General features: G+C 50.4%; 9 protein-coding genes and 1 pseudogene across 10 annotated transcripts; 4 read left to right on the forward strand and 6 right to left on the reverse strand.

The window, feature by feature from the left end:
* Window positions 1-355: 355 nt before the first annotated feature.
* LOC311216550 (olfactory receptor 14C36-like) lies at window positions 356-20607 on the reverse strand (the record flags this gene model as incomplete). The annotated part of the gene is made up of 2 exons (XM_084298076.1): window positions 356-997; window positions 20314-20607. 2 exons carry the CDS (start codon window positions 20605-20607, stop codon window positions 356-358), a joined length of 936 nt encoding a protein of 311 aa, XP_084154202.1.
* Window positions 14232-15191, forward strand: LOC311216668 (olfactory receptor 14C36-like; the record flags this gene model as incomplete). The annotated part of the gene is made up of 1 exon (XM_084298193.1): window positions 14232-15191. One exon carries the CDS (start codon window positions 14232-14234, stop codon window positions 15189-15191), a length of 960 nt encoding a protein of 319 aa, XP_084154319.1.
* Window positions 20608-38742: 18135 nt separating the features above from the next.
* On the forward strand, window positions 38743-65595 carry LOC311216551 (olfactory receptor 14A16-like; the record flags this gene model as incomplete). The annotated part of the gene is made up of 3 exons (XM_084298077.1): window positions 38743-38791; window positions 40013-40205; window positions 64833-65595. The coding sequence occupies 3 exons, from the start codon at window positions 38743-38745 to the stop codon at window positions 65593-65595; spliced, it is 1005 nt and encodes a 334-aa protein (XP_084154203.1).
* On the reverse strand, window positions 45068-46006 carry LOC311216669 (olfactory receptor 14C36-like; the record flags this gene model as incomplete). The annotated part of the gene is made up of 1 exon (XM_084298194.1): window positions 45068-46006. The coding sequence occupies one exon, from the start codon at window positions 46004-46006 to the stop codon at window positions 45068-45070; it is 939 nt and encodes a 312-aa protein (XP_084154320.1).
* On the forward strand, window positions 53914-54868 carry LOC311216670 (olfactory receptor 14A16-like; annotated as a pseudogene). The gene has a single exon. The product of its transcript is annotated as an olfactory receptor 14A16-like (transcript).
* A 6710-nt stretch (window positions 65596-72305) lies between the features above and the next one.
* Window positions 72306-115756, forward strand: LOC311216552 (olfactory receptor 14A16-like; the record flags this gene model as incomplete). The annotated part of the gene is made up of 2 exons (XM_084298078.1): window positions 72306-72354; window positions 114852-115756. The coding sequence occupies 2 exons, from the start codon at window positions 72306-72308 to the stop codon at window positions 115754-115756; spliced, it is 954 nt and encodes a 317-aa protein (XP_084154204.1).
* Window positions 80621-98760, reverse strand: LOC311216671 (olfactory receptor 14A16-like; the record flags this gene model as incomplete). The annotated part of the gene is made up of 5 exons (XM_084298195.1): window positions 80621-81157; window positions 92832-93233; window positions 97577-97649; window positions 97780-97959; window positions 98747-98760. 5 exons carry the CDS (start codon window positions 98758-98760, stop codon window positions 80621-80623), a joined length of 1206 nt encoding a protein of 401 aa, XP_084154321.1.
* LOC311216672 (olfactory receptor 14C36-like) lies at window positions 99637-106126 on the reverse strand (the record flags this gene model as incomplete). The annotated part of the gene is made up of 4 exons (XM_084298196.1): window positions 99637-100594; window positions 104938-105015; window positions 105146-105325; window positions 106113-106126. 4 exons carry the CDS (start codon window positions 106124-106126, stop codon window positions 99637-99639), a joined length of 1230 nt encoding a protein of 409 aa, XP_084154322.1.
* LOC311216673 (olfactory receptor 14C36-like) lies at window positions 107003-107935 on the reverse strand (the record flags this gene model as incomplete). Its single annotated transcript, XM_084298197.1, has 1 exon — window positions 107003-107935. One exon carries the CDS (start codon window positions 107933-107935, stop codon window positions 107003-107005), a length of 933 nt encoding a protein of 310 aa, XP_084154323.1.
* A 15806-nt stretch (window positions 115757-131562) lies between the features above and the next one.
* LOC311216553 (olfactory receptor 14J1-like) lies at window positions 131563-132477 on the reverse strand (the record flags this gene model as incomplete). The annotated part of the gene is made up of 1 exon (XM_084298079.1): window positions 131563-132477. One exon carries the CDS (start codon window positions 132475-132477, stop codon window positions 131563-131565), a length of 915 nt encoding a protein of 304 aa, XP_084154205.1.
* Window positions 132478-141851: the final 9374 nt, after the last annotated feature.

Here is a 141851-nt window from a genome sequence, read left to right on the forward strand (position 1 = left end):
GCAGCTAGGCCCGAGCTGCTGCAGCCAGAAAGGGTTTGCCGGTCCCATTAGTTCCTGATCAGCTGAGAGTGGGTTTCAGACAAAGAAGTTGTGGCTTCATTTATTTTGTTTAAATACACAGAGAGTCTGGCTCCTCATTTATGCAAAGCCTCAGGGTCACAAAAGATATGTTGGTACAAGGGGATGAAGAACAGCATTTCTTTGTGGAAAACAATATCACAAGGGGAAATGAAAAACAAAACAAATTTAATCCATCCAGAAGTTAAGACAGCTTGCCCTATCATTACATAAACTGTAATTTATCTGAAGAAGAAAATAAGCAGTTTATAGCTGCAAAAAGGTCCAGCCAGTTTCATCAGTACATCCTTAAATATCTCCATGACATCACTTTCCTAATGGCATTCATGAGCTCCTGGTTCCTCATGCTGTAGATGAGGGGGTTCACTGCTGGGGGCATCACCGAGTACAGGACAGTCATCACCAGGTTCAGGGATGGTGAGGAGATGGAGGGGGGCTTCAGGTAGGCAAACATGCCTGTGCTGAGAAACAGGGAGACCACAGCCAGGTGAGGGAGGCATGTGGAAAAGGCTTTGTGCCGGCCCTGCTCAGAGGGCATTCTCAGCACAGCCGTGAAGATCTGCACATAGGAGAAAAGAATGAAAACAAAACACCCCAAAAACAGAAAACCACTAAATGTGAGAAGCTCAATTTCCCTGAGGTAGGAGTCTGAGCAGGAGAGCTTGAGGATGGAGGGGATTTCACAGAAGAACTGGTCCACAGCATTGCCTTGGCAGAGGGGCAGGGAAAATGTATTGGCAGTGTGAAGCAGAGCATAGAGAACCCCACTGCCCCAGGCAGCTGCTGCCATCTGGGCACAAGCTCTGCTGCCCAGGAGGCTCCCATAGTGCACGGGCTTGCAGATGGCAACATAGCGGTCATAGGACATGACAGTGAGAAGAGAATACTCTGCTGAAAAGAAAAAGAAGAAGAAAAAGACCTGTGCAACACATCCTGCATAGGAAATGGCCCTGGTGTCCCAGAGGGAATTGGCCATGGCTTTGGGGAGAGTGGTGGAGATGCAGCACAGGTCAATCACGGAGAGGTTGAGGAGGAAGAAGTACATGGGGGTGTGGAGGCGGTGGTTGGATGCTACAGCAGTGAGGATGAGGCCGTTGCCCAGGAGGGCAGCCAGGTAGATGCCCAGGAAGAGTGCGAAGTGCAGGAGCTGCAGCTCCTGCGTGTCTGCGAATGGCAGGAGGAGGAACTCGGTGATGGAGCTGCTGTTGGTCATCTGATGCCTCTTGGACTCAGGGTCTATCCAAAGACCAAAGGGCATGAACTTGGTACCTATGAAAGGTCTTAAGATGTTCTGAAATCCATAGTTTAGTTCACATGCAATACACCTGTAAGACAGAGGGGTCTGTTTATCATCCTGCAGCAAAATTTGTGAGAAACAAAGTTGTGTTTTTGCAATAGAGAATTACTTTTCTGTATTCCAAGGTAGTTGTGTAGTCATAATAAGGAGGAATGCTAAGTAGAGAAGTGGACAGTAGAAGGCCTCACTGTTCCAAAATACGGTAGAAGCTTGAGGAAAAAACATGATGAGCAGTGAGAGAACAGTAAAATAAAGATCACGAGCTCTCAAAACATAAGAAAGGAGAAATTAAAGGGTTGAAAAAAAAGAAAAATTGTACATATATGGTATAGAGGAGCGTCAAGTAGCTTGTGGACCTGTAGTACTCAGCCAATGAGGAAACAGGGGAGATGATCAGGCATCAAGTAATAGGGAATAAAAGGTTAGGATTTGTTTACTAAAATATGCTCCTAATTGACAGAATGCCCGCCATTGCAATTCAGAATAAAATAGCTTCACAGAAGATCCTGTCTTCAGAAAGTTATTTGAGATGTTTCTCAGAGAATAACCCAGGGACACCACTGGCTGTCCTTAAAACAGAGTGACCTGAACAAAGCCAGCTCATTTCCCAGCCCTACGCACCGCAGTGTCCAGAGCCATTTTGGCTAGAACAGATGGTCACTTTGCTCCCAGGGATGCACCTCCACAGCAGGACTCAGTATTCTGGTGTTTGAGATTTTGGCTTTACTCCCACTGCCAAGAGAGTATGGGGGGAATACTAAGGGCAGGATGGATGGGAGGGGAAACACAGAGAAATGCCCCAGTGTTCCAGCTTTTGGAGGCAAGAATGGGAGTGAGAGATGGGCACCTGGGGGTTCTCTTCCTCTGAGGGTCCTGCTGCTAAGGGACAACACAGTCAGAGACCCAATGATTTGGGGGCAGAGGCTCTGCTGGATTTGAGCAGAGACCACGCAGTTGCTCTGGGTAAGTCATCTGCATAATGTGGATGTAAGGAAGGTGCCGAAATCTCCCCTACCACGAAGTTCCTGGGAGCAGCTACCTCTCACTCCCTGCCCATGGCTCTGCTGCCTGCAGCTGTCCCTGCCTGCAGCTGGGTCTCTGTCCCCACGCCTCCTGCCTGCAGCTCACAGCCCCCATCCCACCTGCTGGGTGCTCAGCTCTGCCCTGCAGACACCTCCTGGCAGCAGGGCTCTGCCCAGGGGCAGTTCGCTGGGGGCACATCCTAGAGCCCAGGGCACACAGACACTGCTGACACTGCACGGGTGGTGGTGGAGTTTTCTATGGGCTGAGCCACAGGAAAGGGATTTCTTGTAGTCCTTGTAGTGCGCCTTGTGGAGTCTTAGTACTGTTAGACTTCTCTTTGAAATAACAGCATTGATTTCTATTCCCACTAAAACAAACAAACAAACAAACAAACAAAAGAATGCAGAAACTCAGCAGAAATGCTGAACCTGAAGCAGCTAATTCCTACCTTAACTTTCGTCTTGCAAAGTCCCCTTGGATACACCCTGGTTGTGCTGTGGATCCATGAGCAGGCTGCCCCAGGCAGCAGCCTCCCACCAGCAGCAGGACCCTGCCCTGCCGGGGGGGCTCCTTCCACCCACAGCTTCTCCCCGCAGCGCCCTGGGCAGCTCCCCGGGCAGGCTGAGTGCTGAGCCTGGCAGGCGGCAGAGGCCCTGGCCCGGCACACAGCCCCTGGGGCACAGCAGGGACCCTGCTCTGCACCACAGCCCTGGACACCCCTGCCTGCCCCCCGGCTTCTCCTGCCTCCAGGACTTGCGGCTGCACTGCCCTCCAGCCAGAGACTTACCAGGTGCAGGGCTGGGAAGTCTTCTCCAGCAGGGAGCTGTGGGCATGCTGCCACTTCTGCATGCCTTCAAGCACTGTGTCTCTGCAGGCAGTGCCCCCAGCCCTGCTGCGCTGTGCAGAGGAGCTGCTCCTGGGCAGAGCTGTCTCTCTGCAGCGCTGCCCGCTTGCCAGGAGCTCCCCTTGGGCCCAGGAGCCCGGCCCAGCTCAGCAGCAGAGGCCCAGCCCAAGGCCTCCCTTGCTCTGCCCCCCACCAGGCTCCCTGCACATGGCCCTGGGACTGCAGGGGAACCTGCTGGCAAACAGCCTGAAGGGATCCCTGGGCTGCCCTCCCTCCCCTGGCACACACACTTCTTGACAGCAGGATCATTTCTCCTTGCACAAAAAACAATTATTTGTGACAATCACCTCGTCTCCTCCCAGTTGCTGGTGGGACACCCAGGCATGGTCATGGATGTAACTCCTTTAACTCCCTGCTTAAGGAAGGGATTCAGCAGAGTCAGTTAACCCAACATCTCATGCTGGGTTTTTGTCCTGGGGCTGCAATGGGACTCAGATCCCTCCCATGTCTGCCACAAACCCACAGGACCTGGGATTCCTCTGCACTCAATTTAGGTGTGCATAACATGGGCTCCTGCAGGTGAGCTCCTTTTCTCAGCTCCAGCATCACCAATGGAGATGGAGGAAATCAGGGACTGCAAACACCTGGTGACATGTCAGGGGGCAGAGGTACGTGCAGGTATCTGTGAGCTCTCATGGAGGAACCCTGAGGGACAGAGCAGCACCTGGGGGCATCCCCTTGGAGGCTGGTGAGGAATGCCTTTGGCCAGCTGAAATGACAGCAAATGCACCCATTTAGGACAACTAAACCTGTCCCTCCTCGGTAGGCTCAGGCAGCCTGTAGAGGCATCCAGCTGACCCAATGAAGAACTGTGCCAAAGGAGAGCTGAGTCTCTCTCTCCCTCTTCTCCATCTGGTTTTCCCTCCATCTCCAGGGACTGTAACGGCACTTGTCTCATGGACATCCCTACATTGCCTAATGAAATTTGGGGCAGCTTCTCCATTTAAAGGCAATTCCAGGCTTGCAGTGCTACCTGAGATGCCAGTGCTGCCCAGCACCACTGGAGCATGCAGCTGACATGGGCAGCACAGGACCCACAGGGCAGCTCTAGCCATTCACAGCTGGTACTTAACGGGCACCCCTGAGGGCATCTCTGACAGACCTGGTGCTTATGAGCAAGTGACTACTTACCAGGGCTGCAGTGAGCCAAGGTCTGTGCCTTCTATATCTGGCAGAGGTAGGCAGTGCATGGATATGAGGCATATCACAACGGGGTTTCCACTTGTGTCCTTTGGTTTGCAAACACTGCTGCTGCTTCTCATCCCCATCCCTTACTCAGTCAAGACACAGCCCAGTGATTTTTTTCTATGTCCCTGGATCACAGGATGCCCATAGCCAAAGACATTTTCCGCAGCTCATTCTCATGCCTGGAGAATGGGCACAGCTTCAACACTCAGGCCCTCAGCGCTGCGCCAACACCACAAAGACCCTCTGCTGTCAGGGCAGCACAGCCCAGGCCTGTTTTCCTTCTGGCCTAAGGAACACCAGGGCTTGCCCTCCATGGGACCCCTTATTTCATCCTCCTCTGGCCATCTGGCATCCACGGCAGCTGTGATGGAAAGCCTGTGCATGCCCAGGCTCTTGGTACAAGGTCTGGAACATGTCTCAGTTTGGACCTTGTGCCACAGCTGAGGTGCTGCAGCCCAGATGTGCCCCAATGCCCTCAGCCTGGGGCACAGGCAGGAGGAGCTGGATCCCCGCCTGCTGTCACAGGGCTGGGACATTGATGGAAGAGCTGCTGAGGTGTGGGGGGACAGGTCCCTCAGCTTGGGGTGCTGTGCTGGATGGGGGTAGATTCTTCAGAAGAGACAAGCAGGGATGATCAACAGCGAACACGTTTGCCTTTCCGTTGTGTACCACCTCTGCCTCCTGCATGGCAGTCCGGGGGATGGCGCTGAGGCCTTCTGAAATCTCAGAGCCCCGTGTGATATCTGGGAAGGAAGGCCCTGGCATGCACTGGAATTCCCTGCATATAACACATCCTACTTCTCCAAGTGAGCGACATGCAGTGAAGAGGAATTCAGGCACACTGAGGGACTGCTGCATCCCAGGTGCCTTCGCTCCACTTCCTATATTCCATGGCCTTTGTCAGCATTTGGAGATGTTCCTGGTGGATTTGTCAGGATCCTGTGGAAAAGAACTGGGCAGAAGGGAGGTGAGAATTTCTCAGGACAAGAAGAGAAATCTCTCATCAGTCTTGCAAGCTGTCCTGTCTCCTTGCTGCTGAACTAATAGGACTTTAAATGACGCGGGCTGATGTCACAGGGGGTGCACTGCATCACTAGGATATCATCAGTGGAGCAGCAGCAGTGCCGGCACTTCCCTGCAAGGCCTGGTCCCTGCTGGGCACTGCTTGGGTGCTCCCCAGCACTGTCCTTCTGTGGCCAGGAGTGGGGTCAGCAGGCAGCAAGCTTGCACTGGGCGACCCTCGCTGACGGGCGGAGGAGCAGGGGCACCTTGCAGAGGAGCTGAGGTTGAGGAGCCAGGGTGGGCATCCCTTGTCCTGATCTGAGGGCCAGCAGCAAGCGAGATGGAGGGGACTGGACAGTACTAGTGGCTTCTGCGAGAGCCCTTTCTGAGGGTCCCACTGGGCTCAGGGGACAATGGGGCAGCCAGGACCCCTGGTTCCTGATGATGGGTCCTGTCCTGAGCCCAAGGGCTCCTCTGGGCATGGCTCAGCCTCCTTGTGATTGGGACAATCCAGGACCAGGTTTCCCTGGGAGCTGCTGCCTCTTTGGGATCTGGATCTGGGAGGAAAGTCCTTTGGTGTCCCAGAGACTGGTGTGGTCTGCAGCTCCCACAGACCTCTCAGGAATGTGCCAGAAATGCCTGAGTTGGAAATCAAGCCTTCCCCTTGTACTGCACTCCTTCAGGGGAACCAGCCCCTCCTGTGCCACCAGGCTGGCAGAGCATGTCCTCGGTGCTAAGATGCCATCCCTGGATGGCCACAATCCTGGTGCTGCATCATTTCCACATGCCTAATGAGGTGGTTTTACCCAGAAATGCAGGCAAACTCCACAGCAACTGCTCTTTCACTTCCCCACCTACAAGGAAAAGGGGGAGAAAATATGATGAAAAGAGCTCAAGGGTTGAGGTAAAACAGGTCACTCACCAAATATTGTCATGGGCACCAATTATCATCACAGGCATACAAGCATTTTGTCAGCTTCATAGTTGCTGACCACAGTCTTCATTTTGGTTTTATCTCAGTGTAGTAGTTGTGTTTGGCCTCAACACTGTGTTGGATAGCATATTACATACTCTGTGTGTTCCCTGTTGTGCTGTTTATCCTTTGTGGGGGCTGGTTTATGGTTATTAGTTTACTGTGTAACACTGCCTTCTGTTGTGATAAAATTACTGGCCATGAGACAAATCTGGTAGTTGTACGCAGCATTGCTGTCACCTCCATACTTGAGGACCCTTCTCTCGGGAACTTTTCATAGTGGCAGGGAGTGTGGGAGAATATGGGCAGGCTCCTAGAACAGTGAGCACCTGAACAGTGAGGTCTCTGCTCAACATCTCAGGCGATACCCACCCCCTACCGGCCCTGCCTTCCCAGGTGCCCTTATGCAATAGGTTTGAGGCCCTGGAGCTTGAGAGACCGGTAGCTGAGGAAGAGGTAGAAAGTCTACCCAGGAGGATGCCTAGGGCGAGGAAGTCGACTCAACGCCTCAGGACTGCCTCCACCAAGACAGAAAGAAGGGTGATTGTGGTGGGTGACTCCCTTCTCAGGGGAGCAGAGGGCCCTATTTGTTGGCCTGACCCTACCCGCAGGGAAGTCTGCTGCCTCCCTGGGGCCAGGGTCAGGGACATTGCCAGAAAGCTTCTCAACCTGGTTTGCCCCTCTGACTGTAATCCTCTTTTGATAGTCCAGGCTGGCAGTGATGACATTAAAGAGAGAAGCCTGAAGACTATCAAACGGGACTTTAGGGGACTGGGATGGTTAGTGGATGGAGCACGAGTACAGGTGGTGTTTTCGTCTATCCCTACGGTGGCAGGGACGGGTACAGAGAAGACACGGAAAGTCCACCTGGTAAACACGTGGCTCAGAGGCTGGTGCCAACACAGAAATTTTGTGTTTTTGACAATGGGGCGCTTTACTCAGCACCCGGCCTGATGGCCACAGATGGGTCCCTATCTCTAAGGGGAAAATGGGTCCTAGGCCAGGAACAAGTGGGGCTCATTGAGAGGGCTTTAAACTAGGTAAGAAGGGGGACGGGGCTGAAACAAGGCTTGTTAGAGCTGTGCCGGGGTAGCAATGGCAAGGCTGGGAGAGCAGGCAATGGCCCAACTGAAGTGCATCTACACTAATGCACTTAGCATGGCTAAGAAACAGGAGCTGGAAGCCATCATGCGGCAGGCAGGTTATGACTTGGTTGCCATCACGGAAATGTGGTGGGACCACTCTCATGACTGGAGTGCTGCAATGTCTGGCTACAGGCTCTTCAGACAGGACAGGCAGCGCAGAAGAGGTGGTGGTGTGGCTCTCTATATCAGAGAGTGTTTTGATGTCGTAGAACCAGGATGAGGAGACTGATGAGGAATTCTATAGGCAGCTGACAGAAGTTGCGAAATCGTCAGTGCTTTTTCTCGTGGGGGACTTCAACTTCCCATATATATCCTGGAAACACAACACAGCCCAGAGAAAGCAGTCTAGGAGGTTCCTGGAGAGCGTGGAAGATAGCTTCCTGATGCAGCTGGTTAGTGAGCATACCAGGGGAGGTGCCCCGCTAGACCTTCTGTTCACAAACAGAGAAGGACTGGTGGGAGATGTGGTGGTTGTAAACTGTCTTGGGCAGACTGACCATGAAATGGTAGAGTTCTCCATTCTTGGAGAAGCCAGGAAGGGGACCAGTAAAACTGCTGTATTGGACTTCTGTAGGGCTGACTTTGAGCTGTTCAGGACACTAGTTGGCAGAGTCCCTTGGGAGGTGGTTCTGAAAGGAAGAGGAGTACAGGAAGGCTGGGCACTCTTCAAGAAGGAAATCTTAATGGCCCAGGTGCGCTCTGTCCCCTTGTGCCCAAAGACGAGCTGAAGGGGAAGAAGACCAGCCTGGCTGAACAGAGAGTTGCAGCTTGAGCTTTGGAGAAAAAAAGAGGGTTTTTAATCTTTGGAAAAGAGGGCAGGCCACTTGGGAGGAATATAAGGATGGCAGAGGAGCTGGCCAAGCCACTTTCTATCATTTATCAACAGTCCTGGCTATCAGGGGAGGTCCCAGTAGACTGGAGGCTAGCAAACGTGACGCCCATTTACATGAAGGGCTGGAGGGTAGACACGGGGAACTACAGGACTGTCAGTTTGACCTCAGTGCCAGGGAAGCTCATGGAGCAGATTATCTTGAGAGTCATCACGCGGCACTTGCAGGGCAAGCAGGCGATCAGGCCCAGTCAGCATGGATTTATGAAAGGCAGGTCCTGCTTGACGAACCTGATCTCCTTCTATGACAAAGTGACGCACTGGGTGGATGAGGGAAAGGCTGTGGATGTGGTCTACCTTGACTTCAGCAAGGCTTTTCACACCATTTCCCACAGCATTCTTCTCAGGAAACTGGCTGCTCGGGGCTTGGACTGGTGCACGCTTCGTTGTGTTAAAAACTGGCTGGATAGCCGGGCCCAAAGAGTTGTGATGAATGGGGTCAAATCCAGCTGGAGGCCGGTCACTAGTGGTGTTCCCCAGGGCTTGGTGCTGGGGCCAGTCCTCTTTAATATCTTTACTGATGATCTGGATGAGGGCATCGAGTGTACCCTCTGTAAGGTCGCAGATGACACCAAGTTAGGTGCGTGTGTCAATCTGCTCGAGGGTAGGAAGGCTCTGCAGGAGGATCTGGATAGGCTGGACTGATGAGCTGAGGTCAACTGCATGAAGTTCAACAAGGCCAAGTGCCGGGTCCTGCACCTGGGGCGCAATAACCCCAAGCAGAGCTTCTGGCTGGGAGATGAGTGGCTGGAAAGTTTCGAGGTGGAGAAGGACCTGTGAGTATTGGTGGATCGTCGGCTGAATATGAGCCAGCAGTGTGCTCAGGTGGCCAAGAAGGCCAACAGCAGCCTGGCTTGTATCAGAAGCAGTGTGGCCAGCAGGGCTAGGGAAGTGATCGTCCCCCTGTACTGGGCTCTGGTGAGGCCGCACCTCGAGTACTGTGTTCAGTTTTGGGCCCCTCACTACAAGAAGGACATCAAGGTGCTTGAGCGAGTCCAGAGAAGGACGACGAAGCTGGTGAGGAGTTTGGAGAAAAAGTCTTACAAGGAGCGGCTGAGGGAGCTGGGCTTGTTCAGCCTGGAGAAAAGGAGGCTCAGGGGCGACCTTATCACTCTTTATAAGTATCTTAAAGGAGGCTGTAGTGAGGTGGGGATTGGTCTATCCTCCCATGTGCCTGGTCACAAGATGAGGGGGAATGGGCTAAAGTTGCACCAGGGGTGTTTTAGGTTGGATATTTGGAAGAACTTTACTGAGAGGGTTGTTAGGCATTGGAATGGGTTGCCCAGGGAAGTGGTGGAGTCACCATCCCTGGAGGTCTTTAAAAGACGTTTAGATGTAGAGCTTAGTGATATGGTTTAGTGGAAGACTTGTTAGTGTTAGGTCAGAGGTTGGACTCGATGATCTTGAGGTCTCTTCCAACCTAGACAATTCTGTGATTCTGTGATTCTGTGATCCTTCTGGGTTCCTTCCAACTTTGGATATTTAATGATTCCATGATTCTATGATAAAAGACAACAGAACATTTAAAAGAGAACAGAATATGTTTAGCTCTGCCTGAGACACGACTCCTTTTGCTCTGCTGACAGCCTCTGCAGGCCGCCCTGCACATAAGGAGTAGGGACATGTTCAGTTGTCCTACATGTGGCATCTGCTGCCATTTCAGTTACCCAAAGGAATGCCTCCACCTGACTCACAGAGGATCAAGCACAAATTTCACCAGGTATTTCCATCTGAACAGCTCCTGCCTGTCCTCCGTCTCCACTTAGGAGCTATTGTGGCTCAGTAATTCGCATTAATGTGCCAATGTTGCGGACACCTGAACTGAGGCCAGAGGAATCCCAGCTCCAGTTGGTCTGTGCCAGACACGGGAGGGATCTGAGCCCCCTTCCAGCCCCAGGAATAACAAGCAGCATGAGATGCCTTGACCGACTCTGCTGAATTCCTTCCTCAAGTGGGGATGAAGGAGATCAGTCCCTGGCCATGACTTCATGTCCAAAGTAATACTGGGAAAAAAAAAGATGTGATTGTTACAATTAATTGGTGTTCTGTAAGGAGAAATGACCCTGGTGTGAAGAAGTGTGTGTGCCATGTGAGGAAGGGAACCCAAGGGATTCCTTCAGGCTGTTTGCCAGCAGGTTCCCCTGCAGCCCCAGGGCCATGTGCAGGGAGCCTGGTGGGGGGCAGAGCAAGGGAGGCCTTGGGCTGGGCCTCTGCTGCTGAGCTGGGCCGGGCTCCTGGGCCCAAGGGGAGCTCCTGACAAGCGGGCAGCGCTGCAGAGAGACAGCTCTGCCCAGGAGCAGCTCCTCTGCACAGCGCAGCAGGGCTGGGGGCACTGCCTGCAGCTGGCTCGGGGAGGGGGGAGAAGGGAAAGAGAGGTTACGGGCTGTGTGGGATATGAGAATACTGAGAGCTCAAAGGAGGAGAAATCTTCCTAGCATATAACACGGTAAGTCCCTTTCTGCAGTGTATTGCACAGGAATATCAGGGAAGGTTTCAAGACTGAGAACTTCCCATAGAAGATAAGGCCAAATGCACTTGGTATTTCTTTAGTGTGGAAAAACACAAGCTCCAGCGCAGGGGTTCCCTGCTGCAGGGTCAGTGTCCAGGCCCGGAGGGTTCCCTTGTCTCAGGCCGGCTGCAGGCTGTGAAGCCAGGGGTGCAGGCAGGGGTGGCCAGGGCTGTGCTGCAGAGCAGGGTCCCTGCTGTGCCCCAGGGTCTGTGTGCTGGGCCAGGGCCTCTGCCGCCTGCCAGGCTCAGCACTCAGCCTGCCCGGGGAGCTGCCCAGGGCGCTGCGGGGAGAAGCTGCGGGTGGAAGGAGCCCCCCCGGCAGGGCAGGGTCCTGCTGCTGGTGGGAGGCTGTTAACCTGGGGCAGCCAGCTCACAGCAACACAGCACATCTACAGGGTATTTCCCACAGGTTTTTCATTAGCATTGTCAAGGCAACAAATATTTTAAAGACATAGAGCTTTCTTGACTCTCTCTTTTCTGTTTCCATTTGCTGAGGAAGCTGGGAGGATACATTAATGGAAGAGAAAACGTTCAGTTTGGGCAAGAGGCTGACAGCCCTCTCCCAATTCAGACTGAAACCTGATAATGGCTTGTCAACATCTCTGTAGCCTAAGTCTGCACCACCATCTTGTTTCTGGCCACTGAATCTTTTCTTCTGATCTGCTTTTCTGGACTATCAATCTGTTTATTGTCCCATCACGTGCCATGCTGCTCAGAGGTTTCTGCAGGGCAGATCTGAGTGCTCAGAGATACTCAGATGGGAGTAGACTGAGAAACAGCTGCAGGAATAAACAGCTCCAGGCACTGAAGATAGGTCAGGGAAGGAGGGAGGTGCTGTACAGGGTAGATTTGGGCATCCTTCTCTCAGTTGCTGCAATGCAGATACTTTATTCTGTGTAAGTCCCCTCGTCTCCTCTCCCAGCCAAAACTACTGCCAAGAAGATCATAGAATGAATCCTATCATAGAATGGTTTGTGTAGGAAGTTACTTTAAAGATCATTGAGTTCCCAATCCCCTGCCATGGGCAAGGGCACCTTCCACTAGACCAGGCTGCTCAAAACCTGGCCTTGTAAACTTCCAGGGTTGGGGCACCCACAACTTCTCCTGGCAACCTGTTCCAGTGCCTCACCACACTCTGAGTGAAGAATTTCCTCCTAATCTCTAATCTGAATCTGCCCTCTTTTAGTTTAAAACCACTCCCCCTTGTCCTATCATTATCTACCCAAGTAAAGAGTCCTTCTCCGTCTTTTTTATACGTCCCCTTCAAATACTGGAAGGTGGCAATGAGGTCACTCCGAAGCCTTTTCTTCTTCAGGCCGAACGTCCCCAGCACTCTCAGCCTTTCTTCATAGGAGAGGTGCTCCAGCCCCTTGATCATCTTTGTGGCCCTCCTCTGGACCCACTCTAACAGCTTCACATCCTTCTTGTGCTGGAAGCTGCAGACCTGGAGACAGTACTCCAAGTTGGGCCTCACCTGGGCAGAGCAGAGGGGAACCATCACCTCCCTCGACCTGTTGGCCACTCCTCTGTTGATGCAGCTCAGGATGGAGTTAGCCTTCTGGGCTGCAGGCAATCACTGCTGGATCATGTGGGGCTGATCATGGTGTCCAGGGCATGAGCTGCCATGTCTGCAACCAGAGCCCCAGAAGAGGAGAGGTGCCTCTCAGTGTGCATGCTCCCCTTTCCTATTGCATGACAGAGGGGTTGCCAGTGACTGCTCAGCATCCCTGGGGTCTGTTCACAACTGGGTGAGGCTTTCTGGGGGGGTTCTCTGCCTCTTTGTCTTCCACTGAGTGAGCACTGTGATATTTCCCCACATTTTCTCCACCCGTTCATGCTGCTCCTGCTATCGTGTTCAGGCTCTCTAGGGATGGGGGTTTCAGGTGCAGTTCCAAAAATGACCCTGAACATCCTGCCACAGATGTATCTGCATAGCAGTGAGGTGTTCCATCACCCATCTGACTTCTGGGACCACAGACAATGCAGTGCAAGATGGTGGGTAATATGCCAACGATCCCTTCAGAAGACCGCATCTTTTACCATTTCCCTGTTTTCTAATCTGTGTCACCTGGGCAGTGCAGTTGACAGGGCATGGGAAATAAGCAGGCTCTCCACCTTAGAAAACTCATCAGCCTCCATGTAGTGTCAAGTCAAGCTATTCTCCACAAGGGCGCAACTTGGTCTGGCTGTCTGAGTGAGAAGCCATCTCCCATTAGTCACTGCACATCTGGGCTGAGAAGGAGAGAGAGAGGAGATTGGAGAGCTGCACTTTGGATGTGGACCCCCCCTGCTATGTTGTGTTCCTTTTCAGAGAAACTTCTGAGTGTGGTCATCCTAGCACTTAGAGAGGAAGGATGGGGCAAAGGTAGGAAGAAGACCAGTGGAGAGACCAGATCTTCTGATGCTGCACTAAGGCCCAGGGTACACTTCTGACTCTCAGGACTCGCTAGTGTTCAGGTTGAAAGAAATCCAAGTGCTTTGGATTTCCCCTCTGTCGTGGTTTCAGCTAGGATAGAGTTAATTTTCCTCCTAGTAGCTGGTAGGGTGCTGTGTTTGGGATTTAGGATGAGAATAATGTTGATATCACACTGAATTTTTAATTGTTGCAGAACAGTTCTTCCACTAAGCCAAGGACTTTTCAGCTTCTCATGCTGTCCCGCAAGCAGGCAGTCTGGGAGTGCAGCGGGAGCAGGGAGGGGACAAAATCAGGACAGCTGACCCAAACCGGCCACAGGGGTATTCCATACCATCTGACATCATGCTGAAGAATTAATATAGGGGGGATGGCTGGGTGGGGGGACCGGCTGCTCGGGGATAGGCTGGGCATCAGTCAGCAGGTGGTGAGTAATTGCATTGTTCATCACTTGTTTTGTAAACATTAACAGTAGTAGTACTAGTATCACTATAATTATTATTTTCCTTTCTTTTCTGTCCTAATAAACTGTCTTTATCTCAACTCAGAGCCTTTCATTTCTTTCTAATTCTCTACCCCATCCCAGAGAGGGAAGGGGGAGGGTGAGCAAATGGCTGTGTGGCCAGCAGGGTTAAACCACAACACCCTCTTTTAATGAATGTGCGTCTGATGTGACAAGGAATGCAGACAGTGTATCACTAAGTTTCAGAGGTTTCTGCAACAAACTGAGTAGGTTTCACTCAAAGACGTCTGTCCAAAACTGTCACTGCATTTTCCTTCTTCAACAGGTCCCCATTCCCAGGGGAATCAAATGTCCAACAGTAGCTCCATCACCGAGTTCCTCCTGCTGCCATTCACAGACACGCGGGAGCTGCAGCTCCTGCACTTCGTGCTCTTCCTGGGCATCTACCTGGCTGCCCTTCTGGGCAACAGCCTCGTCCTTACAGCCATAGCCTGCAACCACCGCCTCCACACCCCCATGTACTTCTTCCTCCTCAACTTTGCCCTCCTCGACCTGGGCTGCATCTCTACCACTCTCCCCAAAGCCATGGCCAATTCCCTCTGGGACACCAGGGCCATTTCCTATGCAGGATGTGCTGCACAGGTCTTCCTGTTTGTCTTCTTGTTTTCAGCAGAATATTCTCTTCTTACTGTCATGGCCTATGACCGCTACATTGCCATCTGCAAGCCCCTGCACTACGGGACTCTCCTGGGCAGCAGAGCTTGTGCCCAGATGGCAGCAGCTGCCTGGGGCAGTGGGATTCTCAATGCTCTGCTGCAAACTGGTAACACATTTTCCCTGCCCCTCTGCCAAGGCAATGCTGTGGACCAGTTCTTCTGTGAAATTCCCCAGATCCTCAAGCTCTCCTGCTCACACTCCTACTTCAGGGAAGTTGGGCTTGTCATGGTTAGTGCATGCTTTGCTTCTGGATGTTTTGTGTTCATTGTGCTCTCCTATGTACAGATCATCAGGGCCGTGCTGAGGAGGCCCTCTGAGCAGGGACAGCACAAAGCCTTTTCCACGTGCCTTCCTCACCTGGCCGTGGTCTGCCTGTTTGTCAGCACTGGAGCTTTTTCTTACCTGAAGCCCCCCTCCATCTCCTTCCCATTCCTGGACCTGGTGGTGGCTGTTCTGTACTCGGTGGTGCCTCCAGTGCTGAACCCCCTCATCTACAGCTTGAGGAATGAGGAGCTCTTGAATTCTGTGAAGAAAGTGATTTCCTGGAGTTTTTTCAATAGTTATAAAATTATTGCCTCTTTCCATAAATGACTCCCAGCATATCCGATGTCAGACCTGTGTTTTGCTTGTTTTCATTTTTATAGGTAATTATGTTTTTTCTGTTCCTGCACACTTTGGGATTTCTCTCACTTCATATGAAGTGGGATGTATTAACTAACTCTAACACTGGAATACAGTGCTACGATCTGTTCAGAAAAGATAGCCACGGAAAGGGTAGGTGGGGTTGTTGCTCTCTATGGATTGATTGCTAAGAGAGACCTCTTAGAAACAGCCACAGACATGTTGAGAGCTTGTGGGTAAAAACTAAGGACTGGACCAATAAAGGACACCTGGTGGTTGGGGTCTACTCAAAGCTGCCTGGTCAAGGGGAGCCTGTTGATGAGGCTTTCTTGCTTCAGCTATAAGGAGCATCATGCTTGCACACTCTCATGGTAATGGGGGACTTCGACCACCTGGATGTCTCCTGGAAAACCTACACAGCAGGCTGTAAGCAATGCAGGAGACTCCTAGAGTGCATAACTTTCTGGTCCAGGTATTAGACAAACCAACCAGAGAAGTGTTACTTGACCTAGTGCTCACCAACATGGTAGAGCTCTTTAAAGATGTCTCAGAATCACAGAATCATCTAGATTGGAAGAGACCTCCGAGATCACCTAGTCCAACCTCTGACCTAACACTAACAAATCCTCCACTAAACCATATCACTAAGCTCTACATCTAAACGTCTTTTAAAGACATCCAGGGATGGTGACTCAACCATTTCCCTGGACAGCCTATTCCAGTGCCTGGGAAGAGTACAGGGATGCAGTCCAGATGTGCAGGGATGGCATAAGGAAAGCCAAGGCACGGATGGAACTGAGCTTGGTAAGGGATGCAAAGAATAACAAGAAGAGACTCTATAGGTACTTTGCTCTGGAAAGAAAAGACAAGGAGAGAGTATCTCCTCTGATGGATGAGAATGGTGAACTGCTAATGACAGACATGGAGAAGGCTGAGGTACTCAACAATTTCTTTGCCTCAGTCTTCACTGCCAGTCAGGCTTTCAAAGTCTTTTGTTCTCTTAACCTCTAGATGGAGGCTGGGGGAGCAAAGTTGCACACACTGTAAGTGAAGAGGAGGTTTGAGACCACCTGATGTTACTAAACAAGTACAAATCTACAGGGCCTGATGACATGCATCTGAGGGTCCTGAGGGAATTGGCTGATGTAGTTGCCAAGCCACTCTCCGTCATATTTGAAAAGTCGTGGCAGTAAGGCAAAGTCCCTGGTGACTGGGAAAAAGAAAGAGGGAAACATCACTCTTAATTAGGCTAGAAAGGAAGATTGGGGGAACTACAGAAGGGTAAGCCTCACCTGGCAAGATCATGCAATGGGTCCTCTTGGAGGCAATGTTAAGGCACATACATGACAAGGAGGTGATCTGGGACAGCCAGCATGGCTTCACCAAGGGCAAATGGTGCCTGACCAATCTGGTGGCCTACAATGGAGTGACAGTATCAGTTGACAAGGGAATACTGACCAATGTCATCTACCTGGACCTCTTTAAGGCTCTTAAAACAGTTCTACATGACATCCTGATCTCCAAGTCGGAGACATATGGATTTGATGGCTGGACCATTCATTGGATAAGGTGTTGGCTTGAAGGTCGCACTGGCAGACTATTGATCAATGGCTCTGTGTCCAAGTGGAGGCTGGTGATGAGTGTTATCCCTTAGGGGTCTGTCCTGGGACTGGTATTGTTTAATATCAATAACATAGACAGTGGGATTGAGTGCACCCTCAGCAAGGTTGCTGATGACACTAAGCTGAGTGGTGTGGTTGATACAATAGCAGGAAGAGACGCCATCCAAAGGGACCTGGACAGGCTTGAGAAGTAGGCCAACGTGAACCTAATGAGGTTCAACAAGTCCAAGAACAAGGTGCTGCACCTGGGCCAGGGAAATCCTGGATGTGAGTACAGACTAGGAGAAGAACTCACTGAGAGCAGGCCTGCAGAGAGGGACCTGGGGGTTCGGGTGTATGCAAGGCCCAACATGAGCCAGCAGTGAGCACTTGTACCCCAGAAGGCCAACCGCATCCTGGGCTGCATCAACAGATGAGTGGCCAGCAGATCAAGGGAGGTGATGGTCCCCGCTCTGCTCTGCCCAGGTGAGGCCCAACTTGGTGTACTGTTTCCAGGACTGCAGCTTCCAGAACAAGAAGGGTTTGGATCTGTTAGAATAGGTCCATTTGCTGTCCTAATGAACTATCTTTATCTCAACCCACATGCTTTCATTTCTTTCTGCTTCTCTCCCCCATCCCAGAGACAGAAGAGGGTGAGTGAGAGAATGGCTCTGTGGTGCTTAGCTGCCAGACGGGTCAAACCACAACACCTGCACTTAAAATGACTGTTGGGACCCTGAGAAACTCATGCTGGGTCATGTGTGACAAACTCAGACTGAAAGACTCTAGAGCAGGTGACTTTGAGTGGCTGTGGCAGATCCCAGCATCTTGCTCCAGTCTGGGAATATGTCCCCTTCCAACTAGGGAAATTAGAATGGATTAATATGAACAGACCCATCAGGTCAATATGCACAGTAAGGGGAAGTAATAGTTGTTGTGCTGTAGCTGCAGCAGGCAATAGGCCTTGGACTGAGCCTCAGAAGGCTCAAGCAGATCAAATGTGGTTCACCCATGAGCTAAGACAAACACTGTGAGCAGAGTGAAGGACACGGAGTGGTGCCCTCCCATGAAGGAGGATGCAGAGCACAGCTGTAAGAGGCATCTTGCTTGTGCCACGGCCGACACAGGTTCAGCTGAAGTAAAAGCCCCAGCCCAGGACAATGGAGTGAAGGTCCCTGGGCACAACTGCAGAAAGACTTTGCAAGATGTCTGCCAGTGACAGCTTGAAACACCAAATGCATCTTGGTGGTAGTAGGTCCTTTTGGCACATGGGCAGTTGACCTCCCTGGCAGAACCACCACGGAGGCCACCACTGCAAAGCTGCTGCGTAACACCGACTTTTGTCCCCGGGGTCCAGACAGGGGAGAGGGGAGAGGCAGGCCGTGGGGAGGGGGCTGGAGTGAGGTCACTGCCACTGCAGCAGCCTGATTGGCCCTCAGAAGGGCTGGCCACCAGGCACTGTGACATCATCGCGCATATCAGAGTGCCCCCTGGGCAGCAATGACGTCACTGCAGAGGGGAGGGCGAGGGGCTGGCAGAGCCCCATCGAGGGGCTGGCTGGGGGTCCCCTCTGCTACAGCCACCTGATGGAGCGGGGCAGGCAGGAGGGCAGGCAGGGCTCGTGACCACCTTGCTCAGGACGATCCCTGGGTGAGCTGGGTGACAAAATCTGAGCCTTAGCTCCAGCAGAAGCTCTTCTCTTTGCTCTTGACTTTTCTCGATAACATCACTTCCAGGTGAGCTCTGCCCTTGCTAAATCCATATCTCTGTCTCCACCATAAATTTCTGTTTTTGGAGCCTGTCCTTGCTGTCACCCCCTGCCAGCTCCTTCGTGGCTCCTTTCAGTGCCCTGTCCCTGCATCGTCCCAGCCCCACTGCCCCACACATGGTCCCACAGCCATGCTGCCAAGGCACCGCACATGGCAGTGCACAGTCAGGGCTTGGTCAAGGTCCCGCCGTTACAATCCTAACGGCACCCTCAGGGTCCCTTCCCGCCATGGCCCTCCTGCCTTTGCAGCCTTCTCCAGCCCACGGCACCTGCCCTGACCCAGCCACGTCCCATGGGGGCCTCTGCAAACAGCCCTGCTCCAGGTCTGCAGGGCTCTGGGCCAGGACAGAGGCCGACAGAGCTGGCTGTTCCCCCAACACAGACCTTGGGCTCTCCCACCTCCCTGATCTCTGCCCACCTCCTTGCCCTCATCCCAGCCCAGTGGCAGTGGTCCTCAGGGTAGTGCCCACCGCAGGCTGCTGCAGGGCTCTGGGCACTGCCATCACAGTCACAGCCCCTCTGAAGGGCACAGCAGCTCCTGGGGCATAGAGGGCTCAGCCACAGAGATGTTGACATCCATATCACCAGCGTACAGAGGTCAGTGTCCCCTGCAGTGTCCCCTGCCCTCCTCAGCAGCAGATCCCCAAGAGATCTGTAGCCCCTCGGTGCCATCCACGGGACTCCCCAGGCATTTCCTGCAGCCCCGGGGCCAGGGCAGCCTGCCCCAACCAGCTGCAGCCAGAAGGGGGTTTGCGGTTCCCATTAGTTCCTCATCAGCTGAGGGTGGGTCTCAAACAAAGAGATTTCAGTAAGTTCATTTATTTTGTTTATATACACAAAGAACCTGGTTCCTCATTTACATGAACATTCACGAAAGATGTGTTGGTACTTATGTAGAAAGGGATGAATAAAGACATTTGTAGAAAAGAGTTCCACAAGAAGAAAAATTAACAAATCAAAACAAAGTGAAAACAAACAGTCACCTCTGAAGTAAAACGAGGCTTTGACTGACATGACATAAAATACACTAGATCTGTAGAAGAAGAAAAGAAGCAGTCCATAATTGCTGAAGGGTCAGTCAGTTTCCTCAGCACATCCTGAAAACCCTCCATGACATCACTTTCCTGATGGCACCCTTGAGTTCCTGGTTCCTCATGCTGTAGATGAGGGGGTTCACTACTGGAGGCATCACTGAGTACAGAACTGCCATCACCAGGTCCTGAGATGGGAGGGAGATGGAGGGGGGCTGCAGGTACGCAAAAAAGACGGTGCTGATAAACAGGGAGACCACGGACAGGTGAGGGAGACATGTGGAAAAGGCTTTGTGTCGGCCCCGCTCAGAGGGCATCCTCAGCACAGCCCTGAAGATCTGCAGGTAGGAGAAAAGAATGAAAACAAAACACCCCAAAAACAGAGAACTACTAAATGGAAGCCCAACTGCCATGATGTAGGAGTCAGAGCAAGAGAGCTTGGGGATCTGGGGGACTTCACAGAAGAACTGGTTCACAGCATTGCCTTGGCAGAGGGGCAGGGAAAATGTATTGGCAGTGTGAAGCAGAGCATAGAGAACCCCACTGCCCCAGGCAGCTGCTGCCATCTGGGCACAAGCTCTGCTGCCCAGGAGGGTCCCATAGTGCAGGGGCTTGTAGATGGCAATGTAGCGGTCATAGGACATGACAGTGAGAACATAAAACTCTGCTGACATTAAAAAGAAAAAAAAGACCTGTGCAGCACATCCTGTGCAGGAAATGGCCCTGGTGTCCCAGAGGGAATTGGCCATGGCTTTGGGGACAGTGGTGGAGATGCAGCCCAGGTCGAGGAGGGTGAGATTGAGGAGGAAGAAGTACATGGGGGTGTGGAGGCGGTGGTCGCAGGCTACGGCGGTGAGGATGAGGCCGTTGCCCAGGAGGGCAGCCAGGTAGATGCCCAGGGAGAGCACGAAGTACACGAGCTGCAGCTCCCGTGTGTCTGCAAATGCCAGCAGGAGGAACGCAGTGATGGAACTACTGTTGGACATGTGCTGCCATTGGCATGGAGACCTGTTAATGGAGAAGAAATATTTGGGGAGACCTCTATGAGCAAAACCTGTTCCTTACAGAAAGCTCCCAAATTGCTGTTTCTCTTTCAGGAACACTTTTCCTGGTCCCCTACTTCAGCTGAGGTCAGTGCTGGCTGAGGGTTACACTGGGAGCACAAGACTCTGGAGGAGATATTCCTTCCCTGCAGCAAGTAAATTGTATCTTGGTGATCTCAGGTCAACTACACTTGGTATATCAAGGTGTTTTTCAGAAAAGTTCCTAGAAAGACACCCAACTGCAGAGCAGGTCTTGGTGGATATTTTCTGTATTTTTTGAACTTCATCTTGTAAAGCTTTGTACAGAAGTAGCGTACTTGTTCTTGTAAAGAAGTTTTGTACTTCTTTTGTAAAGAAGTGCTCTAAGGCAGAAATCCATAGTATACTGCCCACCAAGAGAAATTCTGGGGCTACTCGAGGCAAAGGGACTGTCCAGCAGTGCAAAGTGAGGAAAGCTGGCGCATCTGTTAGTTCTGATTTCAGCTGCCCTTTATAGGCACCTCTGGAGGATGGGCACACTCAGGTGTTCCCCTGAAAAGAACCTGGATGCTGCTGACAGCAGAGGAATCCAGGTTCAAAGGGCAGATCTCCAAACCCCTCACCTCATCGTACCTGAGGAGGATCTCTGCTCTCTGCTCTTCTCCAGGGACAGAGAGGGATCACAGCAGCTGCCCACATTCAGGCATCCAGCAGCAATAGTATGGCCTTAGGACTGATGTGTCTTCTCCATGGGGCTGCTAGATAACACAGAGCTGCTAGGGCAGAGCTGTGCCCTTGTGCATGGCAGACTGCAGCCCAGCAGAAGTCCTGATGACACTATGGCTAGAGGTTGAAGGTGCAAGAGAAACGAAAGCAGGGGATAGCTCCAAGGAATGTGTCTCCGTGCAAGGATGGCAGGGAGATGCCCAAATCCCTTCTGCCATGGAGATACTGGGAGCAGCTCCCTCTCACTCCCTGCCCATGGCTCTGCTGCCTGCAGCTGTCCCTGCCTGCAGCTGGGTCTCTGTCCCCATGCCTCCTGCCTGCAGCTCACAGCCCCCATCCCACCCGCTGGGTGCTCAGCTCTGCCCTGCAGACACCTCCTGGCAGCAGGGCTCTGCCCAGGGGCAGCTCACTGGGGGCACGTCCTAGAGACCAGGTCACACAGACCCTGCTGACACTGTGCAAGGGGTGGTGGAGCTTTCTAGGGGCTGAGGGGCAGGAAAGGGACTTGATGGGGGTCATGGCAACCTCCTTAGGATGCCTTAGGACTGTCAGGCTTTTCTAGGAAATAATATTATATTTTGCTATTTCTACTGAGCCAAAAAGAAAACTAAAAGCAGAGGCTAAGGAAAGATGAGAGTGAAGTTCCCTTTGAAATTCCCTTGGTGTGCTGTGGAGCTGTGAGCAGGCTGCCCCAGGCAGCAGCCTCCCACCAGCGGCAGGACCCTGCCCTGCCAGGGGGGCTCCTTCCACCCACAGCTTCTCTTTGCAGTGCCCTGGGCAACTCCCCGGGCAGGCTGAGTGCTGAGCCTGGCAGGCGGCAGAGGCCCTGCCCCGGCACACAGCCCCTGGGGCACAGCAGGGACCCTGCTCTGCAGCACAGCCCTGGCCACCCCTGCCTGCACCTCTGCCTTCTCCTGTCTCCAGCCAGAAACTCACTGGGTGCAGGGCTGGGAATTCTCCCGCAGTGAGCTCTGGGCATGCTGCCACTTCTGCCTGCCCTTAAGCACTGTGTCTCTGCAGGCAGTGCCCCCAGCCCTGCTGCGCTGTGCAGAGGAGCTGCTTCTGGGCAGAGCTGTCTCTCTGCCCCCCACCAGGCTCCCTACACATGGCCCTGGGGCTGCAGGGGAACCTGATGGGAAATGGCCTGAAGGAATCCCTGGAGTTTCTTCCCTCCCCTGGCACACACACTTTTTGACAGCATGCTAATTTCTCCTTATAGGCTAGGAATCAACTTTCTTTATCCTGTTTCTTGGTCCTCTTTAAAAGCAGGACACATAACCCAGATGTGCCCCAATGCCCTCACCCTGGGGCACAGGCAGGAGGAGCTGGATCCCAATCTGTTGTCACAGGGCTGGGACATTGATAGAAGAGCTGCTGAGGTGTCAGGGGACATGTCCCTCAGCTTGGGGTGCTGTGCTGGATAGGGACATATGGATGGGGGGATGAACAACAGGATGTTGTCCTCCATTTGAAGGAGCCACTCCTCTATGGGATGGGCAGCAGGTTGGCGGAGCCCTTGGATGACAGTCAAAATGTCAGTTAGTCAGGGTGACAGCATGGCAGGAAAATCTCTGAATCTAAATCTCTTCAGTCAGGCTGAAGAATTGGGGAAAGTCTTATGGAAGCCATTAGAGTAAGTTGAGTGCAATGACCCTGTGTCATACTGGGGGCCTTAAATCACTGAGTGTCACAGGACAGTGACAGTGCTCTGTGCAAACATTCCAAATGTTTTCTATGGGTTCTTGGAGACAGCTTCTGTGCACAGGTGCCAGATGGGCCAACCTAGCTGATGTTCACCAGGATCTGGGACTTGCAAACATGAAAAATTGTGTCTTGACACTCCTCTTGAAAAATGCATGTTGTAGTCCAGCTGCTTTTCAGCACATGGAAAGAGATGAGGTTTCACCAGGTACATCAGTGTGCAGTACAGTCAGGGGCTGTAGTCCTGCCTTCAGCATGCCACAGGTCTCCTGGAATGAGAGCGCTTAAATCCTAAATCAGGATGGGTTCCTCCTCCACTGTGGACACTGAGACACAAGTGGTCTCCTGCAGGCAGATCTGGCAGTCCAGCTGCAAGGGGCAGGCTGCCCCTCCACCTCAGCCCCTTCTGTGGTCTCCACCTCCTCTGAAGGCCAAAAGCTGTGGGCCATGGAGAGGCTGTGGCAGCCTACAGGAGAGCATGGCATCCATCCTAGACCATTCTCACCACTTCCCTTTTTGTCTGCAGTACTGCCCTACTCTCTCTCATCATGACATGTTGAGGGTATGTCTGCCCTTCCCTTGTGTACCACCTCTGTCTCCTGCATGGCACACTGGGGGATGATGCTGAGGCCCTGGCATGTACTCCAATTCACTCTGTAAAACCCATCCTTCTTTCAGAAGTGAGTTACATGCAGTGAAGAGTTCAGTCACTCCGAGGGGCTGTTCCATCCCAGGTGCCTTCGCTCCCATCTTTTGAAAAATCCAAGCCCCAGGACAAGCCTGAAACCCAACCATCGTGGGAGGGCTCCCAACAGCAAAAGCATGTTGTTACAAGGGGGCAGTAGTGGTATCTCCAGGGCTCCACTTCCTTTATTCCATGGCCTTTGCCACCATTTAGAGATGTCCCTGATCTGTTCCTGATCCTGAAAAGAACTGGGCAGAAGGGAAGTTCATCTCTCATCTCTCTCCTGAGCTGTGCCATCTCCATGCTGCTGACTTCACAGGCCTTCAAATGACATGGGCTGATGTCACATGGGGATGCCCTGCATCACCAGGATATCGTCACTGGAGCTGCGGCAGTGCCGGCACTTCCCTGCAAGGCCTGGTCCCTGCTGGGCACTGCTTGGGTGCTCCCCAGCGCAAGGTAGAGCGGGACAATCACCTCCCTCAACTGACTAGCAATGCCGTGCTTGATGCATCCCGGGATATGGTTGGCCCTCCTCGCTGCCAGGGCACACTACTGGCTCATATTCAGCTTGCTATCGACCAAAACCCCCAGATCCCTCTGTGCAGGGATACTCTCCAGTGTCTCATCACCCAAGGAACAGAGTTCCCCTGAAGGAGAGCAGTACAAGGGGAAGGGTTTCTGGCACACTCCTGAGAGGCCTGTGGGAGCTGCAGGCCACACCAGTCTCTGAGACACTAGACAACTTTCCACCAAGATGCAGATCCCAAAGAGGCACCAGCTCCCAGAAAAACCTGGCCCTGATTTGTCCCCCATCATGAGGACACATTGAGCCATGCCCAGATGAGCCCTAGGGCTCAGGGCAGCCCTAGCATGAGTGTTGGGAATTGGTCTGTGGGGCATGGACATGTATCCACAGAACAATTTTTTGACCAGAGTTTGTTTTAAGAATAGGCCTCAGTTAGCATGACTGAGGAATGAAAAATTCCAAGTGTGGCAAAAAAGGTGCCTACGCGGCAAGGACAGAATATTCTTACCTCAAAGAGGAGGTTTCTAAGGGGAAAAACAACTGCCAGAAATGTGAGGAAGCTATGTCCGTATGTAACCACAAGTAGGGGGAACATAAACTAAAATAACCTTTAGGCTTAGCCAATCAGTAAGTGACTAATAGGCATAATTATAACAAACTGTATAAATATGCACTATCCGGGTAATAAAGTAGAACTAGAACTATGCTATACCACTGATATGGAGTTGGCTGCATTTGTTCCCTCTGCCGCGGCCTAACACATGAGGACCCAGGAGTCCTGACTGCCGCATTGTTCCCTAAGTCCAGCTGGACTCTCAGGCTGGGATCCCACAGCAGCCACCAGCCCTGTCCAGCCTCCCCCACAGCCCACGACTTGCAGCTTTGGACAGCTGACAGTCCCTGTGTCACCCCTTGAGAAGGAGCTCCTGACACCCTTACCTTTCGAGGAGAGCTGCAGGAGCCCTGAGAACATGGAAGTAAGGGTGGAAGTAATGGTCACTCTCCAGGAGCCGTTCATGCTGCTGGCCCTCAGCTCAGGACAAGGAATGACTGCCCTGGCTCCTCAACCACAACTCCTCTGCAAGGTGCCCCTGCTCCTCTGCCCATCAGCGAGGGTTGGGCAGAGAGGGTTTTGTCACATCAGGGCTCCATGCACAACAGAAAATTGTCATTTTATTGGTGTAAGCCTGAAGATTGCCTACGTTTATTTTTTTTTTAAGAATTTCAAAAATTTAACTTCAATCAGCACATTGCAATCAGCTGAAATGATTGAACACTTCTAATACAATATTTGAGGTGTCCCATGAAATCAAAATGATCATATTTAATGATGTCTATTACAGCAGGACAAAAAATACTGATCTTCCCTTGGCATTGCCAGAACTCTGTCTCTTGTGCACCGCATTTTATCTTCCCCATCAGAGAATCATAGAACCATAAGTCAACATTAGAAAATACCTCCAAAATCAGCTGGTCCAACCGTTGCCCTACTGCCAATGTCATCCACTAAACCATGCTCTTAAGCACCATGTCCAGCTTTTCCTTGAACACCCCCAGGGACAGTGACTCCATCACTTCCCTGGGCAACCCGTCCCAATGCCTGACTACTCTTACTGAGAAGAAATATCTCCTAATTTCTAACCTAATACCCACCCCCGATACAATTTGAGGCCATTCCCTCTAGTTCTATCACTAGTTTCCTGTGAGAAGAGGCCACCACTCAGCTCCCCACCACTTTCTTTCAGGTAGCTGTAGAGAGCAACAAGGTCTCCCCGAGCCTCCTCTTCACCAGACTAAACAACCCAAGTTCCCTCAGTTGCTCCTCATAGCACTTGTTTTCCAGGCCCTTCATGAGGTTTATAGCCCTTCTCTGGACATGCTCCAGCACCTCGATACCCTTCTGGAAGTGAGGGGCCCAAAACTGAACACAGTACTCGAGGTACGGCCTCACCAGCGCCACTTTGCCCCAAGCCTGTAGCATTGCATAGGGTTATTTTGAGCAAAGGGCAGAACCTGGCAATTAGCCATGGTGAACTTCATCCCACTGGCTTCTGCCCATCGATCCAACCTGCCCAGGTCCCCCTGAAGGGCCTTCATACACTGCAGCAGTTCAACATTTCCCCCCAACTTGGTGTCATCTGCAACTTACTGAGGGTGCACTCAATTCCCACATCCAAATCATCAATAAAGATATTAAAGAGGATGGGCCCCAAGAACAACTGCTGGGGAACACCACTGATGACTGCTCGCCAGCTGGATTTCATTCTGTTCACCACTACTCTCTGGGCCTATCCGTCCAGCCAGCTTTTAACCCAGCATAGAGTGTGCCTGTCCAAACCATGGGCTGCCAGCTTTTCCAGGAGAATACTGTGGGAGATTGTGTCAAAGGCTTTGCAGAAGTCTAGGTAGACTATGTCAACAGGCTTTCCCTCATCCCACAGGCAGGTTACTAGTCATTGAAGGAGATGAGGTTGGTCAGGCAGGACTAGCCTTTCAGGTATTTCCAGCTGGCCTGATTAAACAGACCATATCAGACCTTTCCAGCAGACTATGTGGACACGTGCAGTTTCCATTATTCTGCAGAGTTTCCCTCCACTTGCTCTTTGGTCATTCAGATACTTCTCATGCATCGAGTTGCTTCTTGGGACTTCAGGGGAATTCCACTTGCCTGTATTTCAGTAGTCTCTCTCATCATCCATGTAAACAACTCTGTAGCTGTATTTCTCATTTACCAATTCCTATCTATTTGAATCAAATGTTTTTTGTACGCTTATCCCCTGTGCATGGTGCAACTTGGATATGGCCCACTGTTGTGGACTTTTTTTTTTACTATTTTTTTTAACGCGTGTTTCTTTACTGTATTTTTTTGTTAAGTATTAATAACAAAGACACACACATAAAAGACAAGAAAAAACTGTTTGCATCTACTTTTCTCTGGTAAGGAGGCAGCAGCTGGTGCAGAGAAGCTGTAACATCCACCTGCAGACTTCAGTGGAGAAGTCTGGTGTACTTAAAAGTGATGCAAGTCACGGTGGAGGATGTGAGAAGTGGTGGGGATGGAGAGCTGAGCAGCAAGGTTGTCCATACAGTCTAGGACTTCAAGGGAATGCGTTTCCTATCCATTCAGACCTCCTTAGGAGACACTTTGGATCCATGTCAACTACTGAATGCTACTAAATTAAATAAGCTTACATATGAAAATGTTGTTTTGTAAAGTGGTCATTGAAAATTTCCTCTTTAACTACACTTTTGAAAAGTCACTAATTAACTGTACAAGTCTGGAAGACCGGATAAAAATGGCTGAATTGTAATGAGCCCCATGGTGCATTTGGTGCTGAGTCCATAAACTTCAGGTAGTAAGAAGAGAATGATGTAACTGCAGGAGAAGTTCAAGTCAGAAGGAGACTTTGAAGTGTCTAGGAGTATTAATGGGCCCCAGTGAGGGTCATTACTGACAAAGCCTCCCCATGGACTTGTTAGAGCAGACAATGTGAGGCCATGTTGCAGGTAGGCAAAGGCACTGGGCAGGAGACTCTGATGCTGAGTAAAGGCCTTGTTTTTTTTTCGTGAAGCAGAAAGGCCAAGCCCTGGCCCCAAGCCCCTGGGCAGGGAGGTCCTGTTCCTCACCCATGGCTCAGGGCTCTTCCTGGGGCAGTGGGATGTGGGGTATGTCATGCTGTGTGAAGGACAATGCTATGACACCTGCTGGCCTCCTCACTGGGTTGCTGCTCTGCACTGTCCTATCCCTTCCCAGTTTTCCCTGCAGGCATCCACCTTGCTTCTCCACATTGCTCTCACCCTGGCATTTCCTTACTTTCACTGATATCTGCCCACCCTCCATTCGCTGTCCTTTGAAACACAGTGGCATGGGCTGACCACAGACTCCTTCTTGGTGATGTCAGGCACCACAGCACTACCCTTTCAGTGACATTTCCTCCTCCTCATGCCCACTCTTCACCTTCCAAGCAGCACTTTGTAGCAGTTTTGACACTATTCTGCTGTTTCTCAGCACCAGAGAAAGCTTTATCATCAACAAACCACTTTTTTAGCAGATGTCCAGAGATGTCAGCCTTCTGGAGACCTATGGCCTGACCAGACAGAAGAAACCTCGCCATGATCTTCCAAACCATATACCTGCTGCTCGCCTTCCAGCTTCCCAGGTAGATGTGACAAAGTTGCGTGCCTCTTGCTGTCCCACCATGTGCTTAGGCAGAAGGGATGTGAAAACCCACACCCAAGGCCTCTTCCTGCATGGGGCCTGTCAGGCTCTCAGACAGAGGGCGTCTCACAATCAGTGTGCCAAGCAGGTGCCTTCTGCTGCCTTATCAGGGATGCTGGCAGGTGTAAGTGGAAAAGCACAGATGTTAGCCAGGAGGCAAGGGCTGACACAGCAGCTGCTTCAGGAAGAGGTAACCTCACAGGCCCTGTCCCCAGCCCTGTTACTGCTGCTGGCCTGTCAGCTCCAGAGTCAGAGGTGAGCAGACGGTTCCAATGGATTTGAAGTTACTGAGGCACAACAGACCTCCAAATAATACACCCACATAGCACCCTGGTTGTGAGCCTGGACTGGACCTGATTAAAAGGAAAAAATTAAATGGAATTTATCAATATTTGTTCTACTATTGCTTCAAATATGGAAACCATCTTCAAATGAAATGCACTAATTTTCAGAATTTTTAGGCTTGTCTATGAATTCTCATCCAAATTTGCACACATTCCTTCCCAAAACCTTGAATAGTGAAACTGTGTTCCTAGTGCAACTGTGTTCCCAGGACATGCGTGTATTGGCACATTGCACATCTCCACCTCCGATCTAAAATGGAGCAGAGAGCAATGAAGCTTACAGGGGATGGATAGGTCCTGCCTTTAGATCTTTGCTGTCCACCAATGGTCACACCTGCTAGGACTTCCCTTTCATCCTTCCTCTTTATGAGCTGGCCAAATCTTTATGGGGTGTACAGTTGCATAGCACCATGGCTCTCCATGTGCCAGACTCCAAGCAATACCCAGAAATCCAGAGCACAGCCTTAGAAAGAGGCCCAGAGCACAACTGAGGAAGGCAAATGTGACTCCTATCTTGCATAAAGGCAAGACAGACGTCCCAGGGAACTAGAGGCCAGACAGCCTTTCCTCAGATCCTGGGAAGGTGATGGAGCAGCTAATCCTGAAAAACATTTCCAAGCACATGGGGGATAACAAAGTGATCAGGAGCAGTCAGCATGGATTCATCAAGTATTTATTGAGACTTAACTACTGGATAACCTTCTCCAATGAAAAGACTGCCTTGGTAAATGAGGGGAGAGGAGGAGATGCTGTCTGCCTTGTCTTTAGAAAGGCTTTTCACATGTTTCCCATAATATCCTGATAGAGAAGCTGATCAAGTCTGGTCAGAATGAGGAGGCAGTGAGGTGGACTAGAAAGTTCCCGCACAGACGGGCTCATAGTCCTGTGACATGTAGTCTAGTTGGAAGTCAGTCACAAGCAGGACACTGTGAGGGTAATATTGGGTCCTATCCTATCCATTCAAACCTCAGCCATTCTTTAATGTTGTGATCCTGTGTGGATGATATGGACTGGAATTTTAATAAACATTTGTCTCCAGAAGGTTGTAGCCAGATTTACACACTCCATCAGGAGGTCGTTCAGTACTGTGCAAACAGGGAGTCAATACTGGACCAATATTATTTAACAAGTTTATTCATGACTTGTGCAATGGGACAAGTTGGCAGATGATATGAATCTGAGAGCAGTGGCTGACACACAAGATGGTTTTGCCATCATTCTGAGGGATCTCGCAGCCAAAACTGGGCAAAGATGAATTGCATGAAATTCAACAAAGTGAAATGCTCCTGCAGGAATAACGTTATGCACAAAGATATTGCTTGGGGCCAACCAGCTAGAAATCAGCTTGGTAGAGAAGGACCTGGGTTTTCTGGTGGTCAACAAGATGAACAGGTGCCAGCCATGTGGAATTACATCAAAGAAGGCCACCAGCACCTTGGGCTTCATTATTACAAACCTTGCCAGTACATTCAGGGCGTTGGTCCTTCCTCTCTACTGACCTCTGCTGAGACCAAACCCTATGTGCAGTGTCCAGTTCTGGGCTTCCCTGTGCATGAAAGACCTGGATGTAGTGCAGTAAGTCCAGTAAATGACACAAAGATCATTAAGAGACTGGAGAGTCTTCAGATGAGAAGACGCTGAGAGAGCTGGAGTGTTGAGCCTGGAGAAGAGAAGGCAAGGGGGAGGTTTTTATCAAAGGATCATAGAATGGCCGAGGTTGGAAGGGACCTCTGAAGATTGTTTAGTCTAATCTCCCTGTCAAGCAGGATCACCTAGAGCACATTGTGCAGGATGACATTCAGGTGGATTCTGAATATCTCCAGCAAAGGAGACTCCACATCGTCTCTGGGCAACCTGTTCCAGTGTTTTGTCACCCTCTCAGTTAAGAAATGCCCTCTCATATTCAGACAGAATTTCCTGTGTTTCAGTTAGTGCCACGTTGCCTGAAGGTCCTGTTGCTGGGCACAATTGAAAACATCTGGTTCCATCCTCTCGACACCCTCCCCTCAGATATTTATACACATTGATGAGGTCTCCCCTCAGTCTTCTCTTTTCCAGGCCAAACAGGCCCAGCACTGTCGACCTGTCCTCGTATGACAGGTGCTCCTCATCCTCTTTGTAGACCTCCTCTGGACTAGCTCCAGCAGTTCCATGTCCATGAATTGTGGCCACTGTGAGCCACTGTGAGCCACTGTGAGCTGTGGTGCCAAGCGCTGATGCTCAGCCCTGGCTTTGGGGTCTCCCAGCAGGTTCTGCCAGTGCCTGCAGCCACCAGAGTCCCCCAGCCCTGTGGGCGGCACTGGGTCCTGTCCTGACCTTTGGGAGCTGCTCTGGCCACAGAGGGGCTGCCAGGAACGCTGGGGCTGGTGCTGCCTACCCCCACATCCTGCTCCAGGTGTCTCTTGGTCCCTGCAGCCAAAACTGTGACTGAGGGGAGAGGCCAGCCTGGCTGGGGCCTGGCAATAGTTTTGCAGTGGTGGTCGTGTGAGAACTTGCTGCAGTGCTGTGGCTCCTGTCCACACGTCTGACCCTGGGCTGGCCCAGCACCACTGCCCCACACACAGTCCCACGGCCCCTCAGTGTAGGCACTGCTTGGGGCAGAGGGCATCAGGGCTGGGAAATGTCCCCCAGCGTGGTCCCCATAACAGAGCTTGGTGCCTTGTCCTCCCACAGCCCTCCTGATCTGGCTGATTTCCCCAAGTGCCAGGCCCCTGACCAGCCCCAGCCATGTCTCACACAGGGGCTCATGGACAGCCCCACTCTAGGGTCTGCTGGGGTCTGGGCATGGGTGACACGGCTGGTCATTCCCCAGTGCAGGCAAAGATCCCAGCAGGAAGAAGGAGCCAGGCACAGTTCCAGGACCAGCTCCCACCTGGGCAGTGGTGAATGCCCTCCCTGTGCTCTCTGCAGGCACGGAGATGACACTGCTGCTCTGCTGCGGTGCCCATTGGTTGACTGTGCATGGCTCTTCTGGTCCGGATCGGAAGCAGACCCTGCCAGCAGGGGGTCCCTGCTGTTAATCCCCTTCCCCAAGGCCTGTGGATGTGGCAGGAGACTGAAGGGATGATGGTGCACCTCTCCTATGCAGAAAGGTTGAGGGAACTGGGCTTGTTTAGCCTGGAGAAGACAAGGCTCCACAGAGTCCTCATTGCAACCTTCCTGTACTTGAAAGAATCATAGAATCATAGAATATCCTGAGTTGGAAGGGACCCTTAAGGATCATCAAGTCCAACTCTTCACATCGCACAGGTCTACCCAAAAGTTCAGACCATGTGACTAAGTGCACAGTCCAATCTCTTCTTAAATTCAGACAGGCTCGGTGCAGTGACCACTTCCCTGGGGAGCCTGTTCCAGTGTGCAACCACCCTCTCTGTGAAGAACCCCCTCCTGATGTCAAGCCTAAATTTCCCCTGCCTCAGCTTAACCCTGTTCCCGCGGGTCCTGTCACTGGTGTTAATGGAGAAAAGGTCTCCTGCCTCTCGACACCCCCTTACGAGGAAGTTGTAGACTGTGATGAGGTCTCCCCTCAGCCTCCTCTTCTCCAGGCTGAACAGGCCCAGTGACCTCAGCCGTTCTTCGTACATCTTCCCCTCCAGGCCTTTCACCATCTTCGTAGCCCTCCTCTGGACACTCTCCAACAGTTTCATGTCCTTTTTATACTGTGGTGCCCAGAACTGCACACAGTACTCGAGGTGAGGCCACACCAGCGCGGAGTAGAGCGGGACAACCACCTCCCTTGACCTACTAGCGATGCCGTGCTTGATGCACCCCAGGACACGGTTGGCCCTCCTGGCTGCCAGGGCACACTGCTGGCTCATATTCAACTTGCTGTCTACCACGACCCCCAGATCCCTCTCTTCTAGGCTGCTCTCCAGCGTCTCATCGCCCAGTCTGTACGTGCAGCCAGGGTTTCCCCGTCCCAGGTGCAGGACCCGGCACTTGCTCTTATTGAACTTCATGCGGTTGGTGATCGCCCAGCTCTCCAACCTATCCAGATCCCTCTACAAGGCCTTTCCACCCTCATTCGAGTCCACAACTCCTCCAAGTTTGGTGTCATCAGCAAACTTGCTCAAAATACCTTCTATTCCTACATCCAGATCGTTTATAAAAATATTGAAAAGTACCGGCCTTAAAATGGAGCCTTGAGGGACCCCACTGGTGACCGCCCGCCAGCCTGACGCAGCCCCATTTACCACAACCCTTTGGGCCCTGCCCGTTAGCCAATTGCTCACCCATCGTATGATGTTTTTATTTAGCTGTATGGTGGACATTTTGTCCAGTAGGATCCTATGGGAAACCGTGTCAAAAGCCTTGCTGAAGTCCAAAAAAATCACATCAGCTGGTTTCCCTTGGTCCACCATACGGGTGATCTTATCATAAAAGGAGCGTATAAACAGGAGGGGAATGCCTGTTTACAGGTATTGGTAGTGATAGGACAAGGGGGAATGGTTTTAGAGTAAAATGGGAGATTTAGGTTGGAAATTACGAGAAAGTTTTACACTCAGAGGGTGGTGGGGCACTGGAACAGGTTGTCCAGAGACGTTGTGGATGCCCCATCCCTGGAGGCATTCAAGGCCTTGCTAGATGTGGCTCTGGGCAGTCTGCTCTAGTGCTTGGCAACCCTGCTCAAAGCAGGGGGGTTGAAACTAGATGATCTTTAAGGTCCTTTTCAACCCAGGCCATTCTGTGATTCTGTGATTCTATGATTCTATGATTCAGTGTCTCTAGGTGTGGCCAGTTAGTACTTCACTAACAACGACATGAGTTACTGCCAGTCCTCCTTCCCTGTACCTGCTGGGTTCCCACTTTCTCCTCTGGGGCTGCATAGTCCTTGTTTACTTCTAAATACCTCAGATTAGAACTCACTTTATTCACAAAGATACCTGGATTTAGTACTCTCCCTTTGGTGACCCCACCTATTGTGACCTCTCAGTCTGTTGGGGCCCAGTCACTGCCCACCCCATGCACATGCTGTCCATAAAGATTCCCCTGGGCTCTTGAAACAAATTCAGATTCTTCTTCTGAAGAATATCATCTGGAAGTCACATGTGGCTATGTAATGCAGTGACCATTCACCATGTGAGATCTGTTCATCTGATTCGTGTCAGTATGGAACAGTGCTAGGGCCGCATGGTATGATGAATGAGACCTCCTGTCTTACATACCCTTGTATAACCACAAGTCTAAGAAAAACAGCGTGGTAAATGTATATAATTCTTGTATCTTGCAAAGGAATGTTTTAGCAATTCGTGTCAATAGAGAGCTTGAAGGGAAATGTATTTGTAGGCTTTTCCTTGAAGTCTCTGATATCTGGGGGGTTTCAGAATAACTGCTAACTATTATGATTATTGCATGGGACACTATGCAAGTCTCTGATATCTGGCCAGAAGATTAAGGAGATGGGGAGAGCTGAAGAACAACTAAAAGACAAAGCTTGCAGGAAATGTTGCCCAAGTCTCTGACATACAGCCAAGTTGGACAAAGGAGAAGGACAAGAGGGAGGAAGACTATGAGCCTTCAGCACGAGAGACCCCCAGAGGGACCACCAGAGACTGATGCGCATACTCCAGTAGGAGGGTTTGGATTCTGGAAACTAATTATAATAACCCTGTTTTTTTTAGAAGTAGTAATGAATATGTGTCAGCCTAGGAGCATAAAAATCAGCTGCTTGATGTAACTGGTGTGTGTCTTGGTGGAGCAGAGTGTCTCCCGGTGCACCCAGCACTGTTTGCTTACCTCTATTCCTTTAATAAATTGTAAACTTTGATTATAGTCCTATTTTGAAGACTGAGCCATTTATTACAACCATCTCCACTGTCACTGCACATGATGGTCTTGTACCCAGGGCGAAACAGCAACTATTTAGGCCTATTGCTGGCACAATCTTTGGAGGAAGAGCCCAGTCTTCAGGCAAGATACTGAGGACATCCCATTTTATTACACAGCTGTTCTGGGAGAGTCCAGTCAGAGAAAGTCTTTAAGATAGACTTTGATACAGGCTTCAGGTGAGAGAATGCGAAGTCATTCCTCAGTATCAGCTGGAGGAAACCACGTATTTTTCTAGGAACAGCAAAAGAATAAATACTAAAATAAAGACTAAAACAATAAATAATATCAAATACACAATTATTATTAAGGAAGCAATACCACACAAACTTGGAACAGGATATATTGGGAGTCATTTGGGAAGAGAGACAAGAACTTCATGAATACTAAAAAACATTCATGAAAACATTTTCCAAATGACATCCTTGAGCTCTGCTGCCCAGGAGGCTCATGTAGTGCAGGGGCTTGCAGATGGAAATGTAGCAGTCATAGGACATGACAGTGAGAAGAGAATGCTCTGCTGATATCAAGAAAAGAAACAGAAAGACCTGTGCAGCACATCCTGTGTAGGAAATGGCCCTGTGTCCTGGTTTCAGTTAGAACAGAGTTAATTTTCTTCCTAGTAGCTGGTAGAATGCTATGTTTTGGTTTAGGATGAGAAGAGTGCTGATAACACCCCAATGTTTTAATTGCTGCAGAGCAGTGCTTATACTAAGCCAAGGACGTCTCAGCTTCTTGCTCTGTCCTGCCAACAGGCAGGCTGTGGGTGCAGCAAGAGCTGGGAGGGGACAGACCCAGGACAGCTGACCCAAACTAGCTAAATGGGTATTCCATACCATCTGACGTCATGCTAAACAATATATAGGGGTAGCTAGCCGGGGGAGGGGATCCGGACTGCTCGGGGTTAGGCTAGGCATCAGTCAGCGGGTGGTGAGCAATTGCATTGTGCATCACTTGTTTGTACATATTATTAGTAGTAGTACTATTATCATCATTGTATTATTCTTATTCTTATTCTTATTCTTATTATTATTATCATTATCATTAACATTATTATTATTTTCCTATCTTATTAAACTGTCTTTATCTCAACTCACAGGCTTCACTTTCCACTTCTCTCCCCCGTCCCAGAGAGGGAGGGGGGAGGGTGAGCGAACGGCTGTGTGGTGTTTAGCTGCCGTCCGGGTTTAACCACAACACCCTGCTGGCTGTAGACCCTTGTCCATGTCATGTCACCTCAGATCTGAGCTGAGAAAGATGACTCAGATTTTCATGTTCCTTGTGAGGCAGCTCTGTTGGAAGCTGGCCTGATTCCTGGTGAGCTGGCAGCACTGCTTGTATGGCATCCCTCGTGGTGCCCAGGCCCTCTTCCTCATGGGCACGGCTCACTCAGCAGGTTCCCAGTCTGCCCCAATGTGTGGGGTTATTCTTCTTCTGTTGCAGGACTATGCTTTTCTCCTTCTAAATGTCAAGAGGTTTCTCTAGGCAAATTTCTGCTGTTTCTTTGGACAGATGCTCCAATGTGTCAGCTGTTAACGTCTGCAGGCAGATGGCTCACCCTGATTGTGCTGTCTCTCACAAGATAGCAACATTGGCAGTTGCAGGAGAGTTTGGACAACACAGGAGTAACTAGTTGAATGGAGTTGCAGCACAGATTCGCAGAAGGCTTCAGCATGGAAGGCTGCCAGATTCCACCTTTTCTGTGCTTCCTTCTCATGCCTTCTGTCATTTTGTTTGGAGCTTTGTCCTAAATGTTGCAAAGCTTTGCAGGGACAAAAACAGAAGGGCCAAAGCCTAACTAGAGATCAGTCTGGCTGTTACCATCAAAGACAATAAAAATGTTTTTAGGAATACACAAGAAAGGGAGGATTAAGGAGAATCTTCATACTTTATTGGATGTGGAGGGAAACATTTTGACAATAGATGAGAAAAAGACTGAGGTATTTAATGCCTTCTTTGCCTCAGTCTTTAGCAGCAAGACCAGTTGTTCCCCTGGTACTCAGCCCCTGAGCTGGTAGATAGGAACAGGGAGCTGACAAAGGGGTGACACTTCTCTCAACTTCTTCACTCTCCCTTTCTCCTTCTCCTCCCCTTTCTCTTCCAGGCTAGGTACAATAGCTCTTAAAGCTTTCAGTATCCTGGGGATGGTCAAACCAGCCTGTTCCTATTGTGATCTCCTGAATGTGCTTCAGCTTTTGTTTAAAGTTAAACAAGTGTTTGAGAGTGCCATCCAGAAGTCTGCCCCAAGGCAGGAGATTTAGTAGAGGCTAGGAGTATGGGAGGATACTAGCAGGCACCTAGAGCAGTGAGCACATCCAATGCTTTGGAACTTCACCCCTGAGCAAGAGCAGAATCCTAAAAAAAATGGTGAAATGCATGAAAAGGTGTTGTGAAAAGACATAAATTGCTGCAACATGCTGGGGCTTTTCCTATGTATAGAAGACACAGCCAATGCTACTCCAAGTCCAGTGACAGGCCCTCCTGCAACTCCACCCTGTGTGACGGTCCCTGCAGCCACTCCAATTCCTCCGAAAGGCCCTGCAGCCACAGCAACTCCTGCGATGGGCCCTGCAGACGCTCCAACCCCTGTGACAGGCCCTGCAGCCACTCCAGCCCCTCTGATGGGCCCCATGGTTGGGCCAGAGAACCAACCCGTGCCACTATTAGTTGCTCCTATATGCAAGAGAAAACAATGGATGTAAAAAGTGTTTATTTTCTTTTTCTTAGAAAGGAAAGAAACTCCTATGCAGGCAAGAACGCAGGAAGAAGACAAGGAATGCTTCAACAAAGTTGGGCCATCAAGGAAGAAGGAGGGCAAAGAGGAAGAGATCAGAGCATCATCAGTAACCACAAGACCCCTATTCCAGGGCGAGCTATGGGATTTGTGAAAAAAAATCAGTCATCATTTAGGTGAGCACATTGTCACTTGGCTGCTCCAGTGCTGGGAGAACAGGGCCAATAGCCTGGAATTAGAGGGCAGAGAAGCCAAGCAGCTGGGATCCCCCTCTAGGGAAGGGGTGATTGACAAATCAATTGGCCCTACCATTTACCATGGACTGACCCAGACTGCCCTGCAATGGGGGAAGCTCCTGAACACCTGCAATACCTTGGTGACATCATCATGTGGGGCAACAGAGCAGAAGAAATATTTGAGAAAGTGAAGGAAATAATCCAAATCCTTCTGAAAGCTGGTTTTACCCTAAAACAAATGTCAAGGGACCACCACACTTGATTGCCATGCAGGCTGGCCAGGGTCAAGGGGACCACTGATCGAGGACAGTCTGGGCATCGGTCATTGGGTGGTGAACAATTGCATTGTGTATCACTTGCTTTGTACACCTAATTATTATTGTTGTTATTGTTGCCGTTATTATTATTATTAATCTTTTCCTTTTCTGTCCCTTTAAACTGTCTTCATCTCAACCCATGAGCTTTACAGGTGTGGAGCTGCAGGGGCAGTGAGCTAACAGCTGTGTGGTGCTGAGTTGTTGGCTGGGATAAACCACAACGTCATGTTTGACAACTGCACATCAATACCACAAATCACACTTCTAACATCAGTCTCTCCCATGTTCAGCGAGGAGCAGTTGCTGATGACTTCAGTCTGCTCCAAACACCACACCCCAGGAGAGACCCCGATGACTTCAGGAGCTGTCAGCCCTGAGGCCTTGGGGACACCTCGAGGGAGCCCAAAGGCACAGAGCAATCAATGTTACGGTTGGGTGCTGTGCTGCTGAGCTGGGCCAGGCTCCTGGGCCCAAGGGGAGCTCCTGGCAAGTGGGCAGAGCTGCAGAGAGACAGGACCGGCTCCTCTGCACAGCACTGCACTGTCTGCAGCTGGTGTGGGGAGAGAAGGAGACAGGGGCTGGAGGCAGTGAGGAAGGCAACAACAGAGAGCAGCATGTGACAGGACAGATCTACAGAGTCTTGACACCGTGAGTCTCTGGCAGCAGGGCAATGCAGATGGGGTTTCCAGACGGGTCTTCTACAGCTGACACATCTGATGGCTGATAGCTTCTCTCAGGATGGCTCTTTCTGTTTCTCCAGCACAGAGTAGATGTTTTAGAGAATGGCATTGATTTTTCAAGAGGAAGACCAAGGCAGGGTCTACCCGAAGGGTAAGAATTTTTCTGCAGTCTGTGCTTGCAAATTCTTGCAGTGGAAGGCAGGCAGGCTTCATGGTAATGGGTTGTTGGGATTGTACAGGAGACCGAGACTCCTAGAGCATTGCACTGAGAGATCATTGTGTCAATGATGAACTTCATAAAGTCCCTTTCCACACTTCAGCCCACAGACTGCACCAACACCATCTTTGTGGCCCTCTCAGGTTTTATCCTAGCTGATCTTTAGGAGCTGCAAACCCTCTGATGCCCAGTGCCCTGTCTTTGTATCTTCATGCCAGAACAGAACACACAGGATATGCAACAAGCATGAGCAGTCTCCTCTGCAGGCAGAGCTGCAGCAGAGGACAATCTGCTGAGTGTCCATCTGTCCCTCCCTGGCCTTGCCTCCCCTGGCAGCAGCACAGTGCCATTCCTTCTGGCTTCTCCACCTGGCCGTGCTGCTGCTGTTCTGGTTTCCAGGCTGGCTGGGGATGGGGGTTTCACATGCCCATGGAGTGAGCCCTCGTTGTGCTTGGGCGAAGGGGAGTACAAGGACAGGGTGAGGTGTCTGGAAATGTGCACTTTGAGCCTGGATTACTCTGCTCTCAGCAGTGTTCAGGTCCTTCTCAGGTGAAACTCTGATTGCAATTGTCCTGCAGCTCAAAGAGATGTCAGCACAGGGCAGCTCAGACAGGCACTGATGGACAGACTGGCCATCCTCCCTGAAGGATACTCTGCACTAAAGGGACAGTCCCTTTGCCTCTGAGGATCTACAGGATTTCACTTGTAGTGCAGCAGAAATGCCCAAGATTACTGCCTTAGAAAAAGACCTTAAGTGCTGGGGGGGTATTGAGAACAAAAAATAAAAAATAAAAAATAAATTAAAAAAAATCCCCGAAGATCTGCTCAGCAATTGGTTGAACTATGAGCAACAAAGGGGTAAGATTCTTTGATATCATCACTACATTTTATCTGAGATATGTTCCTCTTTACCTCATATTATAGGGCAGGACTAATTCCTCTGTTGCCTACAGCAGAGTCCACTTCTCCCAGTGATACCATCAGGCAGCATGAATCAGAACTCCTGAAAGTGACCTGACAAATGTCTGCCTGGAAGGGAACAAGTATATTGGGGGGTTTAAGCTGAGAAACAGAATGAGTTTTTCTCACTAACTCTGCAATAGCTTCTCAGATAAGTCTGCTGTAATTTGGCAGTGCTTTCTCTTCCTTGGGCAGGACCAAAAGACCCAAACCAGCAAATGGCCAACAGCAGCTCTATCACCGAGTTCCTCCTGCTGCCATTCGCAGATATGCGGGAGCTGCAGCTCCTGCACTTCGTGCTCTTCCTTGGCATCTACCTGGCTGCCCTCCTGGGCAATGGCCTCATCCTCACCGCCATAGCCTGCGATCACCACCTCCACACCCCCATGTACTTCTTCCTCCTCAACCTCGCCCTCCTCGACCTGGGCTGCATCTCCACCACTGTCCCCAAAGCCATGGCCAATTCCCTCTGGGACGACAGGGCCATCACTTATGATGGGTGTGTTGCACAGGTGTTTCTGTTTGTACTTTTTATGTCCGTGGAATATTCACTTCTCACCATCATGTCCTATGACCGCTACATTGCCATCTGCAAGCCCCTGCACTATGGGAGCCTCCTGGGCAGCAGAGCTTGTGCCCAGATGGCAGCAGCTGCCTGGGGCAGTGGCTTTCTCAATGCTGTCCTGCACACGGCCACTACATTTTTCCTGCCCCTCTGCCAAGGCAATGCTGTGGACCAGTTCTTCTGTGAAATCTCCCAGATCCTCAAGCTCTCATGTACATTCTCCTACCTCAGAGAAGTCAGAGCACTTGTGTTTAGCTTTTCTTTAGGCTTTGGTTGCTTTGTTTTCATTGTGGTGTCATATGTGCAGATCTTCTTGGCTGTGTCGAGGATGCCCTCTGAGCGGGGCCAGCTCAAAGCCTTTTCCACATGCCTCCCTCACCTGGTTGTGGTCTCCCTGTTTGTCAGCACCATCATATTTGCCTACCTGAAGCCCCTGTCTATCTCTTCCCCATCCCTGGACTATGTGTTGGCAGTTCTGTACTCGGTGGTGCCTCCAGCATTGAACCCCTTCATCTATAGCATGAGGAATAAGGGACTGAAATATGCACTGTGGAATCTGATATCTTGATGTGTTTTAGAAGAAATTATTTTTCAATCATCTTCTGGAAATGACTCATAATGTCACTTATTATAGGAAGAACCAATATTCTCTTCTCTATTCTCTTTGTTGTTGTTGTTGTTGTTTCGTGTCTTTGAGTATGTATTGTTAGCATTAGTATTTTTTAGTTTTAATTTAGCTGTTGCCCAATAAAATATCATTATTTTTCCCATTTCCAATTCAGTATGTACATGTATTTCTGAAGCAGCTGACAGGTCATCCCTTGACTCCTGGCTGGGATCTATGCCTTTAGGCTCACATCTGCCAGTGTCTGTGATAGGCCAGCAGATGCACCTGCTTTGCACATAGTTTGTGAGATCCTCTCTTCCTAAGTGCCTGGAAGGCCCCATAGAGGAAGAGGTCTTGGATAGCTGTTGTCATGTCAGATGTTTCAGCTTTGCCTAATTCATCCTTCAGGGCTGCTTTCAGTTTTCTACACAGAGGGGGCCACTGCCTCCCAGATGCCCGGGGGAACATAAAGCCTGCATGAGAGCCTGGAATAAGTTACCCTGGGTCCATAGAAACCATTCTGTAACCAAAACTTGTAAGCAGGAAGTGCACTTTTGTGGTGTTGCACAGCTGCTGGGTACATTGTGCAGAGTGCTCCTACAGACCTTGGTGTCTTTCTCCATGCTGGCCTAGGAGCTGTTTCTTTCTCAGGCATGGAGTAGTCAGCAGAGGTGAGACAGATACTCTAAATTCATGAAAGCCATCAGAAAACTGCCCCTAAGAAGATGGCTGATATGGGCAAGTCAGGAAAGCCTGACCAGGAGAGATGAGAGATTTGATGGAGGGAAGAGGAGCTTGGATAGCAGAAGATAATGATTTTGAAGAGGTAAGAATGTTCAGGTAATGTTGATCCCACCATAACACTGATTTAAAGCAGTCGTGTGAGGCCCTTAACCTATTTTAATCTGTAACATTAATCCCTAAACCAAAATGCTACTAAACTCCCTGAGAAGAATACACTACTCTAATGTTTGACCACAGTATCCCTTAAAGCCAAACTTAGTCCATAGCCACTTTCCATTATGCTTCCACCGAATCTTGCTCACCCTTATCCCTTCCTTTAACACTAGCATTAAAATGCTCTATTTAACCCTAGTCTTCTTGCAGACCTAAACTATTGAAGAATGGCTCAAAGAGCAAGGGCACGGTTCTGTTATATATGGAGTGGTAATTTGTGTCGAGAAAATGGTTGATATTAATAAAGAAGGGGGAGATTTGGGAATGTGGCCATGGGGGTTGGAAAACCCTGTGATTGAGATAACACCAGACTCTTAATGATGAGGCCAACTGGAATATAAAAGAGTTTAGAGGGAACAAAGAAGGGTGATTCAGGAGACTCCATGCAGTCTCCGGTTTCTTGTTCTCCAGCTGGTTTCTTGTTCTCCAGCCGTTAAGTCATGGATGTTTCTGGGTGTTTGCTGTTGTTGTTACATTCAAAGTTGTTTGACCAATGAAAAGTTGTTTTGAAAAGAACTACTGTGGAGAGAAGGGTATAAGAGGGGAGCCTGCCCTCAAGATAAAAAAGGCAACACGATGAAGTTACATCATCAATAAAGAAGCAGGAAAAAGAAGTGAAGAGGAACAGGCTGGCAGAATGGAGACCAGGACGGGAACAGGCACTTTGATCACCTCATGAAGATAGGTTCAGCCAGACTCAGCAAACTGCTCAGAGAAGCTCGTACAGGAAGTCGCTGGAAACGGGCGCACTGGAGCTGGAGAGAAGCTTGAGCTGAGAGAAGCGGACCCGTGCACACAACTGCCTCTCGCTGGTAAGCAGTTGCGCATTATGGGGAATCATACGTCCTTAGGAACAAAGACTGTCCCGGTAACCTTACAGCTTATTCTCCTTCTTAACAATCAGACAGTTTATGAGCCTGAAATATGGGACCAAATTGAGGTCAAGGTGTGGGACTCTGCAACTAAAAACGACAAGGTTGCAGTGGGATTGCTCGGCACCTGGCGAGAAATCTCTGAGGCCTTAAAGAGCCATGTGGAGCCACAATCACAAACGTGTGGCTTGCCAGATAGTGAGGGAGCTGCAGGCTCCTTTACTGATCCGACTGCTACGCCATCGGCCCTTCTGCTGCTACAGCCATCGAAGGCTTTTGCTGTTACGCCCCCCAGGTGACCTGAACGTGCCTTTTGACCCAGGCCTATTGGCCTTGAAAAGTAGATGGATATGCTTTTCTTCGATCTGGGAAGAACGGGATACATAAGGCCTGAAGACCAAGTTGCTTGACAACTTAAAGCGAGACATATTGTTCAAAAGGAATGGAAAACGGACACTTGTTAGTAATCAAGAAAAGGAATGTAAAATGGAAACTTAAGTCATGGAAATTAAAGGATTGTTTGTTACCTATCCTGATTGTACGTATGTATAGGCATACTCGGGTTAGTATGTAAAGCAAAGTTCGGTATATTTAGAATGTTTGATGTTCGTGTGTGTGTGTTGGTGGAGCGTAGACTCCCCGCACACCCAGCGCTGTTTACTTGCCTTTTATACCTTTTAGAAATATTTGTTTTATAAATATTACAAAATTCAGATTGAGTTGAGACCTCATTTATAACACTGCCTAGGACTGTTCATGCCACCCCTCACTACTGGAACAGAGAAAATCTGTGATGTGTCGACCTCTCTTGCCTGTTAGAGCAGGAAAAAAAAAAAAAAAAAAAAAAAAAGTTAAAATTGTTCCCTGAAAAGCTCCATCTTTGAATGGCTAAATTTCCTCCAATCATACCTGTACTAACTGCCTTTCTTGGTGGGAATATTCACATCTATCTATCTGTATAGTGAAATATATTTGTATAGCTACAGCTGTAACTACAGATATATGTGCAAGTAAATGGAAATGTATATGCAGAGTTACACATATACACATAGATAACTGGGAGAGAGACAGGCAAGTGGATGGGAATCATGGATTTTACATCACCTGAACTATCAGGAAACCAACCCAGCAGTGCTGGGAGCTGGGGAGAGGTGAGACGTGGAGGAAGGTCCCAGTGACACAGCTGGGAGTTTGGTTGTGATGCCATTCCTACCGCACTGACCTGACAGCCTGTTGGCAGGCAGGCAGACACGGCGATGTTATCAAGTGCATCACAAACCCCATGGGACACGGGGACCATCAAGAGCAGCAGCTGTGGAAGCTGCAGGCAGATGCCTGGGCCCCTGGGGAGGGCTGCCCTGCAGTGGTGCCAGCTGGACATGGGGTGGGAGCCTGTGGGACAAGGCATGAGAAAGTGCTGGATATGACAGAGCACAGTGTGAGAAGGGAGAGAGTACAGGCAGGGCTGTGAGGGACAGCAGCCTCTCATATGCCCTTGGTGGGCAGAGATATGAGCAATGGCCAAACAGCCATCCCAGCTTTTCCCAGCTTCCCCCCAATTCTCCCAACTCCCTGCTCTCTGCCCACCTCCCTGCCCTCATCCCAGCCCAGCCCAGCAGCCCAGGCTGGGGTGCCCAAGACAGTGCCCACTGCAGGCTGCTGCAGGGCTCTGGGCACTGCCACCACAGCCCCAGCCCCTCTGAAGGGCACAGCAGTTCCTGGGGGCACAGAGAGCTCAGCGCCACAGAGGGAAGCATCCGAGGCAGAAGCATACAGAGGTCAGTGTCCCCTGCTGTGTCCCCTGCTCTATTCAGCAGCAGATCCTCAGAGGCCTGCAGCCCCTCCGTGCCATCCCTGGGGTTTCTCAGGTAGCTCCTGCTATGCCAGGGCCAGGGCAGCCAGGCCCGAGCTGCTGCAGCCAGAAAGGGTTTGCTGGTCTCATTACTTCCTGATCAGCTGAGAGTGGGTTTCAGACAAAGAAGTTGTGGCTTCATTTATTTTGTTTAAATACACAGAGAGTCTGGCTCCTCATTTATGCAAAGCCTCAGGGTCACGAAAGATATGTTGGTACAAGGGGATGAAGAACAGCATTTCTTTGCGGAAAACAATATCACAAGGGGAAATGAAAAACAAAACAAATCAAATCCATCCAGAAGTTAAGACAGCTTGCCCTATCATTACATAAACTGTAATTTATCTGAAGAAGAAAAGAAGCAGTTTATAGCTGCAAAAAGGTCCAGCCAGTTTCCTCAGCACATCCTTAAATATCTCCATGACATCACTTTCCTAATGGCATTCATGAGCTCCTGGTTCCTAATGCTGTAGATGAGGGGGTTCACTGCTGGGGGCATCACCGAGTACAGGACAGTCATCACCAGGTTCAGGGATGGTGAGGAGATGGAGGGGGGCTTCAGGTAGGCAAACATGCCTGTGCTGAGAAACAGGGAGACCACAGCCAGGTGAGGGAGGCATGTGGAAAAGGCTTTGTGCCGGCCCTGTTCAGAGGGCATCCTCAGCACAGCCGTGAAGATCTGCACATAGGAGAAAAGAATGAAAACAAAACACCCCAAAAACAGAAAACCACTAAATGTGAGAAGCCCAATTTCCCTGAGGTAGGAGTCTGAGCAGGAGAGCTTGAGGATGGAGGGGATTTCACAGAAGAACTGGTCCACAGCATTGCCTTGGCAGAGGGGCAGGGAAAATGTATTGGCAGTGTGCAGCAAAGCATAGAGAACCGCACTGCCCCAGGCAGCTGCTGCCATCTGGGCACAAGCTCTGCTGCCCAGGAGGCTCCCATAGTGCAGGGGCTTGCAGATGGCAACATAGCGGTCATAGGACATGACAGTGAGAAGAGAATACTCTGCTGAAAAGAAAAAGAAGAAGAAAAAGACCTGTGCAACACATCCTGCATAGGAAATGGCCCTGGTGTCCCAGAGGGAATTGGCCATGGCTTTGGGGAGAGTGGTGGAGATGCAGCACAGGTCAATCACGGAGGGGTTGAGGAGGAAGAAGTACATGGGGGTGTGGAGGCGGTGGTTGGATGCTACAGCAGTGAGGATGAGGCCGTTGCCCAGGAGGGCAGCCAGGTAGATGCCCAGGAAGAGTGCGAAGTGCAGGAGCTGCAGCTCCCGTGTGTCTGCGAATGCCAGCAGGAGGAGGAACTCGGTGATGGAGCTGCTGTTGGTCATCTGATGCCTCTTGGACTCAGGGTCTATCCAAAGACCAATGGACATGAACTTGGTACCTATGAAAGGTCTTAAGATGTTCTGAAATCCATAGTTTAGTTCACATGCAATACACCTGTAAGACAGAGGGGTCTGTTTATCATCCTGCAGCAAAATTGTGAGAAACAAAGTTGTGTTTTTGCAATAGAGAATTACTTTTCTGTATTCCAAGGTAGTTGTGTAGTCATAATAAGGAGGAATGCTAAGTAGAGAAGTGGACAGTAGAAGGCCTCACTGTTCCAAAATACGGTAGAAGCTTGAGAAAAAACATGATGAGCAGTGAGAGAACAGTAAAATAAAGATCACAAGCTCTCAAAACATAAGAAAGGAGAAATTAAAGGGTTGAAAAAAAGAAAAATTGTACATATATGGTATAGAGGAGCGTCAAGTAGCTTGTGGACCTGTAGTACTCAGCCAATGAGGAAACAGGGGAGATGATCAGGCATCAAGTAATAGGGAATAAAAGGTTAGGATTTGTTTACTAAAATATGCTCCTAATTGACAGAATGCCCGCCATTGCAATTCAGAATAAAATAGCTTCACAGAAGATCCTGTCTTAAGAAAGTTATTTGAGATGTTTCTCAGAGAATAACCCAGGGACACCACTGGCTGTCCTTAAAACAGAGTGACCTGAACAAAGTCAGCTCATTTCCCAGCCCTACGCACTGCAGTGTCCAGAGCCATTTTGGCTAGAACACTTTGCTCCCAGGGATGCACCTCCACAGCAGGACTCAGTATTCTGGTGTTTGAGATTTTGGCTTTATTCCCACTGCCAAGAGAGTATGGGGGGAATACTAAGGGCAGGATGGATGGGAGGGGAAACACAGAGAAATGCCCCAGTGTTCCAGCTTTTGGAGGCAAGAATGGGAGTGAGAGATGGGCACCTGGGGGTTCTCTTCCTCTGAGGGTCCTGCTGCTAAGGGACAACACAGTCAGAGACCCAATGATTTGGGGGCAGAGGCTCTGCTGGATTTGAGCAGAGACCACGCAGTTGCTCTGGGTAAGTCATCTGCATAATGTGGATGTAAGGAAGGTGCCGAAATCTCCCCTACCACGAAGTTCCTGGGAGCAGCTACCTCTCACTCCCAGCCCATAGCTGTGAAGCCTGCAGCTGTCCCTGCCTGCAGCTGGGTCTCTGTCCCCACGCCTCCTGCCTGCAGCTCACAGCCCCCATCCCACCCGCTGGGTGCTCAGCTCTGCCCTGCAGACACCTCCTGGCAGCAGGGCTCTGCCCAGGGGCAGTTCGCTGGGGGCACATCCTAGAGCCCAGGGCACACAGACACTGCTGACACTGCACGGGTGGTGGTGGAGTTTTCTATGGGCTGAGCCACAGGAAAGGGAATTCTTGTAGTCCTTGTAGTGCGCCTTGTGGAGTCTTAGTACTGTTAGACTTCTCTTTGAAATAACAGCATTGATTTCTATTCCCACTAAGACAAACAAACAAACAAACAAAAGAATGCAGAAACTCAGCAGAAATGCTGAACCTGAAGCAGCTAATTCCTACCTTAACTTTCCTCTTGCAAAGTCCCCTTGGATACACCCTGGTTGTGCTGTGGATCCATGAGCAGGCTGCCCCAGGCAGCAGCCCCCTACAGCAGCAGGACCCTGCCCTGCCAGGGGGGCTCCTTCCACCCGCAGCTTCTCTTTGCAGTGCCCTGGGCAGCTCCCCAGGCAGGCTGAGTGCTGAGCCTGGCAGGCGGCAGAGGCCCTCCCTGGCACACAGCCCCTGGGGCACAGCAGGGACCCTGCTCTGTACCACAGCCCTGGACACCCCTGCCTGCACCCCCGGCTTCTCCTGCCTCCAGGACTTGCGGCTGCATTGCCCTCCAGCCACAGACTTACCGGCTGCAGGGCTGGGAAGTCTTCTCCCCCAGCGAGCTCTGGGCATCCTGCCACTTCTGCCTGCCTTTAAGCACTGTGTCTCTGCAGGCAGTGCCCCCAGCCCTGCTGCGCTGTGCAGAGGAGCTGCTCCTGGGCAGAGCTGTCTCTCTGCAGCGCTGCCCGCTTGCCAGGAGCTCCCCTTGGGCCCAGGAGCCCGGCCCAGCTCAGCAGCAGAGGCCCAGCCCAAGGCCTCCCTTGCTCTGCCCCCCACCAGGCTCCCTGCACATGGCCCTGGGGCCGCAGGGGAACCTGCTGGGAAACAGCCTGAAGGGATTCCTGGGCTTCCCTCCCTCACTTGGGTGCATACACTTCTCACATTTCTTCACAACCAGGTTCATTTCCCCTACCAGAAAATTAATTAGCTGTAACAATAACTTCTTTATGTCCCACTATTAGTTTGGACATGAGTTCATGGTGCGGGACATTTCTTCCTCCTTGTGGCCAGTTCCAACCTTCCAAGACGCACTTTGTGTTTTTGTTGTTGTTGTCATTCTTTTTTTTTCTTTCCTGCTCTTCCCTACTACCAAAGAAAGCAACATCAGGGTGGAAACCCCTCCTGAAGTAGGTATCCCAAAATATCAGCATATTTGCCACCTGTCAACCAAGCAGACATAAGTCACTTCACCAACATCTTCCAAGCCATGGGTCTGCTGCTGGCTTGCAACTTCTTGTGTAGACACAACCAAGCCTTGTGCCTTCTGTTGTCCAGTCATGGACTCAAGCAGAAGGGATGTGACAACCCATATTCGGACCTTCTTTTTGTCTGGGTCCTCCTGGGTCTGGAGGCAGAAGGGATCCCATAGTCAGCATGCCAACCAGGTGCCTTCTGCTGGCCTAGCAGGGCCACTGCCAGATGTCAGATGAACAGTACAGATCCCAGGGAGAAGTCAAGGGTGAACTGTCAGCTACTTCTGGCAGAAGTGACCTCACAGTCCCTTTCCGTGACATGTTCCTGCTGTTGCCCTATCAACTGCAGGGACAGAAGTGACCTCACAGTCACTGCCACAGTCACATTTCTCCTGCTGGGGCAGGAGATCCTGAGGCAGAGCTGAGCTCATCAGAGCATTCCCACCCATCTCCTCCTTGTGAGCTGATCAGATCCATGGCCCCTCACATTCATCTTTGAATGCCATGTGACTACACAGCAACATCATGGTTCATGCCCTGTCACAAGGAGCAAGGCACCTAAAGCTAAGGGTTGGGAGAGACGTTGAAGGTGAGGAGGTAAATACACAGAAAGAGGGGCCTAGGATGTTAGCTATTCATGTATGGGAATAGGGCTTACCTTTCTGGGTTAGAGATTAAGCAAAGGTTTAGTGGGAGGGTTTGGTGTTCTGCTTAGGGTGTCAGTTCTGTGGTTATGTTATGTTACAAAGCTCTTTGCTTTAGGGTTTTGTTTAGGGTGTTTCTTCCAAGAACTCTAGGGTTAAGTAGAGCATTTTAATGCTAGTGTTAGGGGCAGGGATCAGTGTGAGCAAGACAGTAAGGATAAGGGGCTATGGGCTGAGTTTTGGCTTCAAGGGATGCTTTGGGGTCAGGCATAGGAGTAGTGGATTCCTGTGTGGAGTAGCGTTTAGGTTTAGGGATAAAGATTACAGGTTAAAATAGGGCAAGGGCTTCACATGACTGTTTTAAGACTGTTTTATGGTAGGATCTACGTTACCTGAACCCTCTTACCTTTTCAAAATCGTTAAGTTCTGCTGGCCAAGCTCCTCTTCCCTCCCATAAATCTCACATCTCTCCTGTCCAGCCTTCTCCTGACCTCCCCATATCGGTCATCTTTTATGGGAGCAGGATTCTCATGACATTCAAGATACCCTGAGGAGTATCTGTCTCACTTCTGTTGGCTAATCTGTTCCTGAGAAAGAAGCAGCTCCTAAGCCAATATGGAGCACCCTCCACAATGTGCCAAGCAGCTCTGCACCATCACAAATGTGTGTGTACTGCCTACAATTTCAGTTCCAGAATGGCTCCTATAGATGCAGGGTAACTTATCCCAGGCCATCCTGTATGCTTCAGTTTCCCTCTTGCATCTTGGAGGCAGCGGCCCCCTCTGTGTAGAAAACAGAAAGTAGTCCTGAAAGATGACTTTAGGCAAAAGCTGAGACCTTGGACATGAAAACCCGTATCAAAGACCTCTTCCCCTACCTGGTAATTAGGAAAACCAGATCTCACAAACTATGTGCAAAGCAGGTGCCTTCTGCAGGCCTATTATGGACACTGGCAGATGTGAGCGTAAAGGCACAGATCCCAGCTAGGAGTCAAGGGATGGCCAGTTGGCTACTTCAGAAAGAAGTCAACTCACAATGTGCTTCATAGACACTGACTTAGAACTGGATTAGGAATTTCTGAGGCATCGCTTACCTCATAATACCATACCTACAAAATACCCCCTTTTTGGCCCAGGACCTGCCCAGGTAGAAGTAATGTGGTTGTGATCCTTCCAGCCCAAAACCCTGCTGCTGGATTCCCAGCCGCTCTGACACACAGGAGCCAGTTCCGTGCCAGTCCTGGGAGGTGCTAGGACAGGAGGGACCTTGGAGTTGCCACCACTGTAGAGAAAACTGAAAGCTGCCCTGAAGGGGCATTTTAAGAAAAAAAGTTGAAATCTCTGACAGGACAACCAGAGATGTTGCTCTGAAGAGTGAGGGGGCTGTGATGCTCGGGGCACAGGGCACTCTGCAGGGCTGTGCTGGGCAGGCTGGGAGGCAGACCCAGCTCATGGGGTCACTGCCATTGCCCCAGGGCAGCAAGGAATCACTCACCATACTCCTTTGCTGGGGCTGCTTTGTGCCCTGGGGCTGCAGAGCTGCAGAGAAAATGGACACTTCTCCATCAGCTCAGCTTCACACAGGGCCCTTCAGCCTTGCCCAGTCCGAGGACTTGCCCCCTCCTTCTCCATCCACAGACATACACAGGTTTCCATTTGGGGTCTTAGGCAGGACTTTAAGGATCTGCTAAATCCCTGAATTTCCTTGTTTCTCACAGCCTTCACACAAGTCATTTTCCTGGCCCTCCCCACTGGCCAGCACTGCCTCTCAGGTGGCATTCAATGAGCCTTCAGTAGGGGCTATGGGCTTCCTCAATTGTCCTGCTGCTTATTAACATCTTCCTGCCTCCTTCCTGAACTCAGAGGGAGCCTTTTTGTCCAGCATGTGGCCCTGCACTGGCTGTGGCTGGGACGGAGTTACTCTCTGCAGAGCAGCCCCTGTGGTGCTGTGCTTTTGATATATGAGCAGAGCAGTGTTGGTCACCCACGGCTGTAGTCACTGTTTCTGAGCAGTGTTTGCACAGCATCAAGGCCTTCTCTGCTTCTCACTCTGCCCCACCATCGAGTGGGCTGTGTGTGGGCAAGAGGCTGGGAGGGGAACCTGCCATGACAGCTGACCCAGCCTTACCAAATGTACATTCCATGGCATATAACACGGTGCTCAGCAGTACATATTGGGGTCAACTTCCCAAGACAAAGCTGAAAGGGTTGTGGTAAATGAGGCCACATCGGACTGGCGGACGGTCTTTAGTGGGGTCCTCCAAGGCTCCATTTTAGGGCCAGTCCTCTTCAATACTTTTAGAAACGATTTGGATGCAGGACTAGAATCGATCTCCTCATCCACATCATCACCCACATCACTCGATCCCCTCATCCACATCATTGATGAAGATATTGAAGAGAACTGGCCCCAGTACTGGGCTCTGGGGGACACCACTAGTGACTGGCCCCCAGCTGCATTTATCTGCATTTACCAGGACTCTTTGGGCCAGTTTTTAACTAAACTAAGCGTACACCTGTCCAAACACTGAACAGCCAGTGTCTCTGCAGAATGCTGTGGAAAAAGATCTCAAAGCCCTTACTGAGGTCTAGGTAGACCACATCCAGAGCCTTTCCCTCATCTGCTGAGAGCATCACCTTGTTATGACTGAGATTTGATTTGCCAAGCGGGACCTGCCTTTGATAAACCCATGCTGACTGGGTGTGATCACCTGGTTGTCCTGGAAGCATTGTGTGATGGTACTCAAGATAATCTGCTCCATGAACTTCCCCGACACTGAGGTCAGACTGACAGTCTTGTAGCTCAGAGATCCTCCTTCTGGCCATTTTGTAGGTGGGCATCACATTTGCTAGTCATCAATTGACTGTGAACTCCCCTGATAGCCAGGACTGCTGGTAAATGATGGAAAGTGGCATGACAAGCACTTCTGCCAGCTCCCTCAGGACCCTCAGGTGGATCCCATCTAGCTCCATAGACTTGTGAACATCCCCCACGAGGGATGCCATACGAGCAGTGGTGCCTGCTCACCAGGAAACAGACCAGCTTCCTACAGAGCTGCTTTATGAGGAGCATGGCCAGCAAGAAAATCTGAGTTATACTCAGCTCAGATCCGGTGTGACATTACAGGAAGTGTCTACAGCCAGCAGGGAAAGATGTGCAGGTCTGGGAGTCCCTTGGACAGTCTGGTGTGCAGAGGGGTAAGGGCTTTGGCAAGACTGAGAGTCCCAACAGGACTGAGGTCTTTGCCCATGGCTATGGCTGTTGTCTCTGCCACTGAGGTCTATGAGGAGACAGTGTACAGTTGATGCACAAGGGCCTCATTGCCTCCTTGCCCCCACCCATGAACCAGGCAGGGGTCATACCATTCTCCTACACTTGGCCATGCACATCCCATCTCCTACTGCCCCAGGAAGAGCCCCGAGCAAGGTGTGAAGGGAAAGGATCTCTCTTCCTAGGGACCAGGGGTCGAAGGCCAGGCCCTTGTCCCTGGTGAAACACATCCAGCTTTTCTACACCTCAGTGTGCCTTGACATTGTCTTTCTCTATTTGTCCTAACTGCCTCCAATGTTTGACTCTAATGAGCTCCAAGGGAGGCTATGTCAGTGCCCTCAGGGGGACATTCCAAGAAACCTTCACCTGACTTGGACTTCTTGAGAGATTTCTTCAATTTGCTCTCAGTGCCTGCATTTTGAGGTCTCATCACCAAAGCCACCAGAGGGGTGATTACAGTGCTTGGGCTGAGCCTCTGCTGCTAAGCTGGGCTGGGCTCCTGGGCCCAATGGGAGTTCCTGGCAAGAGGGCCCTGGTGCAGAGAGACAGCTCTGCCCAGGAGCAGCTCCTCTGCACAGCGCAGCAGGGCTGGGGGCTCCAATAACAGGTGGCATGCAGAGAGGAGAGAAGGAGAGAGGGGCTGGAGGCAGTTGAGAGTTGGAGGATGCTGAGAGCTGACTGGAGGAGAAATCTGCACAGCCCTTGACAAGATAAGTCTCTGGCTGCAGCGCCATGCAGCTGCAGGTCCTGGAAGGGTCTCCTGCAGGGTCATGTTTCTGGGAGGGCAGTGGGCAACGCAGTAGGCTGTGAGAGCCCTGCTGGATTGCACTGCGAGGTAAGGAAGTCTGGCAGGAGCCCCTTGGAGTGCCCTAAGCCAGGTGCCCCCGGTCAGCCCAGAATACCCTGCCCTGTCTGGCCATGCCGGGCTTTCTGTCAGCTGCCCCTTAGCTCCTGCAGCCATGGAAAAGAAGAGAAGCTCCCAAGCTCTGTCTGGCTTGCTGTGGCCCTCTTCCCTCAGCAGCATTCTCCAGTCTTCCAAAACCTATCTTAAGCATTATAGGGTCTACTAGGATAAAATAAAGCAAAGATTTATATATATATATGGGCTTTTTTATATATAAAGGCTTTTATATATATAAGGGCTTTTATATATAAAAGCCCTACAGCTCAGGTCTGCTTTCAAATGAATTATTTGCAACTACACAGCAAAGCTCCTTCATCTGACAATTGGACTGGACTTGAGTTTTCCCCATAGCAGCCCCTGCTATCAGTGGCACTCTGAGCCAGCAGCAGACACAGTTCAAACGAGAGTTGTAGAAAGGTTCTTCAAATAGAAAGGATTGAGCTGGGAGGTGCTTGAAGGCCTACAGCAGGTTTTCCTCAGAGAGGTCTGTTCTAACTTTTTCTGCCTTTTCCTCTCCAACAGAGAGCCGTGTCCAATGTCAGAAAATGACCAACAGCAGCTCCATCACCAAGTTCCTCCTGCTGGCATTCGCAGACACACGGGAGCTGCAGCTCCTGCACTTCGCACTCTTCCTGGGCATCTACCTGGCTGCTCTCCTGGGCAACAGCCTCATCATCACCGCCATAGCCTGCAACCACCGCCTCCACACCCCCATGTACTTCTTCCTCCTCAACCTCTCTGTGATTGACCTGGGCTGCATCACCACCACTCTCCCCAAAGCCATGGCCAATTGCCTCTGGCACACAAGGGCCATCTCCTACATAGGTTGTGCTGCCCAGGTCTTTCTGTTTGTCTTCTTGATATCAGCAGAGTATTATCTTCTCACTGTCGTGTCCTATGACCGCTACGTTGCCATCTGCAAGCCCCTGCACTATGGGACCCTCCTGGGCAGCAGAGCTTGTGCCCAGATGGCAGCAGCTGCCTGGGGCAGTGGGGTTCTCTATGCTCTACTGCAGTCTGTTAATACATTTTCCCTGCCCCTCTGCCAAGGCAATGCTGTGGACCAATTCTTCTGTGAAATTCCCCAGATCCTTAAGCTCACTTGCTCACACTCCTACCTCAGGGAACTTTGGGTGCTTATGGTTGGTATCTGTTTTGCATCTGGGTGTTTTGTTTTCATTCTTTTCTCCTACGTGCAGATCTTCAGAGCTGTGCTGAGGATGTCCTCTGAGCAGGGACAGAACAAAGCCTTCTCCACGTGCCTCCCTCACCTGTTTGTGGTCTCTCTGTTTCTCAGCACTGGCTTTTTTGCCTACCTCAAGCCCCTCTCTCTCCCTCTCCTCCCCAACCCTAAATCTCGTGGTGACAGTTCTGTACTCGGTGGTACCACCAACATTCAATCCCCTCATCTACAGCATTAGAAACAGGGAACTCGAGGGTGCTTTCAGGAAAGCAATTTTGTGGCTGTTTCTGAATCGTTATATATTTCTCCGCAAATGACTTCCTGGTTATGGTTTGAAGGCCCAGTACTCGGTACTTGTTTCATTAAGTGTACTGCTATGTTTATTTGTCTTGGTTTCAGTTAGAACAGTGTTAATTTTCTTCCTAGTAACTGGAAGAATGCTATGTTTTGGCTTAGGATGAGAAGAGTGCTGATAACACCCCGATGTTTTAATTGTTGCAGAGCAGTGCTTATACTAAGCCAAGGACATCTCAGCCTTTTGCTCTGTCCTGCCAACGGGCAGGCTGGGGGTGCAGCAAGAGCTGGGAGGGGACAGACCCAGGACAGGTGACCCAAACTAGCCAAAGGGGTATTCCATACCATCTGACGTCATGCTAAACAATATATAGGGGGGGCTAGCTGGGGGAGGGGGGCCAGACTCCTTGGGGTTAGGCTGGGCATCGGTCAGCGGGTGGTGAGCAATTGCATTGTGCATCACTTGTTTCTACACATTATTATTAGTAGTACTATTATCATCATTGTATTATTATTATTGTTGTTATTATTATTTTCCTGTCTTATTAAACTGTCTTTATCTCAACTCACGGGCTTCACTTTCCATTTCTCTCCCCCGTCCCAGAGAGGGAGGGGGAGGGTGAGCGAACGGCTGTGTGGTGTTTAGCTGCTGGCCGGGTTAAACCACGACATTATCTTTATCTTTAGTGTCATTTCCATTTATTACTTCTAAGAGAGTATCTTTTTATTCATCCAGCATCTCCTGAGGTATTAAACTGCTCTGTTTACTCTGCACAGTTTTTCCCTCCCTGCATGTCAGCGTTGACTCTCCTTTAGCATCTGCTTAATAAAACAGCATCTCTCCAATGCACTGCCTGAAATCCTGCCTCTTCTTTCAACACTGGTGTCAGCAATAGGTCTGAGCATTGTGGTGGTTTCACACTGATGGGCAGCTGAACTCTACCACACCACCCTTTCACCCCTGCTCCTGAAAGGTACAAATGAAGAAAACAGAGTTGGAAAGGGCTGCAGGGTTGAGTTAAGGGAAGGGGAGATGACTCATCAATTGCAGTCATGGTATAAGCAGACTCTGTAGGGAGATTATGATAATATATTTACTAACCTTACTAACAGACTGGAGCAGTGAGAAACAAAAAGTGAACTAAAAAAATATCCACCCTCCTCTACTCCTCTACCTCCTGTCAGCTGTCCAAAGCCGCAAGTCCTGGGCTGGGATGGGGGCTGTGTCTCTGGACAGAGCTGGAGGCTGCTGTGAGAGCCCTTCCTGAGGGTCCCGCTGGGCTCAGGGGACAATGGGGGAGCCAGGACTCTTGGGTTCTGATGCTAGGGCTGCCCTGAGCCCTAAGGCTTCTTTGGTCACTGCATGTCCTCGTACAGGGGGACAATGCAGGGCCAGATTTCCCTGGGAGATATCAGATCATGTCCTGGGTGCTGAGATGCCATCCTTGGATGGCCACAGCTCTGTTTCTGAACCCTCCCCATGTCCCTGCTCTGGTGGTTTTACTCTGGTGCTGAACCCCTCCCATGTTCCTGCTGTGGTGGTTTTACTCTGCTAAGCAGCTGAACTCCTTTACAACCTGTCTCTAACTCCTCCTTCTCAAAGGAAAAGGGGGAGAAAATATGATGAAAAGAGCTTGGGGTTTGTTCTCCTAGTAAGATCAGGAGATCAGCTACCAAGTGTAACAAAATCATAGAGTCATAGCGTCACTAAGGTTGGAAAAGACCTCCAAGATCATCTTGTCCAACTGTAACCCCCTGTATTGTCACAGTCACCAATTATTTTCACGGGCAAAAATAAATGAGCATAGGGTGATTAATATAATTTGTTGCTATCACCAGAAGCCTAGAATAGTGAGGAGATACAAGCAAACTAAAACCACTTTTCCCCAACATATACTGTCTCCTACTTCCACCTCACAGGTAGTTCAGGGGAATCGGGGCTGTGGTTAGTCCATGATGCTTCATCTCCACCGCTCCTTCAGGGTCACTCTCTGCCCCTACTCCAGCGTGGGTTCCCTCCCATGGGATGCCGTCCTTCTTGAACTGATCCTGAGTGGGCTTCCCACAGCCAGAAACTCTTCAAGAACTGCTCCAGTATTGGTCCGTACAACAGGGTCCATCCATCAGGAGCAAACTGCTTCAACATGGGTGGCAGGTTCCCCCCGATCCCCTGCACCTCCATGGGCTCTTCTCCATGGGCAGCAGCTCTGGCCCAGGGCCTGCTCCTGCGGGGGCTCTGCCACAGGCTGCCACATGGAGATCTACTCTGCCATGGGACCCATGGGCTGCAGGTATTATCTGTATATGTTCCCAGACAATAGCACGTGGAGACAGAAAGTACACAAAAGTCTTTTAGTGAAATAATTAATTATATAACTCCGCAGAGTCAGGTGCTTGGCAACCTTTCACAAAGCCAGCACACCTCTGGCTTGAATCACTGTTTTTTTACACACAGTAAACGTGTGAAACTATCTACCTGGCTTTTAATTGGCCATTTCAACTTGCCATACTTATCTCTACTGAGTTTTCACATTACAGAGGACAAGCAGAGGGATTGGGGGAGGAAGGGGGGGAGAAGTGTGCCCCCTCATTCAGCCGGAATTTCCTGTGCTTCAGTTTCTGCCCGTTACCTCTCGTGCTGTTGCTGGACAGAACTGAGTCTGGTTCCATCCTTTTGAAACTCTCCTCTCAGATATTTCACAGAATCACAGAACTGTAGTGGTTGGAAGGGACCTCGAGAGATTGTCGGGTCCAACTCCCCTCCCAAACCTGGTTCCTTCGAGCAGGCTGCCCAGATAGCTCTCCAGACAGGCCTTGAATATCTCCAGAGAAGGAGACTCCACAACCTCCCTGGGCAGCCTGTTCCAGTGCTCCGTCACCCTCATTGTGAAGTTCTTTCGCATGTTGGTGTGGAACTTCCTGTGTTCCATTTTTTTGACCATTGCCCCTTGTCCTATCCCCACAGAGCTCAGCCAGTCAGCCAGTTCTCAACCCACCTTCCTGTCCACTGCTCTATCCCACACTTTCACAGCTTTGCTAGCAGGATGTCATGGAAGACAGTATCGAAAGCCTTGCTAAAGTCAAGGTAGATGACATCCACTGCTCTCCCCCCATCTACCCAGCTCGTGATGCCATCATAGAGGGCAACAAGGTTGGTCAAGCACGACTTCCCCTTGGTGAATCCATGCTGACTACTCCTCATAACCTTCTTCTCTTCCAATTGCTTGGAGATGGCATCCAGAACGAGCTGTTCCAACACCTTTCCAGGGAAAGAGGTGAGACTGACTGGCCTGTAGTTTCCCGGATCCTCTTTCTTGTCCCTCTTGAAGACTGGAGTGACATTGGCTATCCTCCAGTCTTCAGGCACCTCTCCTGTTTTCCAGGACCTTTCAAAGATGATAGAGAGCGGTTCAGCGATCACCTCTGCCAACTCCCTTAGCACACGTGGATGCATCCCACTGGGATCCATAGATTTGTGTGCATTGAGCCCACTCAGACGCTCCTGAACCACTCTCTCATCAACCAGGGGGCAGCCCTCCATTTCCCAGACCCTTTCTCCTCCCTCCAGGGTTGAGGAGTCCCGGGGGAGAGTCCTTAAAGCAAAGAAAACATTCAGTATCTCCGCCTTCTCGGCATCTCCCATTACCAGGACACCCGCCTCATTCAGCAAGGGATGCACATTATCCCCAGTCTTTCTTTTACTGTTTATATACTTTAAAAAACCCTTCTTATTATCCTTTATCTCTTCTGCAAGCAATTTGCATTCTTTCTGTCTGGGTCCTCCTGTGTATGTAGGCAGTGCAGATGCTAAAGTCAGCATGCCAACCAGTTGCCTTCTGCTGGCCTAGCAAGGCCACTGGCAGATGTCAGCCAAAAAGTACAGACCCCAGATCTAAGTCAAAGGTGACCTGTCAGCTAGTTCAGGCAGAAGTGACCTCACAGCCCCTTTCTTTGGCACGTTCCTGCTGCTGCCCTATCAACTGCAGGGACAGAAGTGACCTCACAGTCACATTGCTCCTGCTAGGGCAGGAGATCCTGAGGCAGAGCTGAGCTCATCAGAGCATTCCCACCCATCTCCTCCTTGTGAGCTGATCAGATCCATGGCCCCTCACATTCATCTTTGAATGCCATGTGACTGCACAGCAACCTCACGGTTCCTGCTCTGCCCCAAGGCCAAGCGCCTAAAGTTAAGGCTTAGGAGAAGGATTGAAGGTGAGGAAGTTAATGCACAAAAAGGGGGGCTTTGGGTGTTAGTTGTTCGTTTATGGCATTAAGGACTAGAGCTCACCTTTCTGGGTTAGAGATTAAGCAAAGGTTTAGTGTTCTTCAGGTGGTGTCGGGTCTGTGGTTAGGGTATGGTCAAGCTCTGCAGGATAGGGTTTTGTTTAGTTCTGCAAGAAGTCTAGGGTTAAATAGGGCACTTTAATGCTAGTGTTAAGGGCAGGGATCAGGGCGAGCAAGAATGTAAGCATAATGGAAGGTGGCTATGGACTAAGTTTGGCTTCAAGAGATATTGTGGTCAAACATTAGAATAGTGTATTCCTCTCAGGGTGCAGAGCAGCATTTAGGTTTAGGGATTAATGTTACAGATTAAAATAGGCTAAGGGCCTCACATGACTGCTTTAAGTCAGCATTAAGTCAGGATCAACATTACCTCAACCTCTTCAAAATCGTTATTCTTAACTCTTCAAAGTTGTTATCTTCTGCTATCCAAGCTCCTCCTCCCTCCCCCAAATCTCTCATCTCTCTTGGCCAGGTTTTCCTGACTTCCTGATATCAGCCATCTTCTTAGGGGCAGTTTTCTGATGGCTTTCATGAATTTAGAGTATCTGTCTCACCTCTGCTGGCTACTCCATGTCTGAGAAAGAAACAGCTCCTAAGCCAGCCTGGAGAAAGACACCAAGGTCTGTAGGAGCACCCTGCACAATGTGCCCAGCAGCTCTGCAACACCTCAAAAGTGCACATTCTGCCTATAACTTTTGGATCTAGAATGGCTGCTGTGGACCCAGGGTAACTCCTTCCAAGCTCCCATGCAGGCTTTATGTTCCCCTGGGCATCAGGGAGGCAGTGGCCCTCTCTGTGTAGAAAACTGAAAGCAGCCCTGAAGGATGAATTGGGCAAAGCTGAAACCTCTGACATGACAACACATGACAAAAGAGTGTAATTATTAAAGAGTGTAGTTATTAATAGTTTCTAAGAGATGAAGATATGGAGGTGGCAATAAATTTATCCTAAGTCAGTGTTATCCAATAAAGCAAAAGCGTTACCTTAAACCAGCCCCCAGAACTGATAAACAGCATGACATGGAAGACAGTTAGTAATGTGCTATACAACACAATTCTGAAAACAAGCACAACAGACCTGAGATCAAAAAATCAACATTGTAATCAGCAACTTTTAAAATGATCTAATGCTTTTAACAATTTACTTTTAAAACACTGTGGTCAGATCTGTTGTCTCAACCTTTGTGCTCCACAATAGGCACCAAAAAAGATTTGTTGTGGTTTGACCTTGCAGGAAGCTCAACACTCCAGTGATATTCATCCAGTGGGATGGAGGAGAGAACTGAGAGGAAACAAAAATGCAAAAGATTGTGGGTTGAGATAAAGGCAGTTTATTAGGACACAAAAGGAATTATAATAATTAGTATTAGTAGTATTGTTGTTGTTGTTGTTAAATGTTAATGTTATAGACACTAATAGACTAAGGGCGTGATACACCAGGTTGCTAAAAGCTCCATCTCACCTGGCCTTGAGCACCTCCAGGGATGGAGCATCCCTACAGCTTCTCTGGGCAGCCTGTTCCTCACCACCCTCTGAATAAAGAACTTCTAATTTGCATTTACCCTCTTTCAGTTTAAAACCATTAACCCTAGTCTCATCACTACTCTCTGATGAAGAGTCCCTCCCCAGCTTTCCTGGGGAGTACCCAGGAAAGGAGACTAGAAGGCCACTGTAAGGTCTCCCCAGAGCCTTCTCTTCTCCAGGCCGAACAACCCCCAGACTGTCTTCAGGGGAGAGGTGTTCCAGCCCACTGATCATCCTCATGGCCCTCCTCTGGACTCATTCTAATAGATCCGTGTCCTTCTTGTGCTGGGGGCCCCAGAGCTGAACGCAGTACTCAAGGTGTGGCCTCACCAGGGCCGAGTACAGAGCAACAATCGTTTCCCTACTTCTGCTGACCACAGTACACCTGGTACAAGCCAGGATGCTGTTGGCCTTCTTGGCAACCCGAGAACACTGCTGGCTCATATTCATCCGACTATCCACACATATCCCGAGGTCCTTTTCCCCTGAATAGCTGTCTAGACACCCTTCCCCCAGCATTATATTGGGCTTATGTTCCTCAAGTGCAAGACCCTGCAGATGGCCTTGTTGAACTTCATAGAGTTGGCCTTGGCCCATGGGTCCAGCCTATCCAGATCCTTCTGCAGGGCCCTCCTACCCTTGAGTAGATCAACACTTGCACCCAACTTGGTGTAGTCTGAGGGTGCACTCAATCCCTTCATCCAGATCACTGATGAAGATATTGAAGAAGAAGATACAGCCAATTTTTAACCCAGTGAAGCATACATCCATCCTGGCCTTGAGCAGCCAGTTTCTCTACGAGAATGCTGTGGGAAACAGTTTCAAAAGCTTTACTGAGGTCCAGGTAAACCACATCCACAGCCTTTCCCTTTTTCACTGAGCACATCACCTTGTCTTAGAAGGAGATCAGATTTGCCAAGCAGGACCTGGCTTTGATAAACCCATGCTGGGCCTGATCACCTGCTGGTCCTGGAAGCATTGTGTGATGGTACTCAAGATAATCTGCTCCATGAGCTTCCCCAGCACCGAGGTCAGACTGACAGGCCTGTAGTTCCCCAGATCCTCCTTCCAGCCCTTCCTGTAGATGGCTGCCACATTGGCTAGTTGCTAGTCAACTGGGACCTCGCCTGAATGCCAGGACTGCTGATAAGCACTTTGGCCAGCTTCCTCAGAACCATCGGGTGAATCCCATCTGGCCCCATAGACTTGCATACATCTAAGTGGAGTAGCAGGTCTCAAAACTTTTCCTCATGGATTATGAGGGCTTCATTCCACTCACTGTCCTTATCTACCAGTTCAAGAGCCTGAGTACCAGGGGAACAATTGTTCTTGCTAGTGGAGACTGAGGCAAAGGAAGCAATACGTACCTCAGCATTTTCCTCATCACTTTTACCCGTGTTTCCCCCCACAGACAATAAAGGATGAAGATTCTTATTAATCCTCCATTTTTATTTTATTTCATTAATTTTAAAAATTATTATTTAAAAAAAATATCTTTAATAGATAGATTGGGCTACAGTTGGTCTTTCAACCTTCTAATTTTGTCCCCGCACAGCCTCACAACATTTAGGATGTGGTTCCAAACAAAATGAGAAGGAAGCAGAGAAAAAGTAGAATCCAGTGGAATTCAATCCTCTAACATTCTGTGATACTGTGCTGCAGTTTTATTCCACTAAATCCTGTATTGTGCAAATTGTCCTGCAATTGTTGATGCAGTTATCTTGTAACAGACAGCATAATCAGGGTGAGCCATCCGCCTGCAGCCATTAACAGCTGACACAATGGAGCATCTGTCCAGGGGAACCTTGAGAAACTGCAAGGTTTTACCTACAGAAACCTCTTGACATTTACAAAGAGAAGAGCCTAGTCCTGCAACAGAAGAATAACCCCACACATCAGGGCAGACTGGGACCCTGCTGAGCGAGCAGTGCCCAGGAGGAGGAGAGCCTGGGCACCACGGAGGATGCCATAGAGCAACTGTGCCTGCTCACCAGGAACCAGGCTGGCTTCATAGAGAGCTGTCTTATAAGATATTTCTGTCCATGGCTATGGCTGTTGTCTCTGTCACTGAGGTCTATGAGGAGACAGCTAATCACTAAAGCACCAGAGTCTAACTGAATCCTCGCCCACCTATGAACAAGGCAGGGGTCATACAATTGTCCTGCACCTGGCCATGCAAATTGCCATCTCATACTGCCCCGGAAAGAGCCCTGGACAATGTGTGAAGGGAAAGGATATCCCTTCCAGGGGCCTTTGTGCTTGGTGAAACACATCCAGTTTTCCTACACATCAGTGTCACCTTCACATTGCCTTTGTCTCCTTGTCCTAACTGCCTCCAATGTTCTGCTCTAATGAGTTCCAAGGGAGGCTGTGTCAGTGCTGGCCAACAAGGGGACACTCCAGGAAACTTGTATCTGATTTGGACTTCTTGAGAGATTTCTTCAATTTGCTCTCAGTGCCTGCATTTTGAGGTCTCATCATCAAAGCCACAAGAGGGGTGATTACAGTACTTGGGCTGAGCCTCTGCTGCTGAGCTGGGCCAGGCTCCTGGGCCCAATGGGAGTTCCTGGCAAGAGGGCCCTGGTGCAGAGAGACAGCTCTGCCAAGGAGCAGCTCCTCTGCATAGCGCAGCAGGGCTGGGGGCTCCAATAACAGGTGGCATGCAGAGAGGAGAGAAGGAGAGAGGGGTTGGAGGCAGTTGAGAGTTGGAGGATGCTGAGAGCTGACTGGAGGAGAAATCTGCGCAGCCCTTGACAAGGTAAGTCTCTGGCTGCAGGGCCATGCAGCTGCAGGTCCTGGAAGGGTCTCCTTCTGGCTCATGTTTCTGGGAGGGCAATGGGCAGTGCAGTAGGCTTTGAGAACCCTGCTGGATTGCACTGTGAGGTGAGGAAGTCTAGCAGGAGCCCCTTGGAGTGCCCTAAGCCAGGTGCCCCTGGTCAGCCCAGAACACCCTGCCCTGTCTGGCCATGCTGGGCTCTCTGTCAGCTGCCCCGTAGCTCCTGCAGCCATGGAGGTGCCCCTTGGCAGGGTCCTGTTGGTGGCAGGGTGCTGCAGGGCAGCGCTGAGCACAGCCGCGTGGGATGTGGTATGTGAGCACGGGCAGGGGGAAAGAAGAGGTGGGCACAGGGACAGCTGCAGGCAGCAGAGAGAGGGGCAGGTGGCCAGAAGGAGCTGTTGGCAGAAACACCACAGCAGTGGGGGATTCGGGCACCTCGCAGCCATGCCCTGCAGTGCAGATGCCTTCCCCTGGAGCAGCCCCTCCATGGCCTCCTCAGCCCATGCAGGGGCTACGCGGCAGGCACGGCCAGCATAGCAGGCAGAGTCCAGACGAGGAGAAGCTCCCAAGCTCCGTCTGCCTTGCTGTCTCTTTCCTTCCTTGGCAGCCATATCCAGTTTCTTCTCACGGAAATTCCTGAGCAGGATGGTCTTGCAGCTCAGAGGTGTGGCAAAGGACAACTGAGGACAACTGAGAACTGGTCTGATGGGCAGAGCTGCACTGCTCAGTCTTCACCAAGGGACAGTCTGTTTGCCTCCTGGCACCCATAGGATTTCACCAGGAGTGTAGAGGAAATGTCAGGGAGTTCAAGTTCTCTCCTAAGCGTGAAAAGGGTAATTGAAAAAAAGAAAAGAAAAGAAAAAGAAAAAAAAAAAAAAAGCAAACAAAATCCCTGCAGCTCTGCTCTGCATTGAGATGAGTTGTTTGCAACAACACTGCAAAGCGCATGGATGTGACAAGTGGACGGCACCTGAGTTTCCCCCATGTTCCTGCTTCCCTCCTGCGGCACAGCGGGAAGGACTCCTCTGGAGCCCACAGCAGCCCCTGCTCCCAGTGCCACTCTCAGACAGCACCTGCTGCAGCTTAATCAAGAGACCTGCAGAAAGGCTGTCCTGCAAAGAAAGAGGCTCCGTTTGGGGGTGCTTTTAAGACTTGCAGTAGGTTATCCTGAGAGAAGTCTCGTCTAACCTTGTTCTACTTTCCCCTCTTCACAGATGACACTGAAATTCAGAAAATGCCGAACATCAGCTCTGTGAGTGAGTTCCTCCTGCTGGCATTTGCAGACACTCGGGAGCTGCAGCTCTTGCACTTCGCGCTCTTCCTGGGCATCTACCTGGCTGCCCTCCTGGGCAATGGCCTCATCCTCACCGCCATAGCCTGCGACCACCACCTCCGCACCCCCATGTACTTCTTCCTCCTCAACCTCGCCCTCATCAACCTGGGATCCATTTCCACCACTGTGCCCAAAGCTACGGCCAATGCCCTCTGGGACACCAGGACCATCTCCTATGAAGGATGTGCTGCACAGATCTTTTTCTTTCTCTTCTTTATAGCAGCTGAATGTTCTGTTCTTACTGTCATGGCCTACGACCGCTACGTTGCCATCTGCAAGCCCCTGCACTACGGGAGCCTCCTGGGCAGCAGAGCTTGTGCCAAGATGGCAGCAGCTGCCTGGGGCAGTGGCTTTCTTGATGCTGTCCTGCACACAGTTAATACATTTTCCCTGCCCCTCTGCCAAGGTAATGAGCTTGATCAGTTCTTCTGTGAGCTTCCTCAAATCCTCAAGCTGTCCTGCTCAGAGTCATTCCTCAGGGAGGTTGGGCTCATTGTAGTTAGTGTCTGTTTAGCATTTGGCTGTTTTGTTTTCATTGTGCTGTCCTATCTGCAGATTTTCAGGGCCGTGCTGAAGATCCCCTCTGAGCAGAGCCAGCACAAAGTCTTTTCCATGTGCCTCCCTCACCTTGCAGTGGTCTCCCTATTTACCAGTACTGGCATGTTTGCCTACCTGAAGCCCCCCTCCATCTCCTCCCCATCCCTGAATCTGGTTGTGGCAGTTCTGTACTCGGTGGTTCCTCCAGCAGTGAACCCCCTCATCTACAGCATGAGAAACAAGGAGCTCAAGGATACATCGAGGAAACTCTTTGGATATATGTTTCTTCACCATTAATAACGGGCCCATCTGAATCCTCCATCTGAATCCTCCAAAGGGCTCTGGTGTCTTGCATGTCTCGGTTGTTTATGTTCAGAATGCAAACCTCTGCCTGAATACCCAGTAATTTTTTTAATACTTAAGTAATAGAGTAACTACTCATAACTTCGAATGGTTCAGTTCTTTCCATAAAACATCACACACAAAGTGCAATAACTATTATGAAGAAATGTAATTTTCAGGATGTATATTCATCACAAGAGAGAAAATTCTGAAGTTCACCCGTACTCACAAGGATCACCCTTACGCACAAGGATCATTGAGTCCAACTCCTGGCTCCACACAGGAAGTTGCCTTGTTTCCTTGCAAAACAAGCTGACTTTATCTCTCTTGTTCCTTCTCCTGTATACCTACGACTCGGCTCGGTGCTGGGGCCGGTCCTCTTTAATATCTTCATCGATGATCTGGACGAGGGCATCGAGTGCACCCTCAGTAAGTTCGCAGATGACACCAAGTTAGGTGCGTGTGTCGATCTGCTTGAGGGTAGGAAAGCTCTTCAGGAGGATCTGGATAGGCTGCACCGATGGGCTGAGGTCAACTGCATGAAGTTCAACAAGGCCAAGTGCCGGGTCCTGCACCTGGGGCACAATAACCCCAAGCAGACCTACAGGCTGGGAGAGGAATGGTTGGAGAGCTGCCAGGCAGAGAAGGACCTGGCAGTGATGGTGGATAGTCGGCTGAATATGAGCCAGCAGTGTGCTCAGGTGGCCAAGAAGGCCAACGGCATCCTGGCTTGTATCAGGAACAGCGTGACCAGCAGGGCTAGGGAGGTGATCGTCCCCCTGTACTCAGCTCTGGTGAGGCCGCACCTCGAGTACTGTGTTCAGTTTTGGGCCCCTCGCTACAAGAAGGACATGGAGGTGCTTGAGCGGGTGCAGAGAAGGGCGACAAAGCTGGTGATGGGCCTGGAGAACAAGTCCTACGAGGAGCGGCTGAGGGAGCTGGGCTTGTTCAGCCTGGAGAAGAGGAGGCTCAGGGGTGACCTTATCGCTCTTTTTAGGTACCTCAAGGGAGGCTGTAGCGAGGTGGGGGTTGGTCTGTTCTCCCACGTGCCTGGTGACAGGACGAGGGGGAATGGGCTTAAGTTGAGCCAGGGGAGTTTTAGGTTAGATGTTAGGAAGAACTTCTTCACTGAAAGGGTTGTGAGGCACTGGAACAGGCTGCCCAGGGAAGTGGTGGAGTCACCATCCCTGGAAGTCTTCAAAAGACGTTTAGATGTAGAGCTTAGGGATATGGTTTAGTGGAGGGCTGTTAGCGTTAGGTTGGAGGTTGGACTCGATGACCTTGAGGTCTCTTCCAACCTAGAAAATTCTGTGATTCTGTGATTCTGTGACTGATACAGGCACAGTCTGGTTCTCTGCTCCATTTGCAGGGATTGGAGTTGTGTAGATTGCAACTCAGTAAGCATACGGCCAAGCCCCAGCACATTGCAGTGATTTCTGTCTCTTTGGAATTGCCAGGGTGATGACACTCCTTTTGCAAGCATTCTGCCAATTTTTTAGGTTTCTGCACTTGTTCATGGGTGAAATAACAAAGCATTGGAGGTGCGCACAGTTCTAGGTGCCTGCCCATATCCTCTCACACTCCCTGCCACTCACAGCTATCCTGCCTCAGAGCACGTCTTTGTGTGGCATTCTGAAATAGTTTTCCCTAACCGTAAACAAAACCTGAAACGCATTCAGGAGACATACCAATAGGAACAGACTGGTTTGAACATCCAAAGGGTATTTAAAGTTTCAAAGAGCTATTGTAGCTAGCCTGGAGGAGAAAGGGGCAGGTAAAGAGAAAGGGAAAGGGAAGAAGCAGGGAAGTTTCCCCCCTCATCCCTCCAATTCATTGGCTCCCCAAGGAGAAAAGATAGAGACTGTTAATTATGAATAGTTTCTGAGAGAAGGTTCCTCGAGCATGAAGGTGACAGCAATGCTGAGTACAACTACCAGATTAGTCTCACGACCAGTTCTTTTATCATAACATAAGGCAGTGTTAGACAGTAAACTAATAACCATAAACCAGCCCCCACAAAGGATAAACAGCACAACAGGGAACACACACAGTATGTAATGTGCTATCCAACACAGTTTTGAGGCCAAACACAACTACTACACTGAGGTTAAAAATAAATAATTAAATAAAATACACACTGTGGTCAGCAACTATGAAGGTGATATAATGCTTGTAACAGTTGTTGTTGTTGTTGTTTTTTGTTTGTTTGTTTGTTTTTAACACAACCCAGTCATATCTGTCATTATCTCAATCCTTTGGGCCCCACGCCGGATCCATTCAGGAAGGAGGGCATCCCATGAGAGGGATGCAGAGGCAGAGGTTGACTGTCAAGGAGCAGTGGAAAAAAAGTGTCATAGACTGACTGCAATCCCCATTGCACTGCACCACACAGGAGAAGGAGATATAAGAGTGTGGATAGGGGGAATGGTGTTTTTAATTTGCTTGTAGTTCCTGGTGGTTGTAGTCCACCGGTGATAGGCAATAAATTATATTAATCTGCCTATGCTAAGTCTGTCTTGCCTGTAATGATAATTGGTGCCCATGATGGTATTTGGTGGGTGACCTCCTGTCCTACCTAAACCCTTGAGCTCTTTTCATCATATTTTCACCCCCTTTTCCTTGTAGGTGGAGAAGTTTAAAAGCACTTGCCATGGAGTTCACCTGCATAGTCGGGTAAAACCACTGCAGTACAGATATGGGAAAGGTTCAGCACCAGGGACATGCCCTGGAGGACATGCTCTGTCAGCCTGGCTGCACAGCAGAGAAAGAAGAGAGGTTCCCCTGAAGGAGAGCAGTAGAAGAGGAAGTCTTGATTTCCAACTCAGGTATTTCTGGAACAGTCCTGAGAGGCCTGTGGGAGGTGCAGGACAGCCCTAGCATCAGGACCCAGGAGTCCTGGCTGCCACATTGTCCCCTGAGCCTAACGGGACCCTCAGACAGGGCTCTCACAGCAGTCAACAGCTCTGTCCAGCACCACCACCATCCCCCAGCCCAGGACCTGCAGCTTTGGACAGCTGACAGCCACTGGGCCACCCCTTGTGAAGGGGCTCCTGACACGCTGACCTTTGGAGGAGAGCTGCAGGAGCACTGGGAACTGGGAAGTCATGTCAGAGGTGATGGTCACCCTCCTGCAGCCCTCCATCTCGCTTGCTGCTGGCCCTCAGCTCAGGACAATGGATGCCTGCCCTGGCTCCTCAACCACAGCTCCTCTGCAAGGTGCCCCTGCTCCTCCGCCCATCAGCGAGGGTCGCCCAGTGCAAGCTTGCTGCCTGCTGACCCCACTCCTGGCCACAGAAGGACAGTGCTGGGGAGCACCCAAGCAGTGCCCAGCAGGGACCAGGCCTTGCAGGGAAGTGCCGGCACTGCTGCTGCTCCAGTGCTTATATCCTGGTAATGCAGTGCACCCCTGTGACATCAGCCCGTGTCATTTGAAGGCCTGTGAGGTCAGCAGCAAGGACATGGCACAGGTCAGGAGAGTGATGAGAGCTTTCCCTTCTTGTCCTGAGAAACTGTCACCTCCCTTCTGCCCAGTTCTTTTCCAGCAGTTTCTTACGAATCCGGAAGGGACGTCTCCAAATGGTGAGCAAGCCCATGGAATAAAGGAAGTGGAGAGCTGGAGAAGTCACTGCTGTGTTCTTGCACCAACGCGCCTCTGTTGTTGGGAGTCCTTCCGGGAAGGTGGGGTTTGAGGCTTCTTCTGGGGCTGGGCTTTTTTCAAATGATGGGAGCGAAGGCACCTGGGATGCAGCAGCCCCTCAGTATACCTGAATTCCTCCTCACTGTATGTCGCTCACTTGGAGAAGTAGTAGGTCATACATGGAGGAATTCAAGTGCATGCCAGGGCCTTCCTTCCCAGATATCACACAGGGCTCTGAGATTTGAAAAGGCCTCAGCGCCATCCCCCAGTCTGCCATGCAGGAGGCAGAGGTGGTACACGACGGAAAGGCAAATGTACTCGCTGTTGATCATCCCCGCCTGCCTATTCTGAAGAATCTGCCCCCATCCAGCACAGCACCCCAAGCTGAGGGACCTGTCCCCCCACACCTCAGCAGCTCTTCCATCAATGTCCCAGCCCTGTGACAGCAGGCGGGGATCCAGCTCCTCCTGCCTGTGCCCCAGGCTGAGGGCATTGGGGCACATCTGGGCTGTAGCACCTCAGCTGTGGCACAAGGGCCAAACTCAGGCTTGTCCCAGACCTTGTGCCCAAGAGCCTGGGCATGAAGAGGCTTTCCTTCAGAACAGACACCTGCTGCTGTGGATGGCAGATTTCAACAGGATGATCTGAGCTGCTCTTTCCTGTCCTCTATTTCCACTAATTAGCTGTATGGCTCAGTTATCAGCATTAGTGAGATATCTCACATTCAGGTGCCTATTTTGAGGACACCTCAATGGAGGCCAGAGGAATCCAGCCCTTGTGGGAGTGCGGAATGCCAGGGGGAATATGAGCACCCAACTACCCCAAAACTAGAAATGAGATGCTTCAATTGACTCATCTGAATGGCTTCCCTCTGCAGGGATAGAGGAGATTCCATCCCTGTCCATAAATTGGTGTCCTGCATAATGATGGATAAGGAGAGGTGATTCTCATTCTGAATACATATTTCCAACAGGAAAAAACTACTGCTGTAAAGAAGTGTGTCTGCCCAGGTGAGGGAAGGAAGCCCATGGTGCTTCCCAGCAGGTTCCCCTGTAGCCCCAGGGCCATGTGCAGGGAGCCTGGTGGGGGGCAGAGCAAGGGAGGCCTTGGGCTGGGCCTCTGCTGCTGAACTGGGCCGGGCTCCTGGGCCCAAGGGGAGCTCCTGGCAAGCAGGCAGCGCTGCACAGAAAGACAGCTCTGCCCAGGAGCAGCTCCTCTGCACAGTGCAGCAGGCCTGGGGGCATTGCCTGCAGAGACACAGTGCTTAAAGGCAGGCAGAAGTGGCAGCATGCCCACAGCTCACTGCGGGAGAAGACTTCCCAGCCCTGCAGCCGGTAAGTCTCTGGCTGGAGGGCAATGCAGCCGCAGTTCCTGGAGGCAGGAGAAGCTGGGGGTGTAGGTAGGGGTGGCCAGGGCTGTGATACAGAGCAGGGTCCCTGCTGTGCCCCAGGGGCTGTGTGCCAGGCCAGGGCCTCTGCCGCCTGCCAGGCTCAGCACTCAGCCTGCCCGGGGAGCTGCCCAGGGCGCTGCGGGGAGAAGCTGCGGGTGGAAGGAGCCCCCCCTGGCAGGGCAGGGTCCTGCTGCTGGTGGGAGGCTGCTGCCTGGGGCAGCCTGCTCACAGCTCTACAGCACACCAAGAGAATTTCAAAGGGAACTTCACTCTCATCTTTCCTTAGCCTCTGCTTTCAGTTTTCTCTTCTTTTAGCTCACTGGGAATAGAAATAGAAGCTGTTATTTCCTGGAAGAGCCTAAGACTCATACGCCATCAGAAGGAAGTTTAGAAGAATCTCCAGAAACTCCTTTTCCTGCCTCTCAGCCCATAGAATGCTCCACCACCACCTGTGCAGTGTCAGCAGGGTCTGTGTGACCTGGTCTCTCAGATATGCCCCCAGTGAGCTGCCCCTGGGCAGAGCCCTGCTGCCAGGAGGTGTCTGCAGGGCAGAGCTGAGCACCCAGATTGTGGGATGGGGGCTGTGAGCTGCAGGCAGGAGGCGTGGGGACAGAGACCCAGCTGCAGGCAGGGACAGCTGCAGGCTACACATCCATGGGCAGGGAGTGAGAGGTAGCTGCTCCCAGAAACATGGAAGGGGGTCTTTTGAAATTTCTCTGCCACCCCTGCACTGTTGCTGTCTTCCACAGTACGGCCTGTAGTCTCTTCCGCTCCCCCAGCATGGACCACCAGAGATATTGGCATGGGAACTTGTTCATGATTCTTCTTTGGAGTCAGTGATGTAGGGGATAAGTCAGGTGCAGCTCAGAATGCTGCACGTTCTGTCATGCAGATACATGAATTGAGGAAAAGCCTCCATGTCCTGTCATGACATGTACGGTTGTGGAAATGCTGTGTGTGGGGCCGTGAATGAGCTCACTCTGTCTTCAGGTCATCTTGTTTTTAGAGCATTCAAAACATTTCCTGCAAGAGTTCTGCTGGGCTGCAGGCTGCCCCCCTCCAGGGCACAGCTCTGGCATAGCAGCTCAGTGCTTTCCATGGAGAAGACACCTGACGGCTAAGGGCATGGAAATGCTGCTGGAAACCTCTATGTGTTAGCTGCAATGATCCCTCTGTATCCCTTGCTACACGTGGAGAACTGGAGATTGGAGATTTGCACTTGGAAACTGGATTCGTTTACTCTGAGCAGCGTGCAGGCTCTTCTCTAAGGGAACACCTGAGTACGATGGTATCTTTGAGTTCAAAGCGGTGCCTGTCCAGGGCAGCTGTGACCAGGACTTTGGGACAGGATAGCTGCCCTTACTCTGCTCTAATGGACAGAGCCCTTGCCTCTCAGGCAAGATTTCACTTGAGTGCAGCAGTAATGCCAAGGACTTCCAGAGTCCCTTGCTCCCAGTGGCACCCTCTGGTAGCATAAACCAGAGCTCTACCAAGGAACGTGCAGCAGAGGTTTTCCTGAAAGGGAAGCAGCAGTTCTGAGGTTTGACAAGAAATAGAGTAGGTTTTGCTCACAGGGCTGAGCCTAACATTTTGCTGTATTTCCCTCCTCAGACAGGTCCCCGTGCCCAGAGGAATCAAATGTCCAACAGCAGCTCCATCACCAAGTTCCTCCTCCTGCCATTTGCAGACATGCGGGAGCTGCAGCTTCTGTACTTCGCACTCTTCCTGGGCATCTACCTGTCTGCCCTCCTGGGCAACGGCCTCATCCTCACCGCCATAGCCTGCGACCACCACCTCCACACCCCCATGTACTTCTTCCTCCTCAACCTCGCCCTCCTCGACCTGGGCTGCATCTCCACCACTGTCCCCAAAGCCATGGCCAATTCCCTTTGGGACGCCAGGGCCATTTCTTACTCAGGATGTGCTGCCCAGGTCTTTCTGTTTGTCTTTTTGATGTCAGCAGAGTATTCTCTTCTCACCATCATGGCCTACGACCGCTATGTTGCCATCTGCAAGCCCCTGCACTACAGGACCCTCCTGGGCAGCAGAGCTTGTGCCCAGATGGCAGCAGCTGCCTGGGGTTCTGCTTTTCTCAATGCTGTGCTGCACACTGCCAATACATTTTCCCTGCCCCTCTGCCAAGGCAATGCTGTGGACCAGTTCTTCTGTGAAATCCCCCAAATCCTCAAGCTCTCCTGTTCACAGTCCTTCCTCTGTGAAATTTGGGTTCTTATGGGTAATGTTTTCATCGACTTTGGGTGTTTTGTATTCATTGTGCTCTCCTATGTTCAGATCATCAGGGCCGTGCTGAGGATGCCCTCTGAGCAGGGGCGGCACAAAGCCTTTTCCACATGCCTCTCTCACCTGGCCGCAGTCTCCCTGTTTCTCAGTACTGGCTTTTTCTGCTACCTGAAGCCCCACTCCCCGTCCTTCTCATCCCTGGACCTGGTGGTGGCAGTTCTGTACTCAGTGGTGCCCCCAGCAGTGATCCCCTTCATCTACAGCATGAGACTCCAGGAGCTGAAAGTTGCACTGAACAAAGTAATTTCGTTGATGTTTTTCACTGCTGGTAAACTTTTCATCTGTCTCCACAACTGACTCACAGTATATTCATTGTATATTAAGTACATTCCTATGCATTGTATTATTATTATTATTGTTATTATATTATGTTATATATTATATTATTTTATGTTTATGTTGACATTGATTTTGATGTTGTTGTTGTTAAGTACCATTGTGATGTTCCGACACACATTTGGCTTCGTCTCATTTCATCTGAAACATCAACCTGCTCTCTTTCCCTGTAGCCCCTATAAAATATGTATGCCACTGTGACTGAGCTGACTCTCTCATAGTGTCTTTTTGGTATCTCGGCTTTTATAGGCAAATGAGATGTCTGCAGTCTCCACAGAGGAAATGTGGACCCAGCGGGCACAGGGAAGGTGGGTCTGGAAAAGGATTCAAGTCATCTTCAGGCACAAAGGAATGGCACAAAGCTGTACCAGGGGCGGTTCAATCTGGACATTACGAAAAATTTCCTTACCATGAGTGTGGTCAGACAATAAAGACTATCTCTACACCCACAGTGTCTTCGAGCAGAGTGTCCCAGGGCACAGATTCAGCCCAGCTTGTAGCATGAACAAAAAGGAGAAACTACCCAAGAAAGCTACCACCAGCCCCAGCCCCTCACGGTTCCCAGCACCAGCCTTCCGCCTCAGTCTGGGGAGAGCCGATCGCTGAAAGGTGAGCACCTCCATCCTCCTGCTGGGCTCAGGGTCTGTACCAGGGGAACAGCCAGCCCAGCCTGGTCCCTCTCTGGGCCCAGAGCTCAGCAGGCCCCAAGGCAGGGCTGTCTGTGAACCCCTGTGAGGGACATGCTGGGGCTGGGGCAGGGCTGGGTGAAGGGGGGAGGCTGCTAAAGCAGAAGGGCAGTGAGGGCCGGGGCATTTGCCTATGTGCACAACAGGACTGAAACTTTTGGGGCAATTTCTCCAGGCTCCTGATGCAAGAAGCTGGGTCTGATTTCAGGACTGAGGGACATTTCTTGAGGGCCCCACAGACACAGAGAAGGTAAAAGGGGCCTTAACATATTATCAATACGCTCTCTTTTCCAGGGCAGCATGCAGAGGCATCCAGCCATGGACAGGCCCAAGGAGAGGGCTGGTCCATCCTGTGGTCACAGCTGCACTCCAGTCCCTGGGGTGGACCCAAGCTGAGGACTTGCTGATGACTTTGGGGCTAAGGTTCAGCACACAGGTTGGAGGAGACTGTCACATGGACGTGTGCTAGACTGAGCAACAGAAGCAAACTGGTATGGCTGCTGTGTCATGCTTCCATCAGTGGAAGCCCTGGCACAGGGCCCCAGACTTGGCTTTTGATACCACCCTTCAGGAAAGATTATGGAGTTACGAGATGCAGAATAGAGGGCGCCAGTCCTTCTTCAGCCACTTCCCAACCTAGTGCAGCACCAGGAAACTGCGGACTTCTGGCTTATCTTCTACTCTAACTCATGAGCATGCATTAGGGTACCCACAGTCCAGACCTTGTCTTGATTAGGTGAACACCAGTATTTTAGGCAACTTCCAGCCATGGTCAGCTTCCATCTGATCTCTCCCCATCCCTCCTCTCACCTCTCCAGATGTTTCTGGCCACCTCCCCATGCTCCCCACAGGGTCCTGAGCTGGTGGAGCTACGAGCAGACCAAACAGGCTGTGGTGCCCCCAGCACACTGACTGAGCTGCACAAGGTGGGAAGTAGACCCAGCTGGGTTGGGATCACTGTTGTTAATCCTGCTTTTTATGGTGTGTAGTTCTGGCAGGTGCTCAGAAAGAGCAATGGATGTTGCCAAGGACTCTAGGGGGTTTCTAGGTGTCTTTCTAGTTCCAGCTGGTGGAACAACAGGGAACACACAGAGTATGTAATATGCTATCCAACACAGTGCTGAGGCCAAACACAACTACTACACTGAAATAAAACCAAAATGAAGACTGTGGTCAGCAACTATGAAGCTTACAAAATGCTTGTATGCCTGTGATGATAATTGGTGCCCATGACAATATTTGGTGAGTGACCTGTTTTACCTCAACCCTTGAGCTCTTTTCATCATATTTTCTCCCCCTTTTCCTTGTAGGTGGGGAAGTGAAAGAGCAGTTGCTGTGGAGTTTGCCTGCATTTCTGGGTAAAACCACCTCATTAGGCATGTGGAAATGATGCAGCACCAGGATTGTGGCCATCCAGGGATGGCATCTCAGCACTGAGGACATGCTCTGCCAGCCTGGTGGCACAGGAGGGGCTGGTTCCCCTGAAGGAGTGCAGTACAAGGGGAAGGCTTGATTTCCAACTCAGGCATTTCTGGCACATTCCTGAGAGGTCTGTGGGAGCTGCAGACCACACCAGTCTCTGGGACACCAAAGGACTTTCCTCCCAGATCCAGATCCCAAAGAGGCAGCAGCTCCCAGGGAAACCTGGTCCTGGATTGTCCCAATCACAAGGAGGCTGAGCCATGCCCAGAGGAGCCCTTGGGCTCAGGACAGGACCCATCATCAGGAACCAGGGGTCCTGGCTGCCCCATTGTCCCCTGAGCCCAGTGGGACCCTCAGAAAGGGCTCTCGCAGAAGCCACTAGTACTGTCCAGTCCCCTCCATCTCGCTTGCTGCTGGCCCTCAGATCAGGACAAGGGATGCCCACCCTGGCTCCTCAACCACAGCTCTTCTGCAAGGTGCCCCTGCTCCTCTGCCCGTCAGTGAGAGTCGCCCAGTGCAAGCTTGCTTCCTGCTGACCCCACTCCTGGCCACAGAAGGACAGCGCTGGGGAGCACCCAAGCAGTGCCCAGCAGGGGCCAGGCCTCGCAGGGAAGTGCCAGCACTGCTGCTGCTCCAGTGACGATATCCTGGTGATGCAGGTCCCCCTCTGTGACATCAGCACGTGTCATTTGAAGTCCTATAGAGAGGAGGCCTAGTGGAGAAGCACAATCACCAGAGCAGGGAACCCCTGCTCTGGTGATTGTGCTTCTCCACACTAAAGGAAAAACAAGTGTATCCAGCCTGATCTGCTGTGGGAAGTTCTGCCTATAGGAAAACCCTCCATGATACTCTTGTGAATTGCACTGCAGAAACAGACCGTGTTATGTGCTTAGAAGATTTCTCCTCCTCTGAGCTCTTAGTATTCTCATATTCCACACAGCCCATAACCTCTCTTTCCCTTCTCTCCCCTCCCAGTGCCAGCTGCAGGCAGTGCCCCCAGCCTTGTGCGCTATGCACAGGAGCTGCTCCTGGGCAGAGCTCTCTCTGCAGCACTGCCCGCTTGCCAGGAGCTCCCCCCTTGGGCCCAGGAGCCCGGCCCAGCTCAGCAGCAGAGGCCCAGCCCAAGGCCTCCCTTGCTCTGCCCCCCACCAGGCTCCCTGCACATGGCCCTGGGGCTGCAGGGGAACCTGCTGGCAAACAGCCTGAAGGAATCCCTGGGGCTCCAGCCCTCACCTGGGCAGACACATTTCTTGACAGTAGGCTCTTTTCTCTTAGCACAAAAACAATTATCTGTAGCAGTCTTCTCTTCTCATCCCAGTTGATGGTGGGACACGCAGACATGGTCATGGAAGTAACTCCTTTAACCCTCTGCTTAAGGAAGGGATTCAGCAGAGTCACTCGAGGCATCTCATGCTGGGTTTTTGTCCTGGGGCTGGAATGGGACTCAGATCCCTCCCATGCCTGCCACAAACCCACAGGACCTGGGATTCCTCTGCACTCAGTTTAGGTGTGCATAACATGGGCAGCTGCAGGTGAGCTCCTTGTCTCATCTCCAGGATTATTAATGGAGATGGAAGAAATCTGGGAGTTGCAAACACCTGGTGACATGTCGGGGGCAGAGGTACGTGCAGGCATCTGCAAGCTCTCGTGGAGGAACCGTGAGGGACAGGGCAGCACCTGGGGGCATCCCCTTGGAGGCTGGTGGGGAATGCCTTTGGCCAGCTGAAATGACAGCAAATGCACCCATTTAGGACAACTAAACCTGTCCCTCCTCAGTAGGCTCAGGGCAGCCTGTAGAGGCATCCACCTGACCCAATGGAGAACTGTGCCACAGGGTGAGCTGAGTCTCTCTCTCCCTCTTCTCCATCTGGTTTTCCCTCCATTTCCAGGGACTGTAACGGCACTTGTCTCATGGACATCCCTACATTGCCTAATGAAATTCGGGGCAGCTGCTCCATGTAATAGCCAATTCCAGGCCTGCAGTGCTACCTGAGATGCCAACATTGCCCAACACCACTGGAGCATGCAGCTGACACCGGCAGCACAGGACCCACAGGACAGCTCTGGCCATTCATACCTGGTACTTAATGGGCACTCCCGAGGGCATCTCTGACAGACCTGGTGCTTATGAGCAAGTGACCGCTTCCCAGGGCTGCAGCGAGCCAAGGTCTGTCCTTCCTGTATCCAGCAGAGGCAGGCAGTGCATGGCTATGAGGCACGTCACACTGGGGCTTCCACTTGTGTCCTTTGGTTTGCAAACACTGCTGCTGCATCTTACCCCCATCCCTTACTCAGTCAAGACATAGCCCAGTGATTTTTTTCTGTGTCCCTGTATCACAGGATGCCCATAGACAAGGACATTTTCAGCAGCCCCTTCTCCTGCCTGGAGATCAGCCCCAGCTCCAGCACTGGCCCTCAGGGCTGCACCAACACCACAAAGGCCCTCTGCTGTCAGGGCAGCACAGCCCAGGCCTGTTTCCTTCTGGCCTCAGGAACACCAGGGCATACTGTGCTTCAGGCCAATTATTTCATCCTCCTAGGGCCATCTGCCATCCACGGCAGCTTGTCTCTGCTGTGAAGGAAAGCCTCTTCATGCCCAGGCTCTTGGCACAGGATCTGGGACAAGCCTGAGTTTGGCCCTTGTGCCACAGCTGAGGTGCTGCAGCCCAGATGTGCCCCAATGCCCTCAGCCTGGGGCACAGGCAGGAGGAGCTGGATCACTGCCTGCTGACACAAGGCTGAGACATTGATGGAAGAGCTGCTGAGGTGTGGGGGGACAGGTCCCTTAGCTTGGGGTGCTGTGCTGGATGGGGGCAGATTGTCCAGAAGAGACAGGCGGGTATGATCAACAGGGAGGACATTTGCCATTCCCTTGTGTACCACTGTGGTGGTTTTACCGTGCTGAGCAGCTAAACCCCACAACCACTCTCTCACTCCCCCTCCTTTAGATGAGGAGGGGGAGAAGTAAAGCAAAGAACAATTCACGGGTTGAGATAAGGATAATTTAATGAAAGGGAAATAATTATAATAATTAAATAAAGACTACCATGAACTAAACAATTTAACTAAGGGGAAATAAAAGGGAAAGGGGAAAAAGGGAGGGGAAAAAGGGGAAAATAAAAAGAAGGGAGGAAAACAAAAAAACAAAATAAATGAAAGCTATATGGAAGTGCAGAGGAAAGAAATTACTCTCTACTTCCCACAAACGAGCGATGATTGACCACGTCCTTGAAGCAAGGCCTCAACGCACGCAGCCGGTGTTCGAGAGGAGGGCCGACGTTTTCCCAACGAGAGCCCACCCCTCCCCTCTTCTTCCTGTTTCCACCTTTTATTGCTGAGTGTGACATCACATGGTATGGAATATCCCTTTGATTGGTTTAGGTCAGCTGCCCTAGTGATGTTTCTCTCACTTTTTTGCCCACCCCCTAGGAGGGTTAGAGAAAGGCCCAATGCTGTGCCACTGCTGCTCAGCAGTAGACACAACACTGGTGTGATAACACTGCTGTTCCAGCTACAAGTACAGAGTACGGCACTGTATGGGCTGCTGCCGGGAAAGTTAACATTCCAGCCAGACCCAGTACTGGTTCCCTCGGCTATCCAAGGAAATCTTGGAGGCAGTGTCCACCTCTGACTGGAAAACTGAAACCAGCCTTTAAAATAGATTGAGGAAACAGTTCAAAGCTGTGCAAAAAAGGATTCTAAGCAATAGCTGACATAATCTCCCTTGCCAACACTTTTTTTTTCTTTTTCTATGAATGTTCATTATTTATTTTCACAGTTTTCCATTGACAACACCATGGAGAAGTGCAATAAATCAAGTTATGCTTTCTTGAACAATAGTTTTATGCAAACATTTAAGAAAATACATTTTCCATAAACACACGTTTACCAAAACACATTTCCCAACAATGCTAATGCTTCTTTCTTTTTTTCCTTTTTTATTTTTCTCCTCCATTTATTCTGTCCTTGAAGAGCACTCTGAGGGAGAGTCATTGAATTAAAGAATAATGCATGTTTAAAAGACTGAGATTGAGAAATACGCTCCATGCCATCATGAAGAGAGATAACAAAGAGTGTCAACAGTGTTGGCCCAAGTGCCCATCACGGAGGGATGCTGCTGGTAACTTGCTGAAAGGAGGACTTTGTACCACTGACACCTTGCCCCCGAAAACATCATCCCCTTTTTCAGTCCAAACATCACCAGTGTGGCTAAAGGGAACCCCAGGAAACCATGGCAAAGGCCTTGCTAAAGTGCAGGTTCACCTCATTCCCTTCTTTCCCCTCCCCTTCTGTTTCAGCAGTTCCTTTGGTTCCTCCAACTGCCTGAAGATGGCTGTGGCAAGACTTTCCCTATCACATTCCCAGTGCTAGAGGTGACAATTGCACTTCAGCCAATCCTTTTTCTTGCCCTTCCTGAAGATGCATTTGATGTCCACATTTTTCAAGTGCCAAGAAATCTTGCTGATCCAAATGCCTGACAGCCTGGTCCAGAAAGGCAGGGTAGTGTGACATAACAGAGAGGGGCATCTGCAATGAACCTATGCAAGAGGGTTTACAGGAATCTCACAGGGACACTGGGGGTTGTTCTTGGAATCACACAGGGCAATGGCAGGCTGTGTGAGGTGTCCACATCTGAGCAGACCTCTTACACACAGGCCTTTAGAGAGAGCTCGTGCAGCCACTGCCAGAGGCTGGGAGGCACCTCAGTCCTGCGGTGCCTCGCCCTACTCTGCCCTCCTCTGAGATACCCCAGGACATGAGGAATGGGCACAGAGACATCGGTTCAAGGAGGCACATCTCAGAGCTGCCTTCAGGTGGCTTCGCAGAGGACGTTACTTGGCCTTGTGACGCTATCTGCCCAGCTGGCCTTCATGAGACTTCTAGGAATAGCTGATGGCCTTTGTGCTCCTTCGTGTTCATCTCTCCACATGCATATGATGTGCCTGGTGTCACCAGCATTGGGTTTCTCTTTCCATGTCTCCCATGCACATACAGCAGGCCCTGCTTTTCTGGGAAATCCTATCCCCCAAAGAGCAAGTGAGCAATGGCTTGGTCAGTCATTGCTGAGCCTCCTGCCCATACACCCCACAGCTCTGAGCTTGTGATGGCACTCTCCAGAGTATGAAAAATGACCAAAAGAAAACCTTGTTCCTGCAATGCTTTATGAGTCATATGCAGAAGACAATGGGCTTTTTTTTTTTTTAAATATTAGTTCATCAGTTTCCTCAAGGCATCCTTGAGATCCTGGTTGCTCATGCTGTAGATGAGGGGGTTCAGTGCTGGAGACACCACTGAGTACAGAACTGATACCACCAGGTCAAGGGATGGCGAAGAGATGGAGGGGGGCTTCAAGTAGGCAACCATGACAGTGCTAACAAACAGGAGGACCACAGCCAGGTGAGGGAGGCACATGGAAAAGGCTTTGTGCCGGCCCTGCTCAGAGGGCATCCTCAGCACAGCCCTGAAGATCTGCACATAGGAAATAACAATGAAAACAAAAGAACCAAAGACTAAGGAAAAACTGAAAACAAGTAGCTCAAATTCCCTGAGGTAGGCATCTGAGCAGGATAGCTTGAGGATCTGGGGGATCTCACAGAACAACTGGTCCACAGCATTGCCTTGGCAGAGGGGCAGGGAAAATGTGTTGGCCGTGTGCAGGACAGCAATGAGAAAGCCACTGGCCCAGGCAGGTGCTGCCATCTGGGCACAAGCTCTGCTGCCCAGGAGGCTCCCGTAGTGCAGGGGCTTGCAGACGGCAACGTAGCTGTCATAGGCCATGACTGTGAGAATTGAAAAATCTGAACCAAAGAAGAAGACAAAAGAGAGGACTTGTGCAGCACACCCTTGATAGGAGATGGTCCTGGTGTCCCAGAGGGCATTGGCCATGGCTTTGGGGACAATGATGGAGATGGATCCCAGGTCAAGGAGGGCGAGGTTGAGGAGGAAGAAGTACATGGGGGTGTGCAGGCGGTGGTCACAGGCTATAGAGGTGAGGATGAGGCCGTTGCCCAGGAGAGCAGCCAGGTAGATGCCCAGGAAGAGTGCGAAGTGCAGGAGCTGCAGCTCCTGTGTGTCTGCGAATGCCAGCAGGAGGAACTCGCTCAGAGAGCTGATGTTGGGCATTTTCTGACATTGAACACAGTTGTCTGTTGAAAAGGAGAAGGCAGAACAAAGTTAGAGACTTCTCTGAGGAAAACATATTGAAAGTCTTAGAGCACTCTCATCCCAAGCCTCTCTCTTTGCAGGAGAATCTTTCTGCAGCTATACTGCTTGAGTCCTGGCTGATTCTTTCTGAGGCTGGCACTGGAAGCGGGGATTCATGTGGGCTCCAGAGGAGTCCTTCCTGCTGTGAAGCATTCAGGAAGCAGGAACAAGGGGGAAAATGAAGTTCAGTCCACTTATAAGATCCATGAACTTCGCAGTGTTGTTGCAAAGAACACCTCCCTCCAGTATAGAGCAAGGCAGATTTTCTTACGCTTAGTACAACAAGCACTCTCTACGGTTTCCCAATATGTAGAGACAGCTTAAAGCAGAGAAGCCCCAGTCCCACTGCAGATGGACAGAATCCTCACCTTGTCTGCAAGTGCATGAGCAGGATCTCAGCTTCTCCCTCTTCGCCAGGGCTGCAGAGGCCTCACTCCAGCTGCCCACAGACAGCCATTCAGCAGCACGGACATGGCCTTAGTGCAGAGGTGTCTTCTCCTTGGGGCATCTGGAGAACACAAGGATGCCAAGAGAGAGCTGCATCCTGCTGGAGAGAAGCCTGTGTCCCAGGAGAACACCCCATGGATTAACATGAGTATCCATAAGCTGGGCTGTCCCAGCATCTCAGCTCCATCCCTTCAGTGTCTGGAGGAGGCTTATCACTTGGCTCTTGGCTGTCCAGGGGCAGCTGGGTTATGGCTCTCCATGGATGTTCTGCCAGACGTCCTCACCTCACAGTGCAATCCAGCAGGACTCTCAAAGCCTACTGCATTGCCCACTGCCCTCCCAGAAACAAGACTCAGCAGCAGACCCTTCCAGGACCTGCAGCTGCATGGACCCACAGCCAGACACTTACCTTGTCAAGGGCTGTGCACATTTCTCCTGCAGGCAGCTTTCAGCATCCTCCCACTCCCAACTGCTTCAAAGCCCTCTCTCCTTCTCTCCTCTCCCCGTGCCAGCTGCGGTCTGACCCCCAGACCTGCTGCGCTGTGCAGAGGAGCTGCTCCTGGGCACAGCTGTCTCTCTGCACCACGGCCCTCTTGCCAGGAACTCTCTCTGTCCCAGGAGCCTGGCCCAGCTCAGCACCAGAGACCCAGCCCAAGGCATTGCAATCACCCCTCTGGGGCTTTGGTGATGAGCCCACAAGCCTCAGGCACTGAGAAACAATTGAAGAAATCTCTCCAGAAGTCCAGGTCAGATGTATGTTTCCTACAGTGTCTCCCTGAGGGCCAGCACTGACACAGCCTCCCTTGGAGCTCGTTAGAGCAGAACAACGGACACAGTGAGGACAAGGAGACAAAGGCAATGCAAAGGTGACACTGAGGTGTAGACAAAGTGGATGCGTTTCACCAAGCACAAGGGCCCAGACAATAATGAATGATTTAAAATTTGAAAGGACTGAAAAGGAAGATAAATTTGTTATAATAACAATAATAATAAGAAGAATATATACAGAGCAAGTGATGCACCATGCAATTGTTGAGAAGCCCCTCACCAATGCTCAACCTGTCCCTGAGCATGGTCCCCCTGACCCAGGCCAGCCCGCATCAGGATCTGTTGTGCACGTCCCTTGGCCTTAAATTCTTTTAGTGCAAAATCAGCTTTCAGAGGGATTTGGAGTATTTTCTTCCCTTTCTCAAATACTTCCTCTGCTGTGTCACCCCACACAATGATACCATCATTGTAGTGCAGGTGTTCAGCAGCTTCCAGTGCAGTCTAGGTCAGACCATAGTCCATCAGGGCTGTGTTTCCAGCCCTGGGGCAGTTGATTCCATGTTGCAAGCAAGCTGCGGCCTTCACGCTGCTGGAAAACAGATGGAGAAAAATGCATTAGCGATATCAATTGTGGCAAAACATTTCAGTGCTTTTGATTCCAGTTTTCATGCAAGCTCTACCGTGTCCAGCATGGCAGAACTCAGCATTGCATGACTTCATTCAGGCCACGATAGTCCTCAGTTAGTGGACTCAGCTGGTGCTATACTGACTCAGGTGCACGGTTGTGGTAGTGATTGGCACCAGCTGTCCTTCAACCCTCATCAACCCCACAACAGAAAAGTCCTTTGAGAGACCAAGGCAAGGTAGACAACAGTTTAATGTCCTCCATCTCCAAGGCAGCTATGCCAAAAGGCCACTGATACCCTTTTGGGTCCTTAAAATATCTATCCTCTCCTGAAGTAGTCTCTTGCAAGGATGCACAGAGTCCCTGGGGCAGTGCCAATGGGTTGTTTTTCCCACTTCTTCCCACTTAGACACACTTCAGCCCTAAAGGATGACTTTAGGCCAAAGCTGATATCTCTGACATGACAACCAGAGGTGCTGCTCAGCAGAGCAAGGAGGCTGTGGTGCCCGGGGTATGGGGGCACTTTGCAGGTCTGTGCCGGGCAGGCTGGGAGGCAGACCCAGCTCATGGGGTCACTGCCATTGCCCCAGGGCTGCAAGGAATCACTCACCAGGCTCCTTTGCTGGGGCTGCTGCATGCCCTGGGGCTGCACAGCTCTCCTCTGCCTGCTCACACCAGACTGAGCACTTGAGCTCTGGTCAGTGCACCTTGGAAGAGATCCCCCCTTCGGAGGGAAGTGCTGCAGTGGAGGCCAGCTGTGCCACTGCCTTGCCCACTGCCTGTTCCTGCCTGCAGTCCCAGCACAACCCCACAGCAGCACTGGCACCAAGTTCCAGGAGCAGCCAGGCCTGACCCCACCAGCAGGGCTCATCAGGAGAGAGTGGCAGTGGCAAGAGAGCAGCTCTGCATGCCCCAAGCACTGGTGCTCCCTGGCCATGCTGCTGGGGTGGGACTCTTTTCCTCTGCACCCCTGCACATGGGCACTGCCCCTGCAGAGCCCGACCAGGTCTCAGAGGAAGGACGTCAGACAAAGAAGGCAGTGCAGGCTCCTTCAGTTTGTTTACATTCACACAGAGTGTGGCTCCACATGCACAGTGTCTTTGAGCTATGTTTGAAAGGTACAAACTGAAATGGAAAGGTGAAGAACAGTATCATTTTAATGGGCAACATTAGCTGAATTAATATCTGTACTAAGAATATGCACAGCCACAAACAAAACAAAACAAAACAAAACAAAGTATATTGGCTATTCCCCCACTTATTGGCATGACAAGTCATGTGCAGAAGCAGATAGGGAATTTCTTGCATCCAAAACACATCTAGTTATCAATTTCCACAAGGCATGCTTGAGATCCTGGCTCCTCATGCTACAGATCAGGGCGTTCACTGCTGAAGGCAGCACCGAGTACACAACTGCCACCGGGCATCCAGGGATGGGGAGGAGATGGAGGGAGGCTTCAGGTAGGCAACCATGACAGGGCTGAGAAAGAGGGACACCATGGCCAGGTGAGGGAGGCACATAGAAAGGGCTTTGTGCCAGCCCTGCTGTAGAGACGACAGGACTGTCACCTAGATACACAAGGTCAAACCCAAATACACTGCTCCTACCTGTGGCAGCTGGGCTCTTGGGCTTGAGCCCCTCCTGGATGCTGGGACTGCTTCCCCAGCACCAGCAGAGATGCGATGAGGAGGATACTGAGACCAGTGAATTTAAGCTGAGTTCTTTATTGCCTTTAACTACCAAGGAAGCCTGGTTCTGTATGTCCATTAGATTAAATAGTCAAAGCTAACACAAAATGTAACTTTCAGAATGTTATGAATTAGATTATTAAAAACAAAATAAAATATTGTTCAAATATTAACAGAGAAAAATAATTTTTAAAATGCTGTATCATTTTCCGAAATACCCTTTGATGTCTGTTAGGACTAGTATTATTGATTATGTTACGATAACACTAGTAGCTATAAAAATGATGTATAATATGAATGACAATATGAATGATAATATTTTATTATTAAGTATATATCTTTGGAATACATCACTGATGCTTAAGAAGCATGTATTGAAAAAGTTTCCTCACTGCATGCTTGAGCTCCTGGTTTCTCATGCTGGAGATGAGGGGGTTCACTGCTGGAGGTACCACCAAGTACAGAAATGACACCACCAAGTCCAGAGATGGAGAAGAGATTGGGGGGAGCTTCAGGCAGGCAAACAGGACAGTGCTGACAAACAGGGAGACCACGGCCAGGTGAGGGAGGCACCACTCTTTGGGTGTGACCTTCAAGACAACCCCTTATGCACTGAATGGTGCACCTGTCAAATGCGTCTCTCTCCAATTTGGAGACCAGGATGTCATGTGGGACTGTGTCAAAGGTCTTACAGAAGTCCAAGTAGATAACATCAGACGGTCTTCCCTTGTCATCTGATGTGGTCACTCCGTTGTAGAAAACCACCAAATTAGTCCGGCACAATTTAACCTTTGGTGAAGCCATGCTGCCTGAGATCACATCTCCGTCTTGCATGTGCCTTGACACTGACTCCAGGAGGATCTTTTCCATGATCTTGCCAGGCACAGGGGTGAGGCTCACCATTTGGTAGTTCCCTGGGTCCTCCTTTCTACATTTTTTTAAACAGGGCTGATATTTCCCTTGTTCCAGTTAGCAGGGACTTCACCTGACTGCCAGGACTTTTCAAATACGATGAAGAGAGGCTTGGCAACTACATCAGCCAATTCCTTCAGTACCCTGGGATGCATGTCATCAGGCCCCATAGACTTGTACTTGTTGAGTTTCATCAGGTGGTCTCAAATCTGCTCTTCACTTACAGCAGGTGGGACTTTGTGCCCTAGCCTCTATCTATGGGTTCAGGGAAATGAAAAACTTAGGGAGCCTGATTGGCAGTGAAGAACAAGGCAAAGACGTTGCTGAGTCCCTCACCTTTCCCATGTCTGTCATTACCAGTTCATCCTTCTGTTTCATCAGAGGGGGTACATTCTCCTTGGCCTTTATTTTCTGAGCCATGTATCTATAGAATCTCTTCCTGTTATTCTTTGCATCATTTGCCAAGCGCACTTCCATCTATTCCTTGGCTTTCCTTATCCCATCCTTGGACAACCAAAAATGAAGCATGCATGAGGGCCTGGGAAAAGTAACACTGGATCCATAGAAACCATTTGGGAAACAAAACTTGTAGGTAGGAAGCGTAATTTTGTGGAGGTCAGAGCTGATGGGCACATTGTACACGATGCTCTTTAAGACCTTTTTGTCCTTTTCCCTCCTGACTACAACGCCACTTCCTTCCCAGGAAGGGAATAGCGAACAGAGGTGAGACAGATACTCTATGATCATGAATGTCATCAGAAAGCTGATCCCAGTAAGATATGGGGAGTTCAGGAGCAGCCTGGACAAGAGAGATGTGAGATTTTGGGGTGGCAAGAGGAGCATGGCCAGCAGAATTTAATGATTTTGTAGCGGTAAGATGTAACTGCACTAGTAACATTGACTTAAAACAGTCATGTATTGTCCTTATCTTATTTTAATCAGTAATTTTAATCCCTGAACCTAAATGCAACTACAACACTCTGACAGGAAACCATTACTCTAATGCTTGAACTCAAAATATAACTTCAAAAAAAAATCATCCCATAGCCCTTTTCCTTCCCTTTACTCACTTGCTGACCCTAATCCCTTCTCTTAACACTAACATTAAAATGTTATCTTTAACCCTAGACTTCTTGGGAGACCTAAAAACACCCTAAAGCAGAGAGCTTGCCCATACCTTAACCACAGAAGAACACAAAACCTTACAATTAAAACTCTTTTTATTCTGTAACCCACAATGGTGAGCCCTAGTGCCTAAAGGACTAGAGAGGTCAGCTCTCAGGATCTCCTGCCCCAGCAGGAGGAATGTGACTGTGGCAGGGACTGTGAGGATACTTCTGCCTCTGCAGTGGATAGGGCAGCAGCAGGAACGTGTCACAGAAAGGGACTGTGAGGTCACTTCTGTCTGTAGCTGGCAGGTCACCCTTGACTTCTCCCTGGGATCTGGACTTTTGGGCTGACATCTGGCAGTGGCCCTGCTAGGCCAGCAGAAGGCACCTGCTTGGCATGCTGACTGGGGGATCCCTTCTGCCTCCATAGCCAGGAGGACCCAGACAGAAAGAAGGCCCCCAGATGGGTTGTCCTGTCCCTTCTGCTTGAGTCCATGACTTGACAGCAGGAGGCACAAGGCTTGGCTGTGTCTAGCCAAGAAGCTGCAAGGCCAGAAGCAGGCCCATGGCGTGGAAGGTGCTGGTGAGGTGACTTCTGTCTGGTTGGCTGACAGGCCGCAAGGAGCCTGATGGGTTGGGGTGCCTACTTCAGGAGGGGTTTCCGCCCTGATGGAGTTTTCTTTGTTAGTAGGAAAGAGCAGGAGAAACAAAATGCCACAACGTGGACCTTGGAAGTTATACATTGGCCACAAGGAGGAAGAAATGTCCCTCAAAGGGTTGAGCCGTGGTGCCAGAGGACACCCTCTGACCAGACTCTGGCTTTGTGTTTCAAGGAACAGCTGGTGAGGGTTGACGAGACATGGGTGAAAGCAAGGGATGACAGTAAGGTGGTGAACAGAGATGGGTGTTTGCAGACTTCAAGGAAATTGGTCAAACTGTGGGACAGCAAAGGAAAGCCTGCAGACAACAAGGCAGAGGGTGCTGTTAAGAAGGGTAGGCCCAAACTACCCTGGGGTTTTTGTCCCCTTGTCTAGAGCTTATGAGGAGATATGATATATTCTTGCGATGAGGGCTCATGGATTCCTTTCAACCCTGTGCAGCAACTTGGATGTGTCATACCGCTGTTCTTCTCATGGCATCACACTGCCCACCACATCCCACAGAACCCAGGAAGAGCCCTGACCAGATGTGGGGGTGCAGAATCTCCCCTCCCAGTGGCTGGGGTCAGGCCTTGGCTCTTCTGCTTCAACAAAACCAAAAAACACTTTTCTCAGCACAGCGCTTTGCCAGTCTGTAATCATGGCTTCCAATTTTCCAGTTCCTGCCTTCATATGTCCCTGGCGAGGTTATGTTAGTACCAGCCCTCACTGGGACCCATTAATACTTCCTGTCACTTCAACTTTTGTGCCTCCTGACTTGACTTGCTAAAGTGGTTACATCACTCTCCTCTCAGTACCTGAGCTTCATAGATTCAACACCAAAATACAACATGGACCTCATAAAAATGAAGAAGCTCCTAACATCTCTTGCATAGTTTTCTTAAAGACTTCAAGTTTTATCAGCTAATTGCAGAGCTTGCATGGTGTAGTTAAGGAAGAAGATTTCAAAAAGAACTTAATAAAAAACTTCTTGTTTCAAAGTCTGAATTTTGCTGCATTTCAGTTTTGAGCATTATTCTCCTATTGCTCTTCATCCTGGGTGACTTCTTTGGAGACCTCCATCAGGAAGAAAAGCAGAATCTGGAGGTCTGACAGCTCCACTGCCAGCAGTGGTCTTTGTCCCTGTAACTGCAGCCCAGCCCAGCACATGAAACCCTTTCTAAGACAGGTCAGTTGTTACTTGGGAACAAAATAAATATTAAAATAAATTAAAATAAATTATAACAAATTAATAAAATAAAATAAAATAAAATATTAAAATAAAATAATAAAATTGAAATAACCGTTGGAATCTGAGAAATTCAGCTTAAATCTTAGTAGACACCTGCACATCCATGGTCTCTCATGAGTCTTCTGTGGAAAACTCAGGAAGAAAAGTAAAGAAAATATATCTTCAAGCGGCTGTAGCTGTACCCATGAGCTTGGCCTCTTTTGGGAAATCATCTCCTTCGAGCCACAGAAACCTAAATTGAGTAATGTGAAAAGACCTGCCCAGTCAATAGAATAGGGCAAAGTCATGCTTCCTGTGTTATAGATGCAGAAGGCAAAAAGAATTGCATTGTGCTTTATACCTACTAGGAGGAAAATTAACTCTGTCCTAACTGAAACCAGGACAAGGGTGCACTCTATTCCATCATTGTCCTGGTTTCAGCTAGAACAGAATTAATTTTCTTCCTAGTAGCTGGTGGAATGCTGTGTTTTGGCTTAGGATGAGAAGAGTGCTGATAACACCCCGATGTTTTAATTGTTGCAGAGCAGTGCTTATACCAAGCCAAGGACATCTCAGCCTTTCGCTCTGTCCTGCCAACAGGCAGGCTGGGGGTGCAGCAAGAGCTGGGAGGGGACAGACCCAGGACAGGTGACCCAAACTAGCCAAAGGGGTATTCCATACCATCTGACGTCATGCTAAACAATATATAGGGGTGGCTAGCCGGGGGGAGGGGGCCGGACTGCTCGGGGTTAGGCTGGGCATCAGTCAGCGGGTGGTGAGCAATTGCATTGTGCATCACTTGTTTGTACATATTATTATTACTTTCCTATTATCACCATTGTAACATTATTATTAATATTATTGTTATTATTATTTTGTTATTATTATTTTCCTGTCTTATTAAACTGTCTTTATCTCAACTCACGGGCTTCACTTTCCATTTCTCTCCCCCGTCCCAGAGAGGGAGGGGGGAGGGTGAGCGAACGGCTGCGTGGTGTTTAGCTGCTGGCTGGGTTAAACCACGACAATCATCCAGGTCCCTGACAAATAAGTTGAACAGGACTGGACTCAGTGTAGGTCCCTGGGAGACACTGCTGGCTACAGGCCTCCAACTAGACTCTGTTCCACTAAGCACGACCCTCTGAACTCTGCCAGCCAGCCAGCTCACATCCCACCTCACCGACCACTCCTCCACCTCATACTTCCTGAGCTTGCCTATGAGGATGTTATCAGAGACAGTGCTGAAAGCCTTGCTGAAGTCAAAGTAGACAACATCTACTGCTCTCCCCTCACCCACTCAGCTAGTCATTCCATCATAGAAGCCTATCAAGTTGGTGAAGCATGGTTTCCCTTGGTGAACCCGTACTGACTACTCCTGATCACCTTCTTCTCTTCCACATGCTGGAGATGACCTTGAGGATGAGCTGTTCCATTGCCTTTCCAGGGACGGAGGCGAGGCTGTCCGGCCTGTAGCTGCCTGGGGCCTCCTTCTTGCCCTTGTTGAAGAGCGGTATGACATGAGCTTTCTTCCAGTCTTGAGGCAGCTCTCCTGTTCTCCATGACCTTTCAAAAATGATGGAGAGTGGACCAGCAGTAACATCTGCCAGCTCCCTTAGCACTCATGAATGTATCCCATCGCGGTGCATGGATTTGTGGCTGTCAGGTTTTCCTAAGACATCTCTGACCTGATCCTCTTCAACCAATGGAGAGTCCTCGTTTCTCCAGATTTCCTCCCTTGTTCCTAATGCCAGAGATTCTGGAGGGCTGCTCTTAGCAGTGAAGACTGAAGCAAAGAAGGCATTCGGTAATTCTGCCTTCTCCGTATCCTTTGTCACGAGGACACCCACCTCATTAAGCAGTGGGCCCACATTTTCCTTCCTCTTCCTTCTGCTCTTGATATATTTAAAAAGGACCTTTTCTCGGACAATGTCCTTATATTCTTCCCAAGTGACTTGTCCCTTTTTTCCACGTTATGTATACTTCCTTCTTCTATTTAAATCACTCCAGGATCTCCTTGATCTTTCCAGCAGGTCTCCTGCCCCCTTTGACATTTTGCTCACAGGAATACATATCTCTTGAGCTTGGAGGACTTGGAGGTCAGTGCGCTATTGCTGCCAGTGCACCGTTGTGGCAGCCCTCAGCACCTGCTCTTCGGCTCTCAGCAACCCCACAACAGAAGGGTCCTGTGTGAGACCAGGAAAGGTAGACAACTATTTGATGTTTGCTGCATTCAGGGCAGTTATGCCAACAGCCCTCTGGTACCCTTTTGTTTACTTGTTTGCCCTTGGAAAAAGCCAGAAACGCAGTCTGGAGGCATATCGTTAGAGTTACCTAATGATGTTCAAATTACTCAAGAGCTATCATGACCGGCACAAAAGAAAGAAGGGGAAGGTGCCATGTCTTGTTCCCTCCACCAATTGGATTCATGAGTGTCATACCAGTAGCACCTCAAATAATATTTATTGGTGCAGATTTAGGGAAAGCATCACAAGCCCATATTTGCTTTCCTAGTGGTAATTTAGCAGTTTCTTGCAATCTGTAGTTGCTTTACAGGGAAGGATTTGTAGCAATTTGTAATACAGACATTCATGAAAAGAGCAAGGAGGTGTCCTTGTGAACTTTGGAATCCTACCAACCTACTGCTGTGATCCATGGGCAAGCTGACCCTCCTAGGTCCTGACCATTGATACTGTGATGCCCTTGGAGAGGTCCTCAAAGCTGCAGGAGCAACCACGTACCTGGGGCTTGGAGATATCCCTTTGCTGCAGAGAACAGACTCAACCACAGGGGCTAGACCCTTCAGATTTCCCAGTGCCATGAAAAAGTTTTTTTGTTTTTTTTTTTCTGCTCAGGTCTGCTGCCCCCTCACATACAGCTAGGCCTGTGGCTCATCTCCCTGTGGAGGATGAGGAGGCAAAGCTCTGCTGGTGCCTGAGTAAGGGAGAAATACTCCACCTGTGGAAGGGCAGGGCTGGTGGGGAGGTGGCACAGGACAGGCACTGGCCACTTTCTCCTATTGCCCACCCAGGGAGCCTTAAGACCGCATGTCAGTGTCCATACTGCCCACAGGTGCCTGAAGAACTGTATCCTGAGATCCATCTTCTCTCCTGTACATATGAGTTTTCCTTTTTTTCTCACAGTTTGGGACCTGCATTGGTGTACGTGGTAAGTGGCACTGAAAGGCTGTGTCTCCCACCGTGTTTTTTGGTGGGTTGTTCCCATTGCAGCAGCAGAGCAGCAGCTAATTGCTCCTGGAAGAAAACTGAAACAGCTTCTTCAGGGCATGCTTGAGCTCCTGGTTCCTTATGCTGTAGATGAAGGGGTTCACTGCTGGAGGTACCACTGAGTACAGAACTGCCACTGCAAAGTCCAGGTATAGGGAGAAGGTGGTAGGGGGCTTCACACCAGCAAACAAGATAGTGCTGACAAACAGGGAGACTACCGCAAGGTGAGGGAGGCATGTGGAAAAGGCTTTGTGCAGGCCCTGCTGCGAGGGAATCCTCAGCACAGCCCTGAAGATCTGCACATAGGACACCACAATGAAAACAAAACAGCCAGCACCTAAACAAAAGCTAAATGCAATAAACCCAACTTCCCTGAGGTACGCATCAGAGCAGGAGAGCTTGAGGATCTGGGGGATTTCACAGAAGAACTGGTCCACAGCATTGCCATGGCAAAGGGGAAGGGAAAATGTAGTGGCCGTGTGCAGGACAGCAATGAGAAAGCCACTGGCCCAGGCAGCTGCTGCCATCTGGGCACAAGCTCTGCTGCCCAGGACGCTCCCGTAGTGCAGGGGCTTGCAGACAGCAATGTAGCGGTCATAGGCCATGACGGTGAGAACATAAAATTCTGCTGTAATCATAAAGACATATAGAAAGACCTGGGCAGCACATGCTTCATAGGAGATGGCCCTGGTGTCCCACAGAGAATTGGCCATGGCTTTGGGCACAGTGGTGGAGATGGATCCCAGGTCGAGGAGGGCGAGGTTGAGGAGGAAGAAGTACATGGGCGTGTGGAGGCGGTGGTCACAGGCTATGGCGGTGAGGATGAGGCCATTGCCCAGGAGGGCAGCCAGGTAGATGCCCAGGAAGAGCGCGAAGTGCAGGAGCTGCAGCTCGCGTGTCTCTGCAAATGCCAGCAGGAGGAACTCGCTCAAGAGCTGATGTTGGGCATTTGCTGGCTCTGGACATGGACACTGCTAAATGAGAAAAAAAATAAAAAATAAATAGAGAGTCTTACGAGTAATGTCTGACCAAAATTCAGATAATTCCCAAGCAAAACCTTACATTCCCTGTTTCCAAGAGGACCTTTGTGTCTCTCCCTGTCTGGAGCCCTGCTTTGTGCTTGCTGAGTGTCCTGTACACTGCAGCCTCCTCTGCCCAGCAGCTCCCAGTGAGCCTGCTCTGCTCTATTCGAGGTTCCAAGAGGGAAGGTTCCTGGGAAGTGGCTCCCTCTGCTGAGAGAGGGGTGTTTGGCAATGTGACTATGTGTGTTTTCTGTTTTCAATACCCAGGAGACAAACTCAGCAGGTGGATCGTGCATGTCTGGCCAGAGAGAACAGGGAGTATCCCCTCCTGCTTCACCCGCCATGCACAGCACTCCCCGTCAGAATCAGACACCACCAGCTGCCACGCCGGGCAAGGGCATGGGCAGGCATGGGCAGGCAGGGCAGACCCAACCCAATGCAGAGGCTGTGGTGTTGGTAAGGTAGAGCCTTTCCTCACAGCCCTGTGCCATCTGGCGGGCACAGACAGGAGAGGGACAAGAGCTCTGGAATGGAAGAAGCATTTGGAATATGCTCCTTGTCATATGGTAGGAATTTGGGGGTAGGACCTCTGTGGAGCCAGGAGCTAGACTCGATGATCCTTGTGGGTCCCTTCCAACTCGGAATATTCTATGATTCTGTGATTCTGTGCCTTCCTCCATGGAGGCAGGTGGAGTCGGCCTGCAGGAAATGTGTCTACTTACAAAGAGATTTAAGGTTCATATACCCCATATTCTCAGCCCCCCATATTCTACAACCCATGACAGAAGCTCCGAGGGGAAGACAGGAGACCAGATGCTGCTGCAAGGAAGGTGCCTGCACTGCAGGGGATAGCAGGGAGGGAGCAGCTCCCTCTCACTGCCTGCCCATGTCCCTGCTGCCTAAAGCTGCCCTGCAGCACCTTCTCCTCCACACCGCACAAACCATGAGAGACATCCTGACAGCTCCTGGCCAGGCAGAGACACCCTGCATCCAGGAGCCCCTTCCAGGAACCTTCCCTGCACTGTCCTGCAGCCAGAGACTTACCGTGGACAGAGCTGAGAACGTTTCTCCTGCACTGAGCTCTCCTCTGCGTGCACCCTCCAGGCTGCCTGGAATCCCTTTCTGCCTGGGTGCCTGCAGTCAGAGCCCCCAGCCCTGCTGCGCTGTGCAGAGGAGCTGCTCCTGCACAGCTGTCTCTCTGCACCAGGGCCCTCTTTCCACGAGCTCTCTCTGTCCCACGAGCCTGGCCCAGCTCAGCAGCACAGGCCCAGCCCAAGGCATTGCAATCACCCCTCTGGGGGCTTTCCTGATGAACCACAAACCTCAGGAACTCAGAGACAATTGAAGACATCTCTCCAGAAGTCCAAGTCAGATGCAAGTTTCCTGGAATTTCCCCCTGAGGGCCAGCACTGACACAGCCTCCCTTGGAGCTCATTAGAGCAGAATGTTGGAGGCAGTGAGGACAAGGAGACAAAGACAATGTGAAGGTGACACTGAGGTGTAGACAAAGTAGATGCATTTCAGCAAGTACAGGGGCCAGGCCTTGACCTCCAGCCCCTGGGAAGGGAGATCCTTTCCCTTCACACAGTGCTCAGGGCTCTTCCTGGGGCAGTAGGAGATGGGGATGTGCATGGCCAAGTGCAGGAGGATGGTACGACCCCTGCCTAGTTGATGGGTGGAGGTAAGGAGGCAATGAGGCTCTGGTGCTTTAACAATAACCTGTCTCCTGATAGGCCTCAGTGGCACAGACAACAGCCGTAGCCTCAGGCACAGAGACCTATGTCCTGTTGGCACTTTCAGCCTTGCCACAGCCCTTGCTCCTCTCCACACCAGGCTGTCCAAGGGACTCTCACACCTGCACCTCTTTTCCTGCTGTCTCTACACCCTTGTCTGTGTGGTGTCTCAGGGGATCTGAGATGAGTCTGATAACTTAGATTGCTTGCTGGCTGTGCTCCTCGTAAGGCAGCTCTGTAGGAAGCTGGCCTGCTTCCTGGTGAGCAGGCACCTCTGCTCTATGGCATCCCTCGTGGTGCCCTGGCCCTTCTCCTCCTGGGCACTGCTCACTCAGCAGGGTCCCAGTCTGCCCTGATGTGGGGGGTTCCTCTTCCTCTAGTGCAGGACTAGGTTCTGATCCTTGTAATGCCAAGAGGTTCCTGTAGGCAAAATCCTGCAGTTTCTCAATACTTTCTCCACACTGATGGTCCATTCTGTCAGGTGTTAATATCTGCAGGCAGACAGGTCACCCTGATTGTGCTATCTCTCACAACATAACAGTAGCAGGTGTTTGTAGCACAGTTTGGGTAACACAGGAGTAACCAGTTGAATGGAATTGCAGCACAGAATCACTGAAGGGTAGGGGATGGAAGGCTGCCAGATTCCACATTTTCTGTTCTTCCTTCTCATGCATGCTGTTATTTTGTATAAAATTGCATCCTATTTACAAAACACTGCGCTGTACCATCTAATAGGAAGAAAATTAAGTCTATCCCAGCCAATACATGGAGAATATCCACCCCATATTCTATACCATCTGCATCGTGCTCAGCTCCAGTACTTTCCAATTAATCACCACCACCTTTCCTCTTTTGATATTCACACAGAGATATCATGCCTTTAGTCTATGGGTGTCCTGGAGTTGGCTAGGATTGAGTTAATTTTCCTCCTAGTAGCTGGTATGATGCTGTGTTTTGGATTTAGCATGAGAAGAATGCTGATTACACCCTGATGGCTTAGTTGTTGCCCAAGTTGTTGTGGGATAGAAGCAGGACAGCTGACCCCAAGTAGCCAAAGGGATATTCCAGACCATGGAACAGCAAAAGGGATGTTCCAGACCCCAAGGAGCCAAAAGGATGTTCCAGAAAAATCAATATGGGCTGGCTGTCCAGGGTACGGAGTACCGTTGCTGCAGGACAGGCAATCACCATCATGATCATGATCATCATTGTTTGTATTATTTGTCTTCCCTTTATGTCCTATTAAACTGTCTTTATCTCAACCCATGATTTCTTTTTTATTTTATTTTTTTCCTCTCCTCATTCTCAACTGCATCCACTGGGGATGTAGCAGGGTGTGTGTATGAGTGAATGGCTGTGTGGTGCTGAGCTGCCTGCCGGGATAAACCACACTCTTTTTGGTGCCCAACATGGAGCACAAAGTTTGAGCCAATGACAGATCTGACCACAGCATGTTAAAAGAAAGCTGTTATAAACATTAGTTGATTTTAATACTTGCTGATCACAACGTTGATTTTCTTTTTTTTTTTTTTTTTTTCTTAAATCTCAGGTCTGTTGTGCTGCATTTCAGAATTGTGTTGTATAGAACATTATTTACTGTATGTCTCCCCTGTCATGCTGTTTATCTTTTCTGATGGCTGGTTTAACTTTATTCTTTCGGTGTACCGTGTAACACTGGCTTATGACATGGTAAAATTCCTGGTCATGAAACTAATCTGGTACTTGCACTCAGCATTGCCATTACCTCCATACCTTGGGAGACATCTCTCAGAAACTATTAAGAATTACACTCTGGACCTTTTCTCCTCAGGTGTCCTGGTTTCAGTTAGAACAGAATTAATTTTCTTCCTAGTAGCTGGTGGAATGCTGTGTTTTGGCTTAGGATGAGAAGAGTGCTGATAACACCCCGATGTTTTAATTGTTGCAGAGCAGTGCTTATACCAAGCCAAGGACATCTCAGCCTTTCGCTCTGTCCTGCCAACAGGCAGGCTGGGGGTGCAGTTAGAGCTGGGAGGGGACAGACCCAGGACAGGTGACCCAAACTAGCCAAAGGGGTATTCCATACCATCTGACGTCATGCTAAACAATATATAGGGGTGGCTAGCCGGGGGGAGGGGGCCGGACTGCTCGGGGTTAGGCTGGGCATCGGTCAGCGGGTGGTGAGCAATTGCATTGTGCATCACTTGTTTGTACATATTATTATTACTTTCCTATTATCACCATTGTATTATTATTATTATTGTTGTTATTATTATTTTTGTTATTATTATTTTCCTGTCTTATTAAACTGTCTTTATCTCAACTCACGGGCTTCACTTTCCATTTCTCTCCCCCGTCCCAGAGAGGGAGGGGGGAGGGTGAGCGAACGGCTGCGTGGTGTTTAGCTGCTGGCTGGGTTAAACCACGACAATCATCCAGGTCCCTGACAAATAAGTTGAACAGGACTGGACTCAGTGTAGGTCCCTGGGAGACACTGCTGGCTACAGGCCTCCAACTAGACTCTGTTCCACTAAGCACGACCCTCTGAACTCTGCCAGCCAGCCAGCTCACATCCCACCTCACCGACCACTCCTCCACCTCATACTTCCTGTGCTTGCCTATGAGGATGTTATCGGAGACAGTGCTGAAAGCCTTGCTGAAGTCAAAGTAGACAACATCTACTGCTCTCCCCTCACCCACTCAGCTAGTCATTCCATCATAGAAGCCTATCAAGTTGGTGAAGCATGGTTTCCCTTGGTGAACCCGTACTGACTACTCCTGATCACCTTCTTCTCTTCCACATGCTGGAGATGACCTTGAGGATGAGCTGTTCCATTGCCTTTCCAGGGACGGAGGTGAGGCTGTCCGGCCTGTAGCTGCCTGGGGCCTCCTTCTTGCCCTTGTTGAAGAGCGGTATGACATGAGCTTTCTTCCAGTCTTGAGGCAGCTCTCCTGTTCTCCATGACCTTTCAAAAATGATGGAGAGTGGACCAGCAGTAACATCTGCCAGCTCCCTTAGCACTCATGAATGTATCCCATCGCGGTGCATGGATTTGTGGCTGTCAGGTTTTCCTAAGACATCTCTGACCTGATCCTCTTCAACCAATGGAGAGTCCTCGTTTCTCCAGATTTCCTCTCTTGTTCCTAATGCCAGAGATTCTGGAGGGCTGCTCTTAGCAGTGAAGACTGAAGCAAAGAAGGCATTCGGTAATTCTGCCTTCTCCGTATCCTTTGTCACGAGGACACCCACCTCATTAAGCAGTGGGCCCACATTTTCCTTCCTCTTCCTTCTGCTCTTGATATATTTAAAAAGGACCTTTTCTCGGACAATGTCCTTATATTCTTCCCAAGTGACTTGTCCCTTTTTTCCACGTTATGTATACTTCCTTCTTCTATTTAAATCACTCCAGGATCTCCTTGATCTTTCCAGCAGGTCTCCTGCCCCCTTTGACATTTTGCTCACAGGAATACATATCTCTTGAGCTTGGAGGACTTGGAGGTCAGTGCGCTATTGCTGCCAGTGCACCGTTGTGGCAGCCCTCAGCACCTGCTCTTCGGCTCTCAGCAACCCCACAACAGAAGGGTCCTGTGTGAGACCAGGAAAGGTAGACAACTATTTGATGTTTGCTGCATTCAGGGCAGTTATGCCAACAGCCCTCTGGTACCCTTTTGTTTACTTGTTTGCCCTTGGAAAAAGCCAGAAACGCAGTCTGGAGGCATATCGTTAGAGTTACCTAATGATGTTCAAATTACTCAAGAGCTATCATGACCGGCACAAAAGAAAGAAGGGGAAGGTGCCATGTCTTGTTCCCTCCACCAATTGGATTCATGAGTGTCATACCAGTAGCACCTCAAATAATATTTATTGGTGCAGATTTAGGGAAAGCATCACAAGCCCATATTTGCTTTCCTAGTGGTAACTTAGCAGTTTCTTGCAATCTGTAGTTGCTTTACAGGGAAGGATTTGTAGCAATTTGTAATACAGACATTCATGAAAAGAGCAAGGAGGTGTCCTTGTGAACTTTGGAATCCTACCAACCTACTGCTGTGATCCATGGGCAAGCTGACCCTCCTAGGTCCTGACCATTGATACTGTGATGCCCTTGGAGAGGTCCTCAAAGCTGCAGGAGCAACCACGTACCTGGGGCTTGGAGATATCCCTTTGCTGCAGAGAACAGACTCAACCACAGGGGCTAGACCCTTCAGATTTCCCAGTGCCATGAAAAAGTTTTTTTGTTTTTTTTTTCTGCTCAGGTCTGCTGCCCCCTCACATACAGCTAGGCCTGTGGCTCATCTCCCTGTGGAGGATGAGGAGGCAAAGCTCTGCTGGTGCCTGAGTAAGGGAGAAATACTCCACCTGTGGAAGGGCAGGGCTGGTGGGGAGGTGGCACAGGACAGGCACTGGCCACTTTCTCCTATTGCCCACCCAGGGAGCCTTAAGACCGCATGTCAGTGTCCATACTGCCCACAGGTGCCTGAAGAACTGTATCCTGAGATCCATCTTCTCTCCTGTACATATGAGTTTTCCTTTTTTTCTCACAGTTTGGGACCTGCATTGGTGTACGTGGTAAGTGGCACTGAAAGGCTGTGTCTCCCACCGTGTTTTTTGGTGGGTTGTTCCCATTGCAGCAGCAGAGCAGCAGCTAATTGCTCCTGGAAGAAAACTGAAACAGCTTCTTCAGGGCATGCTTGAGCTCCTGGTTGCTTATGCTGTAGATGAAGGGGTTCACTGCTGGAGGTACCACCGAGTACAGAACTGCCACTGCAAAGTCCAGGTATAGGGAGAAGGTGGTAGGGGGCTTCACACCAGCAAACAAGATAGTGCTGACAAACAGGGAGACTACCGCAAGGTGAGGGAGGCATGTGGAAAAGGCTTTGTGCAGGCCCTGCTGCGAGGGAATCCTCAGCACAGCCCTGAAGATCTGCACATAGGACACCACAATGAAAACAAAACAGCCAGCACCTAAACAAAAGCTAAATGCAATAAACCCAACTTCCCTGAGGTACGCATCAGAGCAGGAGAGCTTGAGGATCTGGGGGATTTCACAGAAGAACTGGTCCACAGCATTGCCATGGCAAAGGGGAAGGGAAAATGTAGTGGCCGTGTGCAGGACAGCAATGAGAAAGCCACTGGCCCAGGCAGTTGCTGCCATCTGGGCACAAGCTCTGCTGCCCAGGACGCTCCCGTAGTGCAGGGGCTTGCAGACAGCAATGTAGCGGTCATAGGCCATGACGGTGAGAACATAAAATTCTGCTGTAATCATAAAGACATATAGAAAGACCTGGGCAGCACATGCTTCATAGGAGATGGCCCTGGTGTCCCACAGAGAATTGGCCATGGCTTTGGGGACAGTGGTGGAGATGGATTCCAGGTCGAGGAGGGCGAGGTTGAGGAGGAAGAAGTACATGGGGGTGTGCAGGTGGTGGTCGTAGGCTACGGCGGTGAGGATGAGTCCGTTGCCCAGGAGGGCAGCCAGGTAGATGCCCAGGAAGAGCGCGAAGTGCAGGAGCTGCAGCTCGCGTGTCTCTGCAAATGCCAGCAGGAGGAACTCGCTCAAAGAGCTGGTGTTGGGCATTTGCTGGCTCTGGACATGGACACTGCTAAATGAGAAAAAAAATAAAAAATAAATAGAGAGTCTTACGAGTAATGTCTGACCAAAATTCAGATAATTCCCAAGCAAAACCTTACATTCCCTGTTTCCAAGAGGACCTTTGTGTCTCTCCCTGTCTGGAGCCCTGCTTTGTGCTTGCTGAGTGTCCTGTACACTGCAGCCTCCTCTGCCCAGCAGCTCCCAGTGAGCCTGCTCTGCTCTATTCGAGGTTCCAAGAGGGAAGGTTCCTGGGAAGTGGCTCCCTCTGCTGAGAGAGGGGTGTTTGGCAATGTGACTATGTGTGTTTTCTGTTTTCAATACCCAGGAGACAAACTCAGCAGGTGGATCGTGCATGTCTGGCCAGAGAGAACAGGGAGTATCCCCTCCTGCTTCACCCGCCATGCACAGCACTCCCCGTCAGAATCAGACACCACCAGCTGCCACGCCGGGCAAGGGCATGGGCAGGCATGGGCAGGCAGGGCAGACCCAACCCAATGCAGAGGCTGTGGTGTTGATAAGGTAGAGCCTTTCCTCACAGCCCTGTGCCATCTGGCGGGCACAGACAGGAGAGGGACAAGAGCTCTGGAATGGAAGAAGCATTTGGAATATGCTCCTTGTCATATGGTAGGAATTTGGGGGTAGGACCTCTGTGGAGCCAGGAGCTGGACTCAATGATCCTTGTGGGTCCCTTCCAACTCGGAATATTCTATGATTCTGTGATTCTGTGCCTTCCTCCATGGAGGCAGGTGGAGTCGGCCTGCAGGAAATGTGTCTACTTACAAAGAGATTTAAGGTTCATATACCCCATATTCTCAGCCCCCCATATTCTACAACCCATGACAGAAGCTCCGAGGGGAAGACAGGAGACCAGATGCTGCTGCAAGGAAGGTGCCTGCACTGCAGGGGATAGCAGGGAGGGAGCAGCTCCCTCTCACTGCCTGCCCATGTCCCTGCTGCCTACAGCTGCCCTGCAGCACCTTCTCCTCCACACCGCACAAACCATGAGAGACATCCTGGCAGCTCCTGGCCAGGCAGAGACACCCTGCATCCAGGAGCCCCTTCCAGGAACCTTCCCTGCACTGTCCTGCAGCCAGAGACTTACCGTGGACAGAGCTGAGAACGTTTCTCCTGCACTGAGCTCTCCTCTGCGTGCACCCTCCAGGCTGCCTGGAATCCCTTTCTGCCTGGGTGCCTGCAGTCAGAGCCCCCAGCCCTGCTGCGCTGTGCAGAGGAGCTGCTCCTGCACAGCTGTCTCTCTGCACCAGGGCCCTCTTTCCACGAGCTCTCTCTGTCCCACGAGCCTGGCCCAGCTCAGCAGCACAGGCCCAGCCCAAGGCATTGCAATCACCCCTCTGGGGGCTTTCCTGATGAACCACAAACCTCAGGAACTCAGAGACAATTGAAGACATCTCTCCAGAAGTCCAAGTCAGATGCAAGTTTCCTGGAATTTCCCCCTGAGGGCCAGCACTGACACAGCCTCCCTTGGAGCTCATTAGAGCAGAATGTTGGAGGCAGTGAGGACAAGGAGACAAAGACAATGTGAAGGTGACACTGAGGTGTAGACAAAGTAGATGCATTTCAGCAAGTACAGGGGCCAGGCCTTGACCTCCAGCCCCTGGGAAGGGAGATCCTTTCCCTTCACACAGTGCTCAGGGCTCTTCCTGGGGCAGTAGGAGATGGGGATGTGCATGGCCAAGTGCAGGAGGATGGTACGACCCCTGCCTAGTTGATGGGTGGAGGTAAGGAGGCAATGAGGCTCTGGTGCTTTAACAATAACCTGTCTCCTGATAGGCCTCAGTGGCACAGACAACAGCCGTAGCCTCAGGCACAGAGACCTATGTCCTGTTGGCACTTTCAGCCTTGCCACAGCCCTTGCTCCTCTCCACACCAGGCTGTCCAAGGGACTCTCACACCTGCACCTCTTTTCCTGCTGTCTCTACACCCTTGTCTGTGTGGTGTCTCAGGGGATCTGAGATGAGTCTGATAACTTAGATTGCTTGCTGGCTGTGCTCCTCGTAAGGCAGCTCTGTAGGAAGCTGGCCTGCTTCCTGGTGAGCAGGCACCTCTGCTCTATGGCATCCCTCGTGGTGCCCTGGCCCTTCTCCTCCTGGGCACTGCTCACTCAGCAGGGTCCCAGTCTGCCCTGATGTGGGGGGTTCCTCTTCCTCTAGTGCAGGACTAGGTTCTGATCCTTGTAATGCCAAGAGGTTCCTGTAGGCAAAATCCTGCAGTTTCTCAATACTTTCTCCACACTGATGGTCCATTCTGTCAGGTGTTAATATCTGCAGGCAGACAGGTCACCCTGATTGTGCTATCTCTCACAACATAACAGTAGCAGGTGTTTGTAGCACAGTTTGGGTAACACAGGAGTAACCAGTTGAATGGAATTGCAGCACAGAATCACTGAAGGGTAGGGGATGGAAGGCTGCCAGATTCCACATTTTCTGTTCTTCCTTCTCATGCATGCTGTTATTTTGTATAAAATTGCATCCTATTTACAAAACACTGCGCTGTACCATCTAATAGGAAGAAAATTAAGTCTATCCCAGCCAATACATGGAGAATATCCACCCCATATTCTATACCATCTGCATCGTGCTCAGCTCCAGTACTTTCCAATTAATCACCACCACCTTTCCTCTTTTGATATTCACACAGAGATATCATGCCTTTAGTCTATGGGTGTCCTGGAGTTGGCTAGGATTGAGTTAATTTTCCTCCTAGTAGCTGGTATGATGCTGTGTTTTGGATTTAGCATGAGAAGAATGCTGATTACACCCTGATGGCTTAGTTGTTGCCCAAGTTGTTGTGGGATAGAAGCAGGACAGCTGACCCCAAGTAGCCAAAGGGATATTCCAGACCATGGAACAGCAAAAGGGATGTTCCAGACCCCAAGTAGCCAAAAGGATGTTCCAGAAAAATCAATATGGGCTGGCTGTCCAGGGTACGGAGTACCGTTGCTGCAGGACAGGCAATCACCATCATGATCATGATCATCATTGTTTGTATTATTTGTCTTCCCTTTATGTCCTATTAAACTGTCTTTATCTCAACCCATGATTTCTTTTTTATTTTATTTTTTTCCTCTCCTCATTCTCAACTGCATCCACTGGGGATGTAGCAGGGTGTGTGTATGAGTGAATGGCTGTGTGGTGCTGAGCTGCCTGCCGGGATAAACCACACTCTTTTTGGTGCCCAACATGGAGCACAAAGTTTGAGCCAATGACAGATCTGACCACAGCATGTTAAAAGAAAGCTGTTATAAACATTAGTTGATTTTAATACTTGCTGATCACAACGTTGATTTTCTTTTTTTTTTTTTTTTTTTTTCTTAAATCTCAGGTCTGTTGTGCTGCATTTCAGAATTGTGTTGTATAGAACATTATTTACTGTATGTCTCCCCTGTCATGCTGTTTATCTTTTCTGATGGCTGGTTTAACTTTATTCTTTCGGTGTACCGTGTAACACTGGCTTATGACATGGTAAAATTCCTGGTCATGAAACTAATCTGGTACTTGCACTCAGCATTGCCATTACCTCCATACCTTGGGAGACATCTCTCAGAAACTATTAAGAATTACACTCTGGACCTTTTCTCCTCAGGTGTCCTGGTTTCAGTTAGAACAGAATTAATTTTCTTCCTAGTAGCTGGTGGAATGCTGTGTTTTGGCTTAGGATGAGAAGAGTGCTGATAACACCCCGATGTTTTAATTGTTGCAGAGCAGTGCTTATACCAAGCCAAGGACATCTCAGCCTTTCGCTCTGTCCTGCCAACAGGCAGGCTGGGGGTGCAGTTAGAGCTGGGAGGGGACAGACCCAGGACAGGTGACCCAAACTAGCCAAAGGGGTATTCCATACCATCTGACGTCATGCTAAACAATATATAGGGGTGGCTAGCCAGGGGGAGGGGGCCGGACTGCTCGGGGTTAGGCTGGGCATCGGTCAGCGGGTGGTGAGCAATTGCATTGTGCATCACTTGTTTGTACATATTATTATTACTTTCCTATTATCACCATTGTATTATTATTATTATTGTTGTTGTTATTATTATTTTTGTTATTATTATTTTCCTGTCTTATTAAACTGTCTTTATCTCAACTCACGGGCTTCACTTTCCATTTCTCTCCCCCGTCCCAGAGAGGGAGGGGGGAGGGTGAGCGAACGGCTGCGTGGTGTTTAGCTGCTGGCTGGGTTAAACCACGACAATCATCCAGGTCCCTGACAAATAAGTTGAACAGGACTGGACTCAGTGTAGGTCCCTGGGAGACACTGCTGGCTACAGGCCTCCAACTAGACTCTGTTCCACTAAGCACGACCCTCTGAACTCTGCCAGCCAGCCAGCTCACATCCCACCTCACCGACCACTCCTCCACCTCATACTTCCTGAGCTTGCCTATGAGGATGTTATCGGAGACAGTGCTGAAAGCCTTGCTGAAGTCAAAGTAGACAACATCTACTGCTCTCCCCTCACCCACTCAGCTAGTCATTCCATCATAGAAGCCTATCAAGTTGGTGAAGCATGGTTTCCCTTGGTGAACCCGTACTGACTACTCCTGATCACCTTCTTCTCTTCCACATGCTGGAGATGACCTTGAGGATGAGCTGTTCCATTGCCTTTCCAGGGACGGAGGTGAGGCTGTCCGGCCTGTAGCTGCCTGGGGCCTCCTTCTTGCCCTTGTTGAAGAGCGGTATGACATGAGCTTTCTTCCAGTCTTGAGGCAGCTCTCCTGTTCTCCATGACCTTTCAAAAATGATGGAGAGTGGACCAGCAGTAACATCTGCCAGCTCCCTTAGCACTCATGAATGTATCCCATCGCGGTGCATGGATTTGTGGCTGTCAGGTTTTCCTAAGACATCTCTGACCTGATCCTCTTCAACCAATGGAGAGTCCTCGTTTCTCCAGATTTCCTCTCTTGTTCCTAATGCCAGAGATTCTGGAGGGCTGCTCTTAGCAGTGAAGACTGAAGCAAAGAAGGCATTCGGTAATTCTGCCTTCTCCGTATCCTTTGTCACGAGGACACCCACCTCATTAAGCAGTGGGCCCACATTTTCCTTCCTCTTCCTTCTGCTCTTGATATATTTAAAAAGGACCTTTTCTCGGACAATGTCCTTATATTCTTCCCAAGTGACTTGTCCCTTTTTTCCACGTTATGTATACTTCCTTCTTCTATTTAAATCACTCCAGGATCTCCTTGATCTTTCCAGCAGGTCTCCTGCCCCCTTTGACATTTTGCTCACAGGAATACATATCTCTTGAGCTTGGAGGACTTGGAGGTCAGTGCGCTATTGCTGCCAGTGCACCGTTGTGGCAGCCCTCAGCACCTGCTCTTCGGCTCTCAGCAACCCCACAACAGAAGGGTCCTGTGTGAGACCAGGAAAGGTAGACAACTATTTGATGTTTGCTGCATTCAGGGCAGTTATGCCAACAGCCCTCTGGTACCCTTTTGTTTACTTGTTTGCCCTTGGAAAAAGCCAGAAACGCAGTCTGGAGGCATATCGTTAGAGTTACCTAATGATGTTCAAATTACTCAAGAGCTATCATGACCGGCACAAAAGAAAGAAGGGGAAGGTGCCATGTCTTGTTCCCTCCACCAATTGGATTCATGAGTGTCATACCAGTAGCACCTCAAATAATATTTATTGGTGCAGATTTAGGGAAAGCATCACAAGCCCATATTTGCTTTCCTAGTGGTAACTTAGCAGTTTCTTGCAATCTGTAGTTGCTTTACAGGGAAGGATTTGTAGCAATTTGTAATACAGACATTCATGAAAAGAGCAAGGAGGTGTCCTTGTGAACTTTGGAATCCTACCAACCTACTGCTGTGATCCATGGGCAAGCTGACCCTCCTAGGTCCTGACCATTGATACTGTGATGCCCTTGGAGAGGTCCTCAAAGCTGCAGGAGCAACCACGTACCTGGGGCTTGGAGATATCCCTTTGCTGCAGAGAACAGACTCAACCACAGGGGCTAGACCCTTCAGATTTCCCAGTGCCATGAAAAAGTTTTTTTGTTTTTTTTTTCTGCTCAGGTCTGCTGCCCCCTCACATACAGCTAGGCCTGTGGCTCATCTCCCTGTGGAGGATGAGGAGGCAAAGCTCTGCTGGTGCCTGAGTAAGGGAGAAATACTCCACCTGTGGAAGGGCAGGGCTGGTGGGGAGGTGGCACAGGACAGGCACTGGCCACTTTCTCCTATTGCCCACCCAGGGAGCCTTAAGACCGCATGTCAGTGTCCATACTGCCCACAGGTGCCTGAAGAACTGTATCCTGAGATCCATCTTCTCTCCTGTACATATGAGTTTTCCTTTTTTTCTCACAGTTTGGGACCTGCATTGGTGTACGTGGTAAGTGGCACTGAAAGGCTGTGTCTCCCACCGTGTTTTTTGGTGGGTTGTTCCCATTGCAGCAGCAGAGCAGCAGCTAATTGCTCCTGGAAGAAAACTGAAACAGCTTCTTCAGGGCATGCTTGAGCTCCTGGTTGCTTATGCTGTAGATGAAGGGGTTCACTGCTGGAGGTACCACCGAGTACAGAACTGCCACTGCAAAGTCCAGGTATAGGGAGAAGGTGGTAGGGGGCTTCACACCAGCAAACAAGATAGTGCTGACAAACAGGGAGACTACCGCAAGGTGAGGGAGGCATGTGGAAAAGGCTTTGTGCAGGCCCTGCTGCGAGGGAATCCTCAGCACAGCCCTGAAGATCTGCACATAGGACACCACAATGAAAACAAAACAGCCAGCACCTAAACAAAAGCTAAATGCAATAAACCCAACTTCCCTGAGGTACGCATCAGAGCAGGAGAGCTTGAGGATCTGGGGGATTTCACAGAAGAACTGGTCCACAGCATTGCCATGGCAAAGGGGAAGGGAAAATGTAGTGGCCGTGTGCAGGACAGCAATGAGAAAGCCACTGGCCCAGGCAGTTGCTGCCATCTGGGCACAAGCTCTGCTGCCCAGGACGCTCCCGTAGTGCAGGGGCTTGCAGACAGCAATGTAGCGGTCATAGGCCATGACGGTGAGAACATAAAATTCTGCTGTAATCATAAAGACATATAGAAAGACCTGGGCAGCACATGCTTCATAGGAGATGGCCCTGGTGTCCCACAGAGAATTGGCCATGGCTTTGGGGACAGTGGTGGAGATGGATCCCAGGTCGAGGAGGGCGAGGTTGAGGAGGAAGAAGTACATGGGGGTGTGCAGGTGGTGGTCGTAGGCTACGGCGGTGAGGATGAGTCCGTTGCCCAGGAGGGCAGCCAGGTAGATGCCCAGGAAGAGCGCGAAGTGCAGGAGCTGCAGCTCGCGTGTCTCTGCAAATGCCAGCAGGAGGAACTCGCTCAAAGAGCTGGTGTTGGGCATTTGCTGGCTCTGGACATGGACACTGCTAAATGAGAAAAAAAATAAAAAATAAATAGAGAGTCTTACGAGTAATGTCTGACCAAAATTCAGATAATTCCCAAGCAAAACCTTACATTCCCTGTTTCCAAGAGGACCTTTGTGTCTCTCCCTGTCTGGAGCCCTGCTTTGTGCTTGCTGAGTGTCCTGTACACTGCAGCCTCCTCTGCCCAGCAGCTCCCAGTGAGCCTGCTCTGCTCTATTCGAGGTTCCAAGAGGGAAGGTTCCTGGGAAGTGGCTCCCTCTGCTGAGAGAGGGGTGTTTGGCAATGTGACTATGTGTGTTTTCTGTTTTCAATACCCAGGAGACAAACTCAGCAGGTGGATCGTGCATGTCTGGCCAGAGAGAACAGGGAGTATCCCCTCCTGCTTCACCCGCCATGCACAGCACTCCCCGTCAGAATCAGACACCACCAGCTGCCACGCCGGGCAAGGGCATGGGCAGGCATGGGCAGGCAGGGCAGACCCAACCCAATGCAGAGGCTGTGGTGTTGATAAGGTAGAGCCTTTCCTCACAGCCCTGTGCCATCTGGCGGGCACAGACAGGAGAGGGACAAGAGCTCTGGAATGGAAGAAGCATTTGGAATATGCTCCTTGTCATATGGTAGGAATTTGGGGGTAGGACCTCTGTGGAGCCAGGAGCTGGACTCAATGATCCTTGTGGGTCCCTTCCAACTCGGAATATTCTATGATTCTGTGATTCTGTGCCTTCCTCCATGGAGGCAGGTGGAGTCGGCCTGCAGGAAATGTGTCTACTTACAAAGAGATTTAAGGTTCATATACCCCATATTCTCAGCCCCCCATATTCTACAACCCATGACAGAAGCTCCGAGGGGAAGACAGGAGACCAGATGCTGCTGCAAGGAAGGTGCCTGCACTGCAGGGGATAGCAGGGAGGGAGCAGCTCCCTCTCACTGCCTGCCCATGTCCCTGCTGCCTACAGCTGCCCTGCAGCACCTTCTCCTCCACACCGCACAAACCATGAGAGACATCCTGGCAGCTCCTGGCCAGGCAGAGACACCCTGCATCCAGGAGCCCCTTCCAGGAACCTTCCCTGCACTGTCCTGCAGCCAGAGACTTACCGTGGACAGAGCTGAGAACGTTTCTCCTGCACTGAGCTCTCCTCTGCGTGCACCCTCCAGGCTGCCTGGAATCCCTTTCTGCCTGGGTGCCTGCAGTCAGAGCCCCCAGCCCTGCTGCGCTGTGCAGAGGAGCTGCTCCTGCACAGCTGTCTCTCTGCACCAGGGCCCTCTTTCCACGAGCTCTCTCTGTCCCACGAGCCTGGCCCAGCTCAGCAGCACAGGCCCAGCCCAAGGCATTGCAATCACCCCGCTGGGGGCTTTCCTGATGAACCACAAACCTCAGGAACTCAGAGACAATTGAAGACATCTCTCCAGAAGTCCAAGTCAGATGCAAGTTTCCTGGAATTTCCCCCTGAGGGCCAGCACTGACACAGCCTCCCTTGGAGCTCATTAGAGCAGAATGTTGGAGGCAGTGAGGACAAGGAGACAAAGACAATGTGAAGGTGACACTGAGGTGTAGACAAAGTAGATGCATTTCAGCAAGTACAGGGGCCAGGCCTTGACCTCCAGCCCCTGGGAAGGGAGATCCTTTCCCTTCACACAGTGCTCAGGGCTCTTCCTGGGGCAGTAGGAGATGGGGATGTGCATGGCCAAGTGCAGGAGGATGGTACGACCCCTGCCTAGTTGATGGGTGGAGGTAAGGAGGCAATGAGGCTCTGGTGCTTTAACAATAACCTGTCTCCTGATAGGCCTCAGTGGCACAGACAACAGCCGTAGCCTCAGGCACAGAGACCTATGTCCTGTTGGCACTTTCAGCCTTGCCACAGCCCTTGCTCCTCTCCACACCAGGCTGTCCAAGGGACTCTCACACCTGCACCTCTTTTCCTGCTGTCTCTACACCCTTGTCTGTGTGGTGTCTCAGGGGATCTGAGATGAGTCTGATAACTTAGATTGCTTGCTGGCTGTGCTCCTCGTAAGGCAGCTCTGTAGGAAGCTGGCCTGCTTCCTGGTGAGCAGGCACCTCTGCTCTATGGCATCCCTCGTGGTGCCCTGGCCCTTCTCCTCCTGGGCACTGCTCACTCAGCAGGGTCCCAGTCTGCCCTGATGTGGGGGGTTCCTCTTCCTCCAGTGCAGGACTAGGTTCTGATCCTTGTAATGCCAAGAGGTTCCTGTAGGCAAAATCCTGCAGTTTCTCAATATTTTCTCCACACTGATGGTCCATTCTGTCAGGTGTTAATATCTGCAGGCAGACAGGTCACCCTGATTGTGCTATCTCTCACAACATAACAGTAGCAGGTGTTTGTAGCACAGTTTGGGTAACACAGGAGTAACCAGTTGAATGGAATTGCAGCACAGAATCACTGAAGGGTAGGGGATGGAAGGCTGCCAGATTCCACATTTTCTGTTCTTCCTTCTCATGCATGCTGTTATTTTGTATAAAATTGCATCCTACTTACAAAACACTGCGCTGTACCATCTAATAGGAAGAAAATTAAGTCTATCCCAGCCAATACATGGAGAATATCCACCCCATATTCTATACCATCTGCATCGTGCTCAGCTCCAGTACTTTCCAATTAATCACCACCACCTTTCCTCTTTTGATATTCACACAGAGATATCATGCCTTTAGTCTATGGGTGTCCTGGAGTTGGCTAGGATTGAGTTAATTTTCCTCCTAGTAGCTGGTATGATGCTGTGTTTTGGATTTAGCATGAGAAGAATGCTGATTACACCCTGATGGCTTAGTTGTTGCCCAAGTTGTTGTGGGATAGAAGCGGGACAGCTGACCCCAAGTGGCCAAAGGGATATTCCAGACCATGGAACAGCAAAAGGGATGTTCCAGACCCCAAGTAGCCAAAAGGATGTTCCAGAAAAATCAATATGGGCTGGCTGTCCAGGGTACGGAGTACCGTTGCTGCAGGACAGGCAATCACCATCATGATCATGATCATCATTGTTTGTATTATTTGTCTTCCCTTTATGTCCTATTAAACTGTCTTTATCTCAACCCATGATTTCTTTTTTATTTTATTTTTTTCCTCTCCTCATTCTCAACTGCATCCACTGGGGATGTAGCAGGGTGTGTGTATGAGTGAATGGCTGTGTGGTGCTGAGCTGCCTGCCGGGATAAACCACACTCTTTTTGGTGCCCAACATGGAGCACAAAGTTTGAGCCAATGACAGATCTGACCACAGCATGTTAAAAGAAAGCTGTTATAAACATTAGTTGATTTTAATACTTGCTGATCACAACGTTGATTTTCTTTTTTTTTTTTTTTTTTTTTCTTAAATCTCAGGTCTGTTGTGCTGCATTTCAGAATTGTGTTGTATAGAACATTATTTACTGTATGTCTCCCCTGTCATGCTGTTTATCTTTTCTGATGGCTGGTTTAACTTTATTCTTTCGGTGTACCGTGTAACACTGGCTTATGACATGGTAAAATTCCTGGTCATGAAACTAATCTGGTACTTGCACTCAGCATTGCCATTACCTCCATACCTTGGGAGACATCTCTCAGAAACTATTAAGAATTACACTCTGGACCTTTTCTCCTCAGGTGTCCTGGTTTCAGTTAGAACAGAATTAATTTTCTTCCTAGTAGCTGGTGGAATGCTGTGTTTTGGCTTAGGATGAGAAGAGTGCTGATAACACCCCGATGTTTTAATTGTTGCAGAGCAGTGCTTATACCAAGCCAAGGACATCTCAGCCTTTCGCTCTGTCCTGCCAACAGGCAGGCTGGGGGTGCAGTTAGAGCTGGGAGGGGACAGACCCAGGACAGGTGACCCAAACTAGCCAAAGGGGTATTCCATACCATCTGACGTCATGCTAAACAATATATAGGGGTGGCTAGCCGGGGGGAGGGGGCCGGACTGCTCGGGGTTAGGCTGGGCATCGGTCAGCGGGTGGTGAGCAATTGCATTGTGCATCACTTGTTTGTACATATTATTATTACTTTCCTATTATCATCATTGTAACATTATTATTATTATTATTTTGTTATTATTATTTTCCTGTCTTATTAAACTGTCTTTATCTCAACTCACGGGCTTCACTTTCCATTTCTCTCCCCCGTCCCAGAGAGGGAGGGGGGAGGGTGAGCGAACGGCTGCGTGGTGTTTAGCTGCCAGCCGGGTTAAACCACGACATCAGGAAACCAAGCTGTGGGGGAGACAAGAGGAAGACACTTTTCCCTACTTCTTCACTCTCCCTTTCTGCTAATTACACTAGCTCTTCAAAGTTGTGAATATCCTTGGGATGGTCAAACCAGCATGTTCCTATTGTTATGTCTCCTGAATGTGTTTCAGAACAACTTAAGAAGGCCATTCAGATACCTCTCTGGTGGCAGGAGAGTTTCGAGTGGCAAGGAGTGTGTGAGGATATGGGCAGGCACCTAGAGCACTGGGCAACTCCAAAGCTTTGGAAGTTCACCCCTGAGCAAGTGCAGAATCCTAATAAAAATGGTTAAATGCTTGAAAAGGAGGTGTTATAACCCTGGCATTTCCAAAGAAACACATACCACTGCAGTGTACTGGGTCCTGGCCTAAGTGTATCTAAGTGGGAAGGAGTGGCAAAAGCAACCCATTGGCACTAACCCAGAGACTCTGTGCATCCTTGCAAGAGACTACTTCAGGAGAGGATAGATACTTTAAGGACCCAGAAGGGTATCAGTGGGCTTTTGGCATAGCTGCCTTGGAGATGGAGGACATTAAACTGTTGTCTACCTTGCCTTGGTCTCTCAAAGGACTTTTCTGTTGTGGGGTTGATGAGGGTTGAAGGACAGCTGGTGCCAATCACTACCACAACCGTGCACCTGAGTCAGTATAGCACCAGCTGAGTCCACTAACTGAGGACTATCGTGGCCTGAATGAAGTCATGCAATGCTGAGTTCTGCCATGCTGGACACGGTAGAGCGTCCATGCAAACTGGAATCAAAGGCACCCAAGTGTTTTGCCACAACTGATATCGCTAATGCATTTTTCTCCATCTGTTTTCCAGCAGCGTGAAGGCCGCAGCTTGCTTGCAACATGGAATCAACTGCCCCAGGGCTGGAAACACAGCCCTGAGGGACTATGGACTGACCTATACTGCACTGGAAGCTGCTGAACACCTGCACTACATCAATGGCATCATCGTGTGGGGTGACAGAACAGAGGAAGTATTTGAGAAAGGGAAGAAAATACTCCAAAATCCTCTGAAAGCTGATTTTGCACTAAAAGAAATTAAGGCCAAGGGACGTGCACAACAGATCCTGATGCGGGCTGGCCTGGGTCAGGGGGACCATGCTCAGGGACAGGTTGAGCATTGGTGAGGGGCTTCTCAAAAACTGCATGGTGCATCACTTGCTCTGTACATATTCTTCTTCTTATTATTATTGTTATTATTACAATTTTATCTTCCTTTTCAGTCCTTTCAAATTTTAAATCATTCTTTATTGCCTAGGCCCTTGTGTTTGGTGAAACACATCCAGTTTGCCTACACATCCGTGTCACCTTCACATTGCCTTTGTCTCCTTGTCCTCACTGCCTTCAGTGTACTGCTGTAATAAGCTCCAAGGGAGGCTGTGTAAGTGCTGGCCTTGGGGGGACACTGCAGGAAACATACATCTGACCTGGACTTCTGGAGAGATGTCTTCAATTATCTCTCAGTGTCTAAGGTTTGTGGGCTCATCACCAAGGCCCCCAGAGGGGTGATTCCAATGCCTTGGGCTGGGCTTGTGCTGCTGAGCTGGGCCAGGCTCCTGGGAGAGAGAGAGCTCCTGGCAAGAGGGCCGTGGTGCAGAGAGACAGCTCTGCCAAGGAGAAGCTCCTCTGCAAAGCACAGCAGGGCTGGGGGCTCTGACCACAGCAGAGACATGGAGAGGAGAAAAGGAGAGAGGGCTTGGAGGCAGTTGGGAGAGGGAGGATGCTGAAAGCTGCCTGCAGGAGAAATCTGCACAGCCCTTGACAAGGTAAGTGTCTGGCTGCAGGGCCATGCAGCTGCAGGTCCTGGAAGGGTCTCCTCCTGGGTCTTGTTTCTCGGAGGGCAGTGGGCTTTGAGAGTCCTGCTGGGTTGAACTGTGAGGTGAGGATGTCTGGCAGAAAGTCCATGGAGTGCCCTAAGCCAGCTGCCCCTGGACAGCCAAAAGTCAAGTGATAAGCCTCTTCTAGACACTGCAGGGGTGCAGCCAGGATGATGGGAGAGCCCAGATTTCAAAAATTCAGCTGTCTGAGAGGCATCCTCCTGGGCCATAGGCTTCTCTCCAGCAGGATGCAGCTCTCTCTTGGCATCCTTGTGTTCTCCAGATGCCCCAAGGAGAAGACACCTCTGCACTAAGGCCATGTCCGTGCTGCTGAATGGCTGTCTGTGGGCAGCTGGAGTGAGGCCTCTGCAGCCCTGGCGAAGAGGGAGAAGCTGAGATCCTGCTCGTGCACTTGCAGACAAGGTGAGGATTCTGTCCATCTGCAGTGGGACTGGGGCTTCTCTGCTTTAAGCTGTCTCTACATATTGGGAAACCGTAGAGAGTGCTTGTTGTACTAAGCGTAAGAAAATCTGCCTTGCTCTATACTGGAGGGAGGTGTTCTTTGCAACAACACTGCGAAGTTCATGGATCTTATAAGTGGACTGAACTTCAGTTTCCCACTTGTTCCTGCCTCAGAAAGAATCAGCCGGGACTCAAGTGATAGAGCTGCAGAAAGATTCTCCTGCAAAGAGAGAGGCTTAGGATGACAGTGCTCTAAGACTTTCAATATGTTTTCCTCAGAGAAGTCTCTTCTAACTTTGTTCTGCCTTCTCCTTTTCAACAGACAACTGTGTTCAATGTCAGAAAATGCCCAACATCAGCTCTGTAAGTGAATTCCTCCTGCTGGCATTCGCAGACACACGCGAGCTGCAGCTCCTGCACTTCGCGCTCTTCCTGGGCATCTACCTGGCTGCTCTCCTGGGCAACGGCCTCATCCTCACTGCCGTAGCCTGCGACCACCACCTCCACACCCCCATGTATTTCTTCCTCCTCAACCTCGCCCTCCTCCACCTGGGCTGCAACTCCAGCACTTTGCCCAAAGCCATGGCCAATTCCCTCTGGGACACCAGGGCCATCTCCTATCAAGGCTCTGCTACACAAGTCCTCTTTTTTGTCTTCTTCTTTTGTTCAGAGTTTTCAGTTCTCACAGTCATGGCCTACGACCGTTACGTTGCCATCTGCAAGCCCCTGCACTACGGGAGCCTCCTGGGCAGCAGATCTTGTGCCCAGATGGCAGCAGCTGCCTGGGCCAGTGGCTTTCTCAATGCTGTCCTGCACATGGCCAACACATTTTCCCTGCCCCTCTGCCAAGGCAGTGCTGTGGACCAGTTCTTCTGTGAAATCCCCCAGATCCTCAAGCTATCCTGCTCAAATGCCTACCTCAGAGAATTTGAGCTACTTGTTTTCAGTTTTTCCTTAGTGTTTGGTTCTTTTGTTTTCATTGTTTTATCCTATGTGCAGATCTTCAGGGCTGTGCTGAGGATGCCCTCTGAGCAGAGCCATCACAAAGCCTTTTCCACGTGCCTCCGTCACCTGGCCGTGGTCTCCCTCTTTGTCAGCACTGTCCTGCTTGCCCACTTGAAGCCCCCCTCCATCTCTTCGCCATCCCTTGACCTGGTGGTATCAGTTTTGTACTCAGTGGTGCCTCCAGCAGTGAACCCCCTCATCTTCAGCATGAGGAACCAGGAGCTCAAGGATGCCTTGAGGAAACTGATAAGACCTGATATCTTAAAAAAAAAGCTCATTGTCTTCTTCATATGACTCATAATGCATTGCAGGAACAAGGTTTTCTTTTGGTCATTTTTCATTCTCTGGAGAGCGCCATCACAAACTCAGAGCTGTGGGGTGTATGGGCAGGAGGTTCAGCAATGACTGAGCAGGCCATTGCTCATTGCTCACTTGCTCTTCGGGGCATAGGATTACCCAGAAGAGCAGGGCCTGCTGTATGTGCATAGGAGACATGGAAAGAGAAACCCAATGCTGGTGACAGCAGGCACATCATATGTGTGTGGAGAGATGAATACGAAGGAGCACAAAGGCCATCAGCTATTCCTAGAAGTCTCATGAAGGTCAGCTGGACAGATAGTGTCACAAGACAAAGTAACGACCCCTGGGAAGCCACCTGAAGGCAGCTCTGGGATGTGCTTCCTTGAATGTCTCTGTGCCCACTGCTCATGTCCTGGGTTATCTCAGAGGAGGGCAGAGCAGGGCAAGACACCGCAGGGCTGAGGTGCCTCCCAGCCTCTGGCAGTGGCTGCAGGAGCCACAGGGACACTGCAGGCACCGCAGTGCACTGCTTGTGGATGTGCAAGGCAGGGACCTGTGTCTCTCAACAGCCCCATGTGTATGAGGAGCATGGAAGGCCAGCTCAGACATAGGCACCTCACAGAGCCCTGACACTGCCCTGTGTGACTTCAGAAACAATCCCTGTTGTCCCTGTGAGATTTCTGTCATGCCTCTTGCACAGATTCATGTACTGGGTCTGGCTGGAATGTTAACTTTCCCGGCAGCAGCCCATTCAGTGCCGTACTCTGTACTTGTAGCTGGAACAGCAGTGTTATCACACCAGTGTTGTGTCTACTGCTGAGCAGCAGTGGCACAGCATTGGGCCTTTCTCTAACCCTCCTAGGGGGTGGGCAAAAAAGTGAGGAGAGAAACATCACTAGGGCAGCTGACCTAAACCAATCAAAGGGATATTCCATACCATGTGGTGTCACACTCAGCAATAAAAGGTGGAAACAGGAAGAAGAGGGGAGGGGTGGGCTCTCGTTGAGAAGACGTCGGTCCTCCTCTCGAACACCGGCTGCGTGCGTTGAGGCCTTGCTTCAAGGACGTGGTCAATCATCGCTCATTTGTGGGAAGTAGAGAGTAATTTCTTTCCTCTGCACTTCCATATCGTTTTCATTTATTTTGTTTGTTTGTTTTCCTCCCTTTTTCCCCTTTCCCTTTTATTTCCCCTTAGTTAAATTGTTTAGTTCATGGTAGTCTTTATTTAATTATTATAATTATTTCCCTTTAATTAAATTATCCTTATCTCAACCCGTGAGTTGTTCTTTGCTTTACTTCTCCCCCTCCTTATCTAAAGGAGGGGGAGTGAGAGAGCGGTTGTGGGGTTTAGCTGCCCAGCACGGTAAAACCACCACAGTCCTTTTTGGCGCCCAACGTGGGGCTCGAAGGGTTGAGATAACAATAGAATTGATTAAACGCATACAACTAACACACTTGCTTGCTAGTAACCATGTTCCTTGCCCTGTTAATAATAATGGCTTTGTTCATATGTCATGCAATTCGTGTCATATTCTCCTTTCTCCTATATATCCGATCCGACCAAGTGCTACAATCTGTGTTCACTTTTTTTAATTCGTTGTGCTGCCAAGCACTGACCTTGGTTTTACTCTGGAATTCAGGCTCTGTGCTGTTATCATTTGGGTCCCATGGAAACTATCTTTCAGAGAATATTCAGAACTACACTGCCTTCCTTTTCTCATCTGGACACCAGTTTATTAATAATATCAGGAATGGTACCTTTCCCTTCTTTCACAGTGGGATAATTACAACAGTTTGGGAGTATTTTGAAGATCCATCTGTAACCCATGTATTGCTATTTCTAATTCTGAATAACAGGTTTCATTTTCTCTCTAAGATTAGTCGATTGTTTAGAAAACTTATTTGGGAATCTGTCCCAAAACAGTCTCGTGGTGAGTGGCACGGTGTGTGGGATGATGTTAGCAGATACCTGTCACGAGTGTCTCCTCCAATAGTTTTGAACTTCACCCCTGAGCAAGTGCTAAATCCTAAAAACTTGGTAGAATGTTTGAGAGTTGTATGTCCTGATCCTGATAATGCCGGAGAACAACAGCTTGCAGCATTGTGCTGGGTCCTGGTTTATTCCTATCAAACACTGTTTAACATCATCCAGCAACTTGAAGAGAGGGAGGAAGTCTCTGAATCTGATGACCAAGTAACACATGCTGTGGCTGACCCAGAGGACCAACCAACTATGGTATCAGTCGCCCCCATAGTCAAGTCAAAACAATGGAAACGGAGGTCAGCTCGTTTAGTAAGGGAAGAAGGCTCTCCTAAGAAGGAGGGAGAAGGGGAATTGGCAGGCACCTCTAAAGCAGAGCCATCACAAAAACAGCAGGAAGACGAGACGGAAATCATAAAGGAATCAGAAATCACTCGATCCTTATCCCTGAGTGAGATGCGAGAAATACGAAAGGATTATGGTCGACGCCCAGGTGAACACATCCTCACTTGGCTGCTCCGATGCTGGGATGCTGGGGCCAGTAGCCTACAATTAGAAGGCAATGAAGCCAAGCAGCTGGGATCCCTCTCTAGAGAAAGGGTAATCGACAAAGTAATCGGGAGAGGAGCACAGGCCCTCAGCCTCTGGAGACGACTCCTGGCAGCTATGAGAGAAAGATATCCCCATAAGGAAGATATTGTATATCACATAGGCAAGTGGACCACTGTGGATAAAGGTCTCCAACATCTGCGGGAATTAGCTGTGCGGGAGATGATTTATAGTGATTTGGACAATGCCCAGACACCTCAAGACCCCGATGAAGTCCAGTGCACAACATCCATGTGGCGTAAATTTGTGCGGAGTGCACCAGCAGCACATGCCAGTACCCTGGCAGCAATTCACTGGGATGAGGGGATGGGACCAACAATGTATGATGTCTCCTGCCAACTTCAAAAATATGAAGACAATCTCTCTGCTCCACTACAGTCCTGTGTCTCAGCTGTGGAGAAATTGTCTAAAGGACTTGACAAGCTTGTGGAGAAAGTATATTCCCCCTCATCTAGACAGAGTGATACTTCAGCCACTAAGAATCAGCATTCGCCTGCTCAAGAGAGAGAGTACCCAAGACGTACACCACGTGGCACCTTGTGGTTTTATCTGCGTGACCATGGGGAAGATATGAGGAAATGGGATGGTGTACCTACTTCAACCCTAGCTGCTCGGGTACGTGAACTGAAAGGAAATACAGCAGCAAGAAGAGGGGCTCCTAAGAGAAATGCTGCTCCAGTTTCTATTGGGCAGTACCCCAGAGGCAGTAGAAGAGCTGATGTTATTCTTGACCACGATGAAGGGACCTCTACCTCTCATTTGCCAGAATTTGTGCATTTGCAAGAATTAAGTGGCAGACGCTCCAGCCAGGACTAGAGGGGCCCTGCCTCTGGCCAGGTAGAGGAGAGGGATAACCGGATTTATTGGACTGTGTGGATCCGATGGCCTGGAACATCAGAACCACAGGAATACAAAGCTTTAGTGGACACTGGCGCACAATGTACCATAATGCCATCAGGCTACCAAGGGACAGAACTCACTTGTATCTCTGGAGTGACAGGGGGATCCCAACAACTATCTGTACTGGAAGCTGAAGTGAGTCTAACTGGGAATGAGTGGCAAAAGCATCCCATTGTGACTGGCCCAGAGGCTCCGTGCATCCTTGGCATAGACTATCTCAAGAGAGGGTACTTCAAGGATCCAAAAGGATACCGGTGGGCTTTTGGCATAGCTGCTTTGAGCACAGAGAAGATTAGGCAGCTGTCTACCCTGCCTGGCCTTTCAGAAGACCCTTCTGTTGTAGGATTGCTGAAGGTTGAAGAACAACAGGTACCAATTGCTACCACAACGGTGCACCGACGGCAATATCGCACCAACCGAGACTCCCTGATTCCCATCCATGAGTTGGTTCACCGACTGGAGAGTCAGGGAGTAATCAGCAAGACTCGCTCACCCTTTAATAGTCCTATATGGCCAGTACGAAAGTCTAATGGCGAGTGGAGGCTAACAGTGGACTATCGAGGCCTGAATGAAGTCACGCCACCACTGAGTGCTGCAGTGCCAGACATGCTAGAACTTCAGTACGAACTAGAGTCAAAGGCAGCCAAGTGGTATGCCACAATTGATATTGCTAATGCATTTTTCTCCATCCCTTTAGCAGCAGCATGCAGGCCGCAGTTTGCTTTCACTTGGAGGGGCATCCAATACACCTGGAATCGGCTGCCCCAGGGGTGGAAACACAGCCCTACCATTTGCCATGGACTGATCCAGTCTGCACTGGAGCAAGGGGGAGCTCCTGAGCATCTTCAGTACATTGACGACATCCTCGTGTGGGGCAACACAGCAGAAGAAGTTTTTGAGAAAGGGAAGAAAATAATCCAAATTCTCCTGAAAGCTGGTTTTGCCATAAAAAAGAGCAAGGTCAAGGGGCCTACACAGGAAATCCAGTTCTTGGGGGTAAAATGGCAGGATGGACGTCGCCATATTCCAATGGATGTGATCAATAAAATAACAGCAATGTCTCCGCCAACTAGCAAAAAGGAAACGCAAGCTTTCCTAGGCCTCGTGGGATTCTGGAGAATGCATGTGCCAGGCTATAGTCAGCTTGTGAGTCCTCTATATCGAGTGACTCGAAAGAGAAACTATTTTGAGTGGGGCCCTGAGCAACAACAGGCATTTGAACAAATCAAACAAGAAATAGCTCGTGCAGTAGCCCTTGGGCCTGTCCGTACTGGACCAGCTGTGCAAAATATACTGTACACTGCAGCTGGGGAGCATGGGCTCACCTGGAGCCTTTGGCAGAAAACCCCAGAAGAAACTCGAGGTCGACCTCTGGGCTTCTGGAGTCGGGGCTATCGAGGATCAGAAGCCAATTACACCCCAACTGAAAAGGAAATACTCACAGCATATGAGGGTGTTCGAGCTGCTTCAGAAGTTGTGGGTACAGAGGCACAGCTCCTCTTGGCACCGCGGCTACCTGTGTTACATTGGATGTTCAAAGAGAAAATTCCCACTACACACCATGCAACTGATGCTACATGGAGTAAGTGGATAGCGTTAATTACACAGCGGGCTCGAATGGGAAAACCCAATCGCCCAGGAATCCTGGAAGAGATTATGGACTGGCCGGAAGGCAGAGATTTCGGAGTGCCAACAGAAGAGGTAACCCGTGCTGAAGAGGCACCACCATACAATGAGTTGCCAGAAGACAGAAAGCAGTATGCGTTGTTTACTGACGGATCCTGCCGTGTGATAGGGAGCCATCGGAAATGGAAAGCTGCTGTGTGGAGTCCCATACGACGAGTTGTGGAAGCCATGGAAGGGGAAGGTGAGTCGAGTCAGTATGCAGAAGTAAAAGCCATACAACTAGCCCTAGATATCGCCGAAAGAGAAAATTGGCCAGTATTGTATCTTTATACTGACTCATGGATGGTGGCAAATGCTCTGTGGGGGTGGCTGCAGCAATGGAAACAGAGCAACTGGCAGCGCAGAGGTAAGCCTATCTGGGCTGCTACCCTGTGGCAAGATATTGCTGCCCGGGTAGAAAACCTGGATGTTAAAGTACGTCATGTAGACGCCCACATGCCCAAGAGTCGCACTACTGAAGAACATAAGAACAACAAAGAAGTGGATCGAGCTTCGAAAATTGAAGTGGCTCAGGTGGACCTAGACTGGGAACGTAAGGGTGAGCTGTTTGTAGCTCGATGGGCCCATGAAACATCAGGACATCTGGGGAGAGATGCCACTTACAGATGGGCTCGTGATCGAGGGGTGGACTTGACCATTGAGGCCATCACACAGGTTACCCATGAGTGTGAGACCTGTGCTGCAATCAAGAAAGCCATGAAGGTAAAATCTCCCTGGAACAGGGGGAGATGGTTAGGGTTTCAATATGGTGAGGCCTGGCAAATTGACTATATCGGACCACTCCCAAAAACTCGCCAAGGCAAACGGTACATACTCACCATGGTAGAAGCAACTACTGGGTGGCTGGAAACATACCCTGTAAACCATGCCACAGCCCGAAACACTATCTTGGGCCTGGAAAGACAAGTATTGTGGCGTCATGGTACACCAGAGAGAATTGAGTCTGACAATGGGAGTCATTTCCGAAACAATCTTGTTACCTCCTGGGCAAAGAGGCATGGTATTGAGTGGGTGTACCACATCCCTTACCACCCACAAGCCTCTGGGAAGGTTGAGAGGTACAATGGACTGTTAAAGACTATGTTACGAGCATTAGGTGCTGGGACGTGGAAACAATGGGACACAAATCTACCAGAAGCCACTTGGCTAGTTAACAATAGGGGGTCTGACAGCCGTGCTGGTCCTGCCGAAACAAAACCCCTACACACTGTGAAAGAAGCTAAGGTTCCCGTAGTGCATATAGGAAGGTGGATGGGGAAGGCAGTGTGGGTTGCTCCTGCCTCGGGAAAAGGCAAACCCACTCGTGGGATTGTCTTCGCCCAAGGACCAGGGTATACCTGGTGGGTCATGCAAAAGAATGGGGATATCAAGTGTGTGCCTCAAGGAGATTTGACATTGAGAGAAAACTAATCTATAATCTAAGTTATATGTTGTAGGAAGATGCTGTAGGATCAACGACAGGTCAACTTTGCAAGGAGCCGGGCAGTGCAACAAGGACTGGTGCTGGTGTCCAGACATCCAACTCCGCCTGCCTTGAGTGGCCACTTTGGCAGATGAAGACCTAATCATCAACAGTTCTTATGAACATTTTCCAAGAAAGACCTATGGAATGAAAAGATACATCTGCCTATTAATCCTGTCCTGTTAAATCCTTGTCCTGTTAAAGGACAAGGGATAATGATGAGAATGCTTGTATGCTAAAGTATGGGGATCTGAGTGTGACACAAATGTTATGGAATAAGGGGTGGAGGTTGTACTGGGTCTGGCTGGAATGTTAACTTTCCCGGCAGCAGCCCATTCAGTGCCGTACTCTGTACTTGTAGCTGGAACAGCAGTGTTATCACACCAGTGTTGTGTCTACTGCTGAGCAGCAGTGGCACAGCATTGGGCCTTTCTCTAACCCTCCTAGGGGGTGGGCAAAAAAGTGAGGAGAGAAACATCACTAGGGCAGCTGACCTAAACCAATCAAAGGGATATTCCATACCATGTGGTGTCACACTCAGCAATAAAAGGTGGAAACAGGAAGAAGAGGGGAGGGGTGGGCTCTCGTTGAGAAGACGTCGGTCCTCCTCTCGAACACCGGCTGCGTGCGTTGAGGCCTTGCTTCAAGGACGTGGTCAATCATCGCTCATTTGTGGGAAGTAGAGAGTAATTTCTTTCCTCTGCACTTCCATATCGTTTTCATTTATTTTGTTTGTTTGTTTTCCTCCCTTTTTCCCCTTTCCCTTTTATTTCCCCTTAGTTAAATTGTTTAGTTCATGGTAGTCTTTATTTAATTATTATAATTATTTCCCTTTAATTAAATTATCCTTATCTCAACCCGTGAGTTGTTCTTTGCTTTACTTCTCCCCCTCCTTATCTAAAGGAGGGGGAGTGAGAGAGCGGTTGTGGGGTTTAGCTGCCCAGCACGGTAAAACCACCACAATTCAATGCACATGCTCCTCTCCTCCATGTCACACTACCATGACTTTCTGGACTGGGCTGTCAGAGGTTTGGCTCAGAGATTTCTGGGGACTTGGAAAAGGCAGGCATCAAAAGCATCTTAAGGAATGAGAATAAATAAATAAATAAATAAATAAATAAATAAATAAATAAATAAATAAATAAAAGGGCGAGGAGAATTGCAACTGTCACCTCTGCTTCTGCTGACATGATGGGGAAAGTCCTGCCACAGCCATCTTCAGGTATGTGGCAGGAAAAAAAAGAAATTGCTGAAGCAGTTGGAAGGGGAAAGAAGGCAGTGTGGTGAACCTGGACTTTATCAAGGCCTTTGCCATGGTCTTCTGCAATCTCCCTTTAGCCAGACTGGTGATATTTGGACTGAAGAAAGGGATGATGATGTGAGGGGGAGGGTGGCTGGACATCAGTGGTACAAAGTCCTCCTGCCAGCCAGATACCAGCAGCATCCCTCAGTGATGGGCACTTGGGTCAACTCCCTTTATGATGACATGGAGCACATTTTCACCTCATTTGTGGCTGATGCCATGCTAGGAGGAGTCCTTGAGCAACTTCCCCTTGTGCAGAGCACAACACTATGTGGGCTGCTGCAGAACAAGTTAACTCCATCCCTGTCAGACCCAGTTCAAGCAGACACTCGATTGCCATGCCGACTGTGAGATCCCCTCTGCCTACATACCTAGTAGGACTCTTACAGGAAGAAGACCTGGCTATAGGTTGTCATGTTCCTTCTTGGCGGTAAGGAACTGGACAGGCTTGAGAGGTTGCTTGCGGGAACCTCATGAGACTCCCACCTGCTCTCATGAGACACCACCTGGAGTACTGCGTTCAGCTCTGGGGCTCCCAATACAAGAATGACTTGAAGCTATTAGAGTGAGTCCAGACAAGGGCCACAAGGATGATCAAGGGGCTGGAGCACCTCTCCTATTAAAACAGGCTGAGGGAGTTGGTGTTGTTCAGCCTGGAGAAGGCTCTGAGGAGACCTTAGAGCATCCATCCAGTACTTAAAGTGGGCCAACAGAAAAGCTGGGGAGAGACTTTTTCTCAGGGTGCGCAGTGATAGGACAAGGGGAATGGTTTCAAACTTAAAGATGGTAGATTTAGAGTGGATACTCAGGTGAAATTCTTGATTTGGAGGTGAGGCACTGGAACTGGTGCTGTGGGTCCAGAGGTCACCCAGAGGGAGTTTGGATCTGCCCATGCCCTTGTGTTTGAAGGAACAGCTGGCGGGAGTGGAGAGTCATCAGTGAAATCATGGCAATACTGGAGTGAGAGCAAGGTGGGGAAGAGAAGTGCCTGTTTGCAGCCTTCAGAGAGGTGTGGGACAACATAGGAAAGTGTGCAGAGGAGAAGGCAGAGGGCTTTGACAAGAATGTTGACATTCTTGTCAAATTGTCAATTCTTGTCAATTCTTTGACAAGAATGCTGCAAGGCTGCAGCAGCACTGACACCTTTGTCCCCTTGGCCATGGCTTATGAGGAGACGTGTTATACTTGCAATAAATGACTGAGTCCAAAATAGGATTGCAATTAAAGTTTACAATTTCTTAAAGAAATAGAGGCAAGGGAACAGCACTGGGTGAGCCAGGAGTCTCTGCTCCACCAAGACGTACACCTATTACATCAGGTGGCTGGTTTTTATGTTACTAGGCTAATGCATGTCCTACACCACTTTTTGGAAAAGGCAGGGTTATTATAATTAGTTTCCCATGTGCGCATGTGTATCGGTCTCCAGTGGTTCCTCTGAGGGGTTGCTCGTACTGAAGGCTCATAGTCTTCCTTCCAGGCTTTGTCCTTCGATTGTTCTTCATCTTCCCCCCTTCTTCTTATTTAGTCATATCTTAGCTGGATATCAGAGACCCGTGGAGCGCCACGTGCAATAGTTAGCAGTTATTTTGAAACCCCTTTGTTCCCTTATCCCAGATATCAGCAACTTGTCCCATGCAAAAGTCAGCAGTTTTTGGAAACTCCTTTGTTCTCTTATCCCCTAGACCCAAGTCTCAAGGTTTACCCTTCAAACCCTCTATTGACATGAACTGCTAGACAATTCTTTTGCAAGATACAAGAACTGTATACATTAACCACTCTGTTTCACTTAGACGCGTGGTTATCCAAGGGTATGTAAGACAGAAGGTCACATTCATCATACCATGCAGCCCTAGCATTGTTCCATATTGAAACGAATCAGATGAACATATTTCACATACTCGTGGCATTGGGACAATGTATTCTCCTTTCAACCATGTGAAAACGCTGGATGGTGTCATAATGCTGTCCTTCACATGATATTATGGGCATCGTCCCCTACCCCACAGACCCCAGGAAGAGCCCTGAGTGAGACATGGAGGTGCTGGGGGTGCAGGATCTCCCCTCCCAGTGGCTGGGGTCAGGCCTTGGCCTTCTGCTTCAGCAAAACAAACCGAGACTTTTCTCAGCACAGTGCCTTTGCCTGTCTGTAATCATGGCCTCTAGTTATCTGCCGTAACAGTTCCCATGCGAGGCTTTCAAAGTAACAGACTAGAATGGCCAACAGAGTGTAGAGTATAGAGCAGTCTAATACTACGGAATAGAGTAGCCAGCAGAGGTGAGACAGGTACTTTGATATAAAGAAAGCCATCAGAAAGCTGATCCCAGTTAGATGACTGATATGGGGAGGTCAGGAGTAACCTGGCCAGGACAGATGTGAGATTTGGGGGAGGGAAGAGAAGGGAGGAGGAGCTCAGAAGCTTACCTTTGCAGTGGTAAGAGGGTTCGTGTAATCTTGAGGCTGCTGTAACACTGACTTCAAACAGTCTTGTAGGGCCTATAAACTATTTTCAACAGTAACAATAATCCCTCAACCTAAACATTACACAAACACCCTGGCAGGACTCCAATCTTGTAATGCAGAAATCCAAGTATCACCTGAAGAAAAACTCAGCCCATAGCCTCTTTCCCTTACATTTACTCTCTTGCTCACCCAAATCACTGCCCCTAACACTAATATTAAATTGCTCTATTTCATCCTAGACTTCTTGACAGATGTAAACAAAACCCTTAAGCATAATGTGTGCCCATACCCTAACCAGAGACCTGACACCACAAGCAGAACGCCAAACGCTCCATCTAAAACTTTGCTTAATCTATAACCCAGAAAGGTCAAATCCAGTCCCTAGGAGAGTAGAGGGATGTCAGCTCTACCTCAGGATCTCCTGCCTGAGCAGGAGGAATGTGACTGTGACAGGGACTGTGAGGTCACTTCTGTCTCTGCAGTGGATAGGGCAGCAGCAGGAACGTGTCACAGAAAGGGACAGTGAGGTCACTTCTGTCTGTAGCTGACAGGTCACCCTTGCCTTCTCCCTGGGATCTGTGCTTTTGGGCTGACATCTGCCCATCTGCCAGTGGCCCCAGCAGTCCAGCAGAAGGCACTTGGTTGGCATGCTGACTGTGGGATTTCCTCTGCCTACATACCCAGGAGGACCCAGACAGAAAGAAGGCCCCCAGATGGGTTGTCCTGTCCCTTCTGCTTGAGTCCACGACTGGACAGGAGGAGGCACAAGGCTTGGCTATGTCTAGACAAGAAGCTGCAAGGCCAGCAGTAGGCCCATGGCTTGGAAGATGCTGTTGAGGTGACTTCTGTCTGGTTGGCTAACAGGCCGCAAGGAGCCTGCTGGGTTGGGATGCCTCTTCAGGAGTGGTTTCCACCCTGATGGAGCTTTGCTTGATAATAGGAAAGAGCAGGAGAGAATAAGCTGCCACAAAATGCAATGTGGAAGGTTGGCACTAGCCTCAATGAGGAAGAAATTCTGGGAAGAGAGCAAGGTAGTGAACAGACATGGGTGTCTGCAGACTTTAAGAATATAGGGCAAAGTGTTGGACAGCATAGGAAAGCTTGCAGAGGAGAAGGCAGAGGGTGCTGGTGAGAATGGAAAGCCCCAACACCCCTGAAGTTTTTGTCCCCTTGGCTAGAGCTTATGAGGTGATGAGATGTAGTCATTGCAGTGGGGCCTCCTTCCTTCCTTGCAACCCTTGCAGAGGCTGGGAGGTGTCATTCCAGTGTTCTTCTCATGGCATCACACTGCCAAGAACATCCCACAGATCGCCAGGAAGAGCCCTGAGCCAGACATGGGGTACAAGATCTCCCCTCCAGTAGTTGGTGGCAGGTCTTGACTCTTCTGCTTCACTAAAACCAACCAAGACTTTTCTCAGCACAGCGCTTTGCCCGTCTGTAATCATGGCCTCCAATTATCTGCCCTAACAAGTCCCTGGAGAGGCTTCGTTAGTAACAGCCCTCAGTGGGGCCCATTAATACTCCAAGTCACTTCAACTTTTGTGCCTCCTGACTTGACTTGCTCAAGCGGTTACATCATTCTCCTCTCAGTACCTGAGCTTCATAGACTCAGCACCAAAATACACCATGGACCTCATTAAAATGAAGAAACTCCTAACATCTCTACCACCGTTTTCTTAAAGACTTCAAGATTTGTTCAGCTAATTGCAGAGCTTGCATGAAGTAGTTAAGGAAGAAGATTTCAAAAAGCACCTAATCAAAAACTTATTATTTCAAAGTCTGAATTTTGCTGCATTTCAGTTTTGAGCATTGTTCTCCTAATGCTGTTCATCCTGGGTGACTTCTTTGGAGACCTCCATCAGGAGGAAAAGCAGAGTCTGGAGGTCTGACAGCTCCACTGCCAGCAGTGGTCTTTGTCCCTGTAACTGCAGCCCAGCCCAGCACATGAAACCCTTTCTAAGACAAGTCAGTTGTACTTTGGGAACAAAATAAATAATAAAATATATTAAAATAAATAAAATTATAATATAATATAATATAATATAATATAATGTAATATAATATAATATAATAATAAAATTGAAATAACCATTGGAATCTGAGAAATTCAGCTTAAATCTTAGTAGACACCTGGACATCCATGGTCTCTCATGAGTCTTCTGTGGAAAACTCAGGAAGAAATGTAAAGAAAATATATCTTCAAGCGGCCGTAGCTGTACCCATGAGCTTAGACTCTTTGGGGAAATCATCCCCTTCCAGCCACAGAAACCTAATTTGAGTAATGTGAAAAGACCTGCCCAGTCAATAGAGTAGGGGGGCAAAGTCATGCTTCCTGTGCTATAGATGCAGAAGGCAAAAAGAATTGCATTGTGCCTTACACTACTCAAGTATGTGTAACTACTCAAGGTCATGCATCTTTACCTTAGTACTGACAAGTCCATCCCTAAACCATGCTACCAAGTTCTACAGCTACACCTTGGCTCTTCAGTCAATGAACCAGCTCATGGATGGCAATCAGGGAGTCCCAATTAGCATGATGCTGCCTCAGGTGCGCCACCATGGTAGCCATTGGCACCTGCTGTTCTTCAACCCTCAGCAAACCCACAACAGAAGGATTCTGTGGAAGACCATGTAAGGTAGACAACTGTTTAAGATCCTCCACCTCAAAGGCAGGTAAGCCAAAGCCCCACCAGTAATGCCTTCTTGGAGCTTTGAAGTACCCTCTCCTGAAACAGTCTATGCTGAGGTTGCACATAGCCTCTGGACTGGTCCCAATGTGGTGCTTTTGCCATTCCTTCCCAGTTAGACTCCCTTCAGCCTCCAGACAGTTAACTGCTGGGATCCTCCTGTCACTCCAGAAATAAAGGTGGGTTCTACCTCTTTAAGTCTTGATGGCGTTAGGGTACACTGTACACCAGTATCCAGTAGAGCCTGACACATTTGTCAGTCTGATGTGCCAGGCCATTAAACATACACAGTCCAGTAAACTCGATTGTTCAGAAACAGCAGGAGAAGCATCCCAAAGGGTGGTGCTGCTGGTGAGGACATGTTTGTGGCAGCAGCATGAGTGGGCAGCAGCTGTGCGCAGGCGAGGGGAGGCCAGCAAGCGCATGCCAAGAGCGCTCCTGCCAGCAGAGCCAAGGCCAGGGCCGAGGCCAAGGGGAGAGGCAGGCCCAGGGCAGGGGGCTGCAAGGGCCATGCTGAGCTCCCTGCCCCTGCAGCAGCTTCACTGGCCCTCAGCAGATGTGCTTGGAGGTCCTGGCGTGCATCAGAGAGCAGCAAGGAGGGCGCTGGAGAGGGCCGGGGCCAGGCAGGTGGCAGAGCTGAGCCCCATGCAGGGGCTGGCTGGGGGTCCCCTCTGCTGCAGCCAGCTCACACAGCATGGCAGGAGGAGAGCAGGCAGGGCTCGTGGCCATGGGGCATAGCCTGGCCCTGGGCTCTTCCTGACGTTCCTTGCAGGTTCTGGCAAGCTGTGTGGAGGGGACAAATGCCCTGGGCCCCCTTCCTGCTCTGCCCAGGCCAGCAAGGGCCCAGAGCGGCCTCCTCTCCCCTGCCCCTGCAGCTCTGGGCTCCCTCCATGCAGCCCTGCCTCTGCAGCACCAAGCCCTGCTGGGAGCCCTCCCCTGCATGCTGCCACCACTCCCTGACGCTGCTGTTGCCCTCTGCAGGGCACTGCCCAGCCCAGCTCAGCCCAGCCCAGCCCAGCAGCACAGGCTGGGCTGGCCCCAGGGCAGTGCCCACCGCAGGCTGCTGCAGTGCTCTGGGCACGGAAACCACAGCCCCAGCCCCTCGCAAGGCACTGCAGCTGCTGAGACAAAGGCAGCTCTGGGCCTCCCCAGCAACCCCCAGGCTGGGGCCAGCCATGGCTCAGGAGATGGAGGTCTGTGAATCTGCAGGAGCCCTGCTCTCTTGCCTGGGAGATCCCCAGCACACAGTGCCTGTGCCCCGCAGGGCCAGTCTCGCTCCCCAGGCCAGCACAAGAGGCCTGGCCCAGCCACAGAGCAGCTCCAGAGTCCTCTCCACGATGCCTTTTGCCATCAGCGCCAGCAACTGCACGAAATGCACAGGCCAGTCAAGCCCAGTTATTATTGTTTGCTGGGCCATGTGCTACCAAGAAGTCTGATCCCAGCCCAGCCCTTTGTCCTTCAGTGATCGCTATGGGACTCTGATTCATCCTGAAGCCCAGAAAAACAAGAGGGCTGTCCAGGGAGAATCTCCTTGGGTGTATTTCTGACACCAGCTTTAGAAGAGGCGTACAGAGATGTGGCGGAGATGCCACTGTAGGTACATCAGGAAAGTCACGAAGGTGCATGATATCTCGTGGCTAACCCACATACAAGAGCACAAAAGAACAACGTGGAGACCAAAAGAGAGCAACAGTGAAAAGGCCACGTCTTGCTGCTGGCTATGGCCATGGCTCCAGAGAAGCAGCAGCCCCGACCCGAAGGCAGCAGAGAGGCAGAGCCCAGCGGGCAGTGAGGGGCAGCCCCAAGGTCCACCGGGGCTGCTCGTTCATGTGTCAGCTGGGCTCTTGGTCCTGAGCCCCTCCTGCGTGCTGGGGCTGCTGAGACCAGTGAATACCTGCTCGAGTCTTTATTGCGAGTAATAAGATTTTTGGTTAAATATTGTGGTGGTTTTACTCAGGTGGGCAGCCGAGCTCCACCACAACCACTCTCTCACTCCCCCTCTCCTCAAAGAGGAAGGGGGAGAAAATACAACACAGAGAACTCGAGGTTTGAGATAAGAAAGTTTTAATTAAAGGGAAAGGGAATGGGAGGTAAAAACAGAGACAAAAGAAGCAATCAGTCCATGTGGAAGCACAGAGAGAGGAAAAAATTATTCTCTACTTCCCATCAGCGAGCGGTGTTCAGCCACGTCCTGGGAAGCAGGGCCTCAAACGCGTAGTGGTTGTTCAGGAGGAACAGCCCCCTCCCCCACGAGAGCCCCCCCTTTTATTGCTGAGTGTGACATCAGGTGTTATGGAATATCCCTTTGGTTGGTTTAGGTCAGCTGCCCCGGCAATGTCCCCTCCCCATCATTTGCCCACCCCCAGCCTGCTGGCTCTTGGGGGCTTGGAAGGAGTACTGATGCTGTGCCAGCACTATGCAGCAATAGACACAACACTGGAGTGATATCAGTGCTGTTCCAGCTACAAGTGCAGAGCACAGCACTGTGCGGGCTGCTGCAGGGAAAAGGTGACTCCAGCTCAGACAGACCCAACACAAATATATATATATAATAATTAGGGGGTAGGAAACTAAGAATATTCAGAATATTCAGGTATAACTTCAGAAGACACTATAAAGGGAAAATAATACAAAAGATTATCTTAATAGATTTATTTATTTTTTAAAGACACTTGTTAGGATTGTGGTCCCATTATAAATGATAAAGAGGCCTATATCCAGGGTTTCCTCAAGGCTTCCTTGAGCTCCTGGTTCCTCATGCTGTAGATGACGGGGTTCACTGCTGGAGGCACCACCGAGTACAGAAATGACACCACCAGGTCAAGGGATGGCGAAGAGATTGAGTTGGGCATCAGGTAGGCAAACACGGCAGTGCTGACAAACAGGGAGACCACAGCCAGGTGAGGGAGGCACGTGGAAAAGGCTTTGTGACGGCCCTGCTCAGAGGGCATCCTCAGCACTGTCCTGAAGACCTGCACATAGGACAGAGCAATGAAAACAAAACAAACAAATGCTAAAGAAAAACTAAACACGAGTGCCCCAACTTCCCTCAGGTAGGCATCTGAGCAGGAGAGCTTGAGGATCTGGGGGATCTCACAGAAGAACTGGTCCACAGCATTACCATGGCAAAGGGGCAGGGAAAATGTAGTGGCCGTGTGCAGGACACCATTGAGAAAGCCACTGGCCCAGGCAGCTGCTGCCATCTGGGCACAAGCTCTGCTGCCCAGGAGGCTCCCATAGTGCAGGGGCTTGCAAATGGCAACGTAGCGGTCGTAGGCCATGACGGTGAGAAGGGAATACTCTGCTCCAACCAAGAAGAATAAAAAGAAGACCTGTGCAGCACAGCCTTGATAGGAGATGATCCTGGTGTCCAAGAGGGCATTGGCCATGGCTTTGGGCAGAGTGATGGAGATGGATCCCAGGTCAAGAAGGGCAAGGTTGAGGAGGAAGAGGTACATGGGGGTGTGGAGGTGGTGGTCACAGGCTACGGCAGTGAGGATGAGGCCGTTGCCCAGGAGGGCAGCCAGGTAGATGCCCAGGAAGAGCGCGAAGTGCAGGAGCTGCAGCTCCCGCGTGTCTGCGAATGGCAGCAGGAGGAACTCACTCACAGTGCTGCTGTTGGGCATTTGCTGGTTCTGTAGACATTTGTCTGCTGAAGAGGAGAAGACAGAACAAATTTACAACAAACTTCTCTGAGGAAAACCTACTGCAAGCCTTAAAGCACCAGTCCACCTGTGCCTCTCACTTTGCAGAGAACCTCTCTGCAGCTCTCTTGCTTGGGATCTGGCTGTTGCTGGATGAGAGTGGCACTGGGAGCACGGGCTGCTGTGGGCTGTAGATGAGTCCTTCCTGCTGTGCAGCAGTAGGGAAGCAGGAACATGGGGGAAATTCAAATTCAGTCCACTTGTTAGGTCAATGAGATTTGCAGTGTTGTTGGAAACAACTCATCTGTGTGCAGAGTTCAAGAAACCATTACCCACTACTCTTGGTCTAAGCTGCCCTGTATCTCCCGTCTTTGAGATGCAGGACCATCCCACTCCGTTTTTTCCCTGAGAAGAAACTGGAGAAAGCTGAGAACCCCAAGTCCAAGTGCAGCTGGATAGAAAACTCACCTTGTCTCTGGGGGACTGAGCAGGACCTCAGCTCTTCCTGGTTTCCTTCACACTATGCTGCCCACAGACAGCCATCCAGCAGCATGGACAGGGCCTTAGCACATAGGTGTTGTGTTCTTGGGGCACCTGGATAAAGCAACGATGCCGCTAGAGAGCTGCATGCTTCTGGAAAGCAGCCTCCAACCCAGGAGGATGCCCCATGAACAGAGCTGGATTTCCACAAGCTGGGGTGTCCCAGCATCCCAGCTGCACCCCTGCAGTGTCTGGAGGAGTCTTGGCCACTCTGCTCCTGGCTGTCCAGGGTCAGCTGGCTTAGGGCACTCCAAGGGATTTCTGCCAGACTTCCTCACCTCACAGTGCAACCCAGCAGGACTCTCAAAGCCTACTGCATTGCCCACTGCCCTCCCAGAAACAAGACCCAGCAGCAGACCCTTCCAGGACCTGCAGCTGCATGGACCCACAGCCAGACACTTACCTTGTCAAGGGCTGTGCACATTTCTCCTGCAGGCAGCTTTCAGCATCCTCCCACTCCCAACTGCCTCCAAGCCCTCTCTCCTTCTCTCCTCTCCCCGTGCCAGCTGTGGTCAGAGCCTCCAGCCCTGCTGCGCTGTGTAGAGGAGCTGCTCCTGGGCAGAATTGTCTCTCTGCACCACGGCCCTCTTGTCAGGAGCTCTCTCCGTCCCAGGAGCCCGGCCCAGCTCAGCAGCACAGGCCCAGCCCAAGGCATTGGAATCACCCCTCTGGGGGCCTTGGTGATGAGCCCACAAACCTTAGACACTGAGAGACAATTGAAGACATCTCTCCAGAAGTCCAAGTCAGATGCAAGTTTCCTGCAGTGTCCCCCTGAGGGCCAGCACTGACACAGCCTCCCTTGGAGCTCATTAGAGCAGAACACTGGAGGCACTGAGGACAAGGAGACAAAGGCAGTGTGAAGGTGACACTGATGTGTGGACAAACTGGATGTGTTTCACCAAGCACGAGGGCCAGGCCTTGACCTCCAGCCTCTGGGAAGGGAGATCCTTTCCCTTTCCACCTTGCTTCGGGCTCTTCCTGGGGCAGTAGGAGATGGGGATGTGCAGGAGAATGGTACGACCCCTGCCTGGTTCATCAGGGGGAATGAGGAGGCCCTGGTACTTTAGCAGTGAGCTGTCTCTTCATAGGCCTCAGTGACAGAGACAACAACTGCAGGCATGAACACAAAGATCTCACTTTGTTGGGACTTTCAGCTTTGCCTATGTCCTTGCTTCTCTGATGACCAGAGTTATCTTAGCGTCTTCCAGACCTGCACCTCTTTCCCTGTTGCATGTAGACTGGGAAACTGGGTCCCAGTCTGCCCTGATGTGTGGGGTTACTCTTCCTCTGGTGTAGGACAAAGCTCTTCTCATTGTAAATGTCATGAGATTTCTGTTGGAAAAATTCTGCAGTTTCTCAAGCTCCCCCCGCACGGATGCTCCATTCTGTCAGCTATTAATGTCTGCAGGCAGATGGTCCAACTTTCGTGTGATTGTGCTAACTCTGACAAGACAGCAGCATCAGGAGTTGCAGGAAAGTTTGGATAACACAAGAGTAACCAGTTGAATGGAATTGCTGCACAGAGTCACAGAACGGCAGGGGATGGAAGGCTGCCAGGTTCCACCGCTTCCCTGCTTCCTTCTCATGCATGCAGTCAGTTTGTCTGGAGCTGTGTCCTGAATGTTCTGGGGTTGTGCAGCTCAAAATTATAAAGACCAAAGCCCAGCTAGCGCTAAATCTGTCTATTACTGTCAAAGACAATCAAAAACTGTTTATATAAATACTTTAAATAAAGGAGGATTAAGGAGAATCATCATCATTTATTAGATGTTGGGAAAATCTGGTGTTGATCTGGAGATAAGGTAGAGGCTGAGGTACTTATGCAGGCCCATGAAGACCCATACTGGGGCCTTCTTTCTGTTGGGGTCCTCCTGGCTATGGAGGCAGAGGGGATCCTACTGTCAGCATGCCATGCAGGTGCCTTCTGCTGGCCTAGCAGGGCCACTGGCAGATGTCAGCCCAAAAGTCCAGATCCCAGGGAGAACTCAAGGGTGACCTGCCAGCTACAGGCAGAAGTGACCTCACAGTCCCTTTCTGTAACACGTTCCTGCTGCTGCCCTATCCACTGCAGAGGCAGAAGTGAACTCACATTCCCTTTCTGTGACACATTCCTCTTGCTGCCCTATGAACCACAGAGACAGAAGTGACCTCACAGTCCCTGCCACAGTCACATTCCTCCTGCTCGGGCAGGAGATCCTGAAGCAGAACTGACCTCTCTCTAGCCCCTTAGGCGCCTTATTTTCAGTGGCCCCAAGCCCTGCCTGCCCTCCTCCTGCCACGCTCCATCAGGCGGCTGCAGCAGAGGGGACCCACAGCCAGCCCCTGGCTGGGCTCTGCCACCCGCCTCTCCAGTGCCATCCCTGCTGCCTTGGGGTGCTCTGTGAGGTGCTGGGTGACCTCACAAGGCCTGCTGGCCAGCACATCTCCTGCGAGGCAACCAGGCCGTACAGCGGCAGGGACCTCACCACGGCCCTCCCATTCCCCTCTCCTCCCCTCATCCCCGGCCTTGTCTCTGCTGGCAGGAGCAGCCTTGGGACGGGCTTCCTGGCCTCCCCTCGATACCAAGATCAAAGGTAAAATGGTCTCTTCCTTGACAGAACAATGGCATCAAATTTGAAAAGCTTCGTTAACAGATAGGTGAAACCTTTACTAGGTTTTGTTAGAGAGAAGGAAGTTTAGAAATTTTCATCCCTCATGTTACTTTAGTCACTAATTAGTCAGATTTATCTATAAGAGCCTACAGACTTTTATCTCAGAATGAGGGCAAGGTGACCCAGGCCTAGAGCACGTGTCAGAAGATTAGGTGAGGAACTCATGCTATGCTTATATCCTTGGATGTGTAACCAACTAAGCTTTGTATGCATGCCTGATATGAAAGAATAAGAGAAGAAAGATTTCAATGACTTGAGCATGGACAAGAACTGGATTCAACTAATGAACATAGTGAGGAAGACTACCGATGACCACCAGAGACCCCTGAGAGACAATGGAAACAAATGTGCATGTGTCAGCGACACTTACTGATTTTCATGAGTTACAGGAAGTAGTATGAATATATTTTGGGGAAATCTGATTAACATGTATGTTTTGCTTGTATATAACCCCTATAGCTCAAACACTTCTGTAAGCACTGGAGTGATCCCCTGTGTGTCCAGCACCTCCGTAAAAGAATGCCTGTTTTCTAAAACTCCAAATTGAGTCTTAGAGAGTTACTTTGACTGGCTTTACAGTATCACCCTCGCCTCCTGCCAGCTGCTGCCCACTCAGGCTCCTCGAACAAACGTGGCCCCGCACCAACAGCACTGCTCATGCTGCCTTTGCTGCCTCACCCTGTCCCCTCCGACTCCTTGTCTCTGCCGGGCCCCACATTCCACACCCAAACACATCCCTTTGCTGTTGTCACCCTCTCCTCTGCCCAGCGCGATGGCAGAACCAGGGCAGGACATGGTAGAGTTAGGCCCTGTAGCGCCCATGCAGAGTGCTTGTGGCAAAGTGGGAGCTGAGATTGGGTTCTGTGGTGCAGAGGAGGCCCCATGCAGAAAAGATGAGGTTAAACAACAACTTCTTGAGGGGGGGGGGGGGGGGCGTCTATCATGGTTTGGCATGGGAGGCTTCTGGCCACGAAGGGGCAAGGGATACGTTGACACAACTTCTCTGGGCAACCTGTTCCATTGACCATCACCCCCAAAGGAAAGAATGTCTTCCTTATACCTAATTTTAAAGCACCCTCTTTTAGGCCCCCTTTAGGTACTGGAAGGCTCCTATAGGGTCTCTCCAGGCTGAAGAGAACCAACTTTCTCAGCCAGTCTTCACTGAAAAGATGCCCCAGCCTCTCTATCATGTTTTTGGCCTCTTCTAGACTACTTCTAATACTTCCATGTCCTTCTAGAGTTTAGGGCCCCAGAGCTGAATGCAGTACTGAAAAGCAGAGCTGAGGGAGAGAATCAACTCTGTCAACCTTTGGACCAAACTTGATTGATGCAGCCCAGAATACAGTTGCTTTCTGGGCTGCAAACTCACATTGTCGGCACATGTTGAGCCTTTCATCCACCAGCACCCCAGGTCCTTCTCCTCAGAGCTGCTCTCTATCCATTCACACTGGGCTGTTCAGAGACACGAGTCCCTGCCTTACACACACACAGGCAGTGCACTGCAGCACTTGCAGGGTCCCTCTGGCTCCTGCAGCTACTGCCAGAGGCTGGGAGGCACCTCAGCCCTGTGCTGCGTGCATCGCCCCGCTCTGTCCTCCTCTGAGATGCCCCACAGCATGAGGAATGGGCACAGGGACCTTGAGGGTTCAAGGAAACACATTGCAGAGCTGCATTCAGGTCTCGCACTTTGGACTAGACGGTCTCTGAAGGTGCCTTCCACCTGGACTATTCTCTGCTATTCAGGCAGATGCCCCGTGGTTGTTACTCTCAGGATGAAGGGACCTAAAGACACTCTGCCCCACTAGCCTTCATGACACCCCTAGGGATAGCTGATGGCCTTTGTGCTTGCTCTTGTTCCTCTCTCCATGTGTGCACGATGTGCCTGCAGGTAGCAGCAGCTGCAAAGGGTTTCTGTTCCTGTGTCTGTGCTGCACCTGGACAGGCCCTGCTCTTCTCCCAGAACATCCTATGTCCCAGGGAGCCTTTGGGACTCTCGTTGAGCATGTTCTGATGTGACAGCAACTCTGAAAGATGACGTGAGCCTTCAGGCATGGCCCTTTTAGGAGGGAAATGCTGTTCTGGAGGCCAGCTGTGTCACTCATGTGCCCACTGCCTGTCCCTGCCTGCAGTCCCAGCATAGCCTCACAGCAGCACTGGCACCAAGCTACAGGAGCAGTCAAGCCTTAAACTGCCAACAGGGCTCAGCAGGAGAGGGTGGCAGTGGCAGGAGAGCAGCTCTGCATGGACCCAGGTGCTCCCAGGCTGGACTGCCACGACTCTTTTCCCCTCCACCTCTGTACACAGGCACTGCCTCTGCAGCCACAGAAAATGTCTCAGAGGAAGGATATAAGACATAAAGTCACTTTAATTGGTTTAAATACTCAGCAAAATGAAGAATTATATTTCTTTGTGGAAAATATTTGATACAATAAATTAAAAAAAAAAAAAAAAGAACACCAATAACAACACAAGAACATAATACCCACTGGCTTCGCCTATCATGATTTACATTACGAGTGATTTACAGAAGAAGGCAGGCAATATATTGCTGAAGAAAAACACCCAGTCATCACTTTCCACATGGCAACCTTGATCTCCTTGTTCCTCATGCTGTAGATGAAGGGGTTCACTACTGGAGGCACCACCAAGTACAGAAATGCCAGAACAACATCCAGGGAAGAGTAGGAAATTGATGGGGGCTTCAGGTGGGCAAAGATAACTGTGCTGAGAAAGAGGGAGACCACAGCCAGGTGAGGGAGGCATGTGGAAAAGGCTTTGTGCTGGCCCTGCTCAGAGGGCATCCTCAGCACAGCCCTGAAGATCTGCACATAGGACACCACAATGAAAACAAAACAACCCCCAAATAGAAAAGCAGTAACCATAGTAAGTTGAACTTCCCTTAGGTAGGAGTCTGAGCAGGAGAGACTGAGGATCTGGGGGATTTCACAGAAGAACTGGTTGAGGGTATTGCCATTGCAGAGGGGCAGTGAAAATGTATTGGCAATGTGCAGCACAGCTTGGAGAAAGCCACTGCCCCAGGCAGCTGCTGCCATTTGGGCATAAGCTCTGTTTCCCAGGAGACTTCCGTAGTGCAGGGGCTGGCAGATGGTGATGTAGCGGTCGTAGGCCATGATGATGAGAAGAGATAATTCTGATGAAATCAAAAAGACTAGCAAAAAGAGCTGTGCAGCACATCCTGTGTAGGAAATTACCCTGGCATCCCAGAGGGCATTGGCAATGGCTTTGGGAACAGTGGTGGAGATGGAGCCCAGATCAAGGAGGGTGAGGTTGAGGAGGAAGAAGTACATGGGGGTGTGCAGGCGGTGGTCACAGGCTACGGCGGTGAGGATGAGGCCGTTGCCCAGGAGGGCAGCCGGGTAGATGCCCAGGAAGTGTGCGAAGTGCAGGAGCTACAGCTCCCGCTTGTCTGCAAATGCCAGCAGGAGGAACTCGCTAACAGAGCTGCTGTTGGGCATTTGTTCGTTCTGGGCATGGGGTCCTGCAAATGCCAGGAAGAGGAACTCAGTTATGGAGCTGCTGTTACACATTTCTTGCCTTTGAACAAGGGAGCTTGTCCTAATGAAGCAAAGGCTGTGCAAAATGTAAGGACTTTTCTGACCAAAATACTTTGCACATCTCAACAACCACCACACAAACAACATACTGCCTCATTCATTTCAGGAAGAGCTTTCATCAGCTCCTTGTCTTTTCTCTGCTTGGTGTTCTGAGGGTGCCACAAGAAGCAGGGGGCTGTGCTGTGTGCTCTGCAGCAGTCAGTCCTGGTCTACAGCAACAGGAAAAAGGGAACCCTGAGTGATCTGAGAAGTCCATAGGCCAGGGTCATGTCCCTGTCAGCAGGACATGAGGAGAAGGTCAAATAATTCCCTAAGAAACAACAAAGGTGATGCCAGTAATGTCTGTATGCTGAGGTGTGTGAGGTGCCTCAGAGCAGCAGCAATGCTCAAGGAGCCTTAGTCTCTACTAGAGATGCTCCTACTCCATTACCATCCTTCTGCCTCAGCACATGGGCAGGAAAATGAAGCAGATTCTAAAAAGTGCACTGCCTTCAGGTAGCTCTTGCCGGGCAGTTCTGCAGTGCAGTGCCCTGGGGAGGTGTGTGGCTGTGAGCAGCCTGCCCCAGGCAGCAGGCTCTGAGCAGCAGCAGGACCCTGCCCTGCCCTGCAGTACCAGGGGGGCTCCTTCCACCCGCAGCTTCTCCCCGCAGCCCCTGGGCAGCTCCCCGGGCAGGCTGAGTGCTGAGCCTGACAGGTAGCAGAGGCCCTGCCTTGGCACACAGCCCCTGGGGCACAGCAGGGACCCTGCTCTGCACCACAGCCCTGGCCACCCCCGCCTGAACCCCCGGCTGCACAGCCTGCAGCCGCGCCCAAGAGGAGGGAGCCCTCGGGCCCTGCACACTGACCCTGCAGCACGCAAGCCCTGCATGCCCTTCAACACTGAGCGTCCTCCTGACAGCTCCCATCAGCTGAGGGCTGGGCTAGCTCCAGGGTGTGCAGCGGCATTGCCCTGCACCCAGAGACTTACCATGGGGAGGTGGCTGGCAAGATTTCTCCCTCTGCCAGCTCTCCCCTGCCTTCCCCCTGCCCAGGCTGCCCTGAACCTCTCTCCCCCTTCTCTCCTCTCCCCATGCCAGCTGCACGCAGTGCCCCCAGCAATGCTGTGCCTGACAGAGGGGCGTTTTTTGGTTGGCTTAAGCAGCTTCTCAAGTAGTCCAAGTCTGATGCAAACTCCAAAGCCTCTCACAGTGTTAACGGTCCCACTGAGGGACATTACTGTCAAGGCCTCCCCGTGGACTTGTTAGAGCAGAAAAGGGCAGGCAGTGATGACAGGGAGACCAAGGCCCAGGAAAGGTGGCCCTGATGCTGAGGAAACCTTGATGTGTCCCATGAAGTCCAACAGTCAGGCCTGACCCCAGCCTCTGGGAAGGGAGATGCTGTCCCTCCAGCAAAGTTTAGGGCTCTTCCTGGGTCAGTGCTCAGTGGGTAAGGGCAGTGCCAAGTACAAGGCTACAGGAGGACATCTCCCAGGCTCCTGGAGGGGGATGAGGAGGCATTGAGGCCCTATTGCTGTAAGGATGAGGTGTCTCCTCATAGGCATCACTGACGGAGACAAGAGCCGGAGCCCAGCACACAAAGCTGTTGGCTCTGTCGGGGCTTTCATCTTGCAAAAGATCCTTGACAATAACCACCACACGCTGTCCTATGCTGTCACGTCTGCACCTGTTTCCCTGCAGGACTTAGATACCCACCTTGCTTCCCCACCTTGCTCTCACCTTGCTCTGAGCACCTCCCTGCCTTGACTGATGTCTCTCAGTCTGCCCTCAGTAATCCATGAAACACAAAGCCAGGGGCTGATCCAGACATCCCTAGAGAGGGAGGGAGAAGGGTGAGTGAACCTCTACAATGATTTAGTAGAGGTAAGAGGCTTCAGGTAATGTTGAAGCTGCTTTAACACAGAATTAAAACATTGATGTAAGGCTGTTAGCCAATTGTAAAGAGTAACCAGTTTTAAAGAAAACCCATATTTGAAGTGTTTTAAAGAGTAATCCTTAAACCTAAATGCTAATCCAGCAGCCTGACAGGAATCCCCTATTCTAATGCTTGAACTCAAAATATTCCATGAAGCAAAACTCAGCCCATAGTCCTTTGCCCTTGCCTTTACTCTTGTGCTCACCCTAATCCCTGCCTTCAATACTAGCATTAACATGCTCCATTAAACCTAGACTTCTAGGCAGATGTAAAAAAAAAAACTATTCCACAAATCTTACCCATAACCTAACCACAGACCTGACACCCTAAGTACCCTTCTGTACTTGGCCCTGGTGAGGCCACACCTCAAGGATTGCATTCAGCTCTGGGGCTCCCTGTGTAAGAAGGACAAGGATCTATTAGATCTGTGCCCCATTCCGTGATGCATTCAAGGCCAGGTTGGATGGGGCTTTCATCAACCTGGTCTAGTGGAAGGTTTCCCTGCCCATGGGAGGTGAGTTGGAATTATGTGATCTGTAAGGTCTTTTCATCCCCAAACTATTCTGTGATTCTGTAAATATGAAACGCAGCACCATACCAGCTATTAGGAAGAAAAATTAACTCTATCTCAGACAAAACTAAGACAATATCCAGCACTTATTCCATACAATCTGTAATG

This window comes from Netta rufina (assembly GCF_964035555.1).
Source record: "Netta rufina genome assembly, chromosome: 18".
Classification (NCBI taxonomy): Eukaryota; Metazoa; Chordata; class Aves; order Anseriformes; family Anatidae; genus Netta; species Netta rufina.